The sequence below is a fragment of the Heterocephalus glaber genome, unplaced genomic scaffold (genome assembly GCF_053883595.1).
Source record: "Heterocephalus glaber isolate CG9 unplaced genomic scaffold, H.glaber_assembly_v1.0 deba00001504, whole genome shotgun sequence".
Lineage (NCBI taxonomy): Eukaryota > Metazoa > Chordata > Mammalia > Rodentia > Bathyergidae > Heterocephalus > Heterocephalus glaber.
In genome coordinates this window covers 2,963,524-3,081,737 of record NW_028258324.1, presented here as the reverse complement: position 1 = coordinate 3,081,737, position 118,214 = coordinate 2,963,524, and the positions used below count along the sequence as shown (strand labels likewise).

Here is a 118,214-nt window from a genome sequence, read left to right as displayed (position 1 = left end):
TATTTCTTTTTCTTGTTGAATTGCTCTGGCTAATATTTCCAGAACTATATTGAATAAGAGTGATGACAGTGGACATCTTTGTCTTGTTCCTGATTTTACAGTGAAAGCTTTCAGTTTTTATCCATTTGATATGATGTTGGCTGTTGGTTTGTCATAGATAAGTTTTTTTTATCAGATTGAGATAAAGACCATCTGTTGCAATTTTCTGTAGGGTTTTTATCATGAACGGGTGTTGGATCTTGTCAAATACTTTTTCTGCATCTATTCAGAGGATCATATGGTTTTCGTCCCTGGCTCTGTTAATACAGTGTGTTACATTTATTTTTATTTTTATTTTTATTTTTGGTACCAGGGATTGAACTTGGGCCCTTCCACTTGTGAGTACATTTATTGATTTGCGTATGTTGAACCATCCTTGCATCCCTGCGATGACTCCTGCTTGGTCATGGTGTTTAATCTTTTTGATGATTTGCTGTATTCTGCTTGCCAGTATCTTCTTGAGGATTTTTTTTATAAGTACTTTTATTGGTACATTTTAGGTATACAATTTGTTTACATTTATCATTGGGGTATGTGATGTATCTTGGTTCTTATTTTTTTCCCCATTATCTGTGCACCCTTCACCCCCTCCACCCTTTCTTGAGGATTTTTGCATCTATGATCATTAGGGACATTGGCCTATGGTTCTCTTTTTTGCTTGGATCCTTCTCTGACTTTGGTATCACAGTAATGCTTCCTTCCAGGAATGAATTTGGTTTTAATCTTTTTTCTTTTTTGGTACTGGGGATCGAACTCGGGTCCTTGCACTTGCGAGGCAGGTGATGGAACCACTGGGCTAAATCCCTGGCCCTGAATTTGGAAATATTGCTTCCTTTCAGCTTCATTAAAGAGTTTGAGAAGTAGCGGCATTAAGCCTTCTCTAAATTTCTTGTAGAATTCAGCAGTGAATCCATCAGGGCCCAGGCTTTTCTTTATTGGTAGGTTTTTAATTACATCTTCAATTTCATTGGCTAATATTGGTTTACTTAGAATTCTTATATCTTATTTCAGTTTTGGTAATTCATATGTATCTAGGAATCTATCCATTTCCTCTTTTTTTTTTTCTTATTAGAATACAGGGTTTTTTGGTTTTTGGTTTTTGGTTTTTTGTGGTACCAGGGATCGAACTCAGGACTCTGTGCTTGCCAGGCAGGCACAGCACCACTGAGCTACATCCCTGGCCCCAGAATACAGGTTCCTGAAGTAGGTATTGATGATCTTCTGGATTTCTGCAGGATCTGTTGTGATTTCACCCTTTTCATTCATAATGGCATGGATTTGAGTCTTTTCTTTCCTTTTTTTGGATAATGTTGGCTAAGGGTTTGTCAATTTTATTTAATCTTTCAAAGAGCCAACTCTTCAACTCATTGATTGTATTATTGTTTTAGTCTCCATTGCATTAATTTCTGCTCTGAGTTTGTGTTTTTTTTTGGTACTGGGGATCGAACTCGGGTCCTTGCGCTTGCACAGCAGGCAGTGAAACCACTGAGCTAAATCCCTGGGCCCTCTGCTCTGATTTTTACAATTTCCTCCTCATATGAGATTTGGGCTTGACTTGATCTTCCTTTTCTAGAAGCTTGAGGTTCAGCGTTAGGTTGTTTATTTGTGCTGTTTGTTTTTCTGATATGCAAATTCACCATTATAAATGTCCCTTGTGGGACTGCTTTTATTGTATCTTGTAAGTTCTGGTATGTTGTATTATAGAACCTAATTTCTTCTTTCATTTCATCTGTGACCCATTGGTTATTCAGGTGTTTATGAAGTTCTTTTGGCTTCTTTTGCCATTGATTTCCAGTTTCATTGCACTGTGGTCTGATAATATGTATGTGATAATTTCAGTTCTTTTGCATTTCCATAAGCATGTTCTATGAGCTAGTATGTGGTCTATTTTGGAGAATACCTCATGTGCAGCTGAGAAGAATATGTATTTGGATATTGTGGGGTGGAACACTCTGTAGACATCTACTAAGTACATTTGTTAAAAATTTTCATTCAGTTCTGATATTTGGGTTTTTTTTGTCTAGTTGTTGTATATGTGACAGTGGGGTATTGAGGTCCCCCATTACAAGTGTATTCGTGCTTATTTGATTTGTTTTTTGTCCATTAATATTTGTTTTATATAGTTGGGTGTGCTAGTATTTTTCCAGGTTCCTGTCACATGGTGTATTAACATCCATTCTCTGACTTTCAGACTATGAATTTATTTTTGAATTAAATGTGTTTCTTGTATCCAGTGTATTGTTGGATCTTACTTCTTGATCCATTCTGCCAGTCTCTTTTGGTGAATTGAGACCATTTACATTGATGGTTATAATTGATATGTATTGATTTATCCTTGTCATGTAATTTTCCTGTTATTGGTCCTCTTTTTTCCCCCTCTAATTGCCTTGCCGTGCCTTGTGTGGTGGATTCATCTGTTGAGGTTCATGGAGTTATCATCCTCATTATCTATTTCTAGAATGTCCTTTAGAACATTTTGGAGTGCTGGTTTATGGCCATGAATTTCTTGAGGTGTTCTTTGTCATGAGGTATCTTATTTGTCAACCAATTTCGAGATTTTTTTGTTGTTGTTGTTGTACTGGGGATTGAACTTAGGACCTAGCTCTTACCAGGCAGGCATGGCACCACTGAGCTAAATCCCTGGCCTCCTTGAAAGATGGTTTTGTGGGGTACGTCAGTCTGGGTTGGAGATTGTTTTCTTTTAGGGTTTGAAACACTTCAAGTTTTCTGTGACTTGAGAGTGTATTGAGAAGTCTGTTGTGATTCTGATGGGCTTTCCTTTATAGGTGATTTGTTTCTTTTCTCTAACAGTTTTTAACATTCTGTTCTTATGTTGAATTTCTGGAAATTATCATGGTGTAGTTTTTTTTATCATGGTTAATTGGAGTTCTATATGTCTCACTTATTTGTATGTGAAATTCTTTTTCCCTGCTTGGGAAGTTTTCTGACATTACTTCTGTGAACAAGTTTTTTTATGTTGTTTGCGCTATCTCCTGCTTTTTCATTGACTCTGATCAATCTTATGTTATTCTTATTTGCATGATGTAGCAGCTACTGGATTGATTTTTAGGGGTCTCTTGCAATTTTTTTTTGTACTGGGAATTGAACTTAGGACCTTGCATTTGTGAGGCAGGCATAGTGCCACTGAGCTAAATCCCCAGCCCATCTTGCAATTTTAAAGAAATCTTTCTTTTCATAGTCACTAACTGCAATTTCTTTCTTTTTTTTTGGTACCGGGGATTGAACTCGGGTCCTTGTGCTTGCGCAGCAGGCGGCAAAACCACTGAGCTAAATCCCCGACCCTGTAATTTCTTATAGACTTGATAGTCTGTCTTCACATTACCTCATTCTTCAGTGTATACTTTCAATGGAATTTTTTTTTTTTTTGGTACCAGGGATCAAGCTCGGGACCTTGCACTCACAAGGCAGGCACCGGAACCACTAAGCTAAATCCCCAGCCCTTCAATGGAATTTTTAATCTCTTGGATATCAGTTTGAATGACTCATGGATTCCATTTCTTTCCTATGTTGGTCATTCATGGTTTTCATTATTTTTCTAAGAGCCTCTATTTTTTAAAAAAATCTGTATCTGCCCTATAGTAACTAGCCATGGCTTTCATTATGGTCACCATCCTTGTAGTTATCTGAGAGATTATTTCTGCGGGGTTTTTTTTTGGTACTGGGAATCAAACTCAGGACCTTGCGCTTGCAAGGCAGGCAGTGGAACCACTGAGCTAAATCCCTAGCTTTCTGCTTTGATTTTTTTCTACAGCCTCATTCATCTACTTTGTTACTTTTTCTGTTACCACTTCAGAGTCCAGGTGGATGGGTTTTGAATTGTTCCACCTCTTTTCCTCCTGGGTTTGCCTTTGGTGAGCTGAAAGTTTGGGGTTGCATCTTGCTTAAGTGTCTTTTCATTTTCTTCTTTTTTTTTAACCTTATTTCCTGGGTTGACATTTGTAAATTGTTTATGGCAAGTAACTTTATTGCTTGTATTTAGAACTCTTAGGAAATGACTACTTGTTAGAGATGTCTTCCAGTTGTAGCTGGCTTATGAGTTTTCAGTCTGTTGCAAGATCCTACTTCTTCAATTTTGGGGGGATGAGAAGTTGCTGCCTATTTGATCTAGCCCCTGATTCTTTGGCACTGGCTGATAGAATTGTTTATGACCCTTAGGGAATCTCAGTCTTGGAACACCAGGAAAAACAACCAGTTAGAACAACTGTGTCACCTTGGCTAAAGCAGTACAGTCAGCAACAATGTTAGCGTCAAGTACAGTCTAGAAAATGACACTGTGGTAACTATTAATTTGCCTCTTTTAACCATATGAACTAGATTTGTAGTTATATAACAAAATCTAAAACCAACCAGAAAAGTATATACAGTAAATATGGCCTCAGTATAGCAATTTTTACCCTGAGGTAAAAAATTTAGAGGAGGTTGGGGGGAAAAATAGAGAAATAGAAGAAGAGGAAGAGATTGGAAGCAAGGCTGGAGAAGAAAGGAAGATAACACAAGTTTGCAAAAGTAGTGAAGAAGATAGGAGGGAAAGAGAAGTAAGAAATAAAAACAAGAACAGAACAGAACAACAACAAAAAACTAGAAATACTTTTCATACTTATATAAAAGCAAGAACAATTGAGAAAAAAGAAAACAAAACAAAAACAAGATAAGAAAAATAAACAAGAAAATGAGAGAAAAAAAGTCCACTTCAAGGCATGTCTCTGATGTCACTGGTAGACAAGGAGTGCAGACAAAGTCCTAATCCAGGTTAATTAATCCCAACAAGCCAGCTGTAGATTTACAGCAGTGTAGTGGATAATTCTAGCAAGCCTACACTTTTAGTTCAGAATCTCAGGCTGGTTTCTGGCTGTGAGGCTCGAAACCATTTTGTTCAGCCTGCATACCCTGTGTGCCTCCTGCTGAGTTGACACCCCATGTGCCTCCTCTTCCTTGACCTCAGTTCCACCTCACTTTGAGGGATCCAGCCTGTGGCTCCTCTGAGTTCTGATCTCAGTTGAGCCTCTCCAAGATGGTTACCAGCCAATTGCCCTCTCCTGGAGGACATCTGAACCCAAATAACTCACCAGCCACTGCAGTCCACTGTGTCCACTGCTTCACTCCACTGATGTGTTTCTCTGGGATTACCAGTAGTCACAGTGTGTCTGCAGGTTCGAGTCATCCTTCCCACACAGTGAGTCAGGGCTCAGGGAGAAAGCATTGCTTGCTGCCTCCTTCTTCTTCATTGAAGTCTCTCTCTTTGCTCTCCCTGTGGGCTTCAGTTCTCACTTCAGATCCTTGCTAGGTCTCAGGGACCAACTTCTCTCCTTCTTTTCTTCCTCATATTACTATATTCCAGGATCTGGACACCAAATCTCAGAGAGGGTGTTTCTTGCTGTTCACCACTCTGCTACCTTCCCCCAGACTCCAGATCTTTATTTATTGACAGGGGTTACTAAATTGCATAGGATGGGCTTAAACTTATGATCCTCCTGCCTCAGCCTCCCCAGAGTGCTGAGATACAGGAGCGTTTTGCCATGCCTGTCTCACCTTGTCTTTATTTTTAAAATATTTTTGGTACTGGGGATTGAACTCGGGACCTTGCACTTGTGAGGCAGGTGGTGCCACTGAGCTGAATCCCCAGCCCTCACCTTGTCTTTAATTCACTCTAGGTAGGTCAGAAGTCTCAACTTTCATTTGTTTGATTTAGGGTCTCCCCATGTAGTCCAGGCTGCCTTTGAACTTGTGTTACTTCTGCTTTAGCTTCCTAGCACTGGGATTACAGTGTTGCATCACCATACCTGGCTTCAATTTCTTAGTTCAACAGAAACAATTCAAAATTTCCAAAACTGTATAATTTTCAATTGCTGATAAATACTACCCAACAGAATCAGAATTTTACCAATGACCTCATGATTTTTGATACCAATGAATAAATATAGATACTATTTCCCTCTAGCCTTTTATTAGTTTATTTTGGTACTGGGAATTGAACTCAGGACCTTGCACTTGCAAGGCAGGTGTGGTGCCACTAAACTAAATGCCTGGCCCCCTCTAGCCTTTTAAAAAAACTGTAATCAATTCACCACAAAATCTTTCCTTATTCTCTTGAACTCCATCCTTCTATCCATCCTATCTATGACCTATATTCAGCTGAATTATACTTGTTGCTTGTCGGAGGCAGTGGGCTGAAGGGAGGTTCAATCAGGTGAGGTTCCCAAAGAAAAGAACACACATGGAGCAGATATCACAAAAAAGCAGGAACCAACTTTTATTGCCAGCATCAGGGCAGCATCAGAGCATGAGAGTTGGAGCTGTAGCTCCAGAGCTCAAGAGCTTTGTGTCTTTTTTTTGGTACTGGGGATTAAACTCGGGACCTTGCGCTTTCGAGGCAGGCAGCAGAACCACTGAGCTAAATCCCTGGCCCAAGAGCTGTGGGTCTTTATCAGCTTTTCTGAGACACAGTAAGACAAAACAGCTGTGAGACCTTGCATAGCCATGTGGTGTGTGTGTAGTGGTCAATGCTGATTTATTATTATAACAAAGTCTGTCATGCACCTGTGCTGAATGACAGAGTTGTTTCCTCATGTGCTTTCTGATGTCCTCAGATGCCTGGGGTTTGACATATCTCACAGTGGCCTCCTACTTCCCACCATTTCAAAGATTGGGGGTGCTGCTGATTCTTGCGAATGACACACAAGGCTGCCCTTTATGCCAGAGCCCACAAAAGGAATACAAGGAACAACATATAACCACCAACCCCATTGCCATTGGAGCACCCCTGAGAGCTATCCAGTGCCAGGGGGATCCTAGGGGTTCTCACCATTGGGTTAGAAGGTCTTATTCTACGGTATGGATGGGGGACATCTCTATTTCCATCTCTTATAAGACCTCTTCTACTTGTTCCTGGTGGTCATGAATAAAAACAGCATACTACATGTAGGAGGGCACAAGTGCCTCCTTATGCTGCAGTCAACAAATCCAATACCTTTTTTATCTGGGACATTTCATCCATGAGCATCATCAGAGAGTGGCATGTGATATTTAGGGCCTGTGCCATGTGTTGAGCTAGAGCTTCAACTTGGAGGTTGAAGTTAGGTCTATAGTCCCTGCCCCTGGTACCAGTACTCCCATAGGATAAAATCACCAGGCCACTCGTTTGACACAGTGCCATCTGTGATATACAGCGTTCCAATGAAGGGGTATGGCTGTTAGAGTGGGCCTGCTAGTGCCCTTACTATAGGGAACCCCCCAGGTGCAGCGCTCCATCTAGTGTGCGAGGAGGTATGACCAACCTGTAGTGCCACAGATCCATAAGGCATCTACCATGGGCCAGTCAGTGGGCACTGTACCTATAAGCTTATGGCCATCCCCCCAGGCATCTGTGTTCTTCACTCATAGGGTGTTGTTACACAAGTGCAGGGGTATCCATCCAGCTGTGCAATTTCTCACTGATGCATTGACCTGTTCAGTACATAGCAGGCCAACATCCAACAATATTACTTGATTCCCCATCATCCACTCCCAACCATTATGCATCATAGGTCCCAGTCCTTGTGAGGTGGTTGTGCTCTTCCAGATCAGGACCTCAACAGCCTGGCATCGCTGATCCCAGGTGGGCCCAATTTGGTTCTGCTGTCACCAGTCCATCCAATTATACAGAGATGCTGGCATGATTATCCACAGAAAGCCTTCAGCTGCATCCATCGGGAGTTCAGCACTCACCCAACAGTGCAGTTGGTGGTCCACATGAGCAAATGTGTGTGCCTGGAGATGATGCTGTTAGCTTGATTCATCCTGGTTGGAAGGACAGGACAGAAAGAGAAACCATCATAGGGAGGTCTCACCCTTCGGGGAAGATGCAGGCCACATGTTCATCCTGTGATAGGATGGTGGCCGGGATCATTTTACTTCCTGGTTTAAAATACAAGACCTGTATCCCCATTGCCACCAGAGGCAAGGGGGTTGAAGCCAGGTCTATCATCCCTAGGGGAATAGGCCAAGCAGCCACATTGTCACCTGCCTTTAAGATGGTGGCCCTGGAATTTAGGAGAAGCACACCAAGGCCTTCAGGGGCCATGTTGAAATCCAAGGCTGCATCTCTATGGCATAGCACAGTTCCTCCCCCCAGGGCTCCAAGAGGAACACCCAATTTCCCAGCAGGGGGTTTGTGGGCCATTCCCAAGTCCATCGGTACCAGTCCCCGACTGCATAGGTTCTAGTGCAGGGAAGATAAAAGTCCCTGTAAAGTGGCTTCCCCGGTCAGATGCTATTCCTAGTGAGACCTGATATGCTGCAGGCAACCATTATAATGCCTTAATGGTATGGAACTGGTCAACAGAGGGCATGGGATAGACAAAGCTTATACCTGTGGCAGTATCCATAACAGTTAGAGCATATTTATGTCCCTGTGAGAGAGTCAGGGACCCGATATAGTCTACCTGCCATTGCTACAGGGGATGGGGTGCCCGCAGTACTGCACCCAATTGTGTGGGCACCCTCTTCCTCCAAGGGGCCAGCAGAGTGCATTGAGGGCATGCCTTCATTGCTCTTTTGCCTCTGCAGGAGTCATATCCAAATTCCATCACTGTGCTACAGCTTGCATGGTATGGGGGCCTATGTGCCCCAATTTCTTATGGAGCTAAGGCACCACTGCTGAGGGTGGCCCTCGAAGGGCTGCTACCCTTATCAAGGAGTCTGCTAAGTCATTCCCTGGCAAAAGGAGAGGCCTGTGTCCTGACACATGGTACGCCATATGTGTTATAGTCTGGCCACACTCCCATAAGTATAGCCGCCATAACTCAACACCCCATATGGGTCAATGTCCTAACTCCAAGTCTTGGGTTGCCCAAGTTGGTAACCAGAGTGTCAGCCCTCAGAATATGGCCCAACTGTCTGTGCAAACATGCAGAGGTTTGTCCTCATGCATGACAAGTAACCACCCTGCCCGCAACTCTGCCCATTGGCTTGACTTGCCTGTCCCAACCTCAAATCAGTGTCTCTGTACTGGGCTGGACAGCAGCTGCCATCCATTGTGGAGTTGTGCCATGACTAGAGCCATCAGTATGTCAGGCCTGAGCCAGGGGTCTCTCCTTTTCCAGATGGGGACTAGGGTCATGACTGTACAGTTTCTTGGGCTGTGTATATCACAGGTCCCAGCACCACGGCCAGTTGGGCCGCTAGAGGGGTGGCTGAAAAAGATGCTGCTGTAGATATGTTCCCCATCATGCCAGGATGGGGGCCTGGGTCACTGCACTCCTGAGATGGGACATCCATGTGTGTACCTAGCTCTCTATTGAGTACTTAGTTTGCACTTCCAATCTGCTGTCCCATGATTTCTTCACAGACATGCAGAGCAACATACACTGCTGCCAACTGCTTCTCAATTGGGGAATACCTGCTTTCAGCTCCTTTCCACAACTGTGACCAAAAGCCAATAGGGTGCTTCCACTTCCCCAGCTTTTGCCACAAACCTTTGCCAAACCTAACCCCATCCACATTTAGTTAGGGTAAAAGGCAGTGTAGAACCAACAACTCAAAGGGCCTGTATTTGAGTGACTGCCCCCTTTGAGTACTCGAATGCAGCTTCCGCTGTATCAGACCAGTCCCATGTTACACTCTTTCAATTCATCTAATAATAGAGGGCACAACAAGGTGGCTACGTTCGAAATGAACATCTGCCAGAAACCTAGCAAGCCCATGTACGCTTGTAACTGGTGTTATAGTTGTCGGTCTGGGGTATGCCTGGATCATATCAGTTATTGTATCAGGGATTACTTTTGTCTTAACCAACCAGACAACACCCAAGAATTTGATAGATAAGCCAGGGCTCCGAAATCTTATCCAATGGCCCATTTCCAAGCCAGCAAAGCTTTTACTTTGTCTGTTATTGGCTGATCCCCAGGCCAATAAAGCTTTTTCAGACCATATACATTGGTTTCAGATCCGTAAGGCAAGAAGAGGTTAACATAATTGGAGAGACAAGCCAGTTCTGGACCTGTCTTACAATCAGAGGTTACCATATCATTAGCAGCAACACAAAGCATGTCTTGACCCAGGTGGCCAAATCCTGGCCCACCAGGCCATAACACAGAGTTGGGCTATATACAGCTTTGTGGCACCACCTGAAAGGTTTATTGCCTGCCCTCCTTGCAATGGAGGACTCACTATGTTTAGTTCCTGGTAGTCCACAGTCATTTTCCAAGTCCCATTGGGCTTCTGCACAGACAGGTCACCTTGTAGCAATGTCCGCTCATACTAGATGATGGTGTGGTCATCTGAGCTTTTGCGGTCATTCAAAATCACTTTGTGGGCAGATGTAAAACTACATCCTATACAGCCTTTTTTTTTTTTTTGGTACTGGAGATCAAACTCGGGACCTTGCGCTTTTGAGGCAGGTGGTGGAAACCACTGAGCTAATTCCCTGGCCCCAATCCAGCCTTGTTAAGTGGAGGAGCATCTTGGTCCAGCTCTGGTGAGGCACTTGCAGTGGCTGGACTGGACACCAGGTCCCAGGCCACCCTGCCCCTATCAGTGGAGGCAGTTGCTGCTGGAATGGGTAACCACTGTGTGGTGTGTACTTGCAGATGCTGTAGACATGCACTATGCAGTTGAAGAGGAGGCAGTGGGACCCAGCAGCTGGGTGTGTGCGTGCTAGTGTCTCGGGAGCAGCTTAATCACCGTCAGGGAGCAGCATGGCTCAGGGAAGCAGGCCACCATGCACTGCCTCCTGTCCTGCTCTCCCGCTGCCAGGGAGCCCTTGGTGCAGATGATGGCATCTGGGAGTGCACTGTAGTTGTCGCCGACCATGCCCAAGCAGCCTTCTCACAGGCTGCCATGGGCTAGCAGCTGGAGCTCCAGTTCCTCAGCTGAACTCTCCCTCTGTAGCTGCAGGTGGAAGTCCTCTAGAAACTGCTGCAGGTCTGACAGCTGTGTGTGCAGCTTGTACAGTGGCGGCCCCGATGCTCAGCTGCTTGGCAGCCAGAGGCAGAGTGGCAGCAGTTCACGCAGCAACCAGTGTCCCAAGCACTCTCAGGCGGCACAGGCCATGGCAGCCATGGTGGACATGGGGCAAGGTGGAAGTTAGGCCCTCAGCGTGGTGCTCCTGGCACCTGGCTGCTCCCCATGGCTGTGGGCACACAGGGGGGCATAGCTGGCCAGCCTTCTCTGGGCTTTGGTGCCAGTCAGCACTGTGTGTGCAAACAGGGCTACTATAGTGAGCAACAAATATCATCTGCTGCATGTCCATTTCATTAGCATACCTACCAAGTCCAGATAGGTTGTCCACTTCGTGACTTGTTCTGGCAAGTCAGCTGGGTTTGTCCAAGCATGCAGACTGCTTTTACCTTTGGGTCCATGGGCCGGTATTGCTGGTGAGGGTGCAACTGCTTCCACAAAAACAGCAACACGTCTAAAGGCTGGCAATCCAGCTTCTGTGTCTAAGCCAGCTGCTATCAGATCTGCCCAGATTTGACATTGGCATATCTTCAAAGGACCAAGTATCTGCCCCTTTGGTCTTCCTGTCTCAGAGCCATAGCCAGATCTGCTCAGATTTGACATTGGCATATCTTCAAAGGACCAAGTGTCTTCCCCTTTGGTCTTCCTGTCCTGGAGCCATAGCAGCCATGCAAGCACTGTCTCACCCACCCTTTCCTGGACAGCTGTTAGTGCCTGGAACACCAGAGGACTCTCCTGATGCATAGCACTTAACAATGAGAGGAGGTAGCACTCCCAGCTTCCTTTAGCATGGCTTCCACAGCCACCACGCATAGATCCAAGCTCTCTTCAATTCACTGTAATTGGTTCACCTGCTGGACAAGGTCTTCTGCCTCCTATCTCACAGAGCAGAAGAGGCTAAAATACCACCAAGCTATCCTCCCCACTGATTTATGGTGAGGGGAGAGGAATTTGTGAATTTGTGTCTCCAAGGCCCATAAAACAACTCCGGTGTCAGACAACTGCCAGCTCTTGGGAGATTTCCAACCTGGCAAGAAAGGTGCTACCAGCAGCCAGACCAAGGCAGGGTGGGGGTGGGGGTGCATTGCAGTAAATCCCCTGGGTTCCTCCCTGCTCTCTGGTGCTGATTCCACAGACTCTGTGGTGGGGGCACTCATCTGACCATCCTGAACATGACTACACCAAGTGTCAGGGGTGGTGGACTGGAGGTCCAGTCGGGTGAGGTTCCCAAAGAACAGAATACACATGGAGCAGATATCACAAAGCAGGAACCAACTTTTATTTCCAGCATCAGGGGAGCATCAGAGAATGACAGTTGGAGCTGGGTGTCTTTATCAGTTTTTCTGAGACACAGTACAAAACAAAAGCTGTGAAACCTTGGATAGCCCTGTGGTATATGCCTGGTCGTCCAGGCTGATTTATTATAATAACAAAGCCCCATCATTTGCCTGCACTAAACGATGGGATTGTGTCAAGTGCTCTCTGATGTCCTCAGATGCCTGGGCTTGACACACCTTACAGCTGTTTCTTATACTGCTACAGACAGGGGCTTATCTGCTATCTCCAGAAAACAGAAGGTAAGCAAGCTTTCAGAGGCTTGCCTCTGCCCCCCCTCCCCTTTTTCTACCAGGGATTGAACTCAGGACCTTGCACTTGTGAGGCAGGAGCGGTACCACTGAGCTACATCCCCAGCCCCAAGTTATGGTTTGCTTTTCCCATTTCTGATCCACTGGCTAGTGGCTGCAGGAATTCTGCAACAGCATAAACTGGAATATCCTGACCTTTTAAAACTTCTGGCCACTCAGGTGGCCATGGCAGGTGCTATCTTGATATATACTGCCAAATCGGGTCCTTGTGCAGATATGTGCTCATCTGTATTGCAAAGTGAACTTCCTTTCTAGTTTCTAAAAACAAACTTTATATATTTTTTTGGCATTTACTGACAGTGGTAACCTTGGGTTTTTTTTTTTTTTTTGGTACTGGGGATCGAACTCAGGACACCTTGCACTTGTGAGGCAGGCGGCGGCTTGGGTTAGTTTTTGTTTTTGAGATGAGGACTTTTTGTTTTGGAGTTCTTTTTTTTTTTTTGGTAGCAGGGATTGAACTCAGGACCTGCACTTTCGAGGCAGGCACGATGCCACTGAGCTAAATCCCCGGCAGGACTTTTTGTTTTGGAGACAGGGTCTAACTTTGTAGTTCAGGCTGGGCTTTTAGTAATCCTCCTGCCTCAGTGCCCCAAGTGCTGGGATTACAGGTATAATGCTATATTGTACAGGTTAGCCCTAAACTCCTGTGCACAAGTGCTTCTCCTGCTTCGGTCTCCCAAGTAGCTAGGACTACATGTCTACACCACTATACCTTTTCTCATTTGAAACAGCTCTGTACTGGGGCCGGGGATTTAGCTCAGTGGTTCTGCCGCCTGGCTCGAAAGTGCAATGTCCCGAGTTTGATCCCTGGTACCAAAAAAAGAAAAAAAAACCGCTCTGTACTTTGGACAATGACAGTTTGCTGTCAAGGACTAACTGGGTATGTGATTTGTCTGGAAGGAATAGGCACTGGACTGGCTTATTGATGTCAGTATCCTGTAGGCAAAATAAAGCCCAGCATACACTCACTGCTTGGATGTTTGCTGCACGAACCACTGGGGGCTATGTGGGTAGTCCTTCCTCTAGACTTTCTATTGTGCAGTGTCCTCTTGGCCCTTCTGAGAATCACCGTAAGTGCAAATGGCCCTAGTATTATTCCTACCTACTGATCTGCAGAGGTGCTTGGGTGGTCCTTGTTGCCCCCATAAAAGGACTAATGACCAATTCTGTGTCCTTGGACTGAAGGCTTCCTGAGGGTAGAGCCCATGTGTCTTTTTGCACATCACACTACATGTACTCAGGTGCTGAGTATGGCATTTGGCACACCTGAGGCCCAGAGGAGCAGCTGTGTTTGTTTTCTGAGACAGGGTCTATGTAGTCCTCAAACCTGGGATCCTCTTGTCTCAGCCTCCCAGAATGTTGGATTACAGGCCTGTGCCACTGCACCTACCACTGCTGTAAAGTTCAGACAAGTAGCATGTGAGGTATGCAGCCTCTCACTTCACAAGCCACATTCCCCAACACAGATGTAGACCCTCAAACAGAACCTAGACCTGAATCCCATTCTTTTCCCTTGGGATTTGACTCCAACTTCTTCAGTTTCTAGCTGGGTGTTTTGCACACACCTGTAATCCCAGCATTCTCAGAGGCTGAGGCAAGGGGATTGGAAGTTTGGACCCTGCCTAGGCAACTTAGTGACAAAAGATCCTCTCAGCCTGGGGATTTAGCTCAGTGGTTTCACCACCTGCTGCACAAGCGCAAGAACCCGAGTTCAATCTCTGGTACCCAAAAAAAAAAATCCTTTCCCAAAACAAATACGTAAGGGGTAGGAATGCTGTTCAGTCTGAAGGTCCTGGGTTTAATCCCCAGCACCACTGTGATGGTTGACTGTGTAAACTGCAGTAATTAATGCCCAACTACATTGGCTCAGTTTAGTCCTGGGTGGAAGACCCACCCTAGGAAGGATTATTGCCAGTATGGTATAAAAGGTAAATGAGGGCCGGGGATTTGGCTCAGTGGTTCCATTGCCTGCCCTGCAAGCGCAAGGTCCTGAGTTCTATCCCCGATACAAAAAAAAAAAAAAAAAAAAAAAACGGTAAATGAAACAAGGATTGCTTGTTTTCTTTGGAGGAACTCCAGTCTTTTACTTTCACCTTGGAGGTCATCCCCTGGTGCCCAGCACACTCTCCAGCCTCCAGCATAGACCCTTCAGCCTACTGATAGGGACTCACACAGAACACTACACTGAGCTCCAGGCCTTCGAGTTGATCCCAACTGGACCCTTCAGATCCACATCATGCACAGACCTTTTGCACTCTTTCACACCTCTGTGGGCGGCCACTGTAAGCGAATCTTGTAAATTCTTTTTAAAAATTTTTAAAAATTTTTTTCAGTGCTAGAGATTGAACCCAGGCCTTGATCATACAAGGCTTCAGTTTTTAACTATCAAACATAGTGCAGTCTCTTTATTTAGAGCTGAATGGGCAGGGTTCCATGGGCACATCAGGGAATTGGGTAGGAATCATAGTAAAGATTTCTTATTAAGCAGAGGGAACAGCAGGAGCACAAGAAAGAAATAAGGTGGTGTGTGGAGAGAGCAGAAAATTCAGGACAGGATCAAGGCAAGTGAGAAGTAGGGAGGAGCTAGATCACAAAGAGCCTTCTAGTACTCTGTGCTTTTCAACTTTCCCAAGTTAGAGATATTGAAGGTTTTGTTTTCTCGCAAATCTTGTAAATTCTTATATATTTGTATGTCTTGTATTAAATCTCTAGTCAGCACTGTCTGATACAACCACAAAAACAAAAAAACAATACACTTCAGTTTCTATCCTGAGTTGTCTCTATAACCCTCAGGGCCTATAAAGCCATAATCCCCCCCTCTGTCACATGTCCATGTGTTTTGTAGGGCTCAGTGGTCTGTAGCCAATGAAAGGAGATAAAACTAAGATACTCTACTTTACTTCTGCAAGGACAACATACAGGTGGCTCTCCCAGACAGCCAGAAAAGGAAGAAAAGCAGAGGTGAATGGCCAGTGGAAGAGGGGGGTCAAATGACAGAGAGCTCCTCATTTGGTGCTCACTGGCCTGACCCTTCAAGGGGCTCTGGGGAATACTTAGACCCTTTGAAGAAAGACTCTACACATATTTTTATAATCAGAAACTTAGTTTATTTTGAATAAACCACTCAACTTTGAGCAATGACATTTCCTCATCTTTTTCTTTGAAGGAAAACAGGTATGATAAATTCATTAAAACACTGTCTGTCTTCTACCCTTTGCAGGGCAAAAAAAATTGTGCCTGACCTTTCCCATCTTCCCGATGATGTTGACAAAGGACAGCAACTGAGGCACAAAAGGAAGCTCTCCACAGGTCAAGCACTACCAGCCAGTCTGGACACAGAACCCCCGGCAGCTCCAGTGATCAAGGTCACAGCTGGATGTAAGTACAGAAGATGGCAGGCTGGCAGTCCAGAAAATACCCATAATGTGATTTAATGTGCAGAGCTGTACCATGGTGATGTCACAGAAAGGACTCGATGGGAGAGGTACAGGCTGTGAACTTGGTTCTCCCAATCCACCTCACAGTCTCTCCCTTGCTGGGGACTACATAGAAACAAAACGTGGGGGTAACAAAGGGATCCTGCAGGTGGCCATATCTCTTGGGAGTTACAGCTGTCTTCAAGAATGACTCAATTTTACAACTTACATGGTACCTGGGAAATTGCTGAGTGGAGGTGAAAATGTGAGAGTATCAAAGAATTTCCATTATAATATTCACAGATTTCTCCATAGATTCTCCAAGAGGTCAAGGAGGCCCCATCAAGTATACAGTTCTGCTAATCTCAAGAGTGGTGGCACTGCCCAAAGCCAAAAAAGCCCCAGAGATCAAAGGCGCACAGGACCTGATTCAAGACAGAAGGGACAATAGGCAAACTACTTGCTCCCTTGTACTTGACTGTGCAAAACCTAGTCCTTTCTCTGGCTAGCCCATCCTCATAAAGGAACTGGCATCACAAAATATTTTCCTGGCCTCAGACTCCCAGATCTTCAAGGTTGGATCCTCTAGCAGGTGGAATCAGGAAAAGGGGAGCACACTCTACACTCCTGCTGCTGGACATGCTATCGGTAACAAAAAAAACAACTTGTGCAAACTTAGTCCCTGGGCCAGCAAGGCCAATGCCCTTAGGAGGGCCATGCTGAACTCTGACTCTGATAGTTATGAGGAGTGCAGCAAGACAGTGTCATATGGCATGTGACCCTGGTCAGAGTTATACCATTTGAATACTGGCATAAAAGGAGGGATAAAGGTAGAGCAAATTTACTTTGGGCAACAATTGTGCTTGCTTTGGCAGCACACATACTTTGGGAAACAATTTCTTTCAAAAGTGGATGTCTAGGGCCAGTGATTTAGCTCAGTGGCACTGCGCCTGCCTCACAAGCACAAGGTCCTGAGTTCAATCCCTGGTACCAAAAAGCCAAAAAAACCCAAAAGTGTATGTCTATTTTCAGTGCCGTTTTTTTTTTTTTTTTTTTTTTTTTTTTTTTTTTTTTTTTTTTTTAGTACCGGGGGATTGAACTCAGGTCCTTGCACTTGCGAGGCAGGCAGCAGAACCACTGAGCTAAATCCCTAGCCCTGGATGTCTATCTTGAGGAGACAAAAGGAAGCACCATGCTCAACCACTGTCCCCTAGTCTGGAGGGCTACAAGCCCACCTATAATCTACTACAGGTTCTGGCCTCAGTAGCCAGATCCAGGTAACCCTTAGTTTCAAGAACAAAGTTGAGCCCACAGAAAGAAGACTCTGAGGGCCAGGGATTTAGCTCAGTCTACCTGCCTCACAAGCACAAGGTCCTGAGTTTGATCCCCGGTACCAAAAAAAAAGAAAAAAGAAAAGAAGACTCTGTTCTGTCTCTTCATTGCCCAGGAAAGGCAGGAGGCAATATGTGATTCCCTGTGCTCCATGCCTGTTATACAGGCCAACTCAAGTCAGTCCCCACCATCTACCACCCATGCTCTTCCCCTGAGACTCCAGCTGTGGCCAAACACGTGAAGCTGGAAAGCAGAGGCAGACATTCTGAGGCAGGATGGGTGGGCAGTATATGTTACATTCTAAATAAAATAGCTAGAGGTGAAAACACTCCAATGCCAATTTATTTTTAAAAAGGGCGTTGTGTTATCCTATGGTTTGCCTTTTTTTAAAATAATTACACAACCTTTGAAAATTACGTAAGTTGTAATGATCTAATTCTATTAATAGCCGTTCAGAAAAAAAAATTCCCTCCCTCCCAACAACCATCCAGGGGGAATTAAAAGTCCTGAAAAGAGGTCAATTCAACATGGCCTCTACCCTGGTAGAAACAAAAAGCCAAAGATGAGAAGAAAACAGAAATCAACTAAGAGGTGTGTTGCCAGTGTCTCTCAGGAGTTGGGCCCTGGCTGCAACCTGGGTCGTAAAAGGCAAAGTCTGCAGCATGCAGTATGGCATCTGGGAGACCTCACAGCCACATCTTCAGCCCGGCACATCCATGTTCCGACTTAAGTGTCATGGAAATCCTTTAGCAGGGTTCTCCTTCGCTGCTCTGCTATGTGCATCTGGTTCTCCAAGTCCTATACAAGGGAAGCAAGATGAGTGCTTGCATGGATCAGTGTCAGGAGCTGGGAAAAACCAAAGCCACATCTACCATGCCAAGGGCTACAAGAAATCCTAAGCACTGCCCTTCCTACCTCCATCAGCAGCAATTTACAATTTTACAGCTTCCAATTTACATGCCAACTCCCCATCACTTATTATCATGCCAGTCCCCTCTCACCTGCCAGAGAAGAAACAGGCACTTACCCCTCTGTCATAGCTGTCTGCACGTTCCACTTTCCATGAGAGGTTTTCGATCTCAGCCTCCAGCTGAGCCTGCTGGTATTCAAACTGTATGGGCAGAGCAGAAGGGTCAAAAGGAGGGGGCTGTACACGGGCATGGCCTGCAGATGGAAGGGCCCATCCAGCACCTCAGGCTCGCATGAGCTACAGACAGCCCTGACACTTCCTTCAGAGAGCACACTGTTCCCTACTCCTAGAGCCAGAAAACGAGATCCAAACAAAAGTCTACCCAAAGAGCATGGACAAATGGCAAGGTCACATTTGCCATCTGCCACCAAAGGAAGCAGAAGAATTTAAAGCCACCAAAGAACACAATCCCAAACTGGGCATTGGTGACACATGCTTGTAATCCCAGTATTTGGGAGCCTGAGGTAGAAGGATCATCTCAGAGTTTTGAGGCTAGTATGAACTATAAAGCAAGACTCTGTCTCAAAAAAACCCAAACCAAAACAAACAAACAAAAAGAGAAGTCTGGACAATGCTAACAGTGATTATTTTCTTCTAGTGGGATTATGGATGATGTAAATGCTGTGCTGTATTTTCCAACATCTAAACAATAAATGTGAATTACTTTAGAATCAGCAGGAAATAACCCATACCTAAAATGAAAAATTAAAGAGATAAAAAAGTTAACTATATCCAGATGTGGTGTCTCACACCTGTAATCTCAACTACCCCAGAAGCTGAGGCACAAGGATTGTAACTTTGAGTCTATCTTGTGTAACTGTGTCTCGAAATGAAAAATAAAAAAAGGGCTAGGGTTGTAGCTTAGTCTGAAGGCAATGAGTTCAATCTCCAGTACCAGGGGTTGGGGGGAGTTAACTAACTTAGGGCCATGCATAATCGGTATACTCTGAAGCATGGATACTGGCCTTCCAAGTGGCCACAGTCCTTTCAATTGAATGTGCTTTAAACATCATTATTCAAGGGCTGAGGTGAATCTGCCTTACTTGAAACAAAATGATAGTACCTGAGATCTATTTTGGAGATGTGCAGAGCAGAAACAGAGTTTGCAATTGGACAGGTTTTTTTTCTTTTTTGGTACCGGGGATCGAACTTGGGTCCTTGCGCTTGCGAGGCAGGTGGCGGAACCACTGAGCTAAATCCCCAGCCCTTTTTTTCAGTATTGGGAATTGGACCCAGGGCCTCATGTGAGTTAGGCAAGTACTATACCACTGAACTAAATGATCTATACTCTCATCCCTTTTTATTTTGAGATAGAATCTTGCTAAATTGTCCAGGCTGATGTTGAACGCGTAATCTTCCTGCTTCTGACTCTCCAGTAGCTCAGATTACAGGTACATTCCGTCATGCTTTGCTAGACTGTTTTAATTTTGCTCTCCCAGTGACCAGAGGCAGGTCCCTGCTGTCCTCCAAAGTGATAGTAGACAAGGATACCTAAGAACATACAAAACAGAATGGAGGATTACTTTGCCTTACCAGCTTCTTCCTGGGGCCAGACTCCATGTAGTATGCATATGGGTAGGTGTACTGCAGGGTGTATCGACACTGCAACAGGAGAGAATAAAAGGGACTTGTGTCTGATTCTAACCAATATACATCCAATATGTATCTTTTATAATTCTTACCTTATCATACAAATTAGCCTGGCTCTATATGAAGCCAAGCTAAAAGAGGACACCACACCAAACACCCATAGTTCCTTTTTTAAACATTTATTACCAGCAGCTACTTCATGACTTTTCCCTCTTGAGGACATCAGAGTACACACATCTATCTTAATACTTGTCCAAAGACAATCTCATATTTTCCTTTGAATAATGCAGAGATGAGAAAAAGAAGAAAAGAACTATAATTTCCCAGCAGACAATGAAATACTCTAGAAATCTGGACGTCCAGCAGAAGGCTCAGCACCAGCACATATGAACACACAAACAGAAGCATGCATGGCTGTGTTGTATGATGCCAAATCCCCCAACCTTCAGAGACAGGGCCTCTCTCACCCTCAGAGCTCTGCACCCGACAGGGCCCCTGGGGAACTGGGGATCAAAAAGTGAGGTGGTAGATACCTTGGCCAAGAGCTTGGCAGCATTCTGTAGGTACTGCCAGTCAATCCAAGTCCCCAGATTGTTCATGACTCTCTCCTGAATCTTCTCATGAATCCGCTGGTATGTCTGGGCCTCTAGCTGCAAACTTTTGTTGTGGTTTTCCCACTACAGAGAAGAAAGGATAAAAGTGCAGGCATCCTGGGAAGGGACAGAGATCCACTCAAGAATTCAGAATAGGGCCAGGGATTTAGTTCAATGGTGCAAACGCCTGCCTTGCCAAGCACAAGGTCTGATGTTCGATCCTCAGTACCAAAAAAAAAAAGAATTTAGGATAGGCATGTCAGCATAGACTCCTTTAACTTATGGAAAAGACTGATAGCCCTTGTCTGTCCATCCATCACGCAACCAGGGTGAGTATCAGGTGCTTTCTCCTCAGCTATGACTGCCCTGTAGCCTGAAAGCCAGATCTACAGAGAAAGCACCCAGGGCTGGATGCAGGAGCTCCAATCACTGCCTTCTATGTTCAAGAGCTGCTTTGGCTACCAGTTACCCCAGTCACCTCACTTCAGCAGGCCAGCTGGCGAAAGACTACACTGCAGAAAGGCAGAACACCTACCCTCTCAAAATAGAACAAGTACTTCTTGAGGGCCTCCCTGGCCTGGGCTTGCTGGCTCTGGTTGACAATGTCAGGATTCTCCTTGTACCGACTGCACTCATAGTACTCGCTGCCATGAGTCTTCCAATCTCCTAGACACATCCAGCAGAAGTCTGCACAGAACAGAGGGTAAAGTCATTTATACATACAAAGCAACCTCATACACAGGAAAAGCAGTGGGATAAACAGAGCCTGCTGCAGAGGGGTCAGCTAGCCAGACCTTCTCAAGGTTTTTTTCCCCTTTCCTTTTCCCCCCAGAGGAAATGTGCATGTTCATCCCTGTCATACCTCACTATCCCTATAGCCTGTCTTTGCTGACAATGGTCTATAGATACTCTCCATTCCATGTGCTGTGTGCCTTACAAAATCAACAGATGCTGACTATACAAGATCACTGGTCTGTGCCAATGCCTTGTGACAAAAACTTGTCCAAATGAGCCCCACCTAGTCACCTAGAACACACCACACACCATTTATAAAACCGCTTCCTGACTACCTCCCACCCTCACAACCTTTGCTTATCCTGGGAAGACTTTTATAAATGAAGCTGGGAATAAAGGTATTTTCCTTTTATGTAAAGAACATGGAGGCTGAGGCAGGAGGATAACCATGAGTTTGAGGCCAGCCTGGGCTACATGTGAGTCCAAGACCAGCCTGAACTATATAGTGAGACCCTGTGTCAAACAAACAAATCAAACAAAAACAAAACTACACATTTCTATAAAAACTACATATATCCAACAGTCATTATCAGAATTATGCCTCTGCTTCTACAGTGAGGAAAAATTAAAGATCCCCCTAAGGATGCCACATATCAGCTATACAGTCTAACAGAAACGGGTCATGCACAGTTCTGGGATGAACAGATCCTGCTCCAGAGGGGTTACCTAACAGAACTCTTTTAGAAATCTCCTGGACATCCAGCAGAGGGCTAGGTCCTTAGCAGGCCCAACATCAGTACATGTGGACACACAAACAGAAGCATGCATGGCTGTATTGTATGGTGACAAATCCAACCCTTCAGACGCAGAGCCTCTCTCACCCTCAGAGGTCTATACCTGACAGACTTGACCCTTGTTAGCGGTCTCTGCCAGAGACTCTGCTAGTGGTAAACCCTATTTCCCATGATTCATTCTTTTTTTTTTTTTTCCCCTGGTACCAGAGATTGAACTCAGGACCTTGCGCTTGCAAGGCCAGCACATTGCCACTGAGCTAAATCCCTGGCCCCCCATGATTCATTCTTATAAACTGGCACAATGACTTTCCAAAACGGGCTCTTGTAAAGTTTGAGGAAAACAGAGACCTAGATGTCATTCAGCTTCTCTTTTCCTAGAGACATTCATCTAACAGTGGTAACATTGCCCTCTCTAACCACCTAGATTATGCTCGTTATGCTTGTTCGTTTTCCTTTTCTGAGCTTAACATCAGCCCTTTATTTTTTATTTTGAGACAATATTGCTGTCTAAATTGCTCAGGCTATGCTCGAATTTGCACAATTCTCCTGCCTCAGCCGACCAGAGCACTGGGATTACAGGCTCGCACCACCGCAACCAGCTTGCTTGTTCCTATTTTAAAGTCAATACATTGCTCAGACTTGCTCAACTAAGTGGTGTAATTACCACAGGAGCAAGGGATGATAACTGACTCTGGGTGTTGAAAGAGGGAGATTGTCACTGGGGGAGGGCACATGGGGAGCTTCTCAGGCACGAGGAATGAGGTAGGTAGTGGAGTGCTTGTTCCCCCTCATTTGTTTTTGAGTACTAGGAATTGAACCCAGGTACTTTACACTGAGCTTCATCCTTAGCCCTTTTTGAGACAGGATCATGCTAAGTCACTAAGTTGCCCAGGCTGGACTCAAACTCACAAACCCTCCTGCCTCAGCTTCCCAGGCAGCTGGTATTACCAGGGTGTACCACCATGCCCAGCCTTTTTTTTTTTTCCCAGAGACAAGTCTCACTATGTTGCTCAGTCTGGCCTTGACATCCTATGCCAAGTGATCCTCCTTCCTCAGCCTCCTAAGTATATAGGACTACGCACAGGTGACCATGCCCAGCTGTTATTCTTCTTTAAACTGCATTTATTCCCAATGTAATATTGTGTGTGTGTGCGAAAGAGAGAGAGAGAGAGAGAGAGAGAGAGAGAGAGAGAGAGAGAGAGAGAGAGAGAGAGACATCCCACCAAGGAAATATGGCACCTCCCCCAGCCTATCTTCATTCTGCATCATGAGAGTCACAATTCCTGTCTAGGACCATTCCATGTTTCCATGTGCATTATGATTACAGGGTTCTGGGGAAATATCATCAGCATGGACCTTTACAAATAGAAATTGTCAGGATCTCTTGTCCAGCATTAAAGCAGTTATGTAAGCTGAGCATGGTGGCCAATACCTGTAATCTCAGCACTTGGGAGGCTGAGGCAGGAGGATCACTGTGAGTTCAAAGCCAACCTAGGCTACACAATGAATTCAAGGCTGGTCTAAACTACACAGTGAGACACTGCCTCAAAAAATAAAAAAACAAACCAAAACAAAACCCAAGCCAAGCCAAGCCAAGCCAAACCAAAACAAAAAGCAGTTATAGATGCTCTGCATATATTTTCTACTTGAAGGAATTCTGTTCCTTCATTTGATTTGGCAGGAAGAAAAGCAAAATCAACAGGTCCTAGCTATGTAAACTGTTCCTCATAGATAAAGGAGATCCAAAAGACCAAATCAAAAGCTGCCCTGGAAATTCCTCTAATAGAAGAACCATGATTTTACTATCTCTGCTAAAACCATGTATATTTTCTGCAGCAGAGATAAGCCCCTAACTACTTACCTGCCTTTATAAAAAGAATAAAATAGACACTAAAATCTTCTTGGATGACCAAGCACCATGGGGGTCATCCCAAACTTGACTTCTGATCATGTATGTCAATAAGATGGCAGTGAGATTATAAAAGGGACCAAAAAATAGAAAATAAAAATCAAGACCTGCTTTAGGCCAGCTATAACATCTATAAAGTGACTCAGGCTCACCTTTGGCATTTCACTACAAAAGAACTCACTGAACAAGCCACGGAGACCCAAGCACAAGATACACAGACCGTGCCATTGGGCCTTAGGCACCAGTCCTGGGACTCACCGTGTTTACATTTGGAGCATTGCTGTCAGAGGGAAACAGAAGAGAACACATTAAGGGCACGCTGACCAAAGGTTCCATGTCATACATGCAAAGTGTACAGGCTTCTGCTCACCATGTGATTGCAGCCTCCATTCTTCTCAATGCAGATGTTGCACTTGGGACACTGAGGAGACAGAAGGGTGCCATTAGGCTCATGCACCATCAGGCCAGTTCTAAGACAAATTACACAAAGCTCCTGGCACCAGTGCCCAGTAGCTCATCATGCGAGCACGTCTGGGGAGGAACATCTCACTTAAACGTGGCAGGTCGCTGAGGCTGGAACAGCAATTCAAGGAAATGAGGTCAGCATGTTTGGCTTTGAAACAATTCAAGCACAAGCTGAGCCCCACTACATCTTCTACCATCTGTCCCTGACATGAAGCAGCTCAGATTAAGCCCAGGCTGAATCAGCAGAAAGCCTGCCTGCTGGGAAGGGCTGCCAAAGAAGCCCAAGAGATCACAATCACAAGGGATTAAGTCCTAGTCAGACTGCTTGGACTTCTGCTTTCAGAAAAGGGCACTGGAAACTACCTCTAAGGCTCCACCCTTTCATTTGGGAGAATCGAGCTACCCCAGGCAGCAATGGTAGACTAGCTTGATCTGAGACTTTGACTGCCATGAAGTAGGCAATGTTTAATGATATCATGGTCACAGCTGTGCTTGTGGAGTGTATGGACTCAGCGAGGGCACAGTGGCCCCCAGAGGTTGCACACCATGCTCTCCTATAGGAAAGTGCAAAACGAGAACCAGGCAGATCTGGGCTATTACATCCCCTTTTCCCAGGGATGTTAAAAGCTGGCAGGTGTTCAATAAAAACTAGTTTTCTTCTAATTAGTTCTCCTTTTGGCCAAACTTTTCAAGTAGTTTAGCATTTTATTATAATAAGTGCACCCAATGCATCCTATGGTAAGTTGCTGCAAACTCTACCAAGTTTGGGTGAGTGTCCACAGCTGCCAGCAAAGGCTCTGGGGCTCCGTGTGTTCTGCTCTGATAGCAAATCTCCAGGGCAGGGCTCTGGGCGGCACTACTGAGGGCAGATCCGTGACAGGTAAGATACGGTCCTTACATCTTTAGTGTGAGCACTAATGTAGTTGGCCGTTTCAGAGTCGTCTGCACACTTCGTGAGCCATTTCCGGATTGTGGCGCAGTCTGTGGGGGCGTGATACATCTGACGACACTTGAAACTTGAAATTGGAAAAGAAAAGCATTCAAATATTTGTTAAATCAGGGTCTATATTTAAAATTTTCCTTTTGTCCAAGCCAGATTATCCTGAATTAGAGCTTTTTAAAGAGGCAAAGTCACTTCTCAAGCCCTTTACTTACCCAGGATTATACTGAAATACTGTATAAGTGTCTCTTCAACTCTGAGCCCCTCTAAAACATGCTCTCAGTATGTCCAAAAAAATGTTGTTGTTAAAAGATGTTACATGGTTTCAATCCTCCCTGAAAGGGTATCAAACACAGGGCCCAGGTTTTTGGTTTTATTTTATTATTATTATTTTCTCTTTTTTTTAATAGTGGTGTTGACTGAACTCAGGGCCTTGCACACACTAAGAAAGCACTCTACCACTGAGTGACACTCCAACAATGAGCTCAGCTTGGTGAGGGTATGGAGACGTGCTTTGAGAGGATCCTGTCTGACTCAGACACAGGGCAGGACTGAGATTCACTTTTGGAAGCCTCACCTTACCTCCCAACCAGATGTGTATACAAAGATCCACAAACAGCAGGACTTGTGGAATCTGCAGGTCATGAGACATTTGATGATATTTGAAACTTAAAATCAGAAAAAAAAAAACAAGCTAACAGTACTTTGTGGATAGCAAAGGTCCTCTGGCAGCTAGTCAAACATAATAGGGAAAGTTCATAATATGGGACAAAGGATGAAGAGCAACTACCATATTTCCCCAAAATTAGACCTAAATGGAAAATAAGTCCTAGCATGATTTTTCACAGTCCTCATAATATAAGCCTACCCCCAAAATAAGCCCCAATTAGTATATCTGTTGCAACACATGATGGATGTATTAAATTATAATATTAATATATAATTAAAATACAGGGGCCAGAGAGAGATTTAGCTCAGTGGCGCTGTGCCTGCCTGGCAAGTGCAAGGTCCCGAGTTCAATCCCCGGTACCAAAAACCAAAATAAAACAAATAATTAAATACAAATAATACTACTGACATTAATACTTAAATAATATAAGTTATAATTAGGTATTTGTAAATAACCAAGTGGTTGCCTTTGGACAAGAGGTAAATGCCTAAACAGATGAACTTGAGACTTATTACCCAATGACCAATTGGAGTACAGATACAATGCACGAATAATATGTGCACTTGACAATGAATAGACTTGGTTGTGTCGAATATGAATCTTCGTAATTCAACACGTCATGTGTTATAACTGACATACTTAATGCACTCAGGTGAAATAAACATTTTCTGAATTTTAGTGTCTGCAATTCTTTGTCACATTTGTGTGGACTATTACTTTTTTTGGTACCAGGATCGAACTCAGGACCTTGCGCTTGTGAGGCAGGCGGCAGAACTACTGAGCTAAATCCCCAGCCCCTGGACCATTATTCTTTTTTTTGGTACCAGGGATCGAACTCGGGACCCTGTGCTTGTGAGGCAGGCATCAGAACCACTGAGCTAAATCCCTGGCCACCTGGACCATTATTCTTTTTTTTTTTTAAGAGGATAGGCCATTATTCTTAATTGTCACCATTTTTGTTGCCACTTTTTTTTTTTTTTGAGACAGGGTCTTGCTATGTAGTTCAGGCTGGCCTTGAACTCACTATGTAGCCCAGGCAGGCCTTGAATTTGTGGCAATCCTCCTGCCTCAGCCTCCCAAGTGCTGGGATTACAGGCATGTGCCACCACGCCTTGCACCACTCTTGCCTTGTAAATCTTTAATGGAAACTTTGTGAAGCCTAGCCTGCAAGAGGTTATGATTTGGGTGAAGAATTCATGGGATGAAAACCACTGAAAATATACTATGAGCAGACTACATGGACAAGAAGTACTCATTTGGGCCAAGCATGGTAGTGCACGCCTGTAATTCCAGCATGTAGGAGGCTTAGGCAGGAAGATCGCTGAGAGTTTAATGCCAGCCTAGGCTAGTGAGTCCAAGGCCAGCCTGAATTAGAGACCTTGTCTTAAAAAAAAAAAAGTGCTCATTTAAGGAGAGTTCTGTTTATGGATTGCTCTATTGAGAGATTGGTACCAATGATTCTACAAGAAATGGAGTTGTAAGAAATTCAGCACAGAATTTGAGGTTTGGAGAGTTATGACTTTGTTCCAGAAGATGACATGACTGCATCTGAATAAAGGGAGATTTTGGTACATGCATAAATATATTGTTGTATATGAAACAATAAGACATCCCCTGAAAATAAGTCCTATTACATCTTTCACATCACAGCAAAATTTAATTAAAGACCTGGTCTTATTTTCAGGGAAACACAGTATTTAGTTGTTCTTAACCTTTGGTGGGCCACAGAATCCCTCGACAATGTCTTAAAAGGTAGGGGAGATATGCACACAGATCATTTTCCATGTATTTTCTCAGAAACCCTATCATGAATCTTCCAGAAAATTACAATTAGGAAGACAGATCTTGACCAAAATTATGGTTATGCCATTTACCAGTAGGTTTTCTTTGCACTTGGAATTTCCTCACTTAGAACACAAAGATAACACAGCCAATCATATACGGTCATGATATGTTGGGAAAGTGAGCAGGATAGTATCTGCCACCTGGTAAGCCTTCAGTAAACTCTATTCTCACTTGCTGAGTTGCACAAACCTTGAGTAGGTATAGAATAGTTTTATAAAAATTATCCAAGAAAGGCAAAAACAGAAAAAGAGTAAAACACTGAAGGCAGTTTCCCCCTCCCCCTCTTTTTTGAGACAGGGTCTCACTATGTAGTTCAGGCTGGCCTTGAACTCACTATGTAGCTCAGGCTGGCCTCGAACTCACAGTGTTCTTCCTGCCTCAGCCTCCCAACTTCTGGGATTACAGGTGTGCATCACCATGCCAGCAAAGGCTGTTCCTTTAAATACAATGTGCAAATTATCTGTGCAGGTAGATACCCACACAGACACAACTCTCCAAGAATCCATGCCACTTTCTTATCTCCCAACTGAACACTTATCAGACACTTCCTGAAACCTGAGATGCAAGGCACAAACCTGCCTATTCAGACAGAGCAGAGTGGCTCACATGGCTCAGAAACACACACACATAGCCACCCACCCACCCCACCCCGCCCAGCTTTCACAGAGCAGCAGTCCTGGTATTTTGGAGGATGGGACAAAGCCCAGAGCTGCTCAACACTCACTCACTCTTACCAGAAGACCTCGTTGCACCGATTGCACTGCACTCGGCGAGCTCTAGGCTCCTGTACCCGAATAACCATGGGGCAGTCTGCACCAGGGCACAGCTGAAGCTGGTAATGACTCTGTGAACACACCAAGGGGAAACAATGAAGATATCCCCAAGTTGCTGCCTCAAAGACAGATCTCTCTGGATACTCAAATGCTTTGTTCTTCCAGACAATGACTTATAGCAAAGGGCTACACAAATTCAGGGCTGATGTTGTGAAGACCAGGTATTGAAAAGAACCTTTGAATATTTGGATTAAACCAGGTAGCAACTCACTAGAATGACTTATGGTTATATTAAAAAACAGAATACAGAATTGTATCTATGGGCAAAGTGCAGTGGTGTGTACCTATAGTCCTAGCTATCAGGGAGGCTGGGGCAGGAGAATCACTTAAGCTCAGGAGTTTGAGGTCAGCCTCGGCAACATGGATAGACCCTGTCTCAAAACAAAACAAATACCAAAAAAAAGACAAAAAAACTATCTGTGAGATGAAAGTACAAATGTAGTTCAGCAGTGCAGTGCCTGCCTAGCAAATGCATGGCCCTGAATTCAATTCTTGGTACCAAAAAAGAAAAAGAAAGTTTAAATGCATATGGATCTAAGCTAGAAAGGAACATGGCCCAGTCAGCTGTGTGTTTAGTAGCTCTGAAGGGCTCAGTGATCCTCAGGAATCTAACAAAATCAGCCAAGAGCACAAAAAACAGCATGTGTGTGAGACCATAAATCAACCCAATAAGCTTAGGCATAAACAACCAAGATGAAAATTATGCTACACGGAATCAACATGGATAGATACATGGATAGAATCAACATGGATAGACAGCCTAAAGGAGGGAAAGGACTCCAAAACTGACCATACTGGAATTCTGGACAAATTTTAAAAAATGCTAAAAAGAAATACCCCCCTTCATTGTCCTGAGTTACACAGCAAACCAAATAAGATAGCAACTCTTGAGACATGCCTGACCTGTGTTCATTCCCTGACATATAACAATTATTTAAGCATTTGTGTATAAAGTAAGGATGTCTGTCTATGGAAAAAAACCCCAAGACACGAGAGGTAAACTAATGAGTCAACGGTCACACAGCAAGGGAGCACCAGATCTGAGATTCATACTGTAGCCGTCTGATTCCATAGCTTATGTTCTTCACTACGATGCTAGTGGTTTTAAAAATTTTTTTAAAGCCATGGAGCTATTTCTTCAAAGAGCAGTACCTAGGATTAGGGATTTAGCTCAGTGGTGCTGCACCTGTCTGGCAAGCACAAGGTCCTGAGTTCAATTCCCCATATCAAAAAAAAAAAAAAAAAATGTACCTAAAGGCAGCCTGATATATAAAGTAAACTATGGTGATCATGTGATAGAAGGTAGGTCCAGGAAGACAGAGGGCAGAAAAACAGGAGCTAGTCATACCTCCACATAGTCCCTGAAGAGGTAGCGCCTGTATTTGTCTCTCAATTCTTCATTGGGAAGCAACGGAAACACAAAGTCTTCTGGTGTACGGAGTGGACAGTCCTGAGCCATACAAGAGACTCCTGTTGAACAAAAACAACCTGATGGACAATCTTATTGCAGAAGACACATACACTTGCCCATGAAGTTCAACCAATAAATTCTGATTCTATATAAGAAACCTTTAAAGCAACAGAATTTATTCAAAGAAGAAATTTACATTTTCATAGTAATACAATGAAGATATTATCCCAGAGTACATATATGACACCAAAAGCACCACTAAATAACAAAATCATTATATACGGTTTTTTTTTTTTTGGTACCGGGGATTGAACTCAGGACCCTGCGCTTGTGAGGCAAGGGGCGAAACCACTGAGCTAAATCCCCGGGGCCTGTTATTTATTTATTTATTTATTGAGACAGGGTCTTACTACCTATCCTGGGCTGGCCTTGAACTCTAAACAAACCTCCTGCCTCAGCCTCCTGAGTTCTGGAATTACAGGCATGCGCCACCATGCCTGGATTTTTTTTTTGGTACTGGGGAATCTAACTCGGGTTCTTGTGCTTGCAAGGCAAGTGGTGGAACCACTGAGCTAAATCCCTGGCCCATGCCTGGCTCTTTATATAGTTTCTTGACTAACAATTTAGTTTTGTGATATTTAAAATTATGTGCATGTGATCATTAATATGAGATTTTGCAGATACCAATTAATGCAATGATAATTAGCTTCAATATCATTAAGTTATAACATAAAAATACTTCTGTAGCAGATCATCAAATCTGATTTGCTGGAGCCGGGGATTTAGCTCAGTGGTTCTGGCGTCTGCCTCGTAAGCAGAAGGACCTGAGTGTGATCCCCAGGACCAAAAAAAAAAAAATTGTTTCATTGCCTAAATACTAGCAAACTCAGGTGTTTTCTGAGTTATAGCTGCTACATGGGGAACTGATTAAAAGGGCAATTGGAAAAGGTGACAAGATAAAACTTATACTCAAGGGCTGGGGATTTAGCTCAGTGGTTCCACCACCTGCCTTGCAAGCTAAGGACCTGAGTTCGATCCCCGGTACCAAAAAAAACCCCAAACTTATACTCAAGCCAACATTTATAATAGCTTGTGGGGGAAGATACTGAGAATTGAACCCAGGGGTGCTCTACTAGTGAGCTGTATCTCCAGCCTTATTTATGTATGTATGTATTTATGCATTCATTCATTCATTCTGAGGTAGGATCTTGCTAAGTCTCCCAGGTTGACCTTGAACTTGCAATCTTTCTGCCTCAGCCTTCTGAGTAACTGGGATTACATGTGCATACTACCATGCCCAGCTTACAATAACTTTTAATTTTCTCCTTTTGCTAAGGACAGGGGTAAAACTCTGCCACTGTGTGGAGAGAGGGATTTGGAAACCACCAGTTCTGACAACAAAAACCTCTGTAAGTCTTAGATGAAAATAGCTCACTTGAGCACATAGAAGGCAGAGGAGAAGATAAATATTTCATGTCAGCTTTTTACAAGTTCTGTGGCACTTACCCACACCCACGCCATCCTTGACAAGTACTGAGCAGTGCTGCTCCCAGCAGCTGCGGCAAAACTGGTGCTGACAGGCCAGAGAGAGTAAGTTTTCCTTCCGCACAAACTGCATACACACTGCACAGTGGTGAGGAGGATGGGCTGTGGGGACCTGAAGAAAAACAGAGCCACTTAAGCCAAGAAGGAGCCTTCAAGTCTGTGAAGACTACAGGAGTGCCTTGTTGTGGTTGGGTGCATGGAAGGTGATCCTGACACTGCCATGAGTGCCACAGCCCAACTGCAATGAATCCCAAGGGGTCCAAAGCAGAAAGCATATAGCAGAAAGGCTTCCGAAAGGAGATGGCACCAGAGCTGGACTTGCAGAACACCTAGGATTCAGAGGCAGAAGGCTGAAATGAAAACTAAAATTCAGGATTTCAGAACTGTCAAGGCCCTTGGAGGTCACTTTAGTCTAACTTCTTTTAAAGGCTAGGGAGTTTCTTTTTTTGGGGTACTGGGGATTGAACTCTGGACCTTGCACTTGCGAGGCATGCACTGGAACCACTGAGCTAAATCCCTGGCCCAAGGGAGTTTATTTTGCTAACTGGCCCATTCGACAAAGAGATAGCCCTCAAGGAGAACTACAAACCCAGACAGAACGGTCCTTAGAAGCATCACACACTGCAGTTTTTCCATATCAAGGACACTAGTTTTTCCATAGCAGTATGTCCAAACCACAAAACATCAAGCTTTTCCCATGTTGCACCTCACCCTAAACACAGCAAAGGGATGTCATATCTAACTAACTTGGAGGGAAAGGTTAGAAACTCCTCTGGCATGTATACAAATGACTATAAAGCTAGAACTCCAGAACCTATGCCATGCCACACAAACTAGAAGTCAAAAACTTCTGGGTAGGAAGTGCAAGTTCCCAAGTTCGATCCTTGGTACCAAAAAACGCCCCCAAAACAAAAAACGAACAAACTTCTGGGGACCCTGACTAAAACTACAAAACAAAGCAAAGTCCATTTATAATTTTCTCCTTTTCCCACACTAGGGAACGTAGGGCCTCAGGCTTGGTAGGCAGATACTCCAGCACTGAGCTACATCCTCAGCCTGCACTTACAAATTTACATGAGATTCTAGAAAACTAAAAAATAAGTTGAGGAAAAGGACTGTATTCTCATGTTTATCCAGTGTGCTTCTGGAAATCTTTCTCTAAGAGGTTACAGAAGTATGTGATTTGAGTCTCAATTCCCTCTTCTAATAGCTCTTTTAACAAAACCCTCACTCAAACAGTATTCAACAAATGTTCCTTGATCTCCCAGATATAAAGGAAATTGCTATGCTCTGTAAAGATACAGTTCCTATGGTAGAAGAAATAAGATGAGTTTTAATCACTACAACACACACTAAAAAGTTTAAAGATAAGCCAGGTATGGTGACACACACCTGTAATCTGACCACTCTGGGGGCCCAAGCCAGGAGGATTACAAATTCCAGCCTGGCCTAGGCAATTTAGTGACTTCATGAAACCTTATCTCAAAAAAAAAAAAAAAAAAAAGGCTAGCTTAGTGTACAGACCTGGGTTCCAACTCCAGTGGCACGAAAACAAAAACAGTTTAAAGACATAATTAGATCTAAGTGTGGAAGGCAGTGATCACAGGAAACAGGCTTTGTGAAAAGGCAGCTTAGATTTGAGTCTTTACAGGTAAATTCCATTCCTCAGAGTCCAAACATTCTAGGCCAGGGAAGGTATAGTGTCACAGAAGTATGCAGTAATCTTGGGAACACCAACACACCCAGAAGGGAGAGAGTGAAGGTTGTATGAATGCAAAGAAGAAGGTAAAGTAAGGCTAAAAAAAGGGCCCAAGGACAAGCAATTAGTTACTGCCTATCTATGAGGTAACTTTTCAAACTATAACAGAAATACAAGACCTGAAACAAGTATTTTGGGCATCCTGCCTGACAAGCAAAACAAAGATGGTTCTCAGTGATACTAGTATAAGCCACAGCAAGAACCACATGCATTCAAAGACACCCTCAAGGAGATACTCACATGTTTTGATGGATTAGGCTGAACTCGAGCTTCAACAAGCAGCTGAGCAGAATTGGTCTTATATCTATAAAACAAAAAGCAGAAATAAAGGAAATCAGAAAATGAAAGATATTTTTACATTTGAATAATAATACGACAGAGCACCACGTTATAGTCACATTAAAGTACCTTTGTCTCTAATTACCTCTCCATAGAACTAACCAAACTTTCTTTTATCTGAATACAAAGATTTGTTTCCTGTTTCAGTTTTTAAGATCTTGAATAGTATAATGGTGTTATTGTGTACAGGTGCAAATTCCCTATGATAAGTGTTATCATTATGTATGCCTAAAATGTACCAATAAAATTTTTTTTTTGGTGCTGGGGATCGGACTCGGGACCTTGTGCTTTTGAGGCAGGCAGCAGCACCACCAAGCCAAATCCCCGGCCCTATAAATTTTTTGCTATATAAAAAGAGGGGGACCCAACTGTAGGAAAAATACTTATAGTGGACCAGAGCTCCATTAAATTTGGTTTAGGAGATACAGAAAAATATCTCTATCTTCAGAACAGGCAAAAATTCCTAAGACACAGAAAATGAAAAACACAATGAAAAATCCTGGCATTTCATGGTACATTTATGCACTTCAGTTTATCAGAAGATACTGTAAACTGGGCATGGTGGCACACACCTGTAATCCCAACGCTTGGGAAGCTGAGGCAGGAGGATCTTCATGAGTTCAAGCCCATTCTGGACTATGGGGTGAGTTCAAGGCCAGCCTGAACTACATAGTAAGACCCTGTCTCAAAAATCAAAAACAGTTGAGCCTGGTGGCACACGCCTGTAATCCCAGCACTTGGGAGGCTGAGGCAGGAGGATCACCATGAGTTTGAGGCCAGCTTGGACTCCATGGTGAGTTCAAGCCCAGCCTGAAATTAAAAAAAAAAAAATGTATGTGTATATATATATATATATATATATATAGAGAGAGAGAGAGAGAGAGAGAGAGAGAGAGAGAGAGAGAGAAAGCAAGACCCTGTCTTAAAAAGAGAGGGCAAAAAAATCCCAAGCATTTCATAGAAAGCTACTAATCATATGAAAAGATGCTTAGCTTCCTTAATAATCCAAGACACTGAAATTAAAAAATTAGATCCCATTTACACACACCAGATTGCAAAATTAAGTTTGATATGAGCACAAACCTTTATATAACCACTGGCAGGAGCGTAAAGTAGTATGATTAATTCAGAAAACCTGCCATTTCTAGTAAAGCTGAAAACACACACACACTACAACTCAGAAATTCACTTTAAAAAATTTTTATTTTTATTAGTACACATTTGCAGTACATAATGATTACATTTCTTATGGGGAGTTGATACATGCACGGAACAAATCTCAATTCTTTTTTCATTCCCTTTCCCTCCCAGAAATTCAACTTTTATGCCTCAGAAAAATTATGTGACTCTGGAAGTCATCTACAACAGTTTTCAGAGTTGTATTTTTTTTAACAGCAAAAAAAAGACTAAAAACCTCACAAAGATTTTTTTTTTATGAGAACGGATACACATTCTTTAACAGGATAACATAAAAAGTAGCCATGCTAATTTACAAAGTGAAGAATGCATATAGCAAAATGTATATAATTTAAGAATGATTGGGAAAGTCAGAAACTCAGTTCAAGGCTACTAGCTGCTTTGAAGAGGAAGGAAGGGGATGTGGATAGGCAAGTACTATATTCACAGGGCTGTCCTTTGAGACAGGGTCTCGCTATGCAGTGCAGAGTGCAGGCTGGCCTTAAACTATGTAGCCCAGGATCAAACTTGTGGCAATTCTCCTGTCTCAGCCTTCCAAGTGCTGAGATTACAGGTGGGCACTACCACCCCCAGATTATTAAGACAGGGTCTCACTGAGTTGCCCCAGCTGGCTTTGACCTTATGATTCCCCTCCATTAGCCTTCTAAGCAGCTGGGATTACAACCAGCTATACTACCACCCTCAGACGTTTCTTGTTTGTGCAGACACCAAAATGACTGTTCTAACATCATGTCTATTCTTGTTTTGTTTCATTTTTTGAGGCAGGGTTTCACTGTGTAGTTCAGGCTGGCCTCAAATTCACAGCGATAGTCCTATGAGTGCTGGGAGGGAATGAGGGAAAGAGGGAGGTAGGGAGAGAGAGAAAGAGAGGGAGAGAGAGATCCACTGTAGTGTTAACGAGCAGTGGTAATAACTAGTGCTTTTCACATAGGGCAGTTTTGTTCCCTAGGCATCAGATGTGGTAGCACACACCTGGAATCCCAGCACTCAGGAGCCTAAGGCAGCAGGATCGCTATGAGTTCTAGGCCAGCCTGAGCTACACAGTGAGGCCCTGTCTCAAGAAACCAAAACAATAATTATTATTATTCTGTATCATTAATGTTGTTAATATAATTATTAATCATTGTAACTTATTATTATTATTTTGTTCCCCAGGGGCTGATACATATTTTAGACAATTTTGATTGTCAAGGACTTGGGAGATACCACTGCCAATGACTTCTAGTCCATAGAGACCAGGGGTGCTGCCAAACATCCTACAGTTCAAAGAACAGTTCCCCAGAGTAAACACCCCCATATGTCAACAGTGCTGAGAATGAGAAACACTGAGCTAGACGGAGGTACCTGCCACTGAGGGTGGGGCACAGGAGATCTTTCCAGGAGATGTGTGAGGAGAACGAATACTTTTTCCTGACAATCCCCAAGACATCTGAGACTCTAGGACCTGTGGCTTGAGAGTTCTGGCTCTGGAGAAGTGTCAAGAACATCCTAATACCCTGCTGGCAGAGTAATGAATGGTAAAGTGGCTGACATTTTCAAAAGGCATTAATGCCATCTATTAACATTGAACTCCGCACTTGATGTATCCAAAAAAAAGTAACAGCAGCCAGGAGTGGTGATGAACACTTGTAAACCCAGCATTCTGGAAGGTTGAGGCAGGAGGATCAAGAGTATAAGCCCAGTGTGGGCAATTTATCAAGACTCTGTCTCAAAAAAAGGAGCTGGTGGGGCTGGGAATTTAGCTCAGTGGTTCCGACTCCTGCACAAGGACCAGAGTTCAATCCCTGGTACCAAAAAAAAAAAAAAAAAAGAGCTGGAGATGTAGCTCAGTGTGAAAGCCCTGGATTCAATCCGTAACACTGGGGTGGTAATGGGGGTGTAGTAACTGGAAGCGTTATCTAGAAGGGCACTAATTAAAAATCAAGAATGGCAAAAAAAAAAAAAAGAAAGAAAGAAAAAAGAAAAATCAACAGTGGTACAGAATCATGGGAAAACGGTATGGAACAACTATATAATCAAACACTGTGCTAGCATTAAAACTGAGGAAGAATATGCTGAAGATATAGAGAAATGTTCATAACTGAAAGGAAAGGATGTACATTATGACCCAGTATTTAAAAAATATAATATGCACACTGAAAGAATATACTCCAAAATGTAAACAATAATCACCAGTGGGTGGATGGGCAGAGAAGACAGCTATAGGCAATGCCATCTCCTCTCTTCTAACAACCTTACCTGTCCAATATCTCTGAGACTTGCCAGTGGAAATTAACTAATATAAGTTTGGCAACTGAATGAGATACCTGAAAAGAAGAAAGAAAAAAATCAAATTACAATGGGAGTTTCTTTCAGAGTGCTCCACAATTTGAGATGTGCATATAATAAAGTCTATGTCAGACTGAGGCTTAATTTCCAAGTCCTTTCTCTTGGCTCTCTACTTTGTCTTTTAAATTCAGACTCTTATAATCTTTTAATTTTATGGATCTTGTGATTTTTTATCTTTATTTTAGTTAATGACCCTTCCAAGAATGTTTCATTTGATACTTGAGGAAAACCACCCCTTCTATGGTAAACAACAACTTGGCATCCAATACAATTGAAAAAGATATGGGGCTGGGCATGGTGCTGCACACCTGAAATCCCAGCTTCTCTAGAGGCTAAGGCAGGAGGATTAAAAGTTTGAGCTGCACCTAGAAAATCAGTGACTTAGCAAGACTCTTTCTCAAACGTTCAAAAAAAAAAAGTAAATAAATAAAAAGGACTAGAGAATGTAGCCCTGTTCAATCTCCACTATAACAAAATTTTTAAAAAGAGCTAATACATATGTGATACATGTTCCCTCATGTGCCACAGGAGGCCCACACACAAAGCACACCTCTAGTTAGGCCTCATATGTTTGTAGAAAATCTCTAAGCCTTCACTTCCTTGTATAAACTCCACCAAAAAGAAAGAAAGAAAAAAAAACAAATCCAAAGAAAACAACAAACTTCCAAACTTTGTTCAAAAATCACTGAATTCCCAGCATTGAATGAATCCTAATTGCAAAAATAGTTTAAAAAACTGAGGTGCTCGCTTTCGCAGCACATATACTAAAATTGGAAAAAACTGAAGTGCCGGGAATTTAGCTCAGTAGAGCTGTGCTTGTCTCACAAGTGCAAGGTCCTGAGTTCAATCCCCAGTACCAAAAAACCCCCACAAAAAACCTGAGTAGCTTCTTTGGCTCCTGTATTCTCTTAGGGGCCACTTAAAAGCATACCATAATGAAGAACTCCAGAAGTTGATTTTTGTTGTTGTTTTTTGAGACAGAGTCTTGCTATGTAGTTCAGGCTAGCCTTGAACTCACTATGTAGCCCAGGCTGGCCTCAAACTTGGAGGGATCTTCCTGCCTCATCCTCCTGAGTACTGGGATGCCAGGTGTGCTGGCACATGCCTGGCTCAAAAAATGATTTGAACTAGCAATTCTACTTCTATAAATTCTCCCTGAGGAAATGAAGGTTATTTGTACCATGGGCTTATTTAAAATAGTAAGAAATAGGCCTGGGGATTTAGCTCAATGGTTCTGCCACCTGCCTCGAAGGTGCAAGGTCCAGAGTTCAATTCCCAGTACCAAAAAAAAAAAAAAGGTAGCTAAAATAGTAAGAAATTTGAAATAACCTAAATGTCCAGCAGAATCAGCTAGACAATATATGACAGATTCATGCAATGGACTACTATCTAGTTACTGAAAAGAATGTTATAAATGATTACTGACATAGAAAGAAGTTCACGTTTTAATATTAAAGAAGCAACTAGTAAGTATCTTCTACTATACATGTTGTAGCCATAATATCTAGTTAACTGGCAAGTGAGCTAGTTACAAAACACCTAAGTGTTAAGATGAGGGTTGGACCACAGAAGACTGGGAAGTGTTTAAGAGACCTAGATTAAGGTTCCCAAAGAGGATGATGATGCTACTGAATCAAGAAGAAACAAGTAGGAAACTTCACGCTAGGGAACCAGGAAAACCTGAAGAACTATGGTACTCTGCTCCATGGACTGCGTCCTTAAATGGTTAGCTACCAAGGGCAGTACCTGCCTGATCCACAGAGAACTTTAGGAAGAAAGACACAGTAACCAACTGTGATCCCAACCCCTAGAGCACAAGTCATCCCCAAATAGAGACTAAATGGGGCATGTCCCAGGGCATAATCAATGCCAAAGGCTGTGCAATCAGTGAGTACTTTCCTGTCCCACAGCTCAAGTACATCTGGAGAAAACCAAGAACTCAGGACAGTTTACTTCACTTAGGGCAAGTGTCCCCACTTCCTCTCCAAGAGAGGATAAGAGGCATCTGACCCATGCATGTTGTCAAAAGTATTTTCTTTTTGAGCCCCATGGAGACTTTAGGCCTGAGTTTCCTGAATTATTGCTGATATGTCCTCTGGGGCCATAACAATCTATTTATTCCAATAGACCACTATCACAAAATGAAAACAGGCCAGAGATTTGGCTTAAACTTTAACTTTGAATGTAGCTTTTGACTACACATATTTTTAAAAAATGTAATAAGGGTATGTTCCTTGCTAGAATGGTTTCAAGGTTCATCAGCCTTGTTCCCCCTGCTTTCTGTCCTAATGTCTAAAGGTTTCACTATACAGTGGACACCAGATCTCAGCAAAGGCAGTGAGCTTCCCAGGAAACCCAGAAGAGTCCTGGCCATGTCCAGTAGCTACCTCCCTTTATTACCATAGATGGCCTAGGTGGGCCTTTAAGCTATGAACAATGGTCAGGCTGCCTCTCTCAGATCCGAGGCCAGAACTAGACTGGACAGAGGGTAGTCACTCAATAATATTAAGTGATATTTTATATTTTCAAAATAAAATTGCTATTTCTTTTTTTTTCGTACCAGGGATTGAACTCGGGACCTTGCGGTTGTGAGGCAGGCGGTAGAACCACTGAGCTAAATCCCCAGCCCAAAACGGCTATTTCTTAAGCAAGGTCAAGAAATTTTAACACTGTTCTTAGTCTGATACCTTATTCTCTCTCAGTAGCACTAGGAGTCATACCAAAGTCTCAGAATAAATTCACAAAGTAGAGTCCATCTATAGTTATCAACATGGCCCTCTGATGAAACCAATAATTTAATGATGACTACAAGTATGCTAAAGACAGACTCAGACAGACTATTTCAGTGAAGCTGAGTTCTGGAGAGAAGAGATAATATGAAGAGAAAACTAGAGGGCAGGGAGTGTAGCTCAGTGGCAGAGTGAGCTTGCCTACCATGTGTGAGGCCTTGAGTTTGATACTTAGCACTGCAAACACACACACACAAAAAAGGGTAATATTACTTTATAATATTGACAGTGGAGTGAATCTATTCTTTTAGTGCCAATAGCCAAGAAAACATCGATATACACAAGACAGTAGGATATACTAATGTCAGCTGTACATACCTCCCACCAGTTTTCTGTAGGAAGTGCTACTGTGATCCCTAAGTCACAGATGGAGGTGAGAGAATTGCCCACATCATGCCCATGCTCAAAGCTCAGGGTCTCTTTACTTCAGTAATCCACTGTGAATCTCACGGAATCCTGAGACCACTAATTCTAGCAAAATGTAGTATGACTGGACCATCCAGTAGTGGTAATCCTAATTCTTTTTTTTTTTTGGTACCAGGGATCGAACTCAGGACCTTGCACTTTCGAGGCAGGCGCCAGAACCACTGAGCTAAATCCCCAGCCAGTAATCCTAATTCTAACCAGTAAGTGAAAGCAGCACCAGGGGAACACCTTCTCCTCGATTCAGGTCACAAGAGGAAACTGATTATATCCCCTTACCTCCCTACCCAGCAGGTTTTGTTTCTCTGCAGTATTGAAAATTGAGTCCACGGGCTCTGAACTAAGCTGCATCCTTAGCTTTCTTTTGTTTTTTATTTTGAGATTTAGTCTCACTAAATTGCCCAGGCAGAATTTGAACTTGCTACCTTCCTGACTCAGCCTGCCAGAGTGCTGGGATTTACACGGCTATGCCACCATGCCTGGCTTGCCAAGCAGTTTTCTAGAGGAAGTGGTAGCTTCCTTGAGTCACCCTGGCCTTCTGGTTAAGAGGATCAGGACAAACTTCACGGATGATATTAAGCCACATTAATATAATAGTCTCAGTGCAAACAGCTGAGTTTTCTCAGGAACTAACTAGTACTGTATTTATATCTACTCAAACAGCTTACAAATCTATTAGTCAACATAGGTATGGTGGCACACACCTGTGATCCCAAGCCACAGATAAGGATGATCAAACTGCCTCTAGGCAACTTAGATCCTGACACAAATAGCTACAATGAATTTAAACAAAAATGCTCAATAGCCCCATTCCAAATCACGATAAACTACATATTAAAGCTACTCTCAAGAAATGATAATAAGCTGGATGTGGTGGCACATGACTGTGATCCCAGCATTTGGGAGGCTGGGGCAAGAAGATTGCCATGAGTTCAAGACCAACTTGGGACACAATGAATTCAAGGCCAGCTGAACTATACAAGACATTGTTTCAGCAGGAAAATAAAAAAGAAAAAGAAAAAAAGAATTGACAATTTATATGTAAAATTTCAGAAAGCTTGGTGGGTCTCACTGACTAAATAAGAAATTTAAAAAACTTCATGCCTTATTTGATTTTAATTCATTTTGGCTCATAATTTGACAAGTTTTATTTCAACTGTGAACTTCAGAATTGCTGACATTGGATATACTATCCTAAGATATTCATTATACATATTCAAATTCAACAAATCTCATGGTTTGTTTTTTTTGGGGGGGGGTAGTGCTAGGCAAGTGCCCTATCTTTGAGCTACACCCCTGATCCCAAAAACCAGCACACCCAACTTCATAAAACAACCATTACTAAACACAAAAGATCAGATAAACACCAAAACAAAGTGGGGGACCTCAATACCCCACTATCACAGACAGATCAACTACACACACACACACACACACACACACACACACACACGAATTATCAAGAATTGAACCAAACCTTTGAAAGAACAGACTTACTAGACATCCATCTAGTGTTCCACCCAACAACAGAATATACATTCATCTCAAGAGCACATGGAATTTTCTCCAAAATACACCCTATACCAGCCCATAGAGCATGTGTAAGTAAACACAAAAGAATCAAAATTATCCTACCCATACTATCTGATAGTGTAATGAAACTATAAATCAGTGGCAAAAGAAACACAAAAACTATGTAAATACATGGAGATCAAACAATACAGTGTTTTTTTTTTTTGGTACCGGAGATCGAATTCAGGTCCTTGCGCTTGCTTGCGCAGCAGGCAGTGAAACCACTGAGCTAAATCCCCAGCCCAACACTCTTGAATAATCAATAGGTCACAAACGAAATCAAGGAAGAAATTAGTTCCTAGAATGAAACAATAATGCCAGTAAAACATATGAGAACCTATGGGATACAATGAAAGCAGTTTATTGCTGTGAATGTCCACATCAAAGAAACAAAGCAAGCCCAAATAAATAACCTATTGATATACATCAAGGTACTAGAAAAACAAAAACAATTCAAATCTAAAACTTGTACAAGGAAGGAAATCATAAAGATGGGAGCAGAAATTAATGAAACTGAGACCAAAATACAAAGAATGGGGCTGGGGATTTAGCTCAGTGGTTCTACCACCTGCCTCGCAAGCGCAAGGTCCAGAGATCAATCCTGGGCACCCAGGAAAAAAAAAAAAAAAGAATGAATCAAAAGCTGGTTTTTGAAAGAATAAACAAAATAGACAAAATCTGAGCCAATCTTACTCCAAAAATGGAAAGAAAACACCCAAATTAATGTAAGTAGAAAGAAAAAGGGCCGGGTGTGTTGGTGTACACCTGTAATCCCATTAGGGAGGCTGAGGCAGGAGGACTGCCACAAATTTGAGGCCAATCAGGGCTACAAAGTAAGTTCAAGGCCAGCCTGAATTACAGAGAGACTGTCTCAAAAACAGAACAAAATAAAACACACACACCCCAAATATGGTCATCTCAATAGATGCAGAAAAAGCCTTTGCTAAAATCCAGTGTCTAGGGCCAGGGATTTAGCTCAGTGGTTCCGCTGCCTGCCTTGCAAGCACAAGGTCCTGAGTTTCATCCCCAGTACAATTAAAAAAAAAAATCCAATGTCTATTTATGATTAAGAACTCTGAAGAAAATAAGTATGTAAGGATCTTATCTCAATCTGATAGAAGCCATTTAGGTCAAACCTACTGCCAAAACATTAAATGGGGAAAAGATAAAAGCTTTCCCTCTAAAATCAGGAACACTATCACTACCACTATCATCACTTCTGTCCAACATAGTTGTCAAAACATAAGCCAGATTTTGCCACCTGCTGCGCAAGCGCAAGGACCGGAGTTCGATCCTCAGTACCAAAAAAACCCCCCCAAAAAAATCCCCAGAACGAAACATTAGCCAGACCAATCAGGCAGGAGAAAGAAATAAAAGGAATACATACAAGAAAGAAAGATGAACATTATTTGAAGATGACATCATCCTTTACATAGAAGACAAAAAATTCCACAAAAAGATTCCTAGAATAACCAAATTCAGCCATATAGCAGGATACAAAATCAACATACAAAAATTAATAGCATTCCTGTACACCAATAATGAACCTACCAAGAAAGAAATAAGGAAAATGATACCATTCAAACTAGCCTCAAGAAAAATAAAATACTTAGGAATTAAGCTAACTAGGGAAGTGAAAGAGCTCTACAATGAAAACTACAGTACTCTGAAAAAGAAGGTCAAAGAGGACATAAGAAAATGGAAAGATGTCCCATTCTTGGACAGGCAGAACCAATACTGTCAAAATGGCCATACTTCCAAAAGTGACACATAGATTCAATGCAATCCCAATCAAAATACTAACAGCATTCTTCACAGAACTGGAGAAAACAATCTAAAATTCACATGGAACCAGATGACATTGAGAAGAGCAAAAGCAATCCTGGGGAACAAGGGCAAACCAGAAGGCATCATAATCCCAGATTTCAAGGAATATACAGTATTACAAAGCTACAGTCATAAAATCAGCATGTACTGGCACAAAAACAGACATGTGAATCAATAGAATAGGATGCAGGAACCTCAGGCACATTCAAGTATCTGATCTTTGATAAAGGAGTTAAAAAAAAAAAACCCAGAGGAAAGATAGCCTCTTTAGCAAGTGGCACTGGGAAAACTGACTACACATAAAATGTATCAAAGATCTAAATATTAAAAGAGAAACTGTCTGTTAGAAGATAAAATAGGTAAAACTCTTGAAGACACAGGTGTAGACAAGAACTTTCTGAACACAAATGAAACAAGAAATACTGTAATAAACTGAATAAGAAGTGGGGCCAGGGATTTAGCTCAGTGGTTCCGCCGCCTGCCTCGAAAGCAGAAGGTCCTGAGTTCAATCCCTAGTACCAAAACAAAAACAAAAACAAAAACAAAACAAAAAAACTGCATAAGAAGTAACACCGAGGATCAACAAACAGGGCTGGGCTTGTAGCTCAGCAGTATAGTGCCTGCCTGGCAAGCTCAAGGCCCTGAGTTCAATTGCCAGCACTGCCCCCACCAAAAGGAATCAACAAATAGCTGTTGACATGGTGGAGCACACCTGTACTCTCAGCACTTGGAAGGCTGAGGTAGGAGGACTGCCATGTGTTTGAGGCCAGCCTGGGATACACTGTGAGTTCAAGGCCAGCCCGAGTTCAAGAAAGATTCCAAAACTACTACTAGAACTAATAAATCAATTTAGTAGGTACAAAAATACAAGGGAAATATATAAAATAGCTGCAAACAAAATAAAAATGCAAGCAGGTGAAGTTTACCTTAATATTTAACTTGATATATCAAAAATTTTATTTCAACATGTAATTCGTAGAATATTGATAAAGTACTTTCATACCCTTTACTGTTCTAACTCTACTGTGTACTTTACTTATAGCACATTTCAATTCAAACAAAGCATGTGTCAAATGTTTAATGGTCATGGCTTCCATACTGAGCAACATAGCTACAGAATGAACAGGTCAATTAAAACCTAAATCAAAATCCCAATCAAGCCAGGTGTGGTGGCACATGCCTGTAATCCCAGCACTTGGGGGGCTGAGACAGGAGGATCATTGCAAGTTCAAGGCCTACCCTAACTACATAGTGAGACACTATAGCCAAAAAAAAAAAAAAAAAAAATCAGAACTGCAGTTGTCATTTTTGTGTAAATTAATAGCTGATCCTGCCTGCCTCAAAAGCGCAAGGTCCCAAATTCAATCCCTGGTAGCCCCCCGCCCAAGTTGATCCTAAAATTTGTGTAAATGTAAAAAATCCAAAATGGCCAAAGCAATTTTTTGTTTTTTTGAGACAGAGTCTCACCATGTAGTTCAGGCTGGCCTTGAACTCACTATGTAGCCCCGGCTTGGTCTGTAACTCCCAGGGATCATCCTGCCTCAGCCTCTAGAGTGCTGAGATTACAGGCATGTGCCACCATGCCCGGCTGTCCAAAGCAATCTTGAAAGAGAAGACCAAAGCTGTAAGGTTTATACCATCTGACTTTAAGACTTATGCTTGTAATCAAGTCAGTGAAGTGGGCTGTTTAAGGACAAATATAGATCAACAGAACAGAACAAAACAGATTAGAAGTAAACTCATATATTTATGGTCAATTTTCAACAAAGATACTGATATAATTTACTGAGGAAAGGACAATCTTTTAACAAATGTTTCTGGAATAACTGAACGACTATTTATACAAAAGACAAAACAGATCCTTCACACCACACAAAAATTAACTCAAAATAATTCACATATATTAATGTGAAATCTAAGCTATAAAACTTTGAGAAAAAAAAACAAAGAAAAACTTTGCATCCTTACTTTAAGCAAACATTTCCTAGCTATAACAGAAAAAGGAAAAAAAAGGATTAGATTTCATCAAAATTAAACTTTTACTCTGGCAAAGACATTAAGAAAATGAAGGTGAGCCAGGTGTGGTGGCACACACCTGTGATCCCATAACTTCGGAGCCTGAGGCAGAAGGATTGCATTGAGTTCAAGACCAGCATGAATGATATAGTGAGATCTTGACTTTAAAAAAAAAAAAGAGAAAGAGAAGAAAATGAAGGTGATAGGTCCAGATTGGGAGAAAGTATTTGCAAATCATGCATCTGACAAAGGACTTAGTTCAGAATACACAAAGAACCTTTACAACTCAAGAATTAGACCCACAAAAGACCCATAATCCAATTTTGAAATTTGGGGGTGAAAGGATAGTGGTGTTAGGCAATGAACCCAAGGCCTTGTGAATGCGAACCAAGTACTTTCCACTGAGCTACAGCCACAGCAGTCACAACCCAATTTTTAAAAATGGACAAGAGAGGGCTGGGGATTTAGCTCAGTGGTTCCGGCACCTGCCTTGAAAGTGCAAGGTTCCAAGTTCAAGCCCCCGTACCACAAAAAAAAAAAAAAAAGATGAAAAACATGTTTAAGACAAAGCAGAAATTATTGTTAGGGCCGGAGATTTAGCTCAGTGGTGCTGCTGCCTGCCTTGCAAGCACAAAGTCCCAAGTTCGATCTCTGGTACCCAAAAAAGAAAGGGGGGCAAAAGAAGCCAGGCATGATGGTGGATGCCTGTAATCCCAGCACTTGAGGCTAGAGTAATTCGAGTTCAAGACCAGCCTGGGCTACATAGTGAGATTGTCTCAAAAAAAAAAAAGGTGGTGTGTGCAAAAGATAGCTAAACCTGGTAGGAATGCCTGTAATCCTAACACTCTGGGATCTGAGGCAAGAGGATCACAAATTGGAGTCCAACCCGGCAACTTAGTGAGATCTTGTCTCAAAAAAAGAGGGGGAGGACTAGGTAGTTCAGTGTGAAGACCCTAGGTTTATTCTCCAGCGGTGCATTTTAAAAAAACAAAGAAGGGCCTGGGATTTAGCTCAGTGGTTTCACTCCCTGCTGTGCAATTGCAAGGACCCAAGTTTGATCCCTGGTACCAAAAAAATACAATAAATAAATAAATAAATAAATAATGAAAAAACAAACAAGCCAGGAGTGGTGGCATATGTATGACTGTAATCTCAACACTCAGGAAGCTGAGGCATGAGGATCACCATGAATTCAAGATCAGCCCGGACTACACAGCAAGACTTTGTCTCAAAAAAACAAGCTAGACTGGGGATTTAGCTCAGTGGTTCCACCTGCCTCGCAAGCAGAAGGACCCGAGTTCAATTTCTGGTACCAAACACACAAACAAGGCAGCTGTGGTGGCACATGCCTGTAGTTCCCCAACCAGGGAGGCCGAGACAAGAAGATCATCACAAGTTTAAAGCTAGCCTTGGCCATACAGTGAGTTCAAGGCCAGCCTGAACTACATAGCAAGTCCCTGTCTCAACCCCTCCAAGTAAATAAATAAACACAAGCACAAGGTCCAGAGTTCAATCCCTGGTACCAAAAAAAAAAAAGAAAGAAAAAAGAAAGAAAGAAAGTTCCAGGGCTAGTTTTGGGCTTGGGGATTTAGCTCAGTGGTGCTGCTGCCTGCCTTGCAAGCTCGAGGTCCTGAGTTCGATTCCCTGAACCAGGAAAAAAAAAAAAAAAAAACCATGTGAACAAGTATTTTACCACAAAACAAACCAAAAAATAAGCACAAAGAGAGATCAGTAATTACATTAATGACTAATTATATCACTAGTCATTAGGGAAATACAAATTAAAACCAACAGATAAACACTTCACACTCAGTAAAATAATAACCCAAAAGACTGACTAGTATAAATTCAAAGCATTAGCAAGAATATAGACAAACTAAAAAAAAAAAAATATAGACAAACTGAAGGCTTTACATAACACTGGTGGAAAAGTGAAATAACAGAGCCGCCTTGGAAAACAATCTGGAAGCTTCTTAAAATATTAAACACACTTACCATGTGACCCAGCAATCCCACTCCTAGATATCTATACAAGAGAAATGAAAACATGTCCACATTAAGTCCTGGACATGAATGGTCATAGCAGCATATTACAAGACAGCCAAAAACTGAAAGCAACTCAAATATTCATTAGCTGGATGAATGGATGTATGAACAAAATGTGGTATTATCCATACATGGAAAATCATTATTCATCCATAAAAAGGAACATACTGCTGGGGATTTAGCTCAGTGGTTTCACCACCTGCTGCGCAAGCACAAGGACCCGAGTTCGATCCCCGGTACCAAAAAAAAAAAAGATTCATTTATCATACATCAGTAGTACGTTCCTTCTTTTTTTTTTGGTACCGGGGATCGAACTCGGGTCCTTGCGCTTGTGCAGCAGGTGGCGAAACCACTGAGCTAAATCCCCGGCCCTGATAAATGAATCTTTAAAACATTATGTTAAAGAGAAAAAACCAGCTAACAAAAATCTTTCTTGAAAAGGCAAAGCTATAGAGCAGTGGTGGTGAACCTATGGCATGCATGCCACAACAGGCTGTTATCACTGAAAGCTCTAAAAGGTCCGCCATCACTGCTCTAGAGACAAAAACAATCAATAGTTACCTGTGGCTAAGAGTGGAGACTGTCAATACACAAGGGAATTTTCTGGGTGATGGAAATGTTCCAAAACTGGGACTGTGGTGATGGCTGGACTTTGCATTTGTGAAGCGCCACTGAGCTAAATCCCTGGCCTCGGAACGGTAAACTTTAAAATGGATGAATTTATGAATACCTTTCCTCTGCCATGCCCTTCAACTGTCCTGTTTCTATGTTGGGGCCAGTCATCATTGAATCCTCTAAAACTGAGAATCAGGTTGTGGTTGTTGGGTATTTTGTTTCAGTGACAGGAAAGCTGACTAATACAATAACCTTACCAAATTTTTTTTTTTTTGGTACCGGGGATCGAACTTGGGTCCTTGCACTTGCACAGCAGGCGGCAAAATCACTGAGCATTAAATCCCCGGCCCCCAAATTTCTTTTAAAACTACTTTGATAATTATAATAAAATTGAGAATGTTTGCATTAAAAAGGCTTAGAGTTCACAAATGCCTCATGTTTAGAAAAGGAATGTTTAGTCTCTTAGAATTATCTTTTTTTTTCTAGAGTCAGGGTCTTGCTATGTAGTTTAGGCTGGCTTTGAACTCCCTATGTCGCCCAGACTGGGCTTGAATTCCTGCACTGGCATGGAGTCTCTTAAAATTACAAGGACAACGCTCAGCATTTGGCGTGGTGGCACACACCTGTAATCCCAACAACTGGAGGCTGAGGCAGGAGAATCACTGCAAGTTTGAGGCCAGCCTTAGCTACATAATGAGTTCAAGACCAGCCTAAACTACACAGTGAGATCATCTCCCAAAAAAGGAGGAGAAAAAAAAAAAGAACTGAGTAATGGCCAAGAAGGCTTCAGGGGCTTTTCATATCATATGAAATGGGAGGTCCCCTTCCCTGCCTGTGTGTACTGATTTTTCTCCAGTGCCAGAACCTGGAGTGGTAAGAGATTGTGGCTGCTGCTTCTACTTTTGTATTCAAAATGTAAAAGAACACAATGGCCCAGCTATTCCTCTTGTACATACTGATCCTGCAGGAATACTTGCACTACCATGCATTGACATATGAAAGTACATGCAGTGCTGCTTGTAATACCGACAGCTAAAAATTTTAAAAATCTGGGCTGGGGATTTAGCTCAGCGGTTCCGCCGCCTGCCCTGCAAGCTCAAGGACCACAGTTCGATCCCCAGTACCAAAAAAAAAAGAAAGAGAGAGAAAAAAATTTTTTTTAAAAAATCTAACTATTCACTGATCTGGAGTTCTTTAAATAAACAGCATATCACCCTTTAAAAATAAATAAAATACAATAGATGAATTTAATGTTATAAAAAAATGCTTCAATATGGTGACAGGCAGATGATAGGTAAGCAATGAAACAAAGTGAAAGACAAGCAATTATACAATCTGGAGTTAGTATATGGATGCTGATTGTACAATTTCTTAAACTTTTTGTATGTTCTAGTTCACTCTTTTTACTTAGAATCCTCAAAACGAAAATTTCCCCTTTAGAGTTAAACATAGTTTTGGGCCGGGGATTTAGCTCAGTGGTTCCAGCGCCTGCTTCACAAGCGCAAGGACCCGAGTTCGATCCCTGGTACCAAAAAAAAAAAAAAAAAAGAGTTAAACATAGTTTTGACTGAAGGTTAGCTGATTACACACTATGAATTCTAGTATAAGGCTGAATCATTGCCACACGTGGCTACAATGGTGATAACTTTAGTGTTCTCTCTGGCTTTCTCTCAATGTCTGAGACCACACCTTCTTAGTGCTCCATTGGATGCTCTGCTCCCAGTTTGCCAATGCCCTAAATGGGACTGTTCTACAAGGCACAGCTCTAACTATTCTCACTTCTGGACTATCTCTTTGAGCAATCACACTCATGCCTAAACCTTAGTCAATGCCAGGCATGGTGGCACATACCTGTAATCCCAGCACTTGGGAGGCTGAGGCAGGACGACTGCCATTGAGTTCAAGGGCAGCCTAGGCTACATAGTGAGCTCAAGGCCAGCCTGAAGTACATAACAAGACCCTGTCTCAAAAAAACAACAAAAACAAACTTTAATCACTGTGTGAACATAAGCCCCCAAACCAAGATCTCCTCTCTCATTTACTTGGAACTGAGAAATAGTTTAACTATACAAGTTGGGGGAGAGGAGGCAAGCAAGCACTGGAATAGAGTTCATGAAAGAATGAAGGTGGCCTCAAGTCTTTGGGTGGCCTACAGAAGGCTTTCACAGGGGCAAAGACAGGATTAGAGCAAAGGCTTATCTGCCCTGCCTTTCTTCTCTTTTCCCCTGTGCCCTCAAAACCTGTACTACAATGAATCAGGTGTTGATGAAGAGTTTTCCTTCCAGCCTGAAGGACTGTGGGGTTGCCTCTGACACTGCTCTGCATTACCCACAGATTTTTTCACAGAGCTATAATGAAGTATATATATGAATAGTTTAGCAGCTGTTACCAACAAGCAGTTCCTGACTTGGTTAACAACACACAGACCCATTACCTCAGCAGTTTGTAATGTGTTCTGGAAGCATTTTATTTCACAATCTAAGGGGTTTTATTTATTTATAAATAAATACATAAATAAAGGATCTCGCTATGTAGTCCACGCTGGCCTTAAACTCACTATGTAGCTCAGGCTGGCCTCCAACTCTTGGTGATCTTCCTGCCTCAGCCTCTTGAATGCTGACATTACAGGCATGCACCCCGATTTCAAAGGGGTTTTAGAGACAGAAGAAATGAAAAACTGCTTAAAATGGAAACTACCTTAGTAAGACAAAATTTCTGAGTATCTGTGGGCCCTACCCATTCATTAAAAGGAGACAGTCACCAGGATTCAGACTCTCTAGCAGGGTAACTAAAAGCAATCTGGAGTCAAGTGTGCTGGCACATGCCTGTAATCCCAGCACTTGGGAGGGTGAGGCAGGAGAATCATCATAAATTTGAACTAGGGGAACACAGTGAGTCAAGAACAGACTGAACTATTTAGTGAGACTCTGTCTTGAAAAAAAAAAAATCCCCCAAAATGAAACAAAATTCTCAACATTCTGTGGTTGTTTCCTAGTTTCAACTTTATTTGGTGCATTATTTTCTCCAATAAGTCCCTAAGCAGAAAGCAAACTATGTTGATATCCTTTTTCAAATCACAAGTCCCAAATATACTAGAAGTTTGTTAGTAAACAACAGCCATAAATTTTTCTGATTTCCACCAAAACTCTCCCTCTAAAAAAATATAAGTAAACCTCCATCAAAATCTTAGTAGAACAACCTTTGAGCCCCTGCCACAAAAAATTTGAAATACCAGAGGAAGAAAATGCTTGCCACTGAAGGAAACTGTAAGACAACTGCCATTCAGGACCCTTTCTAACACAGAACCAACCTTTGGGAAAAATGTTTTAAGAGTTTCAGGAAATTTATCAGTTATTAGTCAACATCTCAGAACACTTGGACAATATGTTTATTATTTACAATAATGCATAGAACACACCAATTCTATATAGAGATCCAGGCCCATACAGAATAGCTTCTGCTCCTCACAACAATTCCCCAAGGAAATGCACAAACAAGATCAGTTGCTCCATCTTTTTGTTTCCTATAGCTGGTTCAAGCTGTCCAGCTCTCAGAACAAGTTAACAAAGCTTGCAGATAGATTTCTCCCCAAGAAAAGATATCCAGCAGCCCACCACAACTGTCAACAGCCCTTCCCACACTTACCAGTGCCATAGGGAGGATGCAGCCGATGGCAGTGAGCATCAACGGCCTGAAAAAATACAGGTGGTAGTTTCAATTTTTATTTAGAATTCTTACTTGCCAACTGCCTGAAATCTTTTAAGACTACATGAATGTGTCTGCATGCTTCAGCCTGAGCCACTTCCATAATCCAATCACATTTGTTAACGAACACTAGTGGTCACTCACTAAAAAGTAAAGATGATAAAAAGGAATAAACTGTAGGCCAGATTCTGGGTCTAGGGTAGACAGAGGTATGGTACAGGAAAATTAAACTGAAGAGATCAAGATAGATGAATTCCAGTCTTGGGAGACAGAGGGAAATAAGACGGACGGTAATGAAGGGATAAGAGGAAGAAATATGACTAAGGCACAAAAGAATATGTGAACGTCAGTCTAGAACAGTGCAAAATCAGATGGGTGTGGTATAGTGGTATCCCAGAGGGCTTCTAACTAACTAAATCTCACCCCTAAAGTTTAATATAAATGGCAGGGACTTCACTTTTTCTGTACTTCACACCTACATATTCTCAGCTTCTAAAAGGTCAGCTCTCAGGTATCTCATTATAACTCTACACCCCTTTTACTTTTTCTTTATAGATCCATTCAGCTAGGTCTGACTGGTAGTTGGGGCATCTACATGTTACACAAATCTGATTAATATAATTAACACAGTTGGAGATTTCTCACTAGTTTAATCTTATTTCTTTTCTTCCCTATCTGCTATGGTTTCCAATCATTAAGATCAATACTAAAAAAAAACCCAAAATAAAAAAACTCCACAAATCTCTCAATAAAATATCATTTATAAAATAATGCAAAAATATAGTTAAGGGTGGTGGCACATGCCTGTAACTCCAGCACTTGAAAGGCTGAGGCAGGAGGATCACCAGGAATTTGAGCCCAGCCTGGGTTACACAGTAAGTTCAAGGTCAGCTTGAACTACAAAGTTCAAAACTACTAAGTTCAAAAATATGAAAGTCACCATTCCTTGACCATGAAGGTAATTAAAAAAAAAAAAAAAGAAATCTCAAACAAAAGTGAGGAAAACAATAAGACAAAAAACAAACAACTACAACAATAACAAAAAACAACCAAAACCAAAACCAAAAAACCAGTAAGACCCATGTACCTTATTGCCCAGCTCCAATCTTGTGGTCAGACCCACTGTGTCTCCATTCCAACCCTTCATACTATTGTGAAGCAAATCCCAGCTAGTGTTATCTTTTAGGTCCCATTTAATTGAAAACCCTCTGGGAAATACTTGGTACAAAAGACTGGCTACAGCCCTTTCCAGAATTTTAATAGATTTCCAGGGGGAAGGGGCCTGCCAGGTAAACAGGATCACAATTCCAGTTAATGAAGATATTGTCCAGCAACCACAGTCAAAAGAAATGCAGGTGGGAACTGGTTACAAATGAATGGGACCCAGTAGGACTAAAAGGCAAATCTCCATTCTTATAGCCACAACCCCATGTTATCCAAAAATGACTAAAAAAATGTTTCCTCTCTTCCAGCTAGGCAAAAGAGAGGGAATACCAACTACCTGCTAGGTAGTGCTATCCTGGTTCTCCCTTTCTCTCCAAAGGAAGCACATCTAATGTAAGAGGCCCATACATCTTGAAGACAAAGCCACAGGTTCTAACAGCCATGGCTGCTATCCTCAACTACCCTCTTTGCTATGCTCAAAACATATAATGCTTTTTTATAATGTTTATGTAAAACTCCATATAAATAGAAAGGAACAGAATAGAAGCTCTTTGAGGCCAGGTTTTTTTTCCTGTGTCTTTCTCTGACATACCCAAGCACTGGGGATGTCTGTGTCAGCACTGCAGCACTTGTCCCATATGTTACCATCCTCTGCCTGTCTTCCTGTGGTCTAGTGTCCAATCACCACATACCCACAACCTCCAGAGCACACTCAGGCCCCAAAGCCTTCCACGGCCTCAGGGTAGCAGTAGTGGTCAGATGCAGCTCCTCTGAGGAAGCTAAAAAAAGATAGGGAGAGCTGAGGTCTCTTGAAAGTTGCAAGAAGAGTAGAGATGCTGACAGAAGGCTTGAGGAGGCAAAAAAGTCAAGTATATGGGTTAGAGAGAGGAGTAACAGGAAAGAATTGTTCAGGCTCTAATCTGGAGAAATGACATTACATTTTTCAACAGAATAATGAAAGATGTGTGCAGTGGATTTTTCAGAAAAATAAGAAGTAGAAACAAAAAAGGTCTTATTATCTCTCTCTCCTCTCTCACCATTCTAGAAAAGGAGACAGAAAGGTAAAGAGACCTGTAGTACTTCTAAGATAGAGGACAAACTATTTGTACTTGTTTACTGGGGAACAATTACTGATGAATGAAGAAAATCAAATGGTTCATAAAAAGCAACTTAATGAAAAGGAACAACACTACCATTTCATTCTTCTCTATCAGCACCAATCTTCCTATCCACAAATTTCTTCCAGTCCTTTGTCTAGGTTCTTCTAGTGGTTACCATCATTACTGAGTATACCCACAGCTCTCTACTAGAACCAGCTTGTATCTATCTCCCCTGCTCTAGCCCAAACATTTTTTGATATTTAAATCACTATTTTTAGTTCCTCTATTAGTTACTTCAATAACTTTAATATACTCTTCACAGGACCAGAATTCTTTTTCTTCCCTGTGGATCCAACGTCAGTCCCCTTAGGCCAAAGGAGAATGTTCATATATTAGGCACAGATACATTGTTTACCAACAATTACTCACACTCCTGAAAAACAGTAGTTTGATTTGAATAACTGTTTTATGTATAGTTTTTCTGCTCTACATAAAAACTCTTAATTGCTCCCTGCCCCTGGTAGTCTTACGGTTTCTTTACCATATCCCAATGGTCTGGCAGGTTCTCCATTCTGTCTATTGCTTGGGATCTACCCCATCCCTACCTTTGAAGAAATTTTTCTTTCTTTTTTTGTTTTTCTGAGACAGGGTCTCATTATGTAGTTCAGGCTGGCCTTGAACTCATGGTGATTCTTTGTGCCTCAAACAAGTGCTGGGATTACAAGCGTGCACCACCATACCTGGCTTGAAGAAATTTTCTTGGATCCCACCAATATTTGTTTTTAAATTAGGGCTGAGCATTTTCCAATCCCGTTTTGTAGGTGACAATCATGGGATTTTTTTCCACTGGATTACATTAGTTTAACCATTTTCTATACTCTTTACCTTCCTGCTTTTTCATCTTTATCAAGTAAATACTTCAAAAATGATGCAAGGGAAATAAATTTGGGGAGCCCTTACAAGTCTGAAAACAAGTTTCTTTGTATGGACAGAACTCCAGGTTCAATATTTTTTCAGGTCATTGGTTGTTACTACTGCTGATGAGATGTCTGATTTTCATTTCTTGTGAAAAACCTCATATATCTTTATGGAAACTTTTAGTTTCCATCCTTGTTACTGTGAAATTTTAGTGACAATTCTAGCAATGGGTCTTTGTCTTTCTAGGCAATGAAGACCATTTTATTTTTATTTTTTACTTTTTGTCACCAGGGATCAAACTCAGGACTTTGCGCTTGCAAGGCAGGCGAAGCACCACTGAGCTAAATCTCCAGCTGAGTAGACTCTTTGAATAGGACTATAACTTGCTCCTATCTTTATATCTTGGAAATTTTCCTTTATTGTTAATACTTTCCTTCTTCAATTACTTTTTTGGTTTGTTTTCACTTTCTAGAAATTTTAGTAGATGTTGAATCTCCAGACTGATCCACATTTATCCTTTTTTAAAAAATATTTTTTTTGCCTGTATTTGACAATACTGAGATATTCTTGATTTCATCTTCTGATCTAAGGAATATTTTTCAATTTGGCAAACCTATAATACATATTATGAGCTCCTTTTCTGATCTTCATGGAATCTTTTCTTGAATAGTCTTGAGAATATTAAATACTTCATGTGTGTGTGTTTGTTACTGAGGATTGAACTCAGGGCTTTCACACTAAGCTACACCCCCAGTCCCTTTTTCATTTTTCATTTTGAGACATGGTCTCACTAAATTGCCCAGACTGAACTTCTACTTGCAATCCTCCTGCCTCAGCTGATAGTGTGCTGATATTATAGGCATGCACTCAGCTAAACAGTCCATTTTTAATAACAGGCAAAATTATCTATCAGTCCATTACAGTTAAAGTCAACTTTTCTGTATTGCTTTCATTTTACTTGTTTTCCTCAATGTCTGGTGATTTGTGATCGGCCACTCACACTGGGAAATAAAAAGTCACACATTACATGATTCCACTTATGTGACACACAGAATAGGTAAATGCACAAACAGAAAAGATTAGTGGTTGCTAGTGGCAGAGGGGAGTGGGGTAACTGCTTAGTAAGTACTGGGTTTCTTTTAGAGGTAATGAAAACGTTTTTCTTGTTTCTTGTTTTTCTGTCAGCATCTTGTTATACAGTCCAGGTTGGCCTTGAACTTATTACTATGTAGCCCAGGCTGGCCTTAACTCATGATGATCCTCCCGCCTCAGCCTCCTGAATGCTAATTATGGGTGTGCCACCACACCTGGCTGATAATGAAAGCATTCTGAAACTAAATGCCACTGAATTGTATACTTTACACATTACTATTTTTTGGTACTTTTTGGTGCTGCGAATTGAAAGCTTACACATGCTAGGGACACATGTAAGGATATTACTTCTATCTTTTTTTGGTACAGGGGATCGAACTCAGGACCTTCTGCTTGCAGAGGCAGGCGTGGTACCACTGAGCTAAATCCCCGGCCCAGATACCCTCTTGAATTACAAGTGTGTGTGTATGTGTGTGTGTGGGGGGGGTGCAGTAGGAGAGATTGAACCCAGAGCCTCACACAAAGTAGGCAGGCACTCTACCACTGAGCTACATCCCTAGCCCTTTATTTTAAAACAAGGCCTAGCTAAATTACGTAAGCTGGGCTCACACTTGCCATCCTCCTGTCTCAGCACTCTGAGTAGCTGGGATTACAGGTGTGCACACCTGATGAAACTGTACAGTTTAAATGAGGAAGATCAGTGGGCTGGGGATTTAGCTCGCCACCTGCCTCGAAAGTGCAAGGTCCTGAGTTCAATGCCAGGTACCCAAAAAAAAAAAAAAAGGGGGAAAGTCAGGAAATGGACCTAAATTCTGTGTCTATGAACAGAACCTGCCAACTGACAGGTTTTCCTGTCACCTGATGATTTACAAGATGTGACAGAAAAATATGGTGAATGTTTAAATTTTAAAAATTTCTGTGGGGTGTGGTGGCAGGGTCATTTTTCTTTGAGGAAGAGCCAGAAGTAGCTCGGTGCCGGGTCCAGGGAATAAGGTGGGTGAAGACACACTGCAATGTTTTTACAAGCCTGCATTTCTATTGGATGGCACTGGGCACCAGCATCCATTGTAGTTTTGTTTTGTTTGAGACAGGGTCTCGCTATGTAGGTCAGGGTAGACTTGAACTCACTCTGTAGTCCAGGCTGGCCCTGAGCTCCCAGTGATCCTTCTGTCTCAGCCTCCCAAGTGCTGGGATTACAGGCATGTGCCACCACACCTGGCTCACATTTTTGTTTTTGTTGTTGTTTGTTTTTTGCTCACTATATTTTTGATCAGGGCTGAGGATGTGGCTCAATGGTACAGTGCCTGACTGGCAAGTGCAAAGTCCTGAGTTTGATCCCCGGTACAGTAAAAAAAAAAAAAAAATTAAAAAAAGATTGCTTATATCTGGCTCATTTTATATATATATATATATATATATATATATATATGTATTTTTGGTACCAGGATTGAACTCAGGACCTTGCGCTTGTGAGGCAGCTTTGGTGCCTCTCAGCTAAATCCCCAGCCCTAGCTCATTATATTTTTGATCAGCCCTCATAAAGACACTTATGAAAGAGAACTTCTAGAACTGCTTCAGAAAGTGGCAAGAACAATGGAATAAATAAATATGTTTGATGCTAGGAGGAATACTTGCAAGGGGTTTAGTGGCACTATGTCTTTTACTGTAATTAAATTAATAACATCCACTGTATATTTTGATCACATCATATATAAGCAATTACTATTCAAAACTCAGGCATTCCTATAATAAGTGATATCAGCCAAATCTCACACTCTCATTTATTTCTTCCCAGTTTTTTCTATTTTTTTAAAACAAGCTTTTTGTGTGTGTGCCTACAAACTAAGGGGGAGCACGGTTGACTGTCCTATACATAGTCCTTTACTCCTAACATTCACAGCACACTCATCATTTCCACCCTTTGTCAAATCAAATCTGTAGGACAAACTGGATCCCATTTACAATAATGTCCCCATGTGACACCTTCCCAACTCATTACTTTGTTGGTATCCATTTAAAATGTTTGTGCCTTTACTTTCATAATAAACATGGAAGGTCACCTTCCATATCTATCTCATCCCCTCTCTCTTCCTGCCCTCCCCAGTCCTTCAAGCAACCATTTTTATTTTCCTTTCTTTTTATTTTTGTACTGGGATCGAACTCGGGACCTTGTGTTTGCAAGGCAACTACAGTGCCACTGAGCTAAAACTCCAGCCCTTTATTTTCCTTTCTGATAGATTAGTTTGCATTTTCTAGAACTTTGTATGATTTATATCATGAGTTTTTAGCATGTTTACCCCTATGTTCCCTCATGTGGCATGCTTATTTTGAGGTTGAGCAATGTTACTTGCATAAGTAGTTCATTCTCTTTATACTATTGGAGTGTATTCTGCTCTAAAAGTATGCCATTATGGGTTGAGCATCCTTTATATCCAAGATATTGTAGCTAAAAGTATTTCAAGTTTCAGTTCTGGGGATTTTGGAATATTTGCATCGACTTTATTAGCTAAGTATCATAACAATAAAAAATGCTCAGATTTCAAATTTTTAGATTAGGGGGATGCTCAACCTCTGTGTGTATTCATGTATATTTATGGGCATTTAACTTGTTTCTCATTTTTTTGGCTACTGCAAGTAACACTGCTACAGAAATATAAATACCAAAATTTAAAAGAAAAACAATGAAAACGACAGAAAAGGGATGAAAGTACATGAGTGCAGTAAATCATCTTGAAGCTGAAGCCAAAGTTAATAGTTTCCAAGAAAAGATTTGGTGTATTCCACTACAGTATCACAAAATTCAAAAACTTTTAAAACACACTGTAGTTAGGAGTGCAGATATTATTAAATAGGACGTAAGAACTCATTTTTTTATCTTGATAATGAATAAAATATAAAGTTATATTTAGACACCAAAAACATTACAAAATGACTCAAAATGAACTTTTATTTCCTTGAAAAAATTACAGTAAGCTTATCTAACTTGTGAGAAATCAATTTATGGCCTACTCCCACTCTGGTTATAAAATCAGTAGATTCTCTACTCTGCCATAAAGAAGGATAAGCTTGAGACATTTCTAGCTAAATGGATGCACCGTGAGACCATACTCTTTAAGTGAAATAAATTGTACACATGTATTTAATTAAAAAAACCCTAAAATAAAACCAGTACATCCTGAACATCGGTCACATCATTTTCAGCAGTCAAAGAGAGTAAGCACTCCTCCCTCCTCACTTCAGTAACCCGAATCATTCCACTTTTAAAAAAATATTTTCACATGAATGTTATATAATAGGCCTCAGCCTTACACCTGAAGATTGTTTCATTACAACTGCATGAAATCCATGTTCCTGTATAGGAACTGCCAAAACTAATTCTAACATCACAAGCTGGGAACCACACATCCATTAGGTTTACACTTTACTTATAGGCCAACTGGCTTCATGAAAAATTCCTTTGATGCGGGCCGGGGATTTAGCTCAGTGGTTTCGCTGCCTACTGCGCAAGCGCAAGGACCCGAGTTCGATCCCAGGTACCAAAAACAATTCCTTTGACAAATTCTGTTTCCTGGGCCAGGGATTTAGTTCAGTGGCGCTGCACCTGCCTTGCAAGCACAAGGTCCTGAGTTCGATCCCTGGTATTGCAAAGAAAAAAAAGAAAGAAAATACAAATTCTGTTTCCAAATGGGAGGCAGAGCTTTGGTGGTTAAATTCTCAATTTTTATATCTATTTACTTGGGTTTAGCCAGTAAACACCAAGCATTTTTGTTAAATGCTGATATGCAAGGCAAAACCATTGAACTGCATCTCAAAGAGTTCACATTCTGTCTTATAAACTACTAATTTGCAATCCTTGTGATGCATATCAAGAAACATGCACAAAGTGATCCAGAGTAACAGTGATGGAGTATAGAAATCAGGGAGGGCTTCATAGGAGAAGGGAAAAGATAAATCTGTTTCCAGCTTAGTGAATGACAGTACCTACAATTAAGAATGAAAAACCAGGAAGCCAAGCCTGATAGTACTGGAGTTATTTCTTGTAAAAGGAGGCAAGGTTATATACTCTTGGAAATGATCCTGAGAGTAATGAAGAGACTGAAAAAGGTCTAAAATAATGGATTAAAAAAAATGAGTGGATTCCAGAAAAGAAACTGTTAGTCAAAGAGATCACTTTTCCATATAGAGCTTACCCTTCATCCACAACTATGTCTGAGACTGGAGTGTAGCACAGTAGAGTGTTTGCCTACCAAGTGTGATGCCCTCAGTTCAAAACTCAGCACCATAATTGTGTGTGTACACACATGTATGTACACACACAGCAGCTTTGTTCTCTTGTTAAATCTCCAAACAAACAAACCGCTCACTTATCCTGCCTCTATAGTACAGTACTTCTTTACTTAGTGCTGATAACTTGTGGTCATCACCATAAAACCATTTGTGTTTACAAAGATTTAGGATAGTTCAAAGAAAAGGAACACAACCTAAGGTCTATATTCTGACACTTAATGTAAGTTTAAGTAAAATAGCCATACGTAGACACATTTCAGGAGAAGCCAGATGAGCAGTTTCCTGCTTTCTCAATCTGCACATTTCTCAGATCTCTGCTACAATTCCTTCTCCTGTGGAGCAGACAACTCTAATCCCTGTTTTCCTGAAGCAGTAGAGGTAAAGACACAATTTTAAAAATAGACTGGGAACCGAACAAACAGCAAAGCAAATTAAGAGAGTGCCTCAGTAATAGCCCAAAATCAGCTAAGCACTTCATAAGTAGTGCTTGTCAACACAGGCACAAGACCAACACTGCAGCTGACCAGAAATGCAAAAACAACCAACAGCTTATATTCCCTGTAACTTCTTTCAGGCCACCTACTCAAAATTCATTTTGTGTTTTTACTTTTCTTATCAGACAACAGAGGCTCGGCAAAAGAAAGAGTCCAAAGTATACTACCTAATATTGTACAACCATATGGGGCCCAGAACCTTCTTCAGTGTGACTCCTGTCTTAGGAGCTAAGACCCACAATCCTGAGAATGGATTCTGAAGAAACCACAATAAATATTAAAACATTCCCACAGCTTCACTCTTGCCCCACCCCCACCATGATCAATGTTTGAATACAGTACTCATGTGGCAGGCATTTTACACACATTATTACCATGTTTAATACTGGAAAGGAAGTATTACATTATTTTACAAATCAGAAAACTGCAGCTGAAGAGATTTTGAGGGACTTGCCTGAGGTCACCTAATATGAAATGGCAAGAAAGGAACCAGAGCCCAATCATGACTGCTGGCCGAGGCTCTGAACGAAGTCCCATAGATGCAAAGGCCACACACATGAAGACGCTCACAGCAATACAACCAGTTCCCAGTAACTATAACGTAAGTACTCACCTACATGTCCAATGGGGAAAGCTGGAGCAAATTATGTTCAAGACCTCTTGGTCTTGGTATGCTATACAGCCATTTAAAATAATTTATGAAAACAAAGTAAAAAACAGGAAAATGTTTAAATATAAATAAAAACACAGAAAACATAAATATATGTGTACAATGATTTTTAAAACGTAATGTCCACCAGGACAGGTTTTCTTTTCTTTCTTTTTTTTTTAAGGGATTTAACCCAGAGCCAAATATATGCTAGGCAAGCACTCTACCACTGAGCTATATCCCCAGTTCTTTTCATTTTATTTTGGTACAGGATCTCACTAACTTGCCCAAGGTGGGCTTAAACTTGTGATCTTCCTGCCTCAGGGATGTGCACAGGGATTCTTTTTGTTTTGTTCACAGCTCTAGTGCCTGGCACATAGCAGATATTCAATATTCATAGGTTAAATGAATTACAGCACAGTAATCTCTATGAATACAGTTAAGAAGCAGGGAAGAAATTTTAGATTAATGGAAACATGAATGATATTCTTCAACACTGTCGTAACATCTTGACTATATAAACTTAAATATAAATCAAGATTAGGTCACAAGTATCAAATCATCCCTTGATTACAGTTTACATGGTTCCACAGGTCGTGTGAAAGCACAATAAGACTGGAATGAAAGTTGGCCTGGAATCTAATGAAGAAGTTCTTTTCTGGAAGGTGGTGAACATGATGTGTAAGGTATCAGGTACAAAGCAATGATATGGTAAAGATAATTTTGTACTAATTGTATGTAAGCAATTCTCAATGTCACTCTAAACATTCCTCTTTTAAAAATAAATTCATAAATCAATGAAACATATACCTGAGTTTCAGTTTAAAGCACTGTGAAATATCTCAACATACTCATTAGCAACCACCTATTTCAAATACAGGAATCTAATCTAGAGTCTACTTGAATAGGCATGCAACAAAATCTGACATCAGGTCACAAAAACAGAAATCAGATAGCTACTCAGAAAAACATTCAGTGTTACTAGGGCTCAGCTTGAAAATAGTTTCCCCACGAGTAGTAACAACAAAAGAAAAAACAAAACCATTATTTGTTGTATAATAAATAATAATGGTCTTAAAGTTCAGTTACACCAAGATAAAAGAAAGTTGATTTCATGATGAAAATTAAAGACTTCACCAAATATTATACATGTACTTGGTCCACTTTAAGAGATCATGTTGTAAAGTGACAAACGGTGTAAAAACTAGGTTGTTTTGAATACAAGACTACAAAGACTTCTGCACTGAAGAATCGGAAGCCCTGCAAATTCATTATGACTTATCCACCAAGAAGAAAAATAATCCACAAAAGCTTAGAGATTTTCTACCCACATTCTGCTGAAGAGCAAACATTCAATTTTAAAGCAAAGTAAAGCAAAACTAAAGCAAAATAGCAGAATGGAGCATTCTAGGAAACGTTTTTCCAAGCACTATACTGTAGTTAATAGAGCAATCTTCTTCTCCCCACGTGTGGCACTGAGCCACACAACCCCACACTTTCTTTTCTTTTTTTTTTTTTTTTTTTTGGTACTGGGGATCTTATCTTTTTTGAGACAGGTTCTTACTAAGTTGCCTGGGCTGAAGTCAAACTTGGGATTCTCTTGCCTTGGCCTCCAGAGTGCTGGGATGACAGGCATGTGCTACAAATGCACAGTTTAATACAGCAAATCTTAAATTGAAAAGAACTGTAATAAAAACATGCATGAAGGGTGAGGGGTGAGGAGGAAGGGGAAAGGAAAATAAGAATAAAGATATGCCATGTACAGGAACCTACTAATACCAATTAATATAAAACACTGTATGCCATAACTTGAGCTAAGACAATATCAACAAGTATGAAAACAGGGACAGGGAACTGGGGGGGCGGGGGGGCTACCGGGAGGGAAGAGAAGGGTATTAAAAAAAAAGAGCCAGACATGGTAGCACACACCTGTAATCCCAGCACTCGGAGGGCTAAGGCAGGAGTTTCTTCGTGATCCTGGGCTACAACAGTGAATTGAAGGCCAGCCTAAACTACATAAGACCCTGTCTCAAAAAAAACAAAAACAAAAACAAAAAATCCCCAAAAAACCCCTCAAATTGACTTATTTTCAATCTTATATGGGAACACAAATAACAGTGTAGTTTACTATACCTTTCAAATGTCGAGGAACTTTCTTTTTCTTTCTCTTTCTTCCTTCCTTTCCTTCTTTCTTTCTTTCGTTCTTTTTTGGTTTTTTTGAGACAGGGTCTTGCTATGTAGTTCAGGCTGGTCTTGAACTATGTAGCCCAGGCTGGCCTCAGCCTCCCAAATGCTGGGATTACAGGAATGCACCACCATGCCTGGTTTCTTTTCCGTTTTTTGAGGGGTGGGGGGCGGTACACAAGGGATTGATCCAGGGCCTTTGCACTAAACTACATCCTCAACACTTTTTATGATTTATTTTGGAAGGGGTCTCACTAAGTCCCTAAACTGCCCAGGCTGGGCTAAAACTTGTGATCCTCCTGTCTCAGTCACTCGGAGTGCTAAGATTAGGGGTGTGTACCACCACACCCAGCTTATTCTTTTACCTGTACATCTTTAGTCTCTCATTCCAGTACACGAAGTAACCTTCTCATTTCCATGCTCACTGCCCTATGCGGTCTGGACTTTTATAACCTACATTGCCCTTCTATCTCACCTTCAAGATTTTCCTACTTCATCATAAAATTCATCTAGCTCATTATAGTTCCTGAAATAGAGCTCATCCAAGTGGCCCCTTCTTTGTCCAAGGCTACTGGGTGAGGCCACGAATAACATTTGCTTCTCCAGACCACATGCCTAACATGATGCTGAGGAAAGAAGTGCACTAGATCGACCATACCAACAATCACCAACAAAAGCCAGTCATGATGCTGCTTGGAACTTTACCAAAGCTGAGACAACGCCTCAAGTTTTGTGAAATATTAATAGAATTCACTTAGTAACTGACAGAATTCTTCCTGGTACATTTTGCAATAAAACTCCTATAATTAGGAGAAAGGATTCCTTTAGTCTGTAACAGTAATAATCTTTGTATGAGTTTTGTATATAGTGTATAACAAAGGCAACTTTCTCTTTAAAGACTTACATGATCACTAAAAATACCTATTCATCAGAGACTTTTCCTCCTTCCTACTCCTATAACACAATACCTCAATACCTCATTGGGCAATAATCTCATTCTAGATAACGGCTGTTTTGTCGCTACTTGAACACCTGCAGGTTTTCCTCTCATAACAGGCATTTTCTCTGTTCTGTCCTAAGCTCTTGACTGGATCTGCTAGGTATGTTCTTTTCTTAATAATCTTATTCATACACAGGTACCAGCACACATATAGAATGCTACCCTCTAATACCTGGGCACTCATCTAAAAGCTCAGTATCTCAGAAAATTGGAAATTTTCTATTTAACAGACTGCAAGTTGGTCATAGTAGTTCATGGCTATAAGCCAAGCACTCTGGGAAGCTGACGCAGGAAGATCTCAAGTTCAAACCCAGACCAAGTACCCTAGTCACTTAGAGAAACCTTGCCTCAAAATTTTAAAAAAGCCAAGCACTGGGCCAGGGGATTTAGCTCAGTGGTTTCGCCGCCTGCTGTGCAAGTGCAAGGACCCAAGTTTGATCCCTGGTACCACAGAAAAAAAAAAAAAATAAGCCAAGCATTTAGCTCAGTGGTGCCGCCACCTGCCCCACAAGCGCAAGGTCTTGAGTTCCATCCCTGGTACAAAAAAAAAATTTTTTTTTAAAGGGGTGTAGGACTAGGGCATGTAGCTCAGAGCAAAGGCCCCGAGTTCAATCTCCAAGACAAAAAAAAAAAAAAGACTTAAAATCCCAAAAGGCAATAAACGGTTTAAGTTTATGCTATGCTATCACTCATGTTTACGCAACTTGCCAAGACACTTATTTCTATTCATATGGCTGATTTTATATTACATACATACCTAACATTTTCTATAAACCAAACAGCACTTAGATTATATGAAAGAATTAAACATCTTGGTATATCCTATAAATTGTGCAGACAGCACTACAATTGATGGGGATACCAGTGGTGATCTAGATGGCTGTCACTCCTGGTCCTATCTTCAGAGGGGAGCTAAAATACAATAGGGGAGCTAAAAGCAGCCAAACCAGTGAACACCACTGGGTAAGCTCATTCACTCCTGTCCTCAAAAACATTAATTATAAATTTTTTTAAATGGTCAGGAATGGTGACACACACCTATAATCTTAGCCACTTGGGAAGATCAGGTAGGAGGTTCTCAAGTTTGAGGTCAACCTGGACCATGTAACAGCACCCTATCTAAAAATAAAATTTAAAAAGGGATTGGAGCCAGTATATATTTTGGCATATATGCTGCTGAAACAAGCACAATTGGCGCCAGACATGATGCTGGACACCTGTAATGTGCTGAGATGGGAGACTAAGACAGGAAGATCAACAGTTCACGGCCTACCTGGCCTACAGTGAGATCCTGTTTAAAAAGAAAAAACAGGTAGAGTGCTTGCAACCTCTGAGTTCAACCCTCAGAACTGAAAAAATAAAAACAAAATAAAATCATATTTTTTTTCATAACAAAGACAGTTCGGCATGTGATACATGGCTGTAATCCCAGCTACTCAGAAGAATCAGACAGTGGGACAGTAACATTATAAATTCAAGGTCAGCCCAAACAACTTAGGGAGACTCTGTCTCAAAATAAAAAATAAGAGCTGGGAATGTAGCTCAATGGTAGAGTTCCCCTGGGCTTAATTCCCCAAATCACAAAAAATAAAATAAAATAATGAGTATGATTCTTCTTTTACTTTTTTCCCTTCCCTTTAAGGGACAGGGTCTGACTATGTTGCTGGTCTCAAACTTACAATCCTCCTGCCTCAGCCTCAAGCATGTGCCACCATACCTGGCATGTACCTTCTTTATTCTTAGCCAAGTTGCTTCTATCTAGCCTTTTCAGTTAAGTTCCTGAGTCGTTTGAAACACTATTAGAGTCCATTTAGGTACAACCAAGTCATGACCCTTGCTGCCTAGTCCCAGAAAAAAATAGGTCCTAACATGCTCCTCACAGAGGACTAAGGAGAGAAAAAAACCACAAACTATCTGTTGCCAGAAGTGATGATGCCCACCTGTAATCTCAGTACTCAAGAGGCTGAGGCAGGAGGCTTACTGGGAGTTTGAGGCCAGCCTGGGCTACAGAGTGCATTAAAGACCAGCTTGAATTATTTAGTGAGACCCTGTCTCAAAAAACCCAAAAGCCAAAACTTAGCAAGGTGTGGGGCAACATGCCTGTAATCCCACACTTGGGAGGCTGAGGCAGGAGGATTGCTGTGAGTTCAAGGACAGCCTGTGGTACACAGTGAGTTGAACAGCCTGAACAACATAGTGAGACTGCCTCCAAAAAGCCCCCCAAAAACAAAAAAAACAAAAATCCCCAAAACAAACCAAGCCTCTGTTACACCATCTAAATTTTTGTGCATTATTTTCCTCTTTGTCCCATTTCCTCTTTAACCCCTTGCTTCTTTAACTTTCTTCCACCTCCTTTTAGCTCCTCATTTCTGTTCTAAATTCCTTTTTGCTCCTTTTCTTCTTGGTCCTGAGGGCCAAAATAACACCCTTTCACGACAATAGAGAAGGACTACACAATCTACTACAAGGACTACAAAATCTAGTTCACACCAACAGCAGCAGTTCCTATCAACAATCAACAAAATCCACGAGTATCCGAGAAATTACTCAATACCTACTGTAGACGAGATACTGTGATGTGAATGATGGCTAGGACCTAATAATCTAACTATAGAGATTATACAAAAATACATGAAAGTGTAAAAAACATAGAGCTGTCACTAGATTGCAATACATGATATAAAAAAATACACAAAACTATATTGTTTGGCCATAGAGCAAAGGAGGACCTGACCACTGCACCAGAGGCTCTCAAGGAAACTATCAGGGAAAGTACAAGCTAGATTCTAAAGGATCCCTGAAGGCACAAAAAGGTAAGGGAGTGAAGGAAAGGCTTTGCAGTAGGCCTATACTATGTCAGCTTCCTAAGAAGGAAGAATATAAAATGGTAATTTTATGTTATGTGTATTGTACCACTATTTTAAAAAGAAAAGGGGGCCGGGGATTTAGCTCAGTGGCATTGTGCCTGCCTCACAAGCGCAAGGTCCTGAGTTCGATCCCTGGTACCAAAAAAACAACAACAACAAAAAAAAAAAAAAGAGAAAGAAGGATGGATGGATGCTGGAGCCCCCTAAGCTGGCTCGAATAGGTCAGAAAAGTTGGCAGAGAGCTTGAAGACAATTTCTATGCATAAAAGGAGCACCCTAACGACCTCCACTAAATAATATAGCCCACTGCATATTCATACACCTGATAACTCCTTTTCTAATTTTAAATACCTACACTATCTATAACCTGACACTATGGTTAAAGCAAAAGAAATCAGCTGACCAAAAAAAGAGATGTACGTGGTAAGAAAGGAGAACTGATGCCTCTTTTCTACTGGGGCAATGTGCCCTTCAAGAGGGGGAATCTCAGCAGCTTTACCATAACCACAGGGCAGAAAGTCCAAACCCAGAGGATTGATAAGTCCATATTCTTAAATTTTCTACTAAGCACAGAAAAAGATATCTTACAATCCTTTCTAGGAATGAGTCACACAAAAAAGTTTTCCCTTTCAGCTTCTAAACAGTTGCTAAATCTAAGTATCTAAATCCAAGTTATTTAGCCTTTGCTGATCACCTGGGGGAGGAAAAAAAAAATCCCTAAACTAATAGATAAAGCAACTTTTATGGAAATTAGACATGGCATTATCTTCCATTTAAATACGACACATGAGGGACCTTGCACTTGCAACGCAAGCGGCTGAACCACTGAGCCAAATCCCCGGCCCAGTGTCCTTCTGATCCTTCAACTTGATCAGATCAGACAACAAAATTCATCTGATAGTTCATGAAAGAAATCCAGTAAAAACAGTAAAGTGAGAAAAATGTCCCCACTTTGACATAATGGCCAATGTCAGAGAAGGAAACATGCTGGGAAAATGTCTAAATAGCTGTTAAAAAAAACCAACAAACCAGTGCTGCCTGCCCTGCAACCACAAGGACCCGAGTTCAATCCCCACTACCAAAAAAAAAAAAAAAGAAAAAAAGGTAAATATCCAGGTATGGTGGCGCACACCTGTGATCCCAACCCTCTGGAGGCTGAGGCAGGAAGATCACCACGGGTTCAAGGCTAGCCCCGGCTACAGCGAGATTCAGGCCAGCCTGAACTACATAGTAAGACCCTGTCTAAAAAAAAAAAAAAAAAAAAAAAAAAGAGGAAATAGTGAGGACATTAATTGACCTGTGACATGCAAGACATCCAAAGATAAGCCAGTTGAAGTGTTAAGAAAGTAAAATCCAGGCCAGGGATTTAGCTCAGTGGTTTTGCCGCCTGCTGTGCAAGCGCAAGGACCTGAGTTCGATTCCCGGTACCAAAAAAAAAGAAAGTAAAATCCAAGGGGCGGGGATTTAGCTCAGTGGTACTGCTGCCTGCCTCATAACCGCAGGTCCTGAGTTTGATCCCCAGTACCCCCAACCAAAGAAAGTAAAATCCTTACTTGAATAACCAACTTTTTTCATTCTTTAAAATTTCTATAATACCTACAAAGTCAATTAAATAAAAGCTATGAGAGCCTAAATTTTTTTAAGAGCTATTACTAAAAATCTCTTTCAACATTAGACAGTAATCGCCAGTAGGTGAAACCAATGAGTTCATTAGCCCAAGGGCAAAGCAAGGATATCTGGATACTTGTTAAGACACTTATCAGTCAAAAAGGGTTGTGTAGAAAATGGTGATTCTAATATTTATCTTATCTACCTCAAAGGTCTGTAAGATTCACTCTCTGAAACAAGTGCAAAACCGTGCAAGTCTGCTACAGTGTGCTTCTGATTTATCGTTCTTCCATCTTTCCACCCCCTAATTTCTAATTCTTAGTAAGGGCCTTAGACATGTATGTATTAGAAAATAAGCAACTGTTAACAAAATATCCAAATGATATAAGATATACTTAAATTTGGTTTCAAGCTACCAGATCATTCAATCAATCTGTTAACAACAGGTCATCCTTAGAATTAACTAGGGAGATTATAGTTCTAACCATATCACTCACCTTTAGAACAGAGGCCAAGCTAGTCATGTGTTCATTGAGGGCACCCTCAGACTCCTTATAGGTCAAGCAAGTGAACTGGTACTCCTCCGGATCAAAGGCATCAGCCCCTTGCTGCTCCACATCACTAGCTACTCCCACATAATAGTCCTCTATGTCCCCAGGGTCCTCATCCTCTTCCTCTTCCTCCTCACAATTTGGGTCATAGTCCTCTTCATTGCTGTCAGACCCCTGGCTATTCATGTCCACTGACATCTTTGCATCCAGTTAAGTTGCAAATCACGAAAGCAGTTGCTTTTTCTCCCCTCAAACTTCACCGCTTTCTCAAATGCATTAGTGTTTTTGTATTCTAGAAAGAAAAAAAAAAGTGTTACTTTTTTACCATGACAGAAACCATTCAAGAATCGAAATGGCACAGACCTGGCCTTACATACACTATGGCCTAATCCCACTTTGGTCTCATATAGGAAATCTCACCAACATGCCCCTGGCCCAGGCTTATCAAAAGGAAATCCTTCCCTGAAGAAGCAGCAGCTGATAATGGTGACTTCACATAAAGGGTCTGACATGAAAGAGCAAGGATATCTACCCCATGTCAGGGGGCCAAATTCCAGTGGGCTTGTCTTCTTGCCAGAATCCTTAAGGGAGAGGTACATCCTCACAGTTTGCTACACACAGGGTAGATAATGTAAAGGTTTAGCTACCAAAATTTAGAAATTTTGCTAGCTGGGCATGGTGACACATACCTGTAATACCAGCACTCAGGAGGCTAAGGCAGAAGAGTCGTCATGAGTTTGAGGCCAGCATGGATTACATAGTGAGTTCAAGGCCAGCCTGGACTACAAACAAGACTTTGTCTCAAAAACAAAACTGCCCCAACCAAGGGGTGACAGAGACAGTAAAATGATTGAGGGACATAGTTCCTTCCCACTGTAATATATAGGGAAAGAAAACATCCTTCTGAGATGTCTGGAAAATACGTGCACATTTACAAAAGAAAACTGAAATCACGTAACTCTTTCACATCTTTCTCCTACTCCACAAAATAAACTAATTTTTCAGTTTTTGTTAAAAGACATATACTGAAGCTGTGTAGGATGGTACAAGCCTGCAATTCCAGCTACTTGGAAGGCTGAAACTGGAGCATGGTTAGTTTGATGCCAGCTAGGGCAATTTAACAAGACTCTCATCTCAAAATAAGGGGGAGGGGGACTGTCTGGGAATGTAGGTTCAACTTCTATTAACCCCCTTCCCTACCAAAAAAGAGTTCTGCTAAATCATTAAAAAGGGTACTTAGAGGCAAAGAAAATGATCCTATGGTGAAGAAAAACAAGACATTTTAACAGGATCACGGTTAGATAAAAACTATAATCTATTCTGCATTAAGAAACAAGAGCCCAAATCCAACCAGCCATTAAAAAATCTTTTTTTGTTGTTTTTATAGACAAGGTCTTAATATGTAGTCCAGGCTGGCCTTGAGGTCATGATGTAGCCCAGGCTAGCCTCAAACTCCCAGCAATCCTCCTGCCTGTCTCCCAAGCACTGGGATTACAAGTGTGCACCAACTGTAAAAAATCAGTTTTGAAAATCTTTATAGCATACAATGTTTCTTTCTTTTGATGGTGGTACCGAGGATTAAACCCAGGACCTTCACACTAAGCTACATCCCCAGCCCTATTTTGTTAATTTTTAGACAGAATCTCACTAAATTGCTAATTTTCCCAGGCTGGGCTTGAACTTGTGATCCTCTTGCCTCAGGCTGCCAGACTGCTGGAATTACAGGCTTGCCACCATACTGGCCAAAATGTTGATTACACGTAAATGAAATAAAAACAGTAGTTAAAGTCAGTTTGGTGGCAGGATGGCAGAAAGATACATAAGAAGATGGCAGAACTACATAAGAAGTTCAAGCCAACCAAGATGCATTATGTAAAGGTACAATTCCCAATGAGAAATGTAATTGTGTTATATACCTAAAATGTACCAAAAGAAAAGTTCAAGCCAGCGTGGACTACACGGTAAACCTTGTCTAAAAAAAGATGGAGAACAACACTTAAGAAAACATATAGCTGTGAATGTTGACGCACACCTGTAACTCCAACATTCTGAAGGCTGAGGCAGAATTGCCACAAGTTTGTGGCCAGCCTGGGCTACAAAGTGAGTTCAAGGCCAGTTTGCATTACAGTACACAGCAAGAGCCTTTCTCAAAAAACAAACAACAACAACAAAAAGCAAGTATGCAATCACAAATCTTAACCTCATCCCAAGGAAGATTTGACAAATACTCGTTAACTTATTTCCATAAGCACTATTTCTTTTTCTTTTTTTTGGACGCAGGGTCTCCCTTTGTAGTTCAGGCTGACCCTGAACTCACTATGTAGCCCTGGCTGGCCTCAAACTCCAGCTCCCACAAGCACTATTTCAAGTGATGCTTTAATGGAAATATCAAATAGGATTTAAATCTACAAGGAAAGAGAAGGGAAAATGATAGAACAAAAACTAAAAATACGCCAGGCGTGGTGGCACACACCTGTGATCCCAGCACTCAGGAGGCTAAGGGAGAAGGATTGCCACGAGTTGAGGCCAGCATGGGCTACATAGTGAGTTTAAGGCCAGCCTGAACAACAGATCGAGATCCTGTCTTAAGAAAAAAAAAATCTAAAATATAGTAAGACTTTAAACTCTATTTGGATTTAATAGTATGTAAACAATTTACATACACAAATATAGATTAAATATACAAGTAGATGTAAAGTCTGTTATACATTTCTCTCTCTCACTTTTTTTTCTTACTGTCTCAAATGTAGTCCAAACTGACCTTAAATTCACCATGAAGGCTGGGCTTGCTGGAGCATGCTTTTAATCCCACCACTTGGGAGGCTGAGGCAGGAGGATCATCGAGAGTTCAAGACCAGCCTGGATTGTATAGTGAGACTCAGTCTCAAAAAAACAAAAGTTTTGTAAGTAAGGAGAGGAAGAGGGATTGAAGGGAGGGGAGGGGAATGGAAAAAAACCAAAAAAACCCCAAGGTATATCATGTATACATTCTCTGATAGCTGGGGATATAGCTCAGTGACACCATGCCTGCCTGGCAAGCACAAGGTCCTGAGTTCAATCGTCCATACCAAGGGAAAAAAAAAAGTCTCTATGATGAATGTTATCATTATGTATATGTAAAATGTACCAATAAAAAATAAAAAACAAACCCAACCCAACCAAAACAAAACAAAAAACCACCATGAAGCTGGCTGCAAACTCATTATCTTCCTGCCTCACATTCCTAAGTGCTGGGATTAGAGGCATTATAGGCCTGTGCCACTACATCCAACTCATAACCTGTTATAAAATAAACAAAATCAACCATGCTGTGCTTGATGGCATACACCTATAATCCCAGGTACTCAGGAGGCTGAACCTGTCTCAAAATAATAAAGGGCTAGGAAGCCAACTCCGTGAAAGGCCCTGGGTATAATCCTCAACAATAAGTGAAAATCACAATCATAATCCTGATCATCATGGAAAACAAAGATTAAGAATGAATGTCGGTGGGCTGGGGATTTAGCTCAGTGGTGCCACCATCTGCCTTGCTACCACAAGGTCCCGACGGATACCAAAAAAAAAAGAATGAATGTGAAAACTGCATAATGATGCTATAACCACTCTAAGGGACTGCAGAATCTTTTTTTATATATTATAAAATACTAGTGAAGTGCGCTAGGGATGCAGTTCAGGGATAGGGACTAGCCTCATGTGTGAGGCCCTGGTTTTGATTTCCAGCAGTGTGAAGAAATAAAGACAGAAAAAGAAAGGAGGGGGGTAGATATTAGTGGATGCAAGTTTATATGTTAACTATAAAGGTTTAAATATTTTTTTAAAAAATCATATTAAGTATAGAACAGCAAAATGAAGTTTGCAATTTAACTTTTTTTGCTTTTCTTTCCCCCACATACTGGACACTGAACCCAGGGCCTCTGCACTTAGCCATATTCTCAGCACCCCCATTTAAATTTCCTATTTTGAGACAGGATCTCACTGAATCACTAAACTGCCCCAGTTGGATTCAAACTTGTAATTCTCCTCCCTCAGTCTCCCACAGTGCTGGGATTACAGATGTGTATTACCAGGTCTGACTGTTTTTTGTTTTTGAGACAGAGTCCCCTTCAAACTGGCCTTGAACTCACTAGTATCCTAGTTTGGCCTCGAACTCTTAACCTGCCTGCCTCACCCAGGTTCCAAGTGCTGGCTTAACTTAACTTTTAACATATTTTCTATGGTGGAAACACCTAACTTTGAGTGAACTTAACAATGGAATCTTTTTCTTTAGAGAAAAAGTCAATCGTTAAATTAAAAATACCAGTAATTTTTGAAGATCTTTCAGGTAGACATCACCCAAATATTCTGTCGTATGATTTCTACCTAAAATAAAGAACAGAATAATTACATTTTCAAAACTGGTAACTTTTTTTTTTTTGGCAGTACTAAAGATTGAACCCAGGGCCTTCACCTGAGGCTAGAGTTACATCCTCCTGCCTCTGCCTCAGTGCTGGGATTACAGGCGTGCACTACCACGCCCAGCCTGAAGCACTTTTGAGACTTGTCAGTCTCAACATTGTCTAGGCTCAAATTTATAATCATTCTGCCTCAGAATCCCAAGTAACTGGGATTGTAGGCGTGAACCACCATGCCTGGTCACACATTTTTGTTTATTTTTCTGTTTTTTGATACAGGGTCTCACTATGTAGTTCAGGCTGGCCTTGAACTCACTATGTACTCCAGGCTGCAGGCCATCCTCCTGTTGCAGGCTCGAATGTGCTGAGATTACAGATGTGTGCCACCATACCTGGCTACAAATTTGTTTTTGTTTTTTTACAAATTTGTTTTTTAAAAAGTGAAGATTTAGCCTGATGTGGTGGTGCATGCTCATCATACCAGCACCATGGAGGCTGAGGCAGGAGAATCACTGTGAGTTTGAGGCCAGCCTGGGCTACATAGTGAGATCTTGTCTCAAAAAAAAAAAAAAACAAGTAATGGAATAGGTATGTAGCTCAATGGTAGAGCACAAGAATACATACCTAGCATGCACAAGGCCCTGGCTCCAGTATCATAAATACATACATAAAAGGATAAGTGACAAGGAGTCAGAAGTTGTCTCAACTTCTCCATGTGCTGGGCTTACAACTTCAATTCTTCTTTTTTTTTTTTTTTTTGTGGTACGGGAATTGAACCCAGGACCCTGCCCTTGGCAGGCAGGTGCGGTCCCAATGAGCTAAATCCCCAGCCCAACAACTTCAATTTTGACTTGCAAAAATTGACAAAGCAATCTGCACTTTTAATAATCTAACAAAAAATACTAGTAATACTGGTAATACTTTAGAACTCACTTTATTCATAAAAGTTATTTTCAAATAGAAATGTACCAAGTAGGATGACCATTAGGGAATAGTAATACCCATCTCACATATCTCTTCTTTTTTCTATTTTCATGATACTGGGATTGAGTCATGGGCCTTCCCACTCGGCTACATCCCAGCCCTTTTTTATGTTATTTTGATACATGGTCTTGCTAAATCGCTATTACCAAGGCTAGGCTTGAACCTGTGACCCTCCCTACCACAGGAATCACAAGCATGTGCCATCACACCCAGCTATATCTCTCTTCTGACATGCTCCAAGGCCAAGGCCATGTGGTCTTCCCAGAGGCAAAGATTCCATTATTCAAAACTAATAAGGATTCACTCAATTAGAAATTTTATGTTCTCAAGAACGATGGCACACAAAGTAGCAAGAATGATGGGACAAGTATATTCAAAGTAAAGGGAAGCAGGCCGGGGATTTAGCTCAGTGGTTTCGCCAGAAAGACCACAGTTCGATCCCCGGTACAAAACAAAACAAAACAAAACAAAACAAAACAAAACAAAACAAAAGGGGAGCATTAAGAGGATTAATGGTAATGTGTATTTTACTGTAGTAAATGTTCAAAATTTAAGTATTCACTGCATATTTTGATATCACATCTAGATTATAAAGGTTAAGTAGCTTGCCCAGGATTATTCAATTAGCAGCAGGTGAAACCCAGCATCAGTTTTCTATCACTACTGATATTCTACAGGGATTCTTATGTTTGCATTTCCAAGACCTACCTTCCTTCCTTCCTTCCTTTCTTTTTTTTGTACCAGGGATCGAACTTGGGACCTTGCGCTTGCTAGGCAGGCAGCAGAACCACTGAGCTAAATCCCCAGCCCACTACAGGGATTCTTAGGTAGCCATCATCCAGTCATGAACCTGACACAAAGCTACCTTCTAGAATCACACCAAGGGAAGAGAACACCTTTCAAATTCTTTGATTTCTCCTCAGGATCTAGGCTTAGAGGTTATGGGTCAGGCTTCTCACCAACTAAATGTTCAAGAAGCTGGGGGGTGCCAAGTATGGTGTCACACACCTATGATCCCAGCACTCAGAAGGCTGAGTCAGAAGGATCCGTTTCAGTTTGAGGCCTGCCTCAGGTACACAGTGAGTTCAAGACCAGCTTGAACTACACAGTGAGACCCTGTCTCAAAAAAAAAAAAAAGGTGGGGAAAGGAGTGTCCAATCTCCCACAAAGAACAGAACTCCAGCCAGGGATTTAGCTCAGTTGGTGTCTCCACCTGCCTAGCAAGCACAAGGTCCCGAGCTGGATCCCTGGTTCCAAAAAAAAAAAAAAAAAAAGAAAGAAGAAAAACATCAGAACTTCATTTTGTACTTCTTGGGTGTTCTAGGTCCAGATCTGATTAAACACTTAATTTTTACTCTTTCCAAAGTTAACTAACATTCCCCTTGAGCAAGGTTGACCTTGCTCAAAGGGACCAATATTATTTTCTTAATAAGAGAACGAATGGCGGTGTTTTCATTTCCTGAGACGTTAAATATGCCTACATCTTAGACAAAAATGGAGCATATAAAATTATTTTTCCATGGGGCGTGGTGACACAAGCCTGTAATCCCAGCACTCAGGAGGCTGAGGCAGGAGGATCAACGGGAGTTGGAGGTCAGCCTGGACTACATAGTGAGTTCAAGGCCAGCCTATACTACTTGTCGAGACCCTGAATTTAAAAAAACAACAACAAAAAACCCCTCCCCAATGCGAAAGTTACATACATGTTCATAAGACCTGCTCTCACTAGGTCTGGTCAAAAACAGAAGAAAAGGGTCCAAAATGAAGATTTCTCAGTTTAAAATGGACACGAACAAGTTGGGTGTGGTGGTACACGCCTAAAATCTCAGTGCTCTGGGAGACTGAGGCAGGAGGATGGCAAGTTTGAGCCCAGCCTGTGTAACTGAGCGACTCTGTGAAACTTCAGTCTCAAAATTAAAAAGGGCACCCCAGTACCAAAAAAAAGGGGGGTGGGCTGAGCCGGATGTGGTGCAGCACACCGGTAATTCCAAAACTTGAGCAGCTGAAGCGGAAGGATCACCAAGTTCGAGGCCAGCCTGGGTTACATAGTGGGTTCAAGGCCAGCTTGAACTACATAGAATGACTCTGTCTCAAAAAAACTATAAACAGACACTCAAACAAACAGGGCTGGAGATGTAGCTCAGTGTGAAAGCCCTGGTTCAATCCCCGGTAAACGCACTGTTGATGAGAACAAGAGAAGTTTGGCAAGTCTCACGGAGGTCCACTCTATACACCATATTTAGCAACGAATGGTCAATCACTAAAATCTCTGAAGAAAACTATGTGCCACAAAAATATGACTCGACGACTTAAATTTCTAAACTCTCCACTTTCCCGGTATGGAAAGATCAAATAAAATAAACTACACTTTTTATGCGTCCTAACACAGTAGCCACTAGCAACGTGCTGTTATTTAGCTAATTTAAAAATTAAGTGAAATTTACAAGTTTACTTTCTCACTCGCACCACACGTCAAATAGTCCATGGCCACGTGTGGCAAAGGCACAGAGGACTTAAAAGTGCTCCGGGACAGAGCGACTATCAGGCACTAAGCACAGTAAGTGTCCAGACGGAGCGGGCGCGGACGGCGCGTGGCGAGGCGGGCGCAGCTGGGCCGCCAGTGGCTCCGGAGCCGCGGCCCCGGACGTCCTCCCCGATGCCACAGCATTGGGAACCCCCAAAAAACTCGCGCGGGGAGCCTGGCGGCCGCGCCGCCTTCCCAGGTGGCGTCGGGCGGGCCCAGAAGTGCCGGCGCCCGCGGGTCAGCGGCGCTGGCCTCCGACCTCTCCCACAAGCTGGCGAAGCGGCAAGAGCGGAGACACCAGGCGTCCACCAGCCGGGGCCCGGGCCTATGCCGCCTGCCGCCCTTTGTAGGCAGTGGGGTACGCTCAGACCATATCCCGGAGGCGAGGGACGCCGAGGCCTCTCGGGCGGCGGCGAAGGCGGAGCCGGGCCAGTCCGGGAAGGCGCGCGGAGAGCACCCCCCCCCCGCCACCACCGCGCGCGCGCGCCAACGGCTAGTCAGGGTAAACAAGGCCTCGACCTTTGTCGCGTACTTACCGGGAATCGCGACCCCGCGGCCGCAGAGCCCCGGCAGGCCAGAGCAGGACAAGATGGGCCAGTGAGGTCTGACTCGGACGCTGCGACTGCGGAGGCTGCGGGTCGACCCCGCGCTGCTTCCTTCGGCGGAGCAGTCCCGCAGCTCCGGAAGTGCCCTGAGAAGTTGCGTCACTTCCGGCTGGTGTAGCCCCAGTGGTCGCCCTGATAGCGGCAGGTTCCTGGTAGGGCTCTTCCTCGGAGCTGCTCAGTGGCAAATCTGGTCTCCCACCAAGTCCTGCTGAGATATCGGGGCCCGCCTCTGCAGGAGGCAACAAAGCTCTCGGCTTGTGAAGAAATGATCTAAACATCTATTCCCGCTTTGACCTACCAGCGCCTCCGGCCGGGATATTAACAGCAGCCTTTCTCACTGGCTCCTCCGGCGTAGGACACCTAGAAGTCATCCATGCGTCCACGGGACGGTTTTAGGACCTTGGGCTCCTGGCAACTGTGGCCGAAGGGAAGCCGCACAGTGATTCTGCCTGTCCCCAGAGGGTGACGCTAGGTGGACCGCGCCGGCTTTGACTTTGCCCGCCACTGCTACAGTCACTGCCCAGTTCTTCATCCATTTACGCTCAAGATTGCATCTTAACTTTTTATTTCACTTTCTTTTCACAGCATGGGAACTATCATTAGAACTTCCAGTATCTTCTAAGATCGGTAGCCAAATATATAGATAGATAGGACAGAGGATGAAGGTACAGCGACACTGCTGTGGAAGCACCAGAGTGAAGTCGGTGATGTTAAGAGCCTCCTGGCTGTACAAGTCCATAGATAACCCAAAGTATTTCTGCCCACATTCAAGTCATGAATGGACTGATAATAACGGGCTATCTTATGAGTTCTTGCTAGAAATACATGATTTTCAAGTTTAACCCAGCTCATGGACCTAATTTAGGTGTAATAAAATAGTAAAAGCCTCATGTTAATTTAAAAGCCCCATGGGTCAGGGATTTAGCTCAGTGGTTCTGCCGCCTGCCTCGCAAGCGCCAGGTCCTTAGTTCGATTTCCGGTACCAAAAAAATTTCTAAAACCCTATATTAATTTGAAGTGAAAGTTAATAGTAATGAATAGCATTTTAAGGTTGTAAATTTGTATATTAGCTACATAAATGTCTATGTACTACAATCCAGTATACTTGTTTCATCTGTTTTGACAAAACATCCGTGTAGCTTAGTGTTGTGCCCCATACCTGTAACCCTAGCACTGGGAAGGTTGAGGCAGAAGGATCTAAAGATCAAGCGCAGACTGGGCTACATAGCCAGACGTTCTCTCAAAAAAACAAAAAACAACAAAAAACCCTGTAAATTTCGATACTACTAGCAAAGGATCCAAAATATGTTTTCTGCAAATCAAAAATTTCACTTTGGGTTATTGGTAATAAATCCACTCCAGTGAGTTGAAGAAGAACAAGTCTTCTAATTCTTCTTTTTAAATTTTATTTTATATTATTGGTACATTTTAGGTATACAATATAATGACATTCATCATTGGAAATTTGCACCTTTACATAATCTCTCTTGATTCTTATTTTTCCCCATACCCCTGCCCTCCTTTCAACCCCTCCATCCCTCCTTATTTACAAAGACTTTGTTCCCATTTTTTCCATCTCATATTAATTCCATAAGTCTAATTCTTTTTTTTTTTTTTTGGTACCAGGGATCGAACTTGGGACCTTGCGCTTGCGAAGCGCTGGAACCACTGAGCTAAATCCCCAGCCCCCATAAGTCTAATTCTTTTTTTTTTCTTTTTTTGGTACCGGGGGTTGAACTTGGGTCCTTGCACTTGCGCAGCAGGCGGTGAAACCACTGAGCTAAATCCCCGGCCCCCCATAAGTCTAATTCTTGTACTTGCAAAATACAGAATGAGGATACTCATTAAATGCAGGCATGTACAGAGTATTGGAATCTATGAAGCGTTGTCACACTATATTGTCGGAGAAAAGACATTAAAATTGGTTCTAGGACCCCGCACCAAAATAGGACACACAAGAGCCATATGTGAAATGGCATAGCAATTTGCACACACATCCTCCTGAACACTTCAGACAATCTCTGGATTACTTATAACACTTAATGTAAATCCCATAGACATAATTGTACTGTATTGCTTAGGGAAGTGACAAGTCAGTGCATACACTTTTTGCTTTCTCTTTTCTTTCATTTTTATTGTGTTTTTTTTGGTTTTTTGTTTTGTTTTGTTTTGTTTTTTGAGACATGATCTTGTCATGTACTACAAGCCAGTGTTGAACTTGGACTGGCCTCAAATCTGTGATATTCCTGCCTCAGCCTCCAAAATGCTGAGATTACAGGTGTATATCACCATGCTTGGCTATAGACACAATTTGTAAAATATTTTTGAGCTGAGCGTGGTGGCACATTCCTGTGATGCCAGCACTGGGGAGTCTGAGGCAGGAGGATTGCCATTAGTTCCAGGCCAGCCTAAACTACATAGTGAGACCCTGTCTCAAAAAAGACCAAAAATAAATAAATGAAAGTATTTTTTGCCTGCATATAGTTGAGTTAGATATGGAAACCTTGAATATGGAAGGCCAACTAGTTAGCTTTTTTCATCTTCTGTCTTTCCCCTGTTAAAGGTGATTTTCTGAAACACAGATCCAACCTTGTTTTCAGTATTATTGTTAACATTTCAGCTGATTCCAACATTATTTTTAAGAAGCAGTAGTTTCTTCCTAGAAAATTAATATTTAAAAGTTATGCCAAAACACTGAGCCAAAAATTTAAAGATGTGCATGAAAATATGTGCTTTAGGGCTGCGGATTTAGCTCAGTGGTTCCGGCACCTGCTTCGAAAGCACAAGGACCCGAGTTTTATCCCAGGGACCAAAAAAAAAAAAAGTGCTTTAGAACACTGATTCTAATAGGGAAAGTTTACAGCAAACTAAATGTCCAAAAACAGAGCTCTATTAAATTTTGATAAAATACACAGTGAAAAAAGCTATTAAAAATTATGGTGAGGGCTGGGGATTTAGCTCTCGTTTCACCGCCTGCTGTGCAAGTGCAAGGACCTGAGTTTGATCCCCGGTACCAAAAAACAAACAAACCAGGTTCGGTCATGCATACCTGTAATCACAAGTCTCTGGGAGGCTGATGCAGGAGGATCACAATTTCAAGCCCAGCCTGGGCAACTTAGGGAGACTTTGTGTCAAAAATAAAAAATTTTTGGCTGAGGATTTAGCTCAGTGGTTCTGCCACCTGCCTCACAAGCACAAGGACCCGAGTTCGATCCCTGGTACCAAAAATAATAATAATAATAATAACAATAATAATAAAAAATAATAAAAAAATTTTTCTTTTAAAAAGCTGTGGATGTAGTTCAGCACAAAGGTCTTGGGTTCAATCCCTCAGTCTCCAGTACTGAAATGGAGAAAGAGAGAGACAGAGAGATAGACAGATGAAAGCTATATTGCCCTTATGACCTATCATTTAAAGTCACACAACATTACTTTTACCACACATTATTGGTTAAAGCAGTTACAAAGATCCTTTCACATTCAAGGGTAGAGAATGAAGCCCTACCCCAATGGAATGAGCTATATATTGGAATCAGGTATATGTTGGTGTGCTACACTTAATCTTAGCCAAAAGGCCAAGAAGCAATTGTGTTGGTGTGCTCATCTTTGGAAAATCTAATCTGTCAAGTAACGTATTTTACAGATATCTATATATTAGTCATCTTTGCCTTTATTGATCTTTTTTGGCAGTACTGGGAATCAAACCTAGGGGTTCTCTACCACTGAGCTGAACCCCAAGCTCTTTTTTGTTTTGATTTGTTTTTTTGAAACAGGGTCTCGCTTGTAGTTCAGGCTGGCCCTGAACTTACTATGTAGCCCGGGCTGGCCTCAAACTTGTGGCAGTTCTTCTGCTTCAGCCTCCTGAGTGCTGGGACCCAAACTCTTTTTGTTTGTTTTTTGTTTATTGAGACAGGCTCTCACTATGGTGTTCAGACCAGCCTTGAACTCACTATGTAACCTAGCTTGACCTTGAACTCACAAAGATCCTCCTGCCTCAGCCTCCCAAGTGCTGGGATTACAGGAATATGCCCCTATGCGCACCCCACCCCTGCATCTTTCCTAATTTTGTATTTTTAAAAAATTTTTGAGGTCTTGCTAAATTGCCCAGGTTAGCTTCAAACTTGTAGTCTTCTTGCCTCAGCCTCTCAAGTACCTGAATTACAGGTATGTGCCACTGAATCTGGGCACCTTTATTGATTTTAATTTTACATCTAATATACACTGATACATAAAGTTGTAAGATATTAAAATATTACAAAATTACTTACAGATGGATGTATTTCTATTAACTCACTCCAACTTTCTATTCTCCTATCATAGGATTCTCTCTATGCATCTACATATATATGTGTGTACATACACAGCTATGCACACACACATTTACATCAACTGGCTTTTATTTGTTTCATTACAGGTTATTGCAAATAGTGTTTCTTTTTTATGTTAGTAAAAAGGATTATAATTATCCCTATAACAAGAAGAAATGATGAAGATATGATTTCTCACCCTGGCTCCAGAGCCTATGCTCTTTCCAAGTATTTCCCTTTTTCATTATTTCATAGTACGAATGTATTGTCATCTACTTGAGTGTGCTGCTACTGCAAATCACCTATGTCCAATTTTCCACAATTACAGTGCTTTAGCCTGGGATGGTGCTGCAGACCTGTAATCCCAGCACCACTCTGGGAGGCGCAGGCAGGAGAATCACAAATTCAAGCCTTGTAGAAAAGGTCCTCAGCATTTGTTTTATTAGCAGGCCATATTTGTGATATATCTCTCATTGCATTTTGTGTATGCAAGGAAGTTTTCAGCTTCAAAAAACAAGAGTAGTGTTGACACTCCCCGGCATGTTCCACTGCGCTCATCTGCTTAAATTTGCATTTCCTAAGGACTAATTCTGTTGAATCTTTTGGTGTTCATTTGCCTTAGATAGTCTCTTCGGTTAAATGTTCAAGTGTTTGGCCCATTTTTAATTGAGTTGTTTTATTAATGTACTGATGTGTGTATGTTTTGGGTAAGAGTCTTTTGTCATAGATTTTGCACAGTTTCTGACCTCTCATCAGTTTGTCTCTACATTCTCTTGTCCCACAGACTTTAACAAAATCCACTTGGTACAGTTTTCTCTTAGGGTTTCCTCGGTGCAGTAGATAAAAAATATTCCCCTCACCGGAAATTGCAAGGCCTTACTTTATTCCTTAGTGTAGTGAGACTTTGCTGAAAACAGAAAAGCAAGGATTGCAATCAGAAATGTGAATTTTAATGAAAAACATTAAAAGGGGCGAGGGTGGTGTGGAAAGGACTGATGGAGGGAGCAAGAGCTAGGAGAGGAAGAGGAGTTTTTTTCTTCTTCCCATTTTTTTGAAAGAGCACCATAAGTAAATATGTACACACACACTCATAATTTAGAAAACAAACAGGTGAAATTAAGCACCGTCTACAAACACAAAAAGAAAAAAAAGTAAAAATAAAAACCAGGGCTTGAGACCTCCACACAGCCCTCTGTGCTGCAGTTACATACAAGCAGCACAACTGGCAGGCTGGTGCGACTTTGTGGGGGACAGAGCCATCACAAAGGCTGGAGGAGTTGACAGAGACTCCTCAGCTAGGGGCCAGGCTGGTGGAGTTGCCCTGAGCACGCCCAGCTGCTCCTGGTGGGCCAGTCCAGGAACAGCCGCTCATTAGGGGCGGGGCCTGTGCTCCCGCCTGGGCTCTGTGAGTGGACAGTGGTGCAGTGCAGCAGGTGACAAGTGCTGTGGATGCGTCTGAGCTTTTCTGTGTCACACTGGGCACCTGCCAGTGCTGCACGCTTGCAGAGAACCCCAGCTCCAGTTGCCTCCCGGGGCGTCCTTTTGTCCTGGCCCTCGCGGGGGGCACGGAGGTGGCGGCGGCCCGGTCACCAGGTCTCCCTGAACTTCTGGGTGTCCTTGTTCTTTGAGCTGCAGTGGCGTTGTCACCAGAGCTGAGCGTGCCAGCTGGGTCTGCGGTTCCCCTGGATCAGGGTGAGTGCCCCCAGCCAGCGCGACTCGGGAGGAAGCAGAGGTGGACACCACGCTGACCTGGCTGTGGTGAGCAGCTCGCGGGTGCAGGGCGCGCCAGGGCTGGAGCGCAGGTGCCGCCTCGGGGAGCCTGGCCACTTCCTGCTCCTCAGGGCTGCCTCCCCCTGGCGAGGCCCCGGTGCGCAGGTGCACAGAGGAGACCAACCCGGTCCATCCATGGAGTCGCGCAGCTATGGGACCAAGGGGCGCAGTTCAGGCCCGCACGAGGTGATGCGGGGGCTGGGGTGCAGGTGCCACCTCTGGGCTCTGCTCTGCGTCCCACATCCTTGTCCCGTGTCGTCCTGCTGGCCGCGCCCTGCACGGACTTTCTCTTACTTCCTCCTCTTCATTTGAAACCTATGAGCCATTTCTGCTGGGTTTTTTCTTCCAGTGGAAATGTCAAACAGAAGTCAAAGTTAACATTTTAAAAAATACGTATGAATGTTCAGCACTCAGTGTTTTGAGAAGACTAACCTCTCCCCTGACTCACCTCCGCATCCTTGTTTCAAAACAAGAAAAGGGCTAATGCATGCATCTGTTTCTGACTGTTCCACTCCTTTGCTCCCCTCCTGGGTCCACCCTGCACCCCGCAAGCTCTTCTTCCCTTCATGACACAGGGATGTCAGGCCTGATGTTGCTTCACTTTTTTCTTGGTCCCCAGCATTGTTTTTGTTTCCCTCCACACTTCTCCTTTGCGCAGATCACCTCCTCTCCAGATGGAATGCTGCTTGTATTTCCCTTTTCCCATTTCTAGGCTGAAATCAGTCTCATGCTATAGGACAGGAGGGGAGAGAGCCAATGGCCCCCCTATCCGTTGATTGGGAGGAAGTCAGCCTTGATTTATTAAGTACAGCTCAGCTAGTGCTGGTCCTGTTGATAACCTTTGTCAGAGTTACCTCCGTTTTGTTCATAATTCTGAGAGATTTTTTATTTTAATCTTGAGTGATGGTGAATCTTGTCAAAGCTTTTATCTTTTAAGATGATCATGCTGCAGCTCTCACAGAATTTCTATTTTTAATTAATTATGCAGATTAAAATGTGTTCCCTCATTCTTTCCATCTGGGTGGGTCCCCTCACTTGATCCCAATGCCTTGTACTCCTTGCAGGAGACTAGATTTGATAGGGTGTTTTGCGTATGCTCAAGGTGGGCATTGGGCTGCAGGGTTCTTCCAGTGCTGTTGCCTAACATTGGTATCTGTGTATTAACAGACACCCATAATAAGTGAGAAATGTTCTGTGTCTTCTATTTGCTGAAATTCTGTGAACTTTGTTTTCTTTCTTCCTATAACATTCAGTAGAACTTTCCAGTGAAAACACTAGAACGTTTTCCTTTGAGGATTTTAAAATGTGAGTTTGTAGTCTGTGGCTTGTGAAGAACTGGTCCATTTAGTCTCAGCCGTGAATTCTCTAGCATGTCGTGGGTTAGATTTACATATCCTTCCTTCCCATCTGTGTATTGTGACTGTCTGGCCAAGACTTTTGCCCATTTCTTAGTCTGGTTGTAAATTTTCATGATGTTGACAGATAGGAGGTTTATAAAATATGTTTTGGATAAGTCTTTTGTCAGGTGTCTTTTGTAAATGTTTCTTCTGGGCCATGGTGTGACATCTGCCTCTCTGGACATTGTCTTCCTAGTACATAAGAGTTCTGTTAGGGAGACACGGAGAGAATCTGCTCAGTCTCATCTCTTGGGAGCAAGGCAGTCATTTATTCAATGTGGGCAAGCAGGTGGACTGGCTCTGGCAGAACCAGGGTAGAAAGGGGAGAGCACAGACTTAAGTAGAGTGGTTGCTAGGTGGCTGTCAGGTTGGTGGGAGGATTCATTGCAAGAGGAGTCTGGGGCAAAGATAGGGCGTTCTGTGCTCCTTGGAACAGGTGGCGGTGTAGATGTTTCCTGGAACCCAGTGGTGGGACACGATGGCCTTTCCCACTGGTGCCCAGTGTGGGTGTGATGGCCCTTCCAGTGGGTGGCAGAGTTTTCTGCCTGGCCAAGCTGGGGTAGAGGTGTCCAGGATATGCCATGTCCCAGAGTTTGACAATTTTAAACTTAATGAAGTCTGTCTTACCAATTATATCTTTCATGGATTGTGTCTTTAGTGTTATATTTTTAAACAGCATTGCCATATGGAAGGTCATCTAGGTTTTCTATTGTGTTTACTTCCAGCAGTTTTGAGTCTTGAGCTTTACGTGGAGTTCTATGATCCACCTGTGTTAACATTTGTCAAGGGTATATAATCTATGTCTAGATTAATTTCATCTTTCACACATGGATGTTCAGTAATCCCAGCATACTTTGTTGAAATGCCTGTCTCTGCTCCATTGGCTTGCTTTTGCTCCTTTGTCAAAGATCAGCTGACTTTGTTAAATACATGTATATATGGATTAGATATTCTGTTCCTTTGATATAGTTGTCTGTTTTTATTTTTTAGCAAACATGGTGTTTTAATAAAATATTAAAATCTGGCATTTGCTATGTACAGCAAATAAATATTGCTCCATCCAAACCAACAAATTTGTTTCTGCTTTTTAGACAAATAATTCGTCACCCTAACCCTTACCCATCCCTCCTCCTCTCCAGCCCCATCTCCTGTGGCTTCCTAATCTTCAGTGCAGTGCTAAGCGACAGTCTCAATGGCATGAGGTTTGACAACAGCGGGACTGTCATCAGAGCTGGGTGAGGCATTGAGGGCCATACCCAGGCCTCACTCTGCTCCCGGGCAGGGTGGGTTCAGGATGCATGTGACATCCTCACTCTCAGTTGGCCATAAAGATAGACACCTTGGCCCAGCCTGGGAAACCTGTAGTGGCGGGAGAATGGTTGGGATCCCAGCAAAGTCATGGCCCTGTGCCCAGTATCAGGAGAACCCAGCCGTGGTCATGTTATTGTTTAGTTCCTTTAGAAATGTTTCCCCTTCAAAAATATTCCAGGTCCTTCTTGCCTCAAATGAAGAATTGGAAGAGAGAAACCAAAAATAGTGCTAATATTTATTTGAGAACTGTGGGGTGAATGGGTATGAAAGAAATCAGCTCTACAGAATGAAGTTGGGCCAAACAAAGAACAAGAGGGTAAAAGCAAAACTAAAAGTACATGCTGCATCTGTGAAATGCAGCGGACAGTAAAATGGAAACTCACAGTAGCAGCTTTCCATGATGGCCACTCTTCTTTTATGCTGTCCTCATCTCATGGGCGCTCAAGAGAAGACCCACATCCGTGGTCCTCAAGCTGCCCAGGTAACTTGTGATTGACAGGCTCGGCTCATTTCCCCAGCCAGCTTTGCCATGCCCCATCTTCTATACCAGTCAGACCTGATGTGTGAGCAGGAGCCCTGGGATGGCTGTGGCCAGAGGAGCAATGACCTGCTTCTGGGAACAGGGTAACATGGCGGGAAAGTGTAGGAGGGCAGTGCCCAGGACAGAGTGGGCACCGTGCCTGCAGGCAGCACTCCTTGGCCAAAGTAAGTGAATCCTCTGTCCAGGGAGCAGAAGGCACCCAAGGCAGTGAGTGGTCCCTGGAGGTCAGGTCAGCTGTTGAGTGGCAGGTCCCAATCCAGGCAATGGGAGAGGGTGGGGAGGACTCAGGCTGACAGGTGGGCAGAAGGTAATGGCTTGGCCTGGACCACTCTGGTCTGTAGGAACTTAGCCACTAGCCAGGCAGACCCTGGGAGGACGTCCTTAGACGATGTCTTTGAAAATCTTCAGTCCTTTCTCCTTTTGGCGAGGGAGAGCTGAGCAGGCTCCCTGGTTGACAGCTGTCCCTTTGGAAAGGTCCAGTTTTTCAGCATGAAATAGTGGTTGGTGGCAGATTTTTTGTGCAGGACGCTCTCATGCATCTTGCTGTGGTCCCCGTCCAGGTTGCAAAGGCCACCTGTATTTCACACCTCAGGCCACCATGTCCTCTGCCCCAGTCCTATTGCACACACATTTGTCTCCTCCTGGAACGCGGTCCTTCTCTCTCCCGCCTGAGGACACTTCACTTAAAGTCCCCTGACCTCCTGGTCCCCACCCAGGCCACACCTCTGAGCCTAGAGGTCCACACCGCCTCCCTTGCACCAAGCTGGGCAGCCCTCTGCTCAAGTTCAACTGGGAGAGGCCCTCGCAGGGCACGCCCCTCCCTGACCCCGCCCCACGTGACCACGACGCCCCGCCCATCGCTGACGGGCATGCGCACCGAGCACAAAGGCCACCAGACAGCAGGGACTCCTGGGGTTCGCTGTTCCCTCTGGACGGTGGCGGTTGCCCAATGTATCAAGAGTGTTCTGTTCAGTGTTAACAGTACCTGATATTTCTACCTCAAGTTTCAAAAATGTTCTCTTAACCCCTCATCAGGTGTTTCCTCTTCTAGCTATGTCTCTGCCCTAAAAGGTTCCTCTCAATTTCCTCTCCCCAACTATATATAAACGAACTCTCACTGCAACTGGGGGCTCAGAATTCAGAGTGGTCAAACTCCTCTGAGACAGCCAGCTAGTAAAGGTTTTTCTCCATCTCTTCAAGTAACTTTCGGATTCTCAAGTCTTCAAATCGCTGTAGCTGTAGAGCTTGAGCAGTACCTCTTGAGCTATAGCACCTGGCTATAACACTGAGCTCTTCCCCTTTGCCACACAGTGGGTGTTTAGATTTTTGGATTTAGATCTGTCTTCCCTTCCGATACATTCATTCAGTGGTGTAAAGTTCCCTATTGGCATGGATTTTACTACACACCACAAAGTTCGACGAGTTGGTTTTCCATTTTCTTTTAGTTCAAGATACTTAAAAGTGTCTTGAGATTTACACGTGATCCATGCACTTTTTAGAATTAGGCTGTGTAACCTGCAAGTTATTTGAGATTTCTAACTCTGATTCTATACCTGACTTCCAACTCCATCCCATTGGAATTGTAGAGTGTGAAAGTATTGTTTCTGTTGTTCAAAGATGTGTAAGGCATGTTTAATGGCCTCAGGGTGAGGCTGTGGTTTGTTGTGGTGAATGTTCCTTGTGCAAGTGAGAGTGTGCATCCTTCTCTTGCTGGGTGCTGTTATCTCATCACACTTGTCTTCCTCTGTTTTCCTATAATTCTTTCTAACAGTTAAGAGGTTATGTGCGTGCAGTTTTTAAAAATAATAGTGACCCACAAAATTCTGGGGTGACAAGTGTCAGATTTCCCTACATTGCTTTTTCCCACACAGTTGCATTTTCTTAAGAATTGCATTCTGTGCTGTTACTGGGCCCTGGGTGTTTGGTTTGTTTGGCTTTCTACTGACTAAAGACTGAACTTGCATGGATCACTCATTAAAAGATGTGAAGCGTTACAGTTTAAATGGATCAAAATCTTCACCTTAGAAGAATCAGAAGCCTCAGTACAAATGTAAAGTTCAAAAGAGCATCATAAAAGGGAGGACTTGTAATATTAGCAGTGTCCATGAAATTAGTACTGTCTAAGGAACTGTCTGCAAAAAGATTGAAAAAAAAAAAAAGAGCTATGTTGAGCAGAGAGGAATGCTCGTCACCATAGATGAGGTATGGTCATTGCAGGTAAAAGTAGGCAGGTCAGGCAAAAGTGATTTTGCTCACACTCCAGGATGTCTCCCCTCTAGGACTCATGGATATTTTGAGTGGTTACATGGTGACTCTCCTGTAGAGGCATGAGGGGCAGTCCTGGCATCGCCACAGCACTTGCCTTTCTCAAAGTCACCTCTAGTACAAAAGGACACCCAGACCAGGCTGCTGCTCATGAGTTTCTTGGTGGCCATGTACTTTCTGGGCTGCATTATCTCTTTCTCCTTAGGAATGTTGTGGAACAAAGAGCTAGTTCGTCTGTGTGCCCCTATGCTGGTGACCAGTGGCTATGCCATCAGTCCTGCGGTGCTCATCAGTACTGAAAAATGATTGTCCCACTCTTGAAACTCATGTTTGGGGGAAGGGAGATGTTTAATTATTCAGTGACAATCAGCTTCTCTTCAGATGAGTCAGTGCACTGGCTTCAGAGCATTCATCATGGCCCACAGGCTGTGCTCCCTGCAATGGAAACACATGCAGTTAATGCTGTTCTCTGTTACGCCCGTGCTGATACATGTGACTGACAAGGACAGAATCAATAATTCTGATATGGAAGTGTGTGAATTTGAAGTTACTCATAAAGTTTGGATCTCTTACCCAGATCAAATTTAAAGTGACAGGAAGTGATCAGTGATGGAAACAAAGGTGGGGGGACAGGAAAGAGAGAAATAAGGGATCACCAAGGGGCATGAGGTAAGTTTTAGGTGTTACTGTATTTTCACCCATGTTAAAAAGGCCAGTGTCTCAGCTGGTGCACTTTAAGCTGTGCAGTTTATGTCAGTTAAAAATGAAAAAGTTGGGGCTGGGAATTTAGCTCAGTGGTTTGCCACCTGCAGTGCAAGCGGAAGGGCCCAAGGTCAATCCCCAGTACCAAAAAAAAAAAAAAGTTGTTTATAAAGAAATCCTTACAAAGAGAGTAAAAAACAATTTCAGAAACCACGAAAGATGCACGTGTGTTCATACATCTGTGTACTGTATGTGCATAGGTTAGGTAACTTGATAAGGAAGAAGCTTAAACATGGGCCAGAAGCTGGAGAAAATTTCTGCATATTCCATGACACAAGCCTCACAAACATTTGGCCAAGCATATTTTAATAACATAAGCAAATAATCTAATGAGTATGAAATACTTATATGTTTGCACAGTTTATAACTTCTTATGGATGACATACAGATTCCATATACATTCCAAAACAAGGTCAGACAGATATAAGGGGCAAAATGGGATATAAGTTGTGAGTCTGCATTTAGCCTCAGAAACCAGAGTCAGGAATCCTAAGTCTGTAATGACTACAGGTTTATGTTCTGGTGTTATTTCAGTTTTTAAATGTAGTCAAGTCCCTAAAGCATCGTTGCTAGAGCACACTACTGGGAACAACACGGGATTGCAGACATTACAAAGTCAGGCTTTCTCTCAGAGCCTCTCCACCCCCACTCTGTCTTTCTGTGATACTGGGAGCAGTGTGAGGCTTCGGCCTCCTTCCTCACAGGTATAATGGGATACTGTACACTGCCATGGGGCAGGCTAGTGAGTGTGAAAACCCACTGCCTTCAGTTCTCCCTAGGTTAGGATAGATGTGCATTTCAATAGCTGGTATGCAGATATGAAGAATGGTCCAAGTCCTGACCAGAAAGCCCCTGCTGCCCTTAGACATTTGGTGACAGGTTTGATGATTGATATCCTTACCAGCTCTGAAACAGCAGGTGGGTGGCTGGAGTTGCCAGGCAGCACGAAATGGAACCTTTCAGAGAGTGCGGTGTAGACACAGATGTGACTGGCTGCAAAGGAGACCAGGAAACCAGGGCTTCTGTGCTGCATCACAGGTGCTGGACAACTTCCTTCCAATGAGCTCTGATTGCAAATATCCAAATGTGTGTGCTTCTGTAGAAAGGCAACAGGACCCCCCTAGGGAGGACAGAACTGGAGTGCCCTTTGGAACACTTCACCTGTCTCTAGATTTTACTTTCCCCTCTCCTGAGTAACAGCCACCTGGGGACAGCTGTACCCAAACTTTCTTCAAAGCTCCCTTGACACATCGGCGAGAGGGATCAGAAAGGTGACATCAAGTAGACATCATCACATTCTCTCCTTTTGATGCTAAATTCACATAGGTCCAAATCCATTGCATGTTCACCTAGCACCTGCTGAGTGACAAGTGCGTCATGCTGGCTAAGAGCTGTGGGACAGTGGGGGGCCACAGTGCACCCCAAGTACCCCATCTTGCTGATAGCTGACATCACCACTTTTGATGCCGTGTTGAAAGGTGGCATGGCCACAAAGTGGGCCTATCCAGCTGAAGATGGAGCCCGCCACCTTCACGGTGCTGCTCAGGTTTCTGTATCCAGATGAGGTTCAAATTGACCCAGAAACAGTCAAGACCACTCTGTGTGCTGCTGTGAAATATGCTGTTCTGGCCTTGGAAGCACATTGTGTGGAATTTCTCCCCAAACATTTTTTTTTTTTTTTGTACCAGGGATCGAACTTGGGTCCTTGTGCTTGCAAGGCAAGCGGTGGAACCACTGAGCTAAATCCCTGGCCCTCTCCCCAAACATCTTAGAGCAGATAATGCGTTCATGTTACTTACTCAGGCTCGCGTTTTTGATGAACCTCAGCTTGGGAGTCTCTGTCCAGACCTGAGTGACAAAAGCACTATGGATGCAATCAGCACAGTAGGGTTTTCTGATCTCAAGAAGTAACACACTCTGCAGTTCTAGAAAGAGATACTGGGCAGAAGCAGAAAGTCAGAGACAAGCATTGCCTGTGACTTTTGGAAACAAAGTTCTAGGAAAAGCACTTGAATCTGCTGATGACAGCTGAGGAGTTTACAGTGGCCCTGCTCAATCTGGCATTTGTCAGATCCTGAAGTGGTGACTTGTCTTCCTTTCACTGTCAACCCTGAACCAGGAGTGGAGCACATCACCCACCTGAAATGCTGCCTGGGGGAAGGAGCGCTGCTCGGTAGTTTCTGGCAGGTGGAGCTGCTGGGGTCACCTGGGCTGTGCAGTTCACATGGGGCAGGGTCTCCAGGGGTGCTTTGAAGGGGACTGTGAATGTGTTACTGGTCCCAGAATGATGGAACCCAGTATCATTTTGTCCCCAGGTTTGCTTTCTCTGTATTCAGTGATCTGTGTATTCACGTGATAATCCATGGGGCCGAGCGAGATCCACAAAAGGCAAATCCCACTATGGAGATTCTTCTGTTCACTGCATGCTACCCAGGCCGTTTCCTCCTTCTTTAGTTCCTCTCACAATAAAAACAGCACTTCCCTTTGTTTTTTCATCTAGAATTCCTATGCATACGAGTAACCTTAATTTCTCAATTCATATGACCATAAGTGAAAATGACATACAGTGCAGCCAAACAGTTATTTATAACTTAACTTTTTGTTTTTTTCCCAAAGATCATTTCCTCAAAATGGATGTTCCTGGGATGTCAATGAAGACAGTACATCTGAAAGGTGAGGCTTTCCAACAGCGGATTTCATCATCCTTCCAGTCTCTGACCCATGATGGTAGGCATCGTGCCTGCTGCTTCCTGTTCCTGAAGGCGAGCACACAGGGGCCCTGCACTTAAGCACATCTCCCCCTCCCCTTGCAGCAGCGCTTCAGTGGGAGTCAGACAGGACTGGGTGTCCAGGCTCTGGGGTCAGGAGCTCTGACACATCCAGGGCACTTAAGGTTTCTGTCTGAGGGTCTGAAGAAGCCTTAGCCTGTCGGCTTCACTCATAGGAAAAGGAACCAGTGGAGTAGGAGAAGGAAGGAGGAGGGGTGAGGACAGAGTCTAGGTAGCTGTAGTCTAGGCCCATCAGAAGGTGGCGATGTGGCTCTGGAGTGTGTGGGGCACTCCTTTCTCTGCTTGGCAGAGTTCCCTGTGTACCATGACATTGACTGCCCCTCTTGTTTGATGATGATTACAGGAACACTGAGGCCCATTTGCCGGACAGAGCTCCTTCAGGATAGCCATGTTGGGAGCCGGGGGATGGTGATGCTGGGATTATAGTTAGGACAGAGTTGGCACCTGGGGGCAGAATCAGGGCCATGGCTGCCAGGGCTCAGTAGTACTCTGTGGTGGGGCTGGTGCTCTCACCACCAAGGCCCCCACTGCTGCTGATGTAGGAGCCCCAGCAACAAGAGAAAGTCCTAGTGCAATGGGCTGTGGTGCCTGGGGGTGTGGAATAGTCTCTTGATGATTAGCGGCAAACTGCATGCTGTGGGGGTCAGGCACTTCCAGAGGTTGTAAGAGAGCATGGGAGCTGCCAAGTGCAGCTCACTGGGAACCAGGTCCTGGGGAGGGAGCAGGTGGAGGAGCCGACTGAGCTGAGGCTGGCCATATACCAGAAATAATATTTGATACATACTTTTGTTTTATAATATGTCTTGGCCAAATATACTGTATGATCTAGACTCATATCTAGATTCTAACAGAAATAAATGGCCACAAAAATAGTTTTGAGTGGGATGATTATTTACAACTGTAACATAAGAAGCATTTTAGTTTCTTAAAAGAAATAGGGTTTATTTAAATCTCTGCATGACTTAAAGGCAGACTTTCCACTTTATTTTACCTTGGGGAAAAATAGAGCTGGGTTTAATTGTATAAAAAATGCAGCTGTTTCAGCAGCTTCTTGTATCATTTCATAGATCAGGCAGCTCAAAGTCTTTTGAAAATTTTGGAATTGAAAGGTTCTTTTATACATAGCCAGTTTGGTTTATTTTTCATTTTTTTGACCATTAGGTGAGCTGGATCAGTGTTCTCGCAGAATTCCTTTTAACTCAAAGAACTAATTTCAGAAAAATAAGAAAACTGACTTTATATTTGAGGTTGTAAAACACCTACTTGCTAGTGTTTGCAGTAATGCTAAATAGAAGCCTAGTAAATGCCCAAGAAATAATTCAGAAAAGAATATTCATAATAGTAGAGCAATGCATTACATCCTACAGCTTTTCATATAAATTCACAGTAATATGACATAAACAGGGTCTCTAAGGTACAGCATAAGCCTGCATCTCTACCCCTCAGCGGTGTCACCAGACCTGCCTGCCTGTCTGGGATGCTGCCAATGAGTCCCAAGGCTGAGCTGATTGTGGTGACTGTTGATCCTTTAGAGATGTCATTTCAACACTGTGATCATCCTTTAGAGCAAGAAAAGGTTAACTGAAAGTGTAAAGGAGGACTAAAAGGTATAATAGATAATGTGAAATAGGAAGAAAAGGGGCAAAGGGGAAAGGGAAGTGGGAGGGGTATGGGAAAGGAAAGAAGGGAATGGAATTAATATGAGAAAATGGAAAAACAAACAAAGTCTCTGTAAATAGGGAGGGATGGAGGGGTTGAAGGGAGGGCAGGGGAAGGGGGAAATAATAAGAACCAAGAGAGAGTATGTAAAGGTGCAAATTTCCAATGATGAATGTCATGATATTATATACCTAAAATGTACCAATAAAAGGATATATAAATAAAAATAAATAAAAATAAAATCTTGCTAACTCAAAAAAGAAAAGAACAGGTTACTAACATTTCTAACAGCTACTTTGAAATTGTAAAGCTACCCAAGAGAATCACTCCTGCCAAAATGTATGCTTTCTGCCCAATGGAAAATATGACTAATATTTGTGACTTCATGAATGCGACCTGTATTAGGAGCTGATAGGAAGTATATATGCTAGAGTGACATTTATATACTTTTATATAAAGCTAATTTTTAAAGTATACGTGAAACTGCTGGGGATCTTCCCCAAAGAATTAAAAGAATCATACCACAGTGATATATGTGCACCCATGTTCATAGCAGCACAGTTTGTAATAGCTAAAACTTGGAAACAGCCCAAATGCCCATCAACTGGAGACTGAATAAAGAAAATGTGGTTTTTTTATAAAATGGAGTACAACTCAGCCATGAAAAATGAGAAATTAGAGACATTCATAGCTAAGTGGATGCACGTTAAGGCAATACTCTTAAGTGAAATAAATAGGACACACATGTGTAAATACCCAATAGTTTCTCTGGTGTGAGAAACTGAAAGTGTAAATAAGAACTAAATGTATAATAGGTCATGTGAAATAGGAAAAAAACGGGCAAAGGGGAAGGAAGTGGGAGGGCTAAGGGAAAGGATAGAAGGGAATGGGATTAATATGAAAAAGTGGAAAAATAGGAACAAAATCTTTGTAAATAGGGAGGAATGGAGGGGTTGAAGGGAGGGGGCTGGGCAAGGGTGAAAAATAAGAACCAAGAGAGACTATGTAAAGGTGCAAATTTCCAATGATGAGTGTCATAATATTGTATACCTAAAATGTACCAATGATTAGAATGAATAATTGATAATGGAAAATAGGAAGAAAATGTCCAAAGGGTAGGGGTAGTGGGAAGGGCAGGGGAAAGGAAAGAAGGGAAAGAAAAAATGATGAGAAATGGAAAAAATGGAAATAAAGTCTTTGTAAATAGGGAAGGGTGGAAGGGGTGAAGGGAGGGCTAGGAATGGGGAAAAAATAAGAACCAAGATGCATTATGTAAAGGTACAGTTCCCAATGAGAAATGTAATTGTGTTGTATACCTACAATGTACCAATAAAAGAATTTAATACAAAAAAATGGGTATCTGATGAATACACACTTCTCAGATGAAGAAGTAGAAACAGCAAATAAATACATGAAAAAAAAATATATGTGAAATAACTTCAAGTTTTCAAAACTTGTGTAATTCAGCTTAAAGTGTATCAGATATTTCTGGAAAATGACAGAAAAATTCTGTTAAGTATAGAAGAGAATTTTTCATCATAAATACTATTTGATTTTACACTTTTAGGAAGGTAGTGAGAGGAATTGATGGCTGAGGTCTCTTGAAATTGAAGAAAAGGAAAATGTTTCTATCTCGGGTGCCATGTCTTTATGGAGATAAAGCTGAGTTGACTGGAATTCCAGTGGGATGTGCGGTTCTGATTAACTGAAGATTAACTAGCAAAAACTCAGTAGTTACCATTACAGAAAGCTTCTCCTGCTTTAAAAAGTCTGGTATGCCAGAGAGAAGTCAGTAGAGGATACAGGGGCTTGAGCCATCTCACGCACCTTCTGTGTTACACTGAACAACTGCAAGTGAATGTAGCCAGAGAAGGAACAAGAAACAGAAGTTGTTCCTGACATCAGGAAAGCATCTGGAATTTTAAAGGGATAAATGTATATTTTATTCCTGAAAAAACTGTAAAGTTTCAGAAGGATATTTCATGACCTTTGGGGAAGCAGAGATTTAATAGAATGGTAGAAAGCACTAACCACAAAATAAAAGACTGAGAATCACATTTCATAAAAATTTGAAAACACTGCTCATCAAAACATGCTATTAAAAAACATGCTATTAAAAATAAATAGCAAGTATCAAATGGGAAGAAAATATATATTCTCATATATTTGTATTAGGTAAGAGATATATAAATATACATGTTCCTAAGTATTTTCATAGAGAATGAATATATACAGAGTCTGCACAAAAGTGTATATGCGCTTCAGCAGCTCACCATGCTAATAAATGTCGGGAAGCCAAAGGCAACCACTTTGAACACTACTTGTAACTGTAAAGGCCAAATGTAGCTTGTATTAATCTCATGATGAATACAATAAATTTAGTATTAAAATATTTATACAAGTTTTGCTTTTCCCAATGTATACATTTTTTTTTTTGCGGACTCTGTGTAATAACCCCAAGATACATACAGAACTCCTGCATTTCAAGAATTCAAACAATCCAATAAAAAATGGTCCAACTCCCTAAATAGACACTTTCTAAGGGAAGGTAGATGAATGGCCAATGAACACAGGAAAAACTGCTTCACAGCACTAGTCATCAGGAAGACACCACTGTGAATCCACCAGAATGACTGATAAAGCCAGACAAATCCAATGGTTGGTGAGGGTACGGAATAACCATACCCTCCTGCATGACTGCTAGGAATAGACAGAATGATACTGTCCTTTGGAAACTGGCGGTTTCTCACAAATTTAAAAGTAGAAACTGCTGTTATGAAGTAATATCACTTCTAACTATTTATCCAAATTAATAGAAATTAATAGATGTCCACCAAAGTTTGTTTTTTGTGGAGTTTTTTTTTTTTTGGTACCGGAGAGCGAACTCGGGACCTTGCACTTGTGAGGCAGGCACCGGAACCACTGAGTTAAATCCCTGGCCCCCAAATTTTTAAATATGAAATCTTATAGTATTTTTAGTCACAACAGCCTAAACTGAACTTAAATGTGCATCCACAGGAAAATGAATAAAACTGTATTCTATCCCTGCAATCTGTACAGTTAAAAGAACTCCTAATGCTCACGACAATGTAGATGAATCCTAATAACATCAACCTGAATAGAAGCCAGACACTGAGAGGCACAGACTGTCCAATTCCATTTACATGATGGCAAGGATGGGCAAAACCAGTCTGTGGTGGCAGAATCAGAACAGGCTGCTCAGGACTGGAGCCTGGGAAGGGACAAAGAAAGATGGGTGTTACTGCCTCTGAGCGAGTGTGGGTGGTGTGAAGATGTGCATTTGTCAGAACTGACTGACTGGAGATCTGAGATCAGTGCATTCAGTACTTTGCAATTATTCCTCATTGCAAAAATAAATAAATTAGATATTACGAACAACTTTATATATATAATGATATAATTGAAAACTTAGGTGAAATGGACTAAGTCCTAGAAAAATATATTAATCAAAAATGGCCCAAGAAAAACATTGAAAAACTTAAACTCCTCTGATCGTTAGAGAAACAGAATCGTTGTTCAAATATATCTCCACAGAAAATTCTATGTCTGGGTGGTTACATCTGTTAATTCTAATAAACCTAAAACTTAATTCTAAGATTGCATAGTTATGGCCAGAGAAAAGAAGAACCATAACCCCAACTTCTTTCATGAGTGAGAACAACCTTCATGCTTACACCTGAGGAGTTCAATGTATCAAAGGAAATTTATAAGTCAATATGATGCATAAATATGGATACAAAAAAATCTAAGTAACTAATGTAACCAACTTGGATTTATACCAGGGATACAGGTTTGTAATTAGAACGTTGTCCTTCTAGTCAGAAGGTTTTAGTTGTGGGAACAGAATTTGTGTGGGAGTTACTCTGACCTTGGCATGTAGGCTTCAGCCAGACTCACTTCTATAAACAAGCCAGTTGTGGGGTCAACTCGTTACAGCCTGCTTTGGGCATAATCAATAGTACCATCCTCTGCATCTCCCCCTTCTCTGTTTGAAAACAGCAGCTGCATTAGTTCTGGAAATCTTTGCAGATCCCAGGGCTGTAGCAGGTGAGGGGAGTCACTCAGATGCAGCCCTTGCATGGCTTTCAGCAGGGATTTCACATCATGCTGTTTGCAGTGAATCCATCATCTTGATCCGTGATTGTACATTCTGGGATGATGGCCACAGCATCTTTTTATTTTCTGTTGAAAAATAAGCATGCCCTGGCCCCTATGTTATTAATTGGTTTTTTTGTTTGTTTCATTTTGGTTTTTTTGGTACCAGGGATCAAACTCAGGTCCTTGCACTTTCGAGGCAGGTGCCAGAACCACTGAACTAAATCCCCAGCCCTATGTCATTAATTATATTGAGCTATTTAGTTAGAACATCCTTTGACAACACTAGTGGCCATGATATGTCTGTAGATCTATCTTTGCATCATTGGAGTTTCAATGGAGTATATTGACCTTCAATATGGAGATTTTAAAAATTTTAAATGAAAGTAACAAGATCTAATTGAGCTTGTGGAGGTAACTGTACCCCCTTTTTCTCTTTAAGTAATTGTGTTTTTAGGGAAAGGTGAGTACACTCAACAATGGCTTGTACCTGTGGGTTACAAGGACTTGTAATATTTTTAACTGACTTAGCTGTCTATAATAATTTCCTCTATAAAGAGCATCTCCATTGCTTCTCGGCCTTTTGGCTAAGATCAAGTGAAGAGCATCTCCAACTGCGGTTAGGGGAGAAGGGGTGTAGTTTCTGTCTAATTGCTTTGAGCTGAGATAGGTCGATGTAGGAAAGACCGCAGATAGGGGCTCCCTTCAGGGAGCTAATTTCCTAGGCCTTAAATAAAAATCATGTTGTAATTGAGCCATTATAAATTCTCTTTATAAAGGCAATCTGGTGGATTTTGCTGAAAAATATCAAGCACATTTGTTATTGATTTTATCTATATGATCACATGGGATTTGGCAGCCTATAGCAAGAATAAACAAGTTTTTTAAGAAATTGGAGCATGTATAATGAAAGCATAAGTACTAAAATAAAAAAGCAGGTTGGGGAAAGAGCCATATTCAGAAATTGGTTTTAAAGGACTAAAACAGTTATTATAACCTGTTGGCTCTTAGACCCTTTTACTAATGGAGGTTATCTATCAGTGTGATATTTTGTCATAATTTTTCTTTAATTTTGTCTGTACAAAACAATTTTAGTTAAAATTTTTAAAATTCTTGTTGAGGTCTATAAATTTTACCATAGTTTTTTCTAATGACCCATAACAGAGCCACCAATGTAGCTAGAAACTGCCACAAGAGGTCAGCAATTGGAGCTCCTTCTTATATCCAACTTTATTACTATGGTTTTCACTGTATATATGTTTGGATTACACTTTTCTACTGGGTGTTCAAGACTAAGTTAAGGTGAGACCTATATTCATAAGAATTAACCACTTGCTATCTATCAAGGTCAATTAAATCTCCTCAGGCATTCCTTTGAACCCTGTATAGAACTTTTCAGCTCCTGTCAGTGTCAGCCATCAGGGTATCATGGCCTTTCTTGACCATGTTGCTTTCTGTGAAAGCATGGGAGATTTTTTTCCCTTAAGTGACACTCCTTTGGCACACTATTGATTTTTATCTTTTTGGTGTCCCACAGTCTCCCTGCTCAAGAGGTTGGGTGACATACCAAAGTTGTAAGATCTTGTAGAAAAGATTCTCTCATGTCCTGGGTTGTTTGTAGACCTTGAAGGGTCAGGGCCAAAATATTGGGTGTCTTCTTAGCCCAATTATCTTTCTAGTTCTGGTCTCTAAACTTTAGTTTTTGCACACCCAGAAGAGAAGATCAATACCATTAGCATTGCAATGGGAGTAGTGAACTTAATTATTATAATTTTATCTGGATGTCAAGCATTTTGAAATATAAAATATAGAAGGCTGCTATTTTTATCAATCATGATTGTTCTAGTAATTGAATTCCTGTAAAATGTTAACCAAGAAAAGCTTCAAATCAAGAGCCACACATAATATTTGAGCATGACAATCACGATGCCATTATCTTTGTAACACACTTAAATGTCCACCTTGGTATAAAACAGCCATTGTTAAATATACTCATTCTCCTCCAAAACACACAAAAAAACTTTTATCTAAATTGATCCCCTTTGATAGGGTGCCCCCTAAAGAAAACACATCAGCCTATAAATAAGTGTACCTGTTATCATAAGTAGCTGGAGCATAAGAGAAAGGCAAATACCTGAATCAAAAGGAGGTTGTTACCATAAACAATATATTAGAAAACCTGTACAGCCAGAAAACATGAATACATTTGGTATACCAAAAAATTAACAATAATAATTATCACAATTCTATGAAATCCTATGTGCTTTAATTTAGTTTGGCAATGAAAAGATCTTTTCAATAAAACCTTGGGGTTTTTCGGGCTGGGGATTTAGCTCAGTGGTTTCGCCACCTTCTGTGCAAGCTCAAAGACCCAAGTTCGATACCCAGTCCAAAAAAAAAAACCTTGGGGTTCTTCTCATAGAAAATTTAATCTTTGGAAAATGACCATGTAAACATACCACAAAAACATATTTAGAACTTAACCCTTTGATGATAAACACTGTAAACATATTTAAGTAATAGTCATTGATATACGTCTCTTATAAGGCCATGAAAACTATTGGAATCAGTCTGTTGTAAGACTATGGAAACTGTTGAGGTCCCCCTAGTGAGCAAAGGCTGGAAAATATTTCCATGCAGCTGCTCCTTTGTTCACCAAGAGTCCTGCTAGCAGCTTTTCCAAATTTAAGGGTTTCCAATTCGTTACCTTGACAAAGCTGCTTTAATAACCTAGAAAAACAAGATTGTAACAATTAATACATTATTTGTAACCAATTAAAGTTTTGGAATGGTTATATTTAGACAACAATATCCACTACATCATTTTGATCTGCTAGCAACCTGGGGGAGAAAAGGAATCCATGCCTTTAGCTTTAATAATCTTTATTTATAAAACATTTTCAAATATTGGCAAATATATTTTAAAAAAAAATTTTAAAGGCAAAAAGGAAAAACAAACTGTAGAGCTCAAACGAAACGGAAATATGATTGGACAGACAAACAAAAAAACATATAAGATAATTTGTTTATAAAATAGAGTGCCCTCAAATGTATGTAGCTTAATTGAATAAAAATATCCTCTTGCATTTTTTAGGTTTATAAATGTAAATAAGACTAGTCAAAACTTTTTGTAAGCCAATTAACAGAGATCTCTCATAGAATTAGAATCAGAAGGAATGAAAGCTCTTTATGTGTATACTGCAAACCTTTTATAACAAACTTGAAACCAACACGCAAAAATGCATATTTCCTTGATAAATCACTTCCACACACCTTCTCGATATACCTAGGCCTTCTCCTCCTGTATATCTCTCTTTATCCTTCTAACAAGACAAACATACAAACTCCTTGCACAGCAAAAGTATAGCTCTTTAACTTAAAGCCTTCCTAATATTTTTCCTTCATCTCACTTATTTTAAACCTATAACAATCTTGTCTTCAGTGATTTAAACTTTAAAGCATCCCCCTGTTTTTCTCCTCCCAGATTGTTACATTTTAAAATTTGGCTGCCAATAATAGAACAGTAGTAACCTTGAGTTCTTCATCAACAAGGTACAGAAAAGAGCAAGTTAACCTTATAATTACAATTCAAGTATTTACAATGCACAATAAATGTTTGAAGCAAGCTAATTAAACATCAGTTCAAGTTGCAACAAAGATACATTGATCAATTAGCTAAAATTTGTCATTTGATTTCTCTTACAAAATCCCTTTATGTCTGGTAGAGGATGGTTGAAGTTTCTCTGGCTTTGTTTTGGATTCCAGACCTTTGCAGGCAGCATCTGGCTGGTAACAGCACTGCCCTTGATACTCTTAAAGCTGAGAGTGTTTCACACTGTTTTGCTTTATGCTCTTTGGAGCTTTCCTAGCTGTTTTCATTCCATTTACTTCTTTTTTCATTACAGTTCTTGTTTGTGAAAAACGATTATATTAAACTATCTTTTGCAGCATTTATTTCAACACTGCAGGCCAGCTTGGGCCAAAAGTGACTTTTGATATTTAATTATTTCTTGCACCATTTATTTCAACACTGCACGCCATCTTGGGCCAAAAGTGATGACCCCATTTTTGGTACCAACTGACTACATTTACTACCTTTATTCATCTGAAGCACCTACTGCTTTTTCTGGGTTTTACTTCCTGTTTAGACTTCCTTATCTTGATGCAAGGTGTACAGCATCATCAATTCCTTTTTTATTTTTCGTTTTTCCTTTTTATTCTGAGTAGCCTTACTGAGCAAGGGATTGCTCATGGTTCAAGCCCCCACAATGGGCATCAATTACCATAGAGCCCTGGAGTTCCAGTTGGGTTCCAGTCCCCTGCCCAGTATATGATGAAGGCCTGAGGGAAAAACCACTAAGAGGAAGAACTAAGAGAGAGAAAGCTGGATTTCAGGATGACCAATGCCAGTGCAACCAACAAAGGCCCTTCCCAGTCCAAGGCACTGACTTTTATTGGCTACCAATTGGAGTAAAAGCAACCTGTGTGGTTTCTACAGAAATTAATGTAAACAAGGCTCAAAAAGGACAAGACAAAGCATTCTCAAATTAGGAACAGAATAGACAAAATATGTGGTTGTCATTAGAACATTATCTTTCTAGTCAGAAGATTTTAGTTGTGGGAACAGAATTTGGGTGGGAGTTGCTCTGACCTTGGCATGGAGGCTTCAGCCAGACTCACTGCTATAAACAAGCGAATTGTGGGGTTAACTCTTTACAGCCTGCTTTGAGCAAAATCAATATTACAGTCCTCTGTAAATACAAAAAAACTTAGTCAAAAGAGGATGCAGAGCTGGGGATTTAGCTCAGTGTTTTCGCCGCCTGCTGCACAAGCATGAGGACCTGAGTTTGATCCCGGTACCAAAAAAAAAAAAAAGAGGATGCAGAAACCTGTGCCCAGTTCAGATGAATCAAGGCAGCTGGAGCGGCAACACGAACATCAGGTGAAGTCATTTTCTGAGTGAAGATGATCACCAAGGGTAAAACAGGTTGTTTCATGAGAAAGACATCAGTTGATCACAAGCACAGAAGAAATGAGAACATTTATGCACCTAATAACACAGCTTCAAATACACAAAATACTGATAAAAATTAAAAGGACAAATGAATACACGGTGATAGTCAGACATTTCAACATCCTTCTCACAGTTTGATAGAAAAATTAATCAGAATTTGTAAGGATCCAAAGATTTTTGACATTATGGACAAACTTGTACTGATTGACATTCACAGGAACATTACACCCAAACAACAGGGCAATATTCACTGGTTTCAAGTGTACATGGAAGAAAATTTCCAAAGATAGACCCATGGTTATAGACACAAAATACATCTCAATCAATTTAAAAGGATTTAAATTATACAAAGGATGTTCTCTCACTATGATGAACTATGTTCTGAAATTAACAATCTGGATAGCACTACTGGTTGATCCTAAAGCCTGAAAGGATAAAGAGATGAGGGGAGAACTTCAGGCCAATAAGTTCAACAACTTTGATTTCTTGAAAGACAAGAATGATTCAAACTTATAGGCCTGAGCATCATATCTGTAGAAGAAACTGAATTGGTTAAAACTTCCCACTACCTCCAGGCTCAAATAGTTTCACTGGTGAAGTTTACCAAACACTGTAGTTAGAAATGATATCAGTTTTACACAATGTCATGAGAATTTAAAAAGAAAAAATATTTCCCAACTCATGAGCTCACTGTTGCTGTGATTATTGAAAACAGACAAACACATCACAGAAAAATAATCTGCACACAAATATCCTTCAAAAGCACAGATACAGATGTTCTTAAAACTTGAACAAACTGAACAGGGAAAAAGACCTATGCTTCACCACAACTGGAGTGCATCACTGAAAAACACACACTCACTAAGCCGATTTCACAATAGCAATGAAGCCTTTCCACGATAATTGAACTGGAAACAGCAGTGCACGCGCGCACACACACACACACACACACACACACACACACACACACACTGGAGACCCATGCAGCAGGTCCCGATCTACTGCTGTGTACTATGATGCATGACTGAAAGAAAAAATCAGAGGCAGAATTAAAGAGAGAAATGAGGAGCCAGGATGGCCAGTGCTGAGCAGGCAGCAAAAGACCACAGCCAACCCAAGTTGCTGATATTTGTTGGTGACATCATAGTTAAGATTGAGGTAAAGGGGCTACATCGAGATGCTATGGATATGTTGCTGATGTAGACAAGGCTTATAAAGGAGGAGACAAAGCATTCTTGAATTAGGAACAGAACAGAAAAAACATAGGTTATGGGTAATAATTAACCTTGTCTCAAAAAATAATTAACCTTGTCTTTTTAGTAAAGAAGGTTTTAATGTGGGGAATGGAATTTGGGTTTGAGTCACCCCAACCTTGGCTGCTATGTTACCTCACACTGAGCCTCACAGCTTCACAGGGCATCTCTTTGGCCTCTGCCATGGCTGTTGGCAAGGGGGGTGATATTGGCCTACATGCTATCCACAATGACCCTATGAGTCATGTAGGCTTCAGTCAGACTCACTTCTTTAAACAAGCCAATCATAGGGTTGACTCTTTACAGCCTGCATTGCCTACAGCCTGCTTTGGGCATAATCAATGAGGCAGTCACCACCCCCACCCCCCAGAACCAAGGCAAGAAATGAGAAGAGAAGGCAACACAATGCCTCTGAAAACTTCCAGATCCTCCCAAAGCTGATCCATGGGGGAGAAAAAAACCCTGAACTTCTGAATTATTCAAACTTATAAAAAGGGAGATTAAACGAAATGATTAATGAGTTTACAAAAGACATGAATACAATGCTAGCTGACATAAACAAAATGACACCAAAAGGAATGAGTGATTTAGCAAAGAATTAGAGTCCACAAAAAGGTAGTAAACAAAAAACCAAGAGATTACAGCACAAGTGATCACGAGGACAGAACATCAGAACTAGAAGACAGGGCTGATGCCAGTGACCAAGTACTAAGAGATACCTTATAACAGCTGAACATGGACAGCAGATCCAACAGCTGCTGGATAGTGCAGACAAGACTAATTGGAATTAGTGAAAAATTGCAAGACAGCGCAAATGGCATAAAACTCTGTTTATGGAAAAAAGAGCAGAAAACTTTGAGAATATGGGGAAAGAACTTAACCTACAGATAAGTGAGGCATATGAAACCCCAAGTAGCCACAGTCAGAAAAGAACTTCTCCACCACACATCATAGTCAATATCCAGGAAATCCAAGATAAGAACAGAATCTTAAAAGCTCTTAGAGAAAAGCAGTGAATCACTTATAAACATAAACCATTAGAATCACAGCAGACTTCTCAACACAAACCTGAAAGGCCAGGAGAGTACGGAGTGAAGTGTTTCAAGCCATAAAAGACCACAACTTCCAACGCAGACTGAGACATCCTGCAAAACTATTGCAGCAGAGCAGAGCAGCTCAGTGCTACAGCCAAGTGTTCCAGCTTAGTGTCTCAGCTAAGTGCCACAGCTCAGAGGCATGGCTGAGTTTTACAGCTCAGCATTGCAGCCAAGTGCCACAGCTCTGAGGCACAGCTGAACTTTACAGCTCAGTGTGGCAGTTCTGGAACATCACTCTCATGATTTGAAGACTAGGGAATCCAATGGCTAATTGAAGAGGTAGGAAAAACCATTTACCACACCTGCGAACCCCGGGCGGGCTCAGAGGAGTCTGAGCGCTCAACCAGAAATGAAAGCCTCCTTAGATAGGGACCCACAGGGTATGTGAGCATGATCACTGAATCAGGGGTGGAGTTACAGAACATTCCTGAAGCAGAGGGACCAAGTTACAGAACATTCCTGAGAGGGGGTGGAGCTTAACAGAACCGTCTTGTGAGGGGGCGGGGCTTAACAGAACATCCATGAAAGGTCACACAGTTCAGTCACAAACCATTTTGCTGCATTGGGCAGGAGCCCAGCAGCACAAACTGTTTCCAAAACAAAACATTCTGTGGGGGAGGAGGGGAGGAGGCAAGGCAAGAGCCTGTCTAATTGCATAGCACTTCTCTATCAATTGTCTTTGGGGGAAGTGATTATGATAGATATCTTCCTGCCAGCTTCATAGGCATTAATGTGCCTCAACAGGTTTCATAAACAGAACATTACATTACTCTAATGGCAAAGAAATTGTAGCATCACTCTGAGACCAGTAAGAATTTAAAGAAAAAGGAATTGGATATGATGAGCGTAGACATCATGAGATCTCTAAAAACAAAAGGTATCACAGATTCTCAGAGCAGAAAGGAAAAGGATTTTGGAGCATCCTATGGATTTTCATTTTTAAAAACTTACTTAAAAAAAAACTTAAAAACTTAAAATCTCCATAACCCACACAAGCAAGGACTGTGTAACCTTTTTTATGACAAACAAAGGGTCCTTGTGGGCAAGAATGAGGTGGCCCTAGGGGGTGTGGCCAGATCTGCCTGGGCCCATTGGTTCTGCTACCTCACAGAACCCAGTGTGAGGTCACAGTTGTTAGCTATATAAGGCCGAGGCTCAGGTGGATCTCTTGTGGGTGACGTAGGAGTTGGACGGTGAGTGTTGGTGGTGATTTGGTGACCGGGTTGGTGGTGTGGAGCGTGGAGCTTCTGTTTCCATCGAGATGTGGACTGAGATTATTGTGCCTGGGGGACCATTTTGGCTGGGCCTCTCCACCAGTCACAGCCTCCAGGAAAACTATGAGGTGCTGGGCCCCTTGGGCCATGGCAGGTTTGGTAGGGTCTCCCTGGCCAAACACCGTGGCACGGGGATGCTGGTTGCTGTGAAGGAGTTAGTGAAGGCAAGGGTGCCAGCACACTACATTGTATGGGAGGTGGAGATCCTGCAGGACCTTCAGCACCCTAACATCGTACAGCTACTGGAGGTCATCGAAAGCGAGGACAAAGTATACCTGGTCCTAGAGTATGTGACAGGGGGAAACCTGCGGCAACGGATCCTCAGGACTGAAAACCACAGGCTGCCGGAGGAGGAGGCCCGAGGGGTATTTCAAGATATCATGGGAGCCATGGATTATTGTCATGCCCAGGGAATTGTACACGGGGACCTCAAACCCCAAAATGTTTTAATCAATTCCCAAGGTCACACCAAAATCTGTGACTTTGGGGTGGGATCCCGGTTCCTCCCTGGGAAGGAGGTGGCTGTGACTTATGGCACTCTGAAATACTGTGCCCCAGAGCGGCTCTTGGATAGGAGATATGAAGGCCCTCCCCTGGATGTTTGGGCCCTTGGCATCATACTCTATGAACTGCTCACGGGGCAGTTCCCCTTTAATGGGGATAAAACAGAGATGGTCCAAACTATGCTATCTGGGAGGTGCTCTTGCCCCCAGTCCATCTCCCGGGATGCCCAAGATCTCATCTGGAACCTCTTGTGCTTCAACCCCAGGATGCGGCCAACAGCGCAGGAGGTGCTGCAGCACCACTGGCTCCAAGATGCCCCTCCCCCCAGTCCTGAGATGCTCCCTATGCCCCCCAAAATGGCAATCCTTAATGTTATGGATGGCATGGGATTTAACCCACTGAAGGTCATCAACTCAGCGAGGAGAAAGGAGATGGACACATTCCTGCTGTTGCAGAGCCAGGGACTCCAGGGGCCACCCTTAAGGATTCGTGTGAAGCCTGTGTGTGCCCCTGAGGATGAGGATCCAGATGAAGAAATAGCATCACCCTCAACAGCTCCTGCACCCTCATCTCACATCTCCCAGAGGAGTGCCAGCGCACCTGTCACCTGCACGGGCCTCTTATTTCCTGGAGTGGAGCCCATAGGAAGGCAGGGTGGCGGAGACTCCCAGCCACCCATTCCCATCCCCAGGACCCCAACTCCCGGCATGTCCTGCCAGCCTATCCCTGCCGCTCCCAGGGTGTTCTGCCAGCCTGCCCCTGGGGCTTCCTACTCTAGCTCCAGCCCCACCTCCACCCCTAGCAGCAGAGGGAGGTGATGCTGGAAGGCTCTGAAGAGGAGCATCAGAGGCTGCCTGACAGCCCTGTGCTGCTGCTGCCTGCCACTCTCAGGGCGCCACCAAAACAAGGTGGCCCCAATGTAAGTAGTACCCAGCAGAGACCCAGACACCCTCAAGGAGGGAGGGAGGTTCAAGAGCTTCCTGTGAGTGGGCTGTGTCCTGATGATGTCTTTTCAATTGTCAGGGAGAAGAGGAAGGCAGAGGGATGGAGGAGTCATGGTCATAGGGAAGAGTCTCAGATGGACAGGAGGACTTGCTGTGGGGTCTACTGCAGAGGAGGGTGGGGCTGACCGCAGCCAACAATAGCATCTGATGTTTCCACATGTCTGGTATGTGTCCATTTCACACATCTCCTTGCATTTTTAGTACAGATCCTTGAGAAGTGACTCCATAGACGTGGCGATCCTGCTCATGGGGGATCAGCCACAAAGGAGGAAGCCATGGTGAGTCACCCTGCAGACCTGTCTAGGGAGCTGGAGGGAAAGGAGAGGTCAAGGACACCCATGCATCCTGTGGGAGGGAGGGGGGTGTGCAGCACAGAAGGCTGTGTGGGCATCAGGAGCTGAGATTCAGTGGGAGGAAGACAGAGCAGCAGCAGGTGGGGGATTCCCTGACTTGTGTCCCTCTGCCCCAGGGAGGCTCCCCTAGGACCAGGGAGTGCCAGGCACCTTGGAGCCCCCAGACCACAGCCTCCCAACTGGGTGCAGGTAGATGTGGGGGCTGGGTGAGGGTGGGCTTTGTTGAGCACAGCTGTGACTTTATCCCACAGACCTCCATGGCCTGGAGCTTCTCTCTGCTCACCTCCTGGCATGTCCACATGTGAGGGCTTCCATCAAGAAGCTGCTGAGTTGGCACTGGAAGGACAGTGAGCCCAGGTGAAGAGAGACAGTACTGCCTGTTCTGTGAATGGGGACACTGTGTTGTTCCCCTGGCCCCCGTGCAGAAGCCTAGACTCGGCCATGCTGTGAGCAGCCCAGGAATATGCAGAGGCCACGCTGATCCTCTGTGCACTGAGTTCATGGTAGGAGCCACCCCTGCCCAGTCACCAGACAGGTGTGTGACAGCGTCTCCACATCATCCCAGTCCCACCCACGGAGCATCCTGGACCAGATGTCAGTGCAGCCCAACGGACCTGGTCCTAGGCCCCGAGCCCCATAGCTAACATCTCTGTGGCCTCCCCACCTCCTCCTCTGTCATTGAGGACACAGTTGGCCCCAGCCCAAGGCAGTCTGCTTCCAGGACTTCTCTCAAACTCGGCCTGTCTTTTCCCCATGCACCATCAGCACTGTAGAGATTTGTTTATGACACCAATGTCGGGGACACTCAGAGCCAGGAAAATGGTGCGGGCACTACAGACACCAGTGGTGCAGGCCCAATGCTGAGAGCTTCTGTGGGTGACAGCAGGAGGGGGCCACAGGATTGAAGAACATGGAGACAGGCAAGTGATCAAGTGAGGCAGCTTCTGCCCCAGAGCAGCTGCCTGAGGATCGATTCAGTGCCAACAACCAGAAACAGCTCTGCCATGTGGCCAGCACAGTCAGCAGAGCTTCAGCACAGTGACACTTGTGATCCTCTGAGAGTGCTCAGTGCCCAGTGCTGCTCTTCCTCTTCCTGCTGTCAGGATCACCGGGATTTTATGGACGAGGACCATGAATCATGGAGGGATAAAGTGAAGTCCCAGATTTCCACAGCCAGAGCAGGGTAGAGCTGGGATTCCAGTCTGGATCCCCCAAGCTCTCAGTCATGCTGTCATCTAGTGAGGAAGACAGACTAGGGCATCAAACCAGGAGTGACAGCATTGGCACCAAGAGGGCTGTGTTCATAGCTTTCCAGGCTGTGGCAGGACACCTGACATTCATCAGCAGAGGTTTCCGTCCAGGGTCACTGTGCGCTTGGGGCAGCACAGCACTTCATGGCAGGAGTGTTGGAGGAGGAAGCCCCTCACCTCCTAGCACCTGGGAAGCAGAGAGTCGGGAAGAGGCCAGGTACCAATATCCCTGTCAAGGCCACGCCCTTGACCTCTCAGGCTGCCGGGCTGCAGTCATCTCAGGAAGGTGTCTCTGGGCCCTTGGCATCTTAGAAGGGGCCTTGATTGGAGGTGGAAGGTGCTCCATTCTGACCACAGGTGCTGGCTGGTTTCCTGAGATTTCTTTTCTCAGGACCTGGCCCCATTGTGGGCCAGGGGGCCAGGATCCCCATGGAATCAGATGGTGTGGCCATTCCGGTCCAGCAGGGAGCTCATGCCCGGCATGCTATAGCACTGCAGCCAGGCTCTGAAGGCAGAGAAGCCTTCCTCTCTGTGCTCCTGCCCATGGCCTTTGCTCCCCAGCTGGACCACTTCCTTGGGCACTGAGTGGCACAGTTCCAGCAGGTCCAGGTTCTGCAGCTTAACCCTGACCTTCTGGCTCAGAGTGAGCTCCGGGCTTGGCTGGTGTCCCTGCAGGGCCTCCAGGACTGTGCACGCCTTCTCAAAGGGAGGGATCCTCAGCTGCAACAGGATCTCTGCTCCAAGGTAGTTGCCAATGCCATTGAAGAACCAGTGGTCCAGGAGGGCCAGATGGACTGGTTGAAGGCCTTGTCTGCCGGGTTTCACAGCACATTTTCTCTGAACTATTCATTCTCCAGGCGGACACAGGGCCCGAGGTCTGGCTGCTACTTGCTCGCTGGGTCCCAGTGGCCAAAGCGCTGGATGACTGGTTGTCATCATCTTCCCCCCCCAGGCACCAATGCCATGCTGTTGATACATGTATCTCTGGCGAGATGACACCTGAGCCAGCCCGGCTCCCCCTTGGGAGGATGGGGTGTCTCTCCACAGTCCTGTCTCCAGCTCAGCAGACACCACACTGTTGCCCTGGTTCTCAGGCCTGCCACGCCCAGGCCTCCCCTGCCCCGCTCTGGGCCTCTCTAGCAGGCACAGGAGTGAGAGATGCTCAGCCCACTCAGCAGACACCCACCAGGAGGAAGAGAGCTCCCAAGCCCCAGGGCCCTGGCTCATAGGAAGGGCTGGGTGAGAGCAGGACAGAGGGCACAGGGAGGAGAGAAGAGCTGAGGCAGCCAGGTGGGAAGTGAGAAGCAGAGGAGCTCCCTGAGGGGACGGGCAGGCCCCTAAGTCTGCACATAGAAGAGGGCCTCAAGATACTGCCTCATGTTGCTGGACTCCTCACTACAACCCTACGAAGCTGGCGAGGCAGTTAGGCTGCAGGCGATCAAAACTCAGAATTTACGTGACTTGGACTACATTGGTTCATTTTTTCAAAGGAAGAGAACACAGAGAAGCCTGGTCAATCTTAATACTATCCCTGAGGGAATTTTTTTAAATTCACCAAGGCAAAGCTCTCTTAGCCAGAATGTCATTCGAGGAAGAATTTGTGATTTGACATGCAAAAGCTTTCTCCAAATTATCAGTGAAGCACCAATATCCTGATTTCCTTGTGCTTTTGTGAGAAGTTGTTACAGCAGGAAAATTATCGTTCTCCATTATTTTACAGACACAGGTGAAGAATTTTGGAATCATGTACTGTGTAAAGCTGTGTAAAGATATGTTATACTAAATCATGAGAGAGTCTAGAGAATCGCTACATTTTGAGCCAAATTTCAATCTTTATTGCCAGCGACTGAGAGTGGCTCATGCTGGAAAAACTCTCAGTGATGAAAATGGGCTTGAGAGCCTCCTTTAGGTGGCTCTTCTAGTTGTGGAGGGCTCAGGGAGAGGGGGAGCACAAGCGGAATCTCACAGGAGCTGAACTTTGCTAAGCTAGTGGGGCCGGGGAAGTTTCACACAGTTTAGTTGGAACCAACTATCACACAGGTGCAGAGCATTCTGTTTACAAGGTTGTAAAGATAACACATAGTGGAAGACTGCTCTACCACATCGGAAGGTCACAAAGGTAACATATACTTGCTGACTCTTCTACCAAATGGGAAGGTTACAAAGATAACATATAGTTGTAGACTGCTCTACCAAAAGAGAAGGTTTTAAAGATAACATACAGTTTCAGAATGCTCCACCACATGGGATACAGTAGCATCAACTGAGGGGACTCCCAAGGGGTGAGGGGAGGCAACCACCTGGAATCTACAAGAAATGGGGGGAACGGTGATGAGGCACAAAATGGAGTCAGGTTGGCTCTCACAGATGGATGATAAAATCTTCAGAATTCTAATTAAAGATGTAAATAGAAGATGTAAAAAGTATAATATGATTGCAAAATTTTTTTAATAAAATAAAAACATTTAAAAAAATTTTTTTATTTTTAAATTTTGTTTAATGCCAGTTTTTATTTGGCTGTATATACAATTTAAGCTATTAAAATTTGTACAATATTTACAAATTAAATAATCATCTGAAACTGTCTCCAGCAACTCTGTAACACCAAACTGAGGGGAAGAAAGACAGGGGCAAGCAGTCCTGGGCTCCCATGTTCCCTTCCTGTCCCAGAGCCTGTTCTAAACTAGAAATACCAGAAGCCAGCACTCATGCTCCTCCTTCCTGGGGTCAAGCATCAGAATTCCAAAAATTGATTTAAGCCGAAAGCCACTAGGTGAGGAAGTTGCTCCAATCCTAACTCAAGAAAAGTCCTGCAGGCTCAACAGCGGCTTTCTTGGATTCTGGGTTGCAGTGGTTGAGGAGAAGGACGCCAGCCCTGAGCCCTGGTGCAGCTGGGCAGTGGCTGCTGGGTGAGGTGGCTCAGCCTCACTTGAGAAGCTGCAGGGGAAAGGGCCTGGGGGAGGGGCAGGGTCCCTCAGTGCTGCCCTCCTGCCCCCCCCCGATTTCCCTCAAATGTGTGGTCGCCAGGAAGATGTGGAAATGCCAGAGGGCATGGGGGCACAGCTACTGCCACAAGGGGCTTCTGGGAAGATTGAAGTATGAAGAGGAGATTGGTACCAGTCTTGGCCAGAAGGCCAGCAGCAAGTTTCTGTTCTGCCTCCAGCCCTTCTGGGATCCACACTTGGGAATGGGAGCTAATGCTGTCCTGAACTGCAGCATGACCCCTCACACACAGTAGGACTCTGAGGAGCTGCCCTTCCCCCAGAAAGGGTGGGGAAGAGGCTCTTAGAGGCTGAACCTTCTGCCTTGCCAGGCCTAGCCAAGCCCTAGCACAGCACAGTGCTGCAGAGGTGGAGAGGACAGCAGAATGGACCAGCATCCCCATGGGAGTGGGGCCAACAGGAAACAGCCTTCTTTCCAGCTGGCCTCAGGAATGCCGCTTCCTCTTCATCAGAGCTGGGGTTAGGACTCACTGGTCAGATAGCGGGAGCTGGCATCTGGTGGCAAGATGAATTCAAGTGAGGGCTGTGGAACAGGACTGGGGCAAAGTCCCCGGGCAACAGGGGACTTGAGATTTTGCAGGCGGCAGAGGCAGAGCTCTGCAGCATCTGGCTGTCCATCCTCCGGTAGCTCCTCGGTGCCCACCGACTCAGGAGCTGGAGGCTTTTCTGTTTCCTGGGCTGGGATGGGGTGGTGTCCCCAGAAGTGGGAGTGCTGGTGGAGGCCAAAGCGACCCTGTGGAAGCAGTCTCTTCCATGGGGCTGACTGAAGTGTCAGGCCGGGAGCCTGTGCCCCAAGAAGGCTAGCACAGTGAGGTACTGGTTCATCTGCATGACGGCATCCAGCAGTGTGCACATGTTGCGCAGTCTCTGCAGCCTGGCCTCCAAGTGCTGTCTCTTGTGGCCTTCCAGAGCCCGAAGCTCCTCTGTGGTCAGCCCAGCAAAACTTGCAGGGGCAAAGGCATAAGAGGAAGGCAAAGGGTGGAGGCAGGGGCATGCCCATCCAGGGAGGAGGGAAGGGGAAGGCCATGTCAGGTATCATGTACAAAGGGGCCCGACATCTTTTCAGATCACTCCTGCACCAGCCTCCAAGCGTGGGGTGTGTGGGGGGAGGGGAACACCCGTGACTGCTGCTGTCCCTGCAGCTGCCCCTGCCTTGGACTCCTGGGGGGGGACCCGCTGTCCCTCCAGCTGCTGAACCCTGGGGCAGTCCAGCTCCCATAGCCTTTATGGGCCCCTGGAGGTCTGTTGCCTCCAAGGCCCTCAGTTGACCCATGAAGTGGGACACCAGTCCCTGCACCAGGAGAGGGGCCCATGCCTGACCCATGGGGACACTCTGAGGGCATGGCCTCTGTCAGCAGACCCCAGCCTCGGATCCCTGGGCTCGGGCGCCAGCCTTCTCCAACCTCTGGGGAGGGTCACCTGCCAAGCCGAACACCAATGCCACTGCAAGAGCGTGGATGGGGGCTTTGACACTGAGCCTGATGAGTTCTCAGACTCTGACCGAGTCCGCACGGCCCTGCCAACCTCAGCGAGCAGCACAGAGGAGATGGAGTTGCTAGCAGGAGAGGCGCCCACCTGCAGCCCAGGGGCCTTTGACATGAGTGGGGTCTTGGGCTCTTTGCCGTGGGGAGCCCCCACCCTCAGCCCCCACGTCCCCCACATGGAAGACCCCAGAGTCGTTCCTGGGCCCCAACGCCACCCTCGTGGACCTGGACTCCCTGGTGAGCCAGCCAGACCTGCACCTCCAGCAGCCAAGGCCTAGAACCCCTTCCTTTGGAGTGGAGCCCTGGATGCTGGCCCCTCCATCACCAGCCCCTTCCAGCCAGCACCCCCTGCCACACTCACCTCGAGTCAGCTTCACCTCAGTCCTGTGCTCCTCACCCTGTCCTGGGCTCCGCCCACTGCCATCTCTCCCCTTGTTGCCCCCTGCCCCCAACACTAACCCTTTCCTCCTATGTTTTGTTTTATTTTATTTTGTTTTATTTTTTTCACCTTATTAATACAGTGTTTATTTGTCTTCCCTCTGTCAAACCGTGAGCTGGTCACTCTTCCAGGAAGCCTGGGGAAGTGTATGGGAGGGAAACACATGGGCAGATGAGACACGGGAGAAAGAACTAGGTGAGGGGGAGAAGGGATGAGAAAGGCCACCATCAGGCAGAAGAGCCCCATGGCCTCTGAGAGGGCGAAAGCCAGAATGACGTAGGAGAAGAGCTGCTGCTTCAGAGAAGGTTTCCTGGCCTAACTGATGTGAGGCTCCCAAACACAGTGCCAATCCCAGCCCCAGAGCCAGCAACCCTAACTGCGGCAGCCCCAGTTCCGGGGAACTTGGCTGCTGTCTCCATGTCCCTGGAAGTGATGCTGGTTTGGAAGCTGCGGCTAGGGACAAGTGAGGTCAGGGCATGAGAGACTGCAAAGCTGCAGAGGCCCTCATCTGTCGGTGTCTCTGGTCTGTCCAGCACAACCGCAGACAGCGGCTGGCTCAGCAGTGGGGAGGTGCTCCGGACCACAGAGGGGCTGGAGACGGATCTGGAGCAGGCGTACATTTTCAGGGGGAGAGGGGCCATGGCAGGAGAGCTGCTCCCAGGGCTGAGAGACAGAGCTGTTTTGTGTAAATGAAGAGCACTGTATTCATATTGATTTCTAATTACACGACACGCAGATCCATCTCATACCCTTGGTGTAGGGCCATGCTTAGGTCCTGAATCGCGTCATTCCAACGCTGATTTTCAGGCTGGCTTGTGTTTAGGTCCATACCACGGTCCTGGAATTCCCCATTGGGCCCATATGTCTGGGAATCAAAAATTTGGGAAGCCAGAAATTGAGATTTTGCAGTTTACTGTTTCCTTTTTCTTTTCTTCAAACTCTAGACCAGGCTCGTGGTGAGCCTGAGAAAAGGTGTGTGTCATGAACATCGCACCTGGGTCAATACATGCTGAAGGTACATATATCCTCTATATGCATAGAGGCATCCTCTGGTTTCCCTGTCTGTCTTTTAGTTGGCTCAAGGCAAAAGGACAGGGACCAAGACAGAAAAAACTTGTCCTGGCCAGTACAGATGGCTCTGTGCTAATTTTGTAGTCTTGGCCTGAAATATCCTCAGCGAGGTGGGGTCACAGGGGATCCTGGATGCATCCAACAGGGAGGTGTGCTTGAGGTTGGCTAAGCGGAAGTCCTGGCTTGGCCTTGGCCAGATTTGCCTACATTTCAGGGCCACCCGTGTCCCAAGACACTACCTGCATGGCCATAGTCGCAGGCTGTGTGGCAAATATTCAATAGTCCACATGAGAGGAAGCAATTTTCCCTCTCTCTGGGTTCATGCTTCTCCATTACTAATCATCAGTTCTTTATTTGTCATTTTCTTACTTTGCTTATTATAGGAAAATTAGCAATTACAGCAAAGCAAAATGAAACATTACAGATTCCCATATTCCTACCAATCAGAATGTCTATTTCCACACTTATCAATATTTTTATGTTTCTATGGTCTCACACATGGTTCCTACAGGTCGGTCCTGGAGGATCTGCCAGGTGCAGGTGAGAAGAATATGTGTTCTGCAGTTGTTGAATTGTTCTGTAGGTGCTGGTTAGGTCTGTGTAGTTTATGGTGTTGAATTCAAGTCACATGTTTCCCTGCTGATCTTCTGCTTAATTGTCCTGTCTACTTTTGAAATATCAAAATTATCAAATTCTCCAAGTTTTGCTATTAAGTTGTCCATTTATCCCTCCAGTTATGTGTATGGTAGAACTCTCTTATTATACACATGCGTATTTATGCTTAGTTTATCTTCCTAGTAGACTAATCCTGCTTTTATTGTAAGACGGC

General features: G+C 42.9%; 2 protein-coding genes, 1 long non-coding RNA gene and 4 pseudogenes across 13 annotated transcripts; 2 read left to right on the top strand and 5 right to left on the bottom strand.

Moving 5' to 3' along the window:
• Nucleotides 1-10,373: 10,373 nt before the first annotated feature.
• LOC147825209 (low-density lipoprotein receptor-related protein 11 pseudogene) lies at nucleotides 10,374-11,283 on the bottom strand (annotated as a pseudogene).
• A 4,958-nt stretch (nucleotides 11,284-16,241) lies between these two features.
• Arih2 (ariadne RBR E3 ubiquitin protein ligase 2) lies at nucleotides 16,242-78,815 on the bottom strand. Of its 8 annotated transcripts, none has more exons than XM_021259119.2 (17): nucleotides 78,655-78,808; nucleotides 74,517-74,578; nucleotides 72,981-73,102; nucleotides 70,166-70,511; nucleotides 37,223-37,290; nucleotides 33,689-33,752; nucleotides 31,651-31,801; nucleotides 30,082-30,203; nucleotides 28,635-28,744; nucleotides 25,344-25,461; nucleotides 24,351-24,401; nucleotides 24,239-24,260; nucleotides 21,078-21,229; nucleotides 20,483-20,626; nucleotides 19,893-19,961; nucleotides 18,417-18,500; nucleotides 17,710-18,187 (listed from the first exon to the last, which is right to left on the bottom strand). In XM_021259119.2, exons 4-17 carry the CDS (start codon nucleotides 70,415-70,417, stop codon nucleotides 18,116-18,118), a joined length of 1,479 nt encoding a protein of 492 aa, XP_021114778.1. In that variant the 5' UTR covers nucleotides 70,418-70,511; nucleotides 72,981-73,102; nucleotides 74,517-74,578; nucleotides 78,655-78,808; the 3' UTR covers nucleotides 17,710-18,115. The 8 variants fall into 8 exon arrangements, with proteins under 8 accessions (XP_004834036.1, XP_004834035.1, XP_021114778.1 ...); XM_021259147.2 differs by lacking the exon at nucleotides 72,981-73,102 and adding an exon at nucleotides 72,136-72,191; XM_004833979.4 differs by lacking the exon at nucleotides 72,981-73,102 and having other exon boundaries at nucleotides 16,242-18,187.
• Nucleotides 78,816-89,952: 11,137 nt separating this feature from the next.
• On the bottom strand, nucleotides 89,953-93,699 carry LOC110349377 (uncharacterized). The gene is made up of 2 exons (XR_002395288.2): nucleotides 91,978-93,699; nucleotides 89,953-90,749 (listed from the first exon to the last, which is right to left on the bottom strand). It is a non-coding gene; the product is annotated as an uncharacterized LOC110349377 (long non-coding RNA).
• Nucleotides 93,700-106,962: 13,263 nt separating this feature from the next.
• Nucleotides 106,963-111,601, top strand: LOC147825208 (sperm motility kinase 3A-like). Of its 4 annotated transcripts, none has more exons than XM_087186031.1 (3): nucleotides 106,963-109,701; nucleotides 109,806-109,950; nucleotides 110,391-111,601. In XM_087186031.1, exon 1 carries the CDS (start codon nucleotides 108,266-108,268, stop codon nucleotides 109,598-109,600), a length of 1,335 nt encoding a protein of 444 aa, XP_087042157.1. In that variant the 5' UTR covers nucleotides 106,963-108,265; the 3' UTR covers nucleotides 109,601-109,701; nucleotides 109,806-109,950; nucleotides 110,391-111,601. The 4 variants fall into 4 exon arrangements, with proteins under 4 accessions (XP_087042157.1, XP_087042154.1, XP_087042155.1 ...); XM_087186028.1 differs by having other exon boundaries at nucleotides 109,806-110,064; XM_087186029.1 differs by having other exon boundaries at nucleotides 106,963-109,950.
• Nucleotides 111,602-111,621: 20 nt separating this feature from the next.
• LOC147825207 (endonuclease 8-like 1 pseudogene) lies at nucleotides 111,622-115,418 on the bottom strand (annotated as a pseudogene).
• On the top strand, nucleotides 115,417-116,333 carry LOC147825206 (epsin-1 pseudogene; annotated as a pseudogene).
• On the bottom strand, nucleotides 116,330-116,958 carry LOC101707248 (ATP synthase F(0) complex subunit C2, mitochondrial pseudogene; annotated as a pseudogene).
• Between the last annotated feature and the right edge of the window lie 1,256 nt (nucleotides 116,959-118,214).

What these genes read in the sequence shown, in the direction of transcription:
- Arih2 (XM_004833978.4), bottom strand. Translation starts at nt 70,417, where the DNA reads ATGTCAGTGGACATGAATAGCCAGGGGTCTGACAGCAATGAAGAGGAC. An exon ending in CAAGGATGGCGTGGGTGTGG is followed by an intron (nt 30,204 to 31,650) that starts GTAAGTGCCACA and finishes TTTGTTCAACAG; the next exon opens with GAGTCTCTTGTATGGCTCAG. An exon ending in TTAGTGCTCACACTAAAGAT is followed by an intron (nt 24,402 to 25,343) that starts GTAAGGACCGTA and finishes CTGTCTCCTCAG; the next exon opens with TGTCCCAAGTGCAACATCTG.
- LOC147825208 (XM_087186031.1), top strand. Translation starts at nt 108,266, where the DNA reads ATGTGGACTGAGATTATTGTGCCTGGGGGACCATTTTGGCTGGGCCTC.